The following is a 144,179-nucleotide window of genomic DNA, read 5'->3' as shown; positions in this document are numbered from 1 at the left end:
TTAGCCTGTGACCCCCTTGAACCCATATGATTGATTACCATATGTCCCTTGGTAACTAGGACCCCTAGGGACACATGTCATGATGAAATAGGTCAAAGGGAGTCATAGGTTAGCCTATGACACCATTCAAACCTAAAGATAGATTATGATATGTTCCTAAAGGTCCTAGGCCCCATAAGTTATCCTATGATCCCCTTCGAGCCATATGATCAATTACCACATGTCTTAGTCTTCCTAGGATCCCTACGGACACATGTCATAATGAAATAGGTTGTAAGGGGTCTTAGGTTCCTTTGACCCATATGATCAATTACCATATGTCACTAGGGGTCCATGGATCCCTAGAGAAACATGTTACAATGAAATGGTTCAAATGGCATCATAGGTTAGCCTAAGACCCTATTTGACATTTAAGATGGATTATGATATGTCCCTAGGGGTCCTAGGACCCCTAGGGAGACATGTCATGATGAATTGAGTTAAAGGGGGTCATAGTTTAGCCTACTACACCCTTTGACCCATATGATTGATTACCATCTATCCTTAGGGTTCCTAGGATCCCTACAAACACATGTCATGATGAAATGGGTTGAAGGGGGTTGTACATTAGCCTACGACCCCATTTGACCCACATGATCGATTACCATATGTCCCTAGGGATCCTAAGACCACTAAAAATAGATGTTGCAATGAAATATGTTGAAGGAAGTTGTAGGTTAGTCTATGACCCCATTTGACCTTTAAGATGGATTGTGATATGTTCCTAGGACACATGTTACAATGAAATTTGTCAAAGAAGGTCATAGGTTATTCTATGACTGCATTCAATCCATATGATTGATTACTATATGTACCTAGATTTCCTAGGACCCCTAGGGTCACATGCCATGATAAAATGGGCCGAAGGGGGTCATAGGGTTGCCTACAACCCCCTTCAACCCATATGATCGATTACCATATGTCTTTAAGGACACATGCCATGATGAAATGGGTTGAAGGGGATCATAGGTTAGAAAATGACACCCTTTGACCCATATGATTGATTACCATTTATCCCTAGGGGTCATATGACCCCTAGGCACACATGTCATGATGAAATGGGTTGAAGGGTGTTGTAGATTAGCATAGGACCCCATTCAACCCTTAAGATGGATTATTGATGTGTTCCTAGGGGTCTTCAAACCCCTAATAACATATGTCACAATTAAATGGGTTGAAGGAGGTCGTAGGTTGACCTATGACCCCCTTTGACCCATATGATCAATTTCCATATGTCCCTCAAGGTTCTAGGACCCCTAGGGACACATAGCATGATGAAATGAGTTGGAGAGGGTTGTAGGTTAGCCTATGACCTTATTTGACCCATATGATCAATTACCATATGTCCCTAGGGGTCTTAGGACCCCTAGGGACACATGTTTTAATGAAATGGGCCAAATGGGGTTGTAGGTTATCCTAAAACCCCATTCAAATCTTAAGATGGATTATGATATGTACCTCTAGGGACACATGTCATGATGAAATGGGTTGATGGGGGTCGTAGGTTAGCCTATTACCCCATTCAACCCATATAATCAATAACTAGATGTCCTTAGGGGTCCTAGAACCCCTAGGGATACATTTCATGATAAAATAGGTCAAAGGGGGTCATACATTTTCCTACAACCTGATTTGACCCATACGATTGATTACCATATGCCCCTAAGGGTCATAGGACCCTTAGGGACACATGTGGTGATGAAATTGTTTGAATGTGGTTGTAGGCCATTCAACCTTCAAGATGGATAATGATATGTCCCTAGGGGTCGTAATACTCCTAGGGAATCATGTCATGATGAAATTTTTCAAAGGGATTAATAGGTTAGACTAAGACCCCCTTTACCCATATGACCGATTACTATATGATTGATTACCATATGTCCTTAGGGGTCCTAGGACCCCTAGGGACACATGCCATGATGAAATGGGTATAAGTGGGTTGTAGGTTAGCTTAAGGCTTCCTTCAACACATATGATTGATTACCATATGTCCTTGGGGGTCCTAAGACCCCTACAAACACATTTCATAATGAAATTGGTTGAAGGGGGTCGTAGGTTAGGCTACAACCCCATTCAACCCTTAAGATGGATTATGATATGTCTCTATAGATAGATGTCACAATGAAATGGGTTGAATGGGGTCATAGGTTAGCCTACAACTACTTTGACCCATATGATTGATTTCCATATGTCCCTAGGGTTCCTAGGACCACTAAAGACACATGTAATGATGAAATAGGTTGAAGGGAATCCTAGGTTAGCCTACAACCCCATTCGACCCATACAATCAATTATGATATATCACTAGGGGTCCTAGGACCCCTAGCGACACATGTCATGATGAAATGGGTCAAAATGGGTCATAGGTTATCCTATGACCTCCTTTGACTCATATGATCAACACATGTCATGATGAAATGGGTCCAAGGGGGTTGTAACTTAGCCTACAAACCCCTTCGAGTCATATGATTGAATAGCACATATCCCTAGGAGTACTAGGACACCTAGGGACACATGGCACAATGCAATTAGTATCAGGGGGTCATAGGTTAGCCTATGACCTAACACTTAAGATGTATTACAATATTTCCCTAAGTAGGATCCTTAGATACACATGTCACAATAAAATGGGTCAAAGGGTGTCCTAGGTTAGCATACAACCCCATTCGACCCATATGATAGATTACTATATTTCCCTAGGAGTCCTAAGATCCCTATAGACGCATGCCATGATGAAGTGGGGAAATGGGTCAAGGGGGGCATAGGTTAGCCTACAACATCCTTCGACTCTTATGATCGATTACCATAGGACGGTATGGACACATCTGGTGATGAACTAGGTCAAAAGGGGTCATAGGCTAACCTACGACCCCATTCATCCCATATGATTGATTATGATATGTCCCTAGAGATCCTAGGATCCTAGGGACACATATTGCAATGAAATGGGTCAAAGGGGGTCATAGGTTAGCCTACGACCCCCTTTGACCCATATGATCAATTACCATATGTCCCTAGGGGTCCTTGGGACACATGTTGTGACTAAATGGGTCAAAGGGAGTCATAGGTTAGCCTATGCCCCCTTTCAACCCATATGTCCCTAGGGATCCTAGGACCCCTAGAGACACATGTCATGATGAAATGGGTTGAACGGGGTCATAGGTTAGCTTACAACCCTATTTGAATCTTAAGATGGATTATGATATGTTCCTAGGGTACCTAGGACTCCTAGGGATACATGTCACAATGAAATGTGTTGAAGGGAGTCATAGGTTAGCCTATGACCCAATTCAACCCATATGATTAATTACAATATGTCCCTAGGGGTCATAGGATCCCAAGGGACACATGTCATGATAAAATGGATCAAAGGGGGTTGTAGGTTAGCCTACGACCCCATTCAATCCATATGATTGATTATGATATGTCCCTAGGGGTCCTAGGACACTTAGGGACACATGTCATGATGAAATAGGTTAAAGAGACTCATAGGTTAGCCTACAACCCCATTAAACTCATATGATCAAACAATATGATGAAATGGGTTGAAGGGGTTCATAGGATATCCTACAACCCCATTCGACCCATATGATTGATTACCATATGTCCCTAGGATAGATGTCATGATGAAATGGGTTGAAAGGGGTCATACATTAGCCTTCAACCCAATTTAACCCTTAAGATGGATTATGATGTGCCCCTAGGGGTCCAGATCTTAGGACCCCTAGGGACACATGCCATGATGAAATTGGTGGAAAGGGGTTGTAGGCTAACTCATGACCCCATTCAACCCATATGATCTATTACTATATGTCCCTAGGGGTCCTAGGACCCCTAGAGACACATGTCATGATGAAATGGGTGCAAGGGGGTCATAGGTTAGCCTATGACCCCCTTCAACCAATATATGATCAATCACCATATGTCAATAGACCATCCTTGGACCCATAGGGATACATATCACAATCAAAGGGGGTCATAGGGTAGCTTAAGACCCCATTCAAGCCATTTGATCAATTACAATATGTCCCTAGATGACCTAGGACCCCTAGGGAGACATCTTGTGATGAAATGGGACAAAGGGGGATGTAGGTTAGCCTACAACTCCCTTCAACCTATATGATCGATTACCATATGTCCTTAGGGGTCCTCCCCTTGGGACATATGTCACAATGAAATGGGTCAAAAAAGGTCATAGCTTATCCTACAACCCCCTTTGACCCATATGATTGATCATTATATGTTCCTAGGGGACACATGTCACAATGAAATGGGTCATAGGGGACCTACGATCCCATTCAACTCATATGATTGATTACCAGATGTCCTTAGGGGTCCTAAGACTCTTAGGCACACATGTTGTGATGAAATGGGTTGAATAAGATGGATTATGATATGTCCCTAAGGGTCCTAGGGACACATGTCATGAAAAAATGGGTAACCTATGACCCCATTCAAGCCATATGATTGATTACTAAATGTCCCTAGGGGTCTTAGAACCCCTAGGACACATGTTATGATGAAATGTGTTAAAGGGGGCACATGTCATGATGAAATGGGTCAAAGGGTGTCATAGGTTAGCTTACAACCCCCTTTGACCCATATGATTTATTACACTATGTCCCTAGGGGTCCTTGGACCCTTATGGACACATGTCACAATGAAATGGGTTGAACAGGGTTGTAGGTTAGCCTACAACCCTATTTGACCCATATAATCAATTGTAATATGTCCCTAGAGGACTTAAGACCCTTAGGGACACATGTCACAATGAAATGGGTCAAAGGGGATTATAGGTTAGCATATGACCCTCATCAACCCATATGATCAATTACAGTATGATTGTAGATGTCCTAAGACCTCTATGGACACATGGCATAATGAAATGCATTGAAGGGGATTGTAGGTTAGCATGTGATCTCCTTCGACCCATATGATTGATTACTGTATGTTCCTAGGGGTCCTAGGATCCCTAGGGACACATGTCATGATTAAATGGGTCAAAGAGGTTATAGGTTAGCCTATGACCCAATTGGACCCTTAAGATGGATCACAAATTGACCCCTAGGGACACATGTCATGATGAAATGAGTTGAAATGGGTTGTAGGTTAGCCTTCAACCCCATTCAACCCATATGATCAATTAGTATTCGTCCCTAGGGGTCATAGGACCCCTAGGGACACATGTCATGATGAAATGGATCAAAGGGGTTCATAGGTTAGCTTACAATCCCATTCAACCCTTACGATTGATTACAATATGTTCCTACAAGTAGGTTAGCCTAGGACTCCATTCAACCCATATGATTGATTATGATATGTCCCTAGGGGCTAGGGACACATCTCACGATGAACTTAACCTATGACCCTATTCATCCCATATGATTGATTACAATATGTCCTTAGGAGTCCTAGGCCCCTAGGGTCACATGTCATGATGAAATGAATTGAAGGGAATCGTAGATTAGCCTGTGACTTAATCAAACAATATGATCAATTACCATATGTCCAACCCCTAGGGATACATGTCATGATGAAATGGATCGAAGGGGGTCATAGGTTATCCTACAACCACCTTTGACCTATATGATCAATTACCATATGTCCCTAGGTGCCCTAGGACCCCTAGGAATAGATGTTATGATTAAATGGGTCGAAGGAGGTTATAGGTTATCCTATGACTCTATTCAACCCTTATGATGGGTTATGATATGTCCCTAGGGGTCCTAGGACCCCTAGGACAAATGTCATATTGAAATAGGTCAAAGGGGGTCATAGGTTAGCCTACAACACCCTTCAACCCATATGATCAATTATTATATGTCCCTAGGGGTCATAGGTATTGGAAATATGAGGTAGACATAAAACTTAATCTTATTTCACCAATTAATTCTTCATACAATATTCTAATTTAATTGTATGCATGAAAGAATCAAAGAAATAAACATTCATAGAAATTTGACACAAGATATGGTGACCTAGAAACCTTCCAAAAATAAATTAAAACTATGGTGGGGATGATACCCACAAGCTTTAGTACTGCAATATAAAGTTGGCCTATTAAAGCTTGCAATTGATCACTTTTGATGAGCTGCCATGTTAAGAGCAATAAGGACTATAAGGTCCACCTTGTTAAAGAATTTACAAAACATACCATGAAGTATGCACTTAGTAAAAAATATTCATCAAATACTATTAAGTCTACACTATTAAAGGATTTGATTGATGCACCTATTAGGATGAACCAATGGCTAATCTCTTATCTATAACTCTAATTTTCTAGTTGAGATTCCTTGAATTGTAATGATTACCTTGCTATGATAGATATTTCTTTTCTATCCCTTGTACTACTTGTAGCCTACTTTAATTCACACTTCTTCTCATTATATGCTTACTCTTCTTATTTAGATATGATATAATGCATTATGTAAATACCAATTCAAACCATAACTTACTGGAGTCGACTACAATACAAGTTTCACCAAAATCCACAAAGTTGATCCAACTGCTGTAACTCAGGTTCTAAAGACAAACTCAGTGATGTTTTGATACTCAGAAACCACTATGAATACTTGACATCAGCTAGTACTTGGTTGATGAAGAGGCTTGGTTCATATTGATCACTTCCAAGTAGCTTGAACTTAGTCAACACTATGTGACTCAATGAACTCTAAGAAACTTGACATATATTGAATCACTCGATTAACACTCCATGGCTCAGTCAACACTAGATTCATATTGCTAACACTACTAGCTTAGTAGACATTGGGGAACATGGTTAACTTGGTTATCACTATGGAACTTAGTTAATCTATGAAACTTGATTAACACTATGAAACTCAATTAACATTGGAGTTTCCATCACTTGTACTAGCCAACTTGGTAAACATTGCTACACTCGACATAAATTGTACATAGGTTGTGAAACTCAATAGCAATTGAGAAACTCGGTAGCAACTATATATTGATGAAGTATGAGTCACTAATAGACAAATTGACCTTTATGTCAACAATATCCCCCTTTGGAATTAGTGACAAAAACACTTATCATTTAAAAATTTAATACTCAAAATTACAAGTGAAAACATTCTTTTATCTCCATTCGGTGTCTACAACTCAGTAACATAGTCTAGTTTTTCAGATTTTTCAAAATTAATTTTGTAAAGATGTTTTCTGCTTATCTATTCAATACAATATTGTTTTCCCATAAATATACCTAGAGTAATGCTCGCCCATACATATATTCTTTACATATCTTTACACATACTTCTCCCTCTTTATACATATATACATTCATCTATACTTCTTCCCCATGATATCTTTACATATATTTCTTCCCCTTTTTGACATAAATGCGTAAGGTGTATGTTATATGTTAATACAAAAAAGTGACTAGAATTCATAGTGTACTTTCAGGATTAATGCCATTTTCCTGTCCTAGATTTTTTGTAACACCATGCTTGCATGCAATGTAATCTAAACTTTTGTTGATAGCTCCATTATGTGATCAGCTATGGAGAAGCTATTGTCATGGATGAGTGTTTTAGCATGTGAAATGTGTGTATGCAATACATTCATGTTTAGAAGAATCATGGCTTGGATTTTTGTAAGTGTTGCCCTAATCTAGGCTTCTTCTTTTAGCAATTTTGCTTGCAAATTTGTCAGAAATCTGATCTTTGAATAATGAGTAGAGCTATAGCTTGGGTCATGTGACAGTTGGTGTGCACTTACCTTCATGTCTTCATCTATCTTTGATAGGTTATTTTTAATGTCTTGTGTGAAGATAGATGTATCACACAACTTAAGAAATAATGAAGTGATATTATTTATAGATGTCTCCAATAAAATAAAAGTTGTAGACAATTCGACTTGGTTTATTGCAATTTTTTGTGCCAATTGTTCCAATACCTTGTTTTCAAGCTTTCTTTTTCTCTTTATAGCAACTTATCTTGTCCATTCAATTCTTCATTGAATTTATGGACAACTTTTTCTGATTGATCAAAAATAGGTTGAGTAATATCAACCTCAATACTTAGTGCACTTACAAATATGTCCTTTATATCTTCAAGCACTTAGGTTTTCTTTCTCTTCTCTTCTCTAATCTTTTGTTGCTTAGCTCTCTTTTGCAATAACTCACCCATGTTTCTCATTTGATTAGGATTGAGAGTAGAGATATCCAAATTTAGAATAACTATATCCTCATCTAGATCAATATATTCTTTACCCTTATCATTATTTGAAACTTTAGTACTCAGTTCAGACTTGTTCTCAACTGTCATTGTACTAGCTATTGTTGAAAATGATTGATTAATTGTGCATTGTCTTTGATTTACACAAAGTGTCATATCATTTCTAGTTAGTGAATTCCAAACTCACTCTAGCATTGAAGATAATTTCCTATCTATCAAGAATCACAAAGTTTTTCTCGTTCAAAAGATAGTGTCTACTGAGTTCACTTAGGCGACAAAGGAAAGTTTGCAGAACTTGAGTATTAATCGAGATCACTTAGTTAATGGAGAAAAATTGGATGGAACCAATGTTAATCAAGATCACTCAGTTACCAAAGGAACTTTTTGAATATGTAGTGTTAACTAAGTTCACTTGGTTAACACGATAAAATCACTTTGAGTTAATATCTATCGAGCAAGGTTTGCTAATGAAAGATTTTCTTGTTTTGACATATTGAGTTCAACTGAATTGTTTGTTGGTTCTAGAAAACTAAGGAGATGAATATTAATTATTCTAAGTTGTATTCAAGTCAACTTGACAATGTGTAAGATATAAATATAAGGCTAGGTTGAGGATTGAATGTGTGGAACATAATTGAAGATTTGGTGATGCTTAAAGGAAAAGAATTAGAAGGATAAGAAGAATGTCCTCGTTGAGTTGTAGAGATAGATTCATTTAGGAAGGATCAAGTATACAAGATAAAATTGAGATCTATAATCAGAAATTAAGTTCTATCAAAAATTATGTCATCCCATTGTTATCTTCTAAACATTGTAGTAGTGATCTAAATCTATTAACAAATTGGCTTAACAACTATTTGTAAATCCTCTACCAAGGAGACATTTCTATCAAAGTGTCTAAAGACCTCTAACGAGGTCACTCCTAATAGGGTATTAAATCTTCCAATAGTATCACACCTAACAGTGTATTTTTTAACCTTTCAAAGGGTTGGCTCCTAATAGGACTCACTTTAGAAGAGTGAAAAGCAATAACTAGTTACATTTGGTGGTTTTTCCCAAATTGGGTTTCCATGTTAAATTTTGGTGTCAATTGTGTTCATACTATTTTTTTTACGTGTATGCAACTAAGTTAACATAAGATTAATCAAAAATAATATCTTAATATTTTCATGATAAGCATTTTTTGAGTTGTTTCAGTATTTATCGAGTTACAACATTTAATAGTGTTAACCGAGTGCCTATGTGTTTTTCAAGTAGCAACAAAAAACAATTTACAAAAAGTTTTAATTTTTATTGACATCTAAGGGATCTAAGATTTATTTTTATGGTAATTGATTCACCCCTCTCCTCTTAGTTACTCCTCTTATATTTCTAACAATTGGTATCAGAACTTTTGGTGCTTAGAAAGAAGGTTTCAAGGACCTAAGCTAAAGATCTGCATGTCTTACAGAAGAGAGATTTCCAAGTTGAATAGAGAAAAATTTGTAGCATGGCAAGGACTTATGAGGTTGCATTTGGAAATTATTAGTGTTCAAGTTGTAAATATCTTGATAGTGAATGCAAGACTCCTACTAGAACATTATTAGTTGAAGAAATTACTGAAAAAAAAAATCATAATGTCATGATGATTGACATTGCTTCTACTCTTAATTATGCTGAATTTAATGAAGTCAAAATTTGCACTAAAACTTATGATATGTGGATCAAACTAAAAGCCAACTATGGAGGATATGATAATGTAAGTAGAGCTAAAGCCAAAATTCTCAAAGGACAATTTGATCAGATAAAGATGAGAGAAGACGAATACATTGCAAAATGTGTTCAGTGAATTAAAACAAGTGTGAGCACAATCAAAGCATCTAGAGGAGACATTGATGACAAAAAGTTGTAAGGTACTCAAAACCCTTCTTCCAATGTGTGCAATTGGAGTATCTACTATTCAAGAGATGATATGTGGTCTAAATAGCAATATAACTTTGGATGCTCTAGTTGGAAGATTGATAGCTTTTGAGTTGGATAACTATGATAACTATGTCCATAGTTCCAAAGGTATTGTGTCTACATTTGAAGCTAGGCTTCTACTCAAGAAAAGAGATAAGAAATCAAAAGTCAATCAATCAAAAAGTGAAGAAGAGGAAGATAATTTAGACAGTAATCTTGAAGTTGTTAAAGCCCTACTCGCAAGAAAATATTCCAAAGGCAGAGGAAAGTAAAAAGGTAAGATTTCTTTAATCTATTTTTCTTGTGAAGAAGTTGGGAACATTACTACAAGGTGCCCAAACATAGAAGATATAGATGAAAAGAAAAACAACAAGTTCAAAGGCAAGAAGGAATTCAAGAACTATAAGGACTACAAGGACAAAGGTAAGAAATCTTGTTTTATGGCTAAAAATTCTAATAATAGTGAAGATGAAATGGTGTATAATGTTGTAGAAGATGAATCTAATCATGAGGGAGATAAAATGCAACTTATCTCTCATGTTAGGAAAAATGATACATGTATTATAGATAGTAGCTACTCACATCATATGACTGGTGATAAAACAAAAATTGAATACATTGAACATTATGATAGTGGTAGTGTTGTGTGCCTAAAATGTGAGCACACTTCTCTAAGTCATTATATCCAAGGTTTCTCAAGAATGAGGTCTTGAATGGTAGATATAGCTCTCTATTCATGGAGTGCAAGGGTTTGTGATGGAGGCTTGTAGTTTGACATAGTTTGTGCCTATACTAGTATACTGTAAAATGAGAGATTCAAACATCAAAATATGAATGCAAATGAAGATCAAACTAATCTAAATGATGACAATGCAAAGAAATGCTAGAAAGGAAATATAATTTATGAAGGAAAATAACAATGCAATATTAATCTATGAAAAAAAATGTTGATCTAAGTTAATATGAAAATGCAAGGATAGATCATGATGATAGAGTCCATGGATGCATGAGAGAAGAAGACAAGAAGATAGAAGTTTTCCACAAAAATATTTAATGCTCAAAATCATCCAAAAATTGCTCTCCAAACTTGCAACATAACAATAGCATAATCATGGATGTCAAAAATGAGGAGAGGGCTCTTCCTTATAAAGAAGAATAGATGATTAAGATTAAGAGGCAATAAGATTTAATCAAGGGTGGAGAAAGAATGATTTGTGTGAGACAAAATTCCACCAATGAGAAAAGAGGAGAAAAATTAAATGGAATCCCACTTAGAAATATATGCATTTAAGTGTAAGAAAATGAAAGAAAAAATTTAATTTTTATTTAATTTATTTCATTTTTCAAGTAGGATTTTATTTAATTAAAAGGGAGCAAGCTCTTTTAATTAAATAGGAAATATTTAATTAAATTAAAAGAGGGATTTTTCTCTTAATTAATTAAATATGGATTAATTAGTTAATTAAAAGAGAGGTTACCTTTTAATTAGGATTAAAATGATCAAACCTTAAGAAATGTTGAAATAATTGAATTAATTACAATTTGATCAAAGAAATTGATATGAATTGATTTAATAAAATATTGCAAAAAATTGATTTAGGAAATTTGATAAATTGAATAATGGGGGCCCATAGCCTAAGTGACCATTTTAGGGTGCATACATTTTCCCTTCTTTGACTAATTTGTGATAAATTTGGAACACAGTCAAAGAAAGAAGTTGAAGTGTGAGATTGATTTAGGATCACAAAACAACCCAAATGTGTGGTCGATTTGGGAACACATAAAGATAAAGAATACAAATAAATTTTGACTTTAAAAATTCAAGGATAAAATTGATAAAATTGAATCAAGGGTTGAAGTTAATAGGTACTACCCGCTCATGATCAAAATTGAAATGAGATAGAGGAGAAACAACAATTTGATAAATTTGATCAAATCAAACAAAAGATAAAGTTCTTGATGTAAGATGAAAGATCAAATAATTAAAAAAATAAGGAATGTCATCAAGAATGAAATATTATGCCCCAAATTTGAACTAGAAGAAAAGAAGTGGGGCCAAAGTAAATGGAAGATAGAAGTTTGGAAGATATGGAAAGAAATGGAAAGAAGAAAGAGATTTTTTTCGTAATACATAGAATGCCCCAAAATCAATCAACTATTTAAGATACAAAAATTTGATTGAGATCATGAAAGAAGATAAGGAAACATAACCACATTTGATTAAAATCTCACAATAAAGATGAAGGGAAAACCCTCTCAAACTCATAATGCAACCTAAAAATGAAAACTAATATGAAGTCTAATAATGCAAGCTACATGAAAATACAAAGGTGCACTTGCAAAAGAGTAACTATAACATAAGATTTTGTGTTCATCATTCATTATGAAATGTTAAAGAACTTATTTTCATCATTGGGCCATTAGTAATGGACATCAGAAAATCACACAATCATCACTTGTCACAGGCATAACTATGAAGATATGAATGTGATTTGTATCGAATTGGAATGTGGGAAGATTCTAACATAAACATCAATGACATAAAGTCCAGATGACTTCAATGGTAGCTTAACCAATTTAATGTAGCAAAATCATGCTCACATCAAGGCATAGATGCCAAGATTACAATAAGAATAGTTGTGCAAAAATAGTCAAGGATGATGCCTCAAATCTCCTAAGTGTTTCAAGGGGACAACAAGAGACACTCTAGAGTTTCAAGACCACACCCATAAGTATAAAATAAATAAAAACATGTCTCATGCCCCAAGTCCTTTAGCTATGCATCCCAAAGAGACTTATTAGACAAGGACACACAACAAAAACCAATAACAGTTAGCACACAAAGAAAAGATCATGACATAGGTCAAGCATTAAGTGTTTGTGTTTAAAAATTTGAAGTGTGTTAACTGATACTAAGTTTTGAGGATAAGGATCAAATTCTTACAAGTAGGTAAGATCACATGACAAAATTGGGTAAGACCAAATCAATAAGTGTTGAAAAACACTCAATGTCAAGGGTTGTATTGAAAAATATAGTTGGGGTGGTGCTAAAAAACACCATTTGCAAGGTGTCCTAAAGACTAACATAGCCAAGAGACCAAAGTGAACATAGCTATGCCCCCCAGATAAAGACCAATTCCAAACCAAGACAATAAGGACAAGACATGATGTAGAAAGGCTAAGTGTTGAGGATACACACTAAGAAATAGTGTTGCAAAGGCCTCAAGTAGTGCCTATTTCCAAGTTTTCATTAGTTGATTTTTTTTTTTTTTAGAATATATAATCTTTTTAGGGATATATCAAAGCACTTATTACTAAGATGATCATTTTTTTAGGGCATTTTATGCTTTTTAGGATTCTTTTGGTATCATATATGATTTTTTTTAATGGATTTTTAGAATGAAATAAAGATTACTCACTCTCAAGGGAGATCACATAATTTTGTTCCAATGTTAAGGAAGATGTAAGACATGATGGAGCAACAAGCTTGTGGATATGATAGATAAGTAAGGAGTGTATGAAGCAAGTGAAAGTTATCTTCAAGGATTGACTCCTCAAGAGTACCCAAGCTAGGGAAAGATAGCTATATGAAGCATGTGTTGGACAAGCCAAGAAATCTAAGAAAGGATATAGCATGTGAGATAAGTAGTGGAAGCTAATAAGCAAGATAGCATGAAAGCATGTAGTCCAAAAAAAGTAGCCATGTCAAGAGGCCTAATAACCATATTTTTCATTATGTGATTAATACCAAGGGGTCAAATGGATAGGATAATGATAGGATAGAGAAATAAGAATGAAGCTAGATATGAAGGCTATGAGAGAAAAAGAAAGCATACTAGAGAATTTAACAGTTAAAATAGCCAATATACAATGATAGCTCTATTGGATACAATTGTTCAATTGTGTGTTTTCTTTGATGTCACACAAATTTCATATTAGTCATCAGACTGAGTCTACCGAGCTCAATTGATCAGCATGGCAAATGATAGAGTCTACTAAGTTCAGTTTGTTAGCAAGGCAAAGGATAGAGTCTACCGAGCTCAGAAGGTTAGTAAAGAAAGTAGACAGTTATTACCAAGCCTTCAAGGAATTTGGTTGTTACTGAGCTCACTTGGTCATCAAAGGGAAAAATGGAAGAAATAGTTCTTACCAAGCTCTCACGAACAATAAAGGAATTTAGTTCTTACCTTGTCAACTCGGTAACCAAAGGATTTTACAGAAGTTATGATGTAGGTACGTAACACCCATACCAACTCACAACTAAGATCACAACAAGATGGAGACAAAGAAATGAAAAAATTATTCAAAGCATGTTTTATTAATACTTGAAAATCCTTACAATATTCTCCAAATGAAAAAACTTCAAACTATTATAATATAAGAGAGATTTCTCACTAAGGGCTTCCAACTAGAAGAGCTTACAACAAAAGAGCTTGTTCGCTACACCTTGAGAGCTTCCTTACAAGAGATTACATTCGAAGAGCTTCCTTACAAGAGATTACATTTGAAGATCTTCTACAAGAAATTACCTTCGAAGAGCTTGATTACAAATGAACATAAGCCTTCCTTAAATAGACACTTACCACCCAATGCATGATTTATCCACAACATTCTAGAATATCCACAACCTTCTAGAATTTCCACCTAAATACAACTAAGCACCACCATGTGGCCCAATTAGAAAATTACATTTCTTTTGTAGATCACAACAAATATTAAATGCATGATTTAAGGAACTTTCTACAAACTTCTTAAGATGCCACCTACACACCTCAATTAATGGAATAACAACTATTTTTATTATTTTTCTATTTACGCCACCTATGCACCTTGAAAATAGAAATTTCTCTTTTCTCCTTTTTTCCTATTTTTCAATTTTTATTATTTTCTTTCTATTTTTGTCACTTTCTCTCTCCTCCACAATTTTTTTTTCTAATAAATAATTTTCCCATGCAAGATGCTCCTACATCAGACTCCCCAAGTAGATAGAAAAGTGTTTCCCACACTTTGATGCCAAAAGAAAGATATACAACCATCTTCATCTTCACCAAAGGCTTCCACCTTGATAGGAACAAGAAAAAACCAACATGCAAATCTTCCACATTTTTTGTTCTGATGCATGATGCTCCTGCATCTGACTCCCATGGTAGGAAAAATTTTGTGAGTATGGATTCACAAAATGAAGTAGCCATTGTTGAATTTTTTTTTTCTCTTCCTCCAACACATAGCTAGAACAAGTATCTGGTGTTGATATATTTCCTTCTTTCTTCTTTTCCAACACCTAGTCAGAACAAGTGTCTGTTGCTGAAATTTCTCCTTTGCAATGAACTCTGTCCAAGTATAAATCTCATCCTCATTCAATCTTGTTGAATTAATCACACCTGTAATAAACCTAGCAACACCATACCAATCTTCCTTGGCATACCATACATCACGAACAAGATCCTCATGTAAACCATCATTAATATCTTTCAAACTCATCTCAAAGACAACATCCCATGATTCGTAAGAATTTACCTATTTGACATCTTCATATTTGCTTGCCTCTTTCATGTCTTCAAAAATGCACGTAACTACTCCACTTGCTTGATCTCTAACTAAGGCACTATATTTTTACTCCATTGCTGCAATCTTCAAATCATCTTAATCTACTTTAGGTTCGTAAATCTTGTCATCTTGATGCTCTTCCTCTTGTCTTTCATCTTCTTCAACTTTAGGTTCACAAATGATTTCCTCTTCATCCTCTTGCTCTTCCACTGGATCATATTTGTTTTCTACATGTGCACAATCCTCAACATCACTTTTCTGATGAAGAACTCCTCTCTTTCACAACTCTACTTCTAACTCATTCACTTGCTTTTGCAAATCAGCTAGCAATGACTGTTAATTTCTTGCTCTAAATTTCTCAAGTCTAAGAATCTTTAGAATCCATCCAATCAAAAAAGTCATCCTCTTCTTTCTTTTCTTCATAATCAAGTCTTTAGAAGACAAATCTTGTGCAACACAAGAACCTTGTGCAAACTGCCTCATAGTCAGCAATCTATCTACACAATCAAGAACTTCTTGACAAACTTCACCCAATTCAAGGTACTGGTGCAAACTGCCTCACGTTCGGCAATCCATCTGTACACTCAGGAACTCCTGCTCTGATACCATTGATATAGGGCCACACCACCTATAACAACTCACAACCAAGATCACAACAAGATGGAGACAAGAGATGACAAAATGCTTCATAAAGCATCCATTAATACTTGAAATTCATTACAATATTCTCGAAATGAAAAAACTCCAAACTCTTATATTATGAGAGAGATTCCTCACTAAGGGCTTCCAACTAGAAGAGCTTACAACAAAAGAGCTTGTTCGCTACACCTTGAGAGCTTCCTTACAAGAGATTACATTCGAAGAGCTTACAAGAGATTACATTCGAAGAGCTTCTACAAGAAATTACCTTCGAAGAGCTTGATTACAAATGAGCATAAGCCTTCTTTAAATAGGCACTTACCACCCAATGCATGATTTATCCACAACATTCTAGAATATCCACAACCTTCTAGAATTTTCACCTAAATACAACTAAGCACCACCATGTGGCCCAATTAGAAAATTAAATTTCTTTTGTAGATCACAACAAATATTAAATGCATGATTTAAGGAACTTTCTACAAACTTCTTAAGATGCCACCTACACACCTCGATTAATGGAATAACAACTATTTTTATTATTTTTCTATTTATGCCACCTATGAACCTTGAAAATAGAAATTCCTCTTTTCTCCTTTTTTTTTAATTTTTCAATTTTTATTATTTTCTTTCTATTCTCATCACTTTCTCTCTCCTCCACAATTTTTTTTTTCTAATAAATAATTTTCCCATGCAAGATACTCCTGCATCAGATCAAGTTGTAATGTTAACCAAGTCAAGATGGTTAACAGAGAAAATTTTTGAAAGCAATATCTACTGAGCAAGGTCGGTTAGTGAAGGATTTAATTGATTTTTGAAATAACATCTATTTGTCTAAAGTAATATTTGTAGCTGACTGATGTATGGTTTATTGGTAAATTTAACATGTGAATGAACTGACTTGATAATCTGAATGGTATAAATAAGAAGTTAAGTTATGATTTCTAAATGTGTGGTGGACTAGATGTGATATGAAGACTGATTATTGTGGAAGCGAATCTTGAAAAATGATTAGAGATCATTGAGGAACAACAAAGCTATTTTTGATCAAGGAGGATCTAATGATGATGAAAAGAGACCTATAATCAGCAAAACTAGTTGCATCTTAATTCAGGTCAATTCATTGTTACTTTCTAACAATTGTAGCAGTGCTTTCAAATCTCTTAATAGTGTTGGTTTAACAACCATTTTGTAAATCCTCTAACAAGGTGATAATTTAGTTGAATTGTTCTAAAGACCTCTAGCAAGGCCACTTCTAATAGGGTGATTAAATCCTCTAATAGGATCACACATAACAGTGTGTATTGTAACCTTTAACAGGGGTGGCTCCTAACAGGGCTCACTTTAAAAGAGTGAAAAATTGGTAGCTAGTTACTTGGTGGTTTTTCTCATATTGGGTTTCCACATTAAATCTTGTGTCTCTTGTGTTCATTTTATTTTTGCATGCATATTAATAATTATGAATGCTAGATGATCAATAACTAGTTAATCTACTGAGTTACAATATTCTTACAATGTTTATCAAGTATCAATAGTAAATAAGTATTAAAGACATTTAAGGGATCTATGGATTTGTTTTTGTGGAACTGATTCACCCCCCTCTCAGTTGCTCCATCTATAATTCCAACAATTGGTATCAAAGCTTTTGGTGCTTGTAGGAAAAGATTTTAAGGATCTAAGCCAAAGGTCAGGATGTCTTATAAGAGGGAAATTCCAAGAGTTAACGGGGACAACTTCTCAACATGGCAAGGGTTGATGAGACTTCATCTAGCTTCTATTATAGATATAGGACTGAAGTACCTTGATGAAAAATATCCAAAACTTGCTGGTACATTATCTATCAATAATATTTCTGAAAAGAAGACCCACAACAACATGATGATAGATATAGCATCTGCTCTAAGTTATGAAGAATTTGATGACATCTGGGACTGTAAAACTACCTTTGAAATGTGTAACAAGCTGAAAGAAATCTATGGAGGAGATGATAATGTGAGAAGAGCCAAAGCAAAAAGTTTAAGAGAAAAATTTGATCAAATGAGGATGAGAGAGGATGAAAACATTACAAAATATGTTGAAAGAGTTAAAGCATGTGTTAGTGCAATCAAAGCATCCAGAGGAGATAGCAAGGAGGAGATAGTTATAAGTAAAGTTCTTAGAACTCTACTTCCCATTTATGCAATCAGAGTCTCTTCAATTCAAGAAAGAAGATGTGATGAAAATCATAAGATAAATCTAGAGGCCATAGTTGGAAGATTGACTGCATTTGAGCTAGACAACTATGATAATTATGTTCCAACTGCCAAAAATATTGAATCAGCATTTGAAGCCAAGCTTTCACTCAAAGAAAAAGGCAAAAAGCTAAAGGATCCTCAATCAAATAATGATGAAGAATCATAATAGAGTTTAGATAGTGATCTTGAAGTGGTTGAAGCTCTACTAGCAAGGAAATATTCCAGAGGCAAAGGAAAATACAAAGGTAAGGTTCCTCTAATCTATTTTTCTTGTGAAGAAATTGGACATATTGCTGCTAGGTGCCCAAATAAGAAAAACAAGGATGAGAAAAAGGGTCACAAGTGCAATGGCAAGAAAGACTTCAAATTATTCAAGGACAATGGTAAGAAAACATGTTTCATGGCTAAAGATTCTAATGATTCTGATGATGAAGAAGAAGATGAAATTATTTACATAGCTATAAAGAATGAACCTGATAAAGATGAAGAAATGGCACTTATTTCTCATGTAAACAAAAATTATACATGGATTAGTGATAGTGGTTGTTCTCATCACATGACTAGTGATAAAACTAAGTTTGAACACTTTGAAGACTATGATGGTGGTAGTGTAAGATTTGGTAACAATGAACCTTGTTGTATAAAAGGAAAAGAAAGAATCTCACTGACCAAGAACTTGTATGTGATAATGCATATTGGGTAGAAGGACTAGAGAATAATTTTTTGAGTGTGGCATAGCTACTCAATAATGGATTCAAAGTAGAATTTATGCATGGAAAAGCAAGACTGCTGAATGGCAAAGGAAAGCTGATTAGATTAGACAATCAAACTAAAGGCAACTTGTTTTATCTTGAACTTGGTGAATGTTCATGTTTTATTGCTCAAGTTGAAGAAAGTTGGTTATGGCATAGAAGGTCATGTCATGTAAACTTTGACAACTTGGTAAAAATAAGTAAATTCAAGAAAGTAAGAGGCATTCCTAACATAAAGAAATCTGAGGTTGGTCTATGCAAGAATTGTCAAATTGGTAAAATGGGAAAGACTAGCTTTAAAAGCAATAACTATCAATCTGAAGAAGTTCTAAAAATTGTGCATACTGATTTGTGTGGACCTATTTTCATTGTTATACTGGTGAAAAAAAAAATTATTCTTTTTGTTGATGATTATTCAAGAATGATGACTGTCATGTACCTAAGAGAAAAATCAGAAGCATTTGAAAAATTCAAATGGTATCTAGCTAGAGTGGAAAAGGAAACAGGCAAAAGACTGAAATGTTTAAGGTTTGATAGAGGTGGTGAATTTATTTCACATGAATTGAAGAACTTTTGCATTGAAAGGGGAATCAAAAGACAAGTTTCAACACTAGGAACTCCTGAACAAAATAGAATAACTAAAAGAAGGAACAGATCTATCATGGACTATATAAGAACCTTAATGATTGAAAAGAGCATTGCTATCAAATATTGGAAGGAAGCTATTAGCCCTGCAGTTCATACCTTGAACTGAGTATAGCTGAAAAAGGACTCATTCAAAACTCCCTATGAGTTATGGTATAACTACAAACCCAATGTAAGTTACCTAAAAGTATTTGGAAGAAAATGTTACATTTTGAAAGAATCTAGAAAAGGTAAATTTGATGTAAAGGGTGATGAAGGAATATTTTTGGGACATTCTTGCAAAAGTAAAGCATATAGGTGTTTGAATCTGTCTACTCACAAAGTCATAGAAAGTGCACATGTGAAAGTTGATGAGTTTGCAAAAAGATCTGAAGAAGAAAGCAAAAGGGAACCTAAAGACTATAGGAGATTTGTTTACATTGAACCTAATACAATGCCAACTGTACCTATTAATCAAGAATCCCCAACTCCAGAGTCTTCAGTAACCGAGTCACAAGAAGTTCAAACTGAGCTAATGCCTATCGACTTGCAAAAACTCGAGTTGCAAATAAAAGCTACCGAATCAACATCTACTGAGCCTAAGCAACCAGATCTAGAACCAAAATTTGAGACATAGAAGAATAACAATGGATGTCATTTAAAAGGAAAGGAGCTTGTGTTAGCCAAGTATGTCAGGAAGCATCATGCACCAGATCAGATCATTGGAGATAAATCAGAAGGAACAATGACAAGAAGTAAGTTGAAAATCACTTGTTTACTTGCTGATTGTGAACCTAGAAATGTCAAAGATGCATTAGAAAATGTAAGTTGGATTCAAGCCATGAATGAAGAAATAGAAAAAATAGAGAAAAATATAACATGGACTCTTGTACCTAGACCTAAAGACAAAAATGTGATTGGAACTAAGGGGGTATTCAGAAAAAATTTAAATGAAGATGGTAAGGTGTCAAGAAACAAAGCTAGACTAGTATGCAAAGGATACTCTCAAGAAGAAGGTGTAGACTATGGAGAAACTTTTTCTCCTATTGCAAGATTGGAAGGTGTCAAAACCGTACTTGCATATGCTGCATACAAAGGATTCAAAGTTTATCAAATGGATGTCAAGTCAGCATTTCTCAATGGCATATTGGATGAAGAGGTTTACATTGAACAACCTAAAAGTTTTGTTGATCAAAACAAGGACATGGTCTGCAAACTGCATAAAGCATTATATGGTTTGAAACAAGCCCCTAGGGCATGGTATGAAAGATTGCATAACTATCTTATTCAGATTGGTTTTCAAAGAACTAATGATAACAATAGTTTGTACATAAAGGAAGGACCAGATAATAAGATTGTTTTAGTAGGGATATTTGTAGATGATACTTTGTTCACAGGAAATGATGATCTTTGCAAAGAATTTTTAGAACAAATGAACAAGGAATTTGAAATGTCAATGTTTGGTGAAATCAAATTCTTTGTTGGTCTTCAAATTCAATAGAATAAGAATGGCATCTACATCACTCAATCTATATACATCAAGGAGATACTAAAAAAATTTGGTATGGAAGACTGTAAACCAGTTGGGACTCCTATGTGTACTAGATTGAAACTTACCAAAGATGATGAATCAAAGGAAGTGGATCAGACATTGTATAGATCTATGATTGGAAAGTTGCAGTATGTAGTGCATACAAGACTAGACATTGCCTTTGCAGTAGGAATTGTGGCAAGATTCTCAGCAAAACCAAAATAAAATCACATGATGGCAATCAAAAGGATCATGAGATACTTAAAAGGAACTGAAGATTATGGATTATGATATAAACTTGGAGAAAATTTGGATTTAAAAGTGTTCACTAATGAAAATTAGGTAGGGAATGTTGATGACAGAAAGAACACAAATGGAGGAGCTTTCTTTCTTGGAAAAGGTTGATTTCTTGGAAAAGTAAAAAGCATAGTTGTACATCCCAATCCACAGCAAAAGATGAATATGTTGCAGCAGCAATAAACTATTCAAACATTGTGTGGTTCAAACAACTATTCAAAGGTATGAAGCAAGAAATCAAAGAACCTATTGTTATGTTTTGTGATAACACAAGTGCAATTAATATCTTCGAGAATCTCGTGATGCGTTAAAAAACCAAGCATATTGCCATAAAGTATCACTTTGCTAGAGAATTGGTACAAGAAAAGAAAATCAGATTGGAATATGTCCATACAAAGGAACAAATTGCTAACATATTCAAAAAGCCTTTACCTAAGGATGCATTTGTGTATCTTAGAGGTAAGTTAGGGGTCATACCCCTATTTGAAGCTCACTAAAATATAGTTTTAGTGATGCATCAACAGAAACAAAACTAAAGATCTATCAGTTGATGTAGCAAAGTAATGAAGACATTGCATATGAATCAATACATCAGGTACAATGCTATTCAGTTGATTTATGTTGTCTTTGGCATGTGCTGTCAAAGAGGGAGAATATACTGTTATATCTTTATGAAATTTCATAATATAATAAGAGTTTGTGTAAGAGGGAGAGATTATTATGAAAAGAGGAAGTTTGCTATGTTTTGAAGAAGAGAGTGAAGTATTTTTTTAGTAAAGACTTGTTTTCAAATTTCATTCTACTATGACATGTTGTGTTTCCATCAATGCCAAAGAGGGAGATTGTTGGATACAACTGTTCAATTGTGTGTTGTCTTTGATGTCACACAAATGTCATATCAGTCATTAGACTGAGTCTACCGAGCTTAGTTGGTCAGCAAGGCAAAGTATAGAGTCTATCGAGCTCAGTTGGGTAGCAAGGCAAAGGAAAGAGTCTACCGAGCTTAGAAGGTTAGTAAAGAAAGTATATAGTTGTTACCGAGCCTTCAAGGAATTTAGTTGTTATTGAGCTCACTCGGTCATCAAAGGGAAATATGGAAGAAATAGTTCTTACCTAGCTCTCACGAACACTAAAGGAATTTAGTTCTTCCTGAGTCAACTCAGTAACCAAAGGATTTTGTAGAAGTTGTAATGTTAACTGAGTCAAGATGGTTAACACAAGAAATTTTTGGAAGCAATATCTACTGAACAGGGTAGGCCAGTGAAGGATTTCATTGATTTTTGAAATAACATCTATTTTTCTAAAATAATATTTTTAGCTAACTGATGTATGGTTTATTCGTAAATGTAACATTTGAATGAACTAACTTGATAATCTAAATGGTATAAATAAGAAGTCAAGTTGTGAATTCTAAGTGTGTGGTGGACTAGATGTGATACAAAGATTGATTATTATGGAAGCGAATCTTCAAGAATGATCAAAGATCATTGAGGAACAACAAAGCTATATTTGATCAAAGAGGATCTAATGATGATGAACAGAGACCTATACTTAGCAAAACTAGTTGCATCTTAATTCAGGTCAATTCATTGTTACTTTCTAACAATTGTAGTAGTGATTTCAAATCTCTTAATAAAGTTGGTTTAACAACCATTTTGTAAATCCTCTAACAAGGTGATAGTTCAGTTGAATTTTTCTAAAGACCTCTAGCAAGGCCACTGCTAACAAAGTGATTAAATCCTTTAACAAGGTCACACCTAACAATGTGTATTGTAACCTTTAACAGGGTTGGCTTGTAATAGAGCTCACTTCAAAAGAGTAAAAAATTGGTAGCTAGTTACTTGGTGGTTTTTCCCATATTGGGTTTCCACGTTAAATTTGGTGTCTCTTGTGTTCATTTTATTTTTTCATGCATATTAATAATTATGAATGCTAAATGATCAGTAACTAGTTAATCTACCGAGTTACAACATTCTTACAGTTTTATCGAGTATCAATAGTAAATAAGTATTAAAGACATTTAAGGATCTGTGGATTTTTTCTTTTGTGGCAATTGATTCACCCCCCTCTTAGTTGCTCCATCTATAATTCCAACAAGCTCAACATTGTCAATATCAAAGAGGAAATATGGAATAGATGGATTAGGGAATAATTATATATGATGCCTGTTTGCTAGGTTTTCATTATGGTACTTATCCAAGGTGCCACAAGAAGTGATTTTCACTTTTGATAGGATTATTTGAAGCTTGAGCCTAGTTTTGAAGTGAATATGGAGAAGTAGAAAAAGAAGGGATTATTTGATCTTGACAAGTTTCTTTGGATAAAATAGGCATAGAACTTTGTTCACAATTTTTAGTAAGCTCAAGAGAAATAGTGGAAGTAGAATCTTCATCAAACTTAGAAGGTGGATAAGACATAGGATATGGAGGGGTGACATCTTAGGAGATGAAGGGGTGCTTGATCTTGATCTTTCTTGGCATTTTTATTTTCATCTTTTTTGAGTCCTCTTGACATGGAGCCACTTCTAGGGACAAGGGAGTATATGTGGTTTTCATGATAGGATCTTGAAGGGGCAACGAAGGACTAGCTGAAGTGGTTTTAGTAGACATAGCATCACATGAAGGTTGAGGATGTTTAGTCTTAGAAACATGAAAAGGGTTTTTAGCCAAGTGTATATTAGCTTGAGTTTTTGAAAGAGGTATCCCTTGACGAAAACTATAGGGAAATACATGAAAAGAATTAGGACCTTTGTTTGATGGAATAATGTTGGATAGCTTTGAAGTTTTTAGAGATGCATAAGTATTGAAAGAAATGGAGGTATCAAGGAAACCATCACTAGACATAGGTTCCTCAACATAATCTTTCTTAAGAGAATCATCTTCATTACATAAGTCTTTAGGAATTTCAACACCAATGACTCTATCATCAATAAGATCTTAAATCATATATTTATATGCAATACAATCTTCAGTTTTATGACATTTTCATGTATGGTAGCCACAATCATGATAATTTATCCACCAATAAGATTTTACCTCAGGTTCATAAGGTGTAGAAAATTTGTATGGTAACATAATTATATCTTTTGCAACTAAGGTCTTAGGCACCATGTTATATGTAAATCCCAAATGAGTAAAAGTTCTCTCAAAAGTATATCTTGGACCATTTTTGTCATTCTCATCTTAGTCAAAGATAGGTGCATCATGAAATATTGACATATTCTTAAAGAAGTTATTACTCACTTTTTCTCTCAAGAGGTTTTTGAATCTATAAGATGAAAACAATTGATGTCTTTGAGTAGAAGATGTAGACATTGAAAAAGAGATACTAATAGGTAAGTCTAGATAATTTTTAATGATGTAGGAGAACTCTTAATCATCTAGACTTGACCGAGGTTTGATAGCATAGGGTTTGAACCCCATAGTGGTTTTGAAAGCATATAAAGGAAAGAATTTTTAAGGCTCAATTTGATGGATGTGTCCCCTTTTGTTCAAAGTGGGGAAGGTTATAAACATTCAAGCACATCAAACATACCAACAACCTATTTAAGTTTTTATAAGGATGAACAAGCTAACTAGGGGATGTTCTTGATATACACAAGGTATGTGAGGTCCAAATCCATAGATGAAAGAGAATACTGCCAAATAGTTAGGAAGAAATAGTAACCCAATCTCCACCTTCACTTCCCAAAGGTATAAAGTTCTTTGGGGCTTAGCCAAGATTGCAAATATTTCTACTTCCAAGAGACCTATTTTTAGATTCAAGTCACATTATTTATACTCCACCAGAACACAGGAGTTGAGGCTCTCCCCTATGGTGATCACTTCTCTAGGAAGACCCCTAAAAAAAAAATCAAGATCCCTTATTTACGTTTCCCTCAAACTCCTTAACAAGGATGCAAGAAGAAAACATCAATAAGAAAATCTTGGGGATTAAAAGACAAAATGAGTTTTTATTTTATTTTAAGCTCAAATCCAAATGTGAATGATTCATTTTAAGCCCTTTTTTCAATGTTGGGAAGACAGACCAAACAATTTGACAAAAGAAACAAAATTATCTTACAATGATCAATTTTTATAATTCAAATGAGAAGGTTTGGAATGTGTGCACCTTGATTTCATGCTTTCCAAAATTTTCCATTTTTTGCTCTTTAGACCTCTAAGTTACCTTTACAAACTTCAATCAAGTGCATGAAATCATGAATAAATAGGAAAGTTCATATGAAAATATATTGAACTATTTGATTCTATGAAAAATGACAACTCATATCATACATTGAACTTTGTACAAATAAAATGCAATTTAATGATAATTGTTAACCTAGTCAACAAGATAGAACCTATATGCCATGAATTCAGATCCAAAACCCTAAATGTAGAAAAAAGACCCTATCAAAAATTAAAAAGCTTTCCACCAATGTCAGAATTATGAAAACCATTTCATTTATGCTTTAGAGATCCATTTTGTCAAAACAGACCATTTTTTGCAAATCAAATTATTGAGCCTAAATATGATCTCTAAAATCAAAATACAAAGTGTTAAGTTTTCAAGATCTTGTTGCAAATGTAATAAGTATTGCTTGTAATAAGGTGTATATTTTCCATATGCAACATCCTCTCATTTATATTGAGCATGGGTAAATGAATAGACATGTGTATTCAATAAACATATAATTAATAATAAAAACTTTATTTTATATATATATATATAATAATAATAAGCATAAATCTCACATAATATTATATCTCATATATAATTTTATATGAATAACCATAAAATTATCTAACATAAGCTACCAAACATTAACACTCCCTCTTAGCAAGGGAGGATAAACACAAGACAAATATTACACCATTGGTAATATCTTAGAGGTTTTCCACCATTAATATCGCATACGATATCAAGAGTATTGATCTCTAGAATATCAAAATATGATATTCATCACTTACTCAAACTTATGGTAAGATATCACATTTGATATCAAGAGTATGTGCCTCCTAGAATATTAATGATATTCCCCACTTACTCAAAATTTTTAGATATCACATTTAATATCAAGAGTATTGGCCTCCAAGAATATCAATGATAGTCACCACTAACTCAAAACATTTTTTAGATACCACATTTGATGTCAAGAGTATTTGCCTCCCAGAATAACAATGATATTCACCAAGTACTCTAATAGTAATGGCCTCCCAGAATATTGAGATACAAGACATTCACCATTTACTCAATTTATTAGATCTCATAATACAAGTTGATTGTAAGATCATCATCTTACAACAACTTCTCCCAAATACAAGTGATGGTCATTTGGAAGTCGTCACTTCCTCATGATATACACAGGGGATAGGCCCATATATATGTCACATGGTCACAGTCCTCTTGACTATGACAACTTATTAAACATTAGATAAACCATCATAGCATGGTCTACTCCCTCTTAATCAATAAAATTGAGTTCATTGAAGGTTAACCAAATAGAATCTTCAATCTTCTCCCTCTGAATCTTAATCTCTTTCTTCCTACAAGAACATTCTTAGAGGAAAATATCAAGGTAGCTCTTATAGTATATATACAAATAAGAGAGAGACTTCATTAGTTAAATAAAAATTTCAAGAATTATACATAAGTTTGCATAGTATAAGACCACTCAATAAAACATATATGTATATGTTCTTCTAAACCATCATAAAAATTATATTTTCAATAATAATTAATTTATCATAATTTATCTTCATAAACATATTATATATCCATAGATATATTATAATCACATATGCCTACATAAATTAATCTCAATATACTTATTTTCAACCATTTTTTTTCCTTATCAAATAACTAACTATGATTATGAAATTGTTTATTTACATAATTGAGTTAATCATCATTTAATGATAATACAATTTACATGATATTTCTTCTATCCTCAACATAATAGTTTTGTTGGTAAAATTAAACATAACTTTCATATTTATCATTATATTCAAGTTCATATAATATTAGAAATAGTATTAATGATAAATTTCAATAACCTTTATAAAAATATATATATACCTCATGTACTTTCCTTCTTGTCAATGATTATGCACATTATTTGGGGTCATGATTTTGTAATAGTCACAAGTTGTTTTCATAGTTGCCTTGGTGGAATCCATTTGATAGCGATGTATCTGTACAAAGAAAAAATGCCAAATCAAAGGCATGAATTTCTACCCCTTGAATAGTAGAGTTCAAGACAAAAATTCTAGCACCAATCATTGTGAAATGCACATGCAATGATCATTCATCTCAACTACGCTTAGTCATAGTTTGATCTCCAAGTTCATTCCAAAGTTACGTGTACTTATATGCTTCTAAAGTCACCACGTACAGTATTTTCATCACCACTAAAGATGTTAATAATGTCACTAAGACTAGCTTGTGAAAACTTTTAGTGGATTGAAAAACCCTAGCAAGTCATTAGTCAAGTTCCTCATCGGTTCTTTTCTCTCCTCGTCATTGGCCTCCAACTCCTCTTCACTCATCTTTGTCCGTACCATGGTTTATCCACAAACCCTAAGACTCAAAAAATCATTCAGACCCTTCCAAAAAATGAACTCCAGACTTGTAATAATTTAGAAGAGAAGAGGAGGAATCAATAGTAATCAGTGCATGGTTTTAAAAAAATAGTTGAAACCAGCACCATTCTACAGCAGATTCTTTTTAGTAAAGATCACTAACTTTTTGAATGCTTCCCATTTCATTTTAAATTATATCAATGGGGCCTACATATAAAATTACTCCTCTAGAATTTTAACCTACTCTAATACCATGTTAAGCTTCTAGGATCTTGTTGCAAATGTACTAAGCATTGTCTATAATAAGGTATATATTTTCCATATGCAACATCCTCTCATTTATATTGAGCATGGGTAAATGAATAGACATGTCTATTCAATAAACATATAATTAATAATAAAAACCTAATTATATTATATTATATATTGTATATATAATAATAATAAGCTTATATCCCACATAATATTATATCTCATATTTAATTTTATATGAATAACCATCAAGTTATCCGATAGAAGCTACTAATCATTAACACTCCCTCTTAGCAAGGGAGGATAACACAAGACAAATATTACACCATTAATATCACAGACAATATCAAGACCAGAATATCAACATATGATATTCATCGATTACTCAAACTTATGGTAAGATATAACATTTGATATCACATTTGATATCAAGAGTATTGGTCTCCCAAAATATCAACATCCAATATTCACCAAGTACTCAAAATCATTTAGATATCACATTTGATATCAAGAGTATTGGCCTCCCAGAATATTAATGATATTCACCACTTACTCAAAATGTTTAGATATCACATTTGATATGAAGAGTATTGGCCTCCCAAAATATCAATGATATTCAACACTTACTCAAAACATTTTTTAGATACCACATTTGATATCAAGATTATTGGCCTCCTAGAATATCAGTGATATTCACCAATTACTCTAAGAGTAATGGCCTCCCAGAAAGTTGAGATACAAGACATTCACCATTTACTCAATTTATTAGATCTCATAATACAAGTTCATTGTAAGATTGTCATCTTACAAAAAATTCTCCCAAATACAAGTGATGATCTTTTGGAAGTCATCACTTCCTCATGATATACACAAGGGATGGCCCATATAAATGTCACATGGTCATAGTCCTCTTGACTATTACAACTTATTAAACATTACAGAAACCATCATAGCATGGTTTACTCCCTCTTAATCAATAAAATTGAGTTCATTGGAGGTTAACCAAATAGCATCCTTAGTGTTCTCCCTTTGAATCTTAATCTCTTTCTTCCTACAAGAATATTCTCAAAGGAAAAGATCAAGGTAGCTCTTATAGTATATATACAAATATGAGAGAGACTTCATTAGTTAAATAAAATTTTAAAGAATAATATGCAAGTCTACATAGTATAAGTTTTCTCAATAAAACATATATGTATATGTTTCTCTCATATATCATAAAAACTATATTTTCAATAATAATTAATTCATCATAATTTATCTTCATAAACATATTATATATACATAGATATATTATAATCACATATGCCTACATAAATTAATCTCAATATACATATTTTCAATCATTTTGTTTTCTTATCAAATAACTAACTATGATTATGAAATTCTTATTCAAATAATGCATAAAGAAGCATTATGCACATAGTTATTTACATAATTGAGGTATTCATTATTTAATGATAATATAATTTACATGATATTTCTTCTATCCTAAACATAATAGTTCTATTGGTAATATTAAACATGAGTTTCGTATTTATCATTATATTCAAGTTTAGATAATATTAGAAATAGTAGTAATATTAATTTTCAATAACCCTTATATATATATATATATATATATATATATACCTCATGTACATTCCTTCCTGTTGATGGTTATGCACGTTATTTAGGATCAAGATTTTATAACAGTCACAAATTGTTTTTGCAGTTGCCTTGGTAGAATCCATTTGATACCCATGTATCTGTACGAAGACAAAATGTCAAATCAAAGGCATGAATTTTTACCCCTTGAATAGTAGCATTCAAGACAAAGAGTCTGATCAAGCACCAATCATTTTGAAATGCACATGTAGTGATTGCTCATCTTAACTATGCTTAGTCAGAGTTTGATCTCCAAGTTCATTCCAAAGTTACGTGTACTTAAATGCTTCTGAATTTTCCATGCGCAGTCTTTTCATCACCACTAAAGATATTAATAATGCTAAAACCAGCTCGTGAAAACTTGCAGTGGATTGAAAAACACTAGCAAGTCATTAGTTCAATTCCTCACCGATTATTTTCTTTCCTCGTCATTAGCCTCCAACTCCTCTTTGCTCATCTCTATCCATGTCATGGTTTATCCATAAACCCTAAGACTTAACCTATCATTTAGACCCTTCCAAAAAATGAACTCTAGACTTGTAATAATTTAGAAGAGAAGAGGAGGCATCAATATTAATTAGCACATGGTTTTAAAAAAACATTTGAAACCAGCATCATTTTGTAGTAGATTCTTTTTACTAAAAATCACTAACTTTATAAATGTTTCCCATTTCATTTTAAATTGTATCAATGGGGCCTACATATAAAATTACTCCTCTAGAATTGTAACCTGCTCTGATATCATATAGAGTTTCTAGGATCTTGTTGCAAATGTACTAAGCATTGCCTGTAATAAGGTACATTTTTTCCATATGCAACATCCTCTCATCTATATTGAGCATGGGAAAATGAATAGACATGTCTATTCAATAAACATATAATTAAAAATAAAAATTTTATTTTATATATATATATATATATATATATATATATATATATATATATATATATATATATATATATATATATATATATATATATATATATATATATATATATATATATATCAAATAATAAGCTTATATCTCACATAATATTATATCTCATATATAATTTTATATGAATAACTATAAAGTTATCCAACAGAAGCTACCAAACATTAACACTCCCTCTTAGTAAGGAGGATAAAAAAAAGACAAATATTACACCATTGGTAATATCTAAGAAGTTTTTCACCATTAATATCACATATGATATAAAGAGTATTGATCTCTAGAATATCAACATATCATATTCATCAATTACTCAAACGTATGGTAAGATATCACATTTGATATCAAGAGTCTTGATCTCTCAGAATATGGACATCTGGTATTCATCAAGTACTCAAAAACAAGGTTTGATATCACATTCGATATCAAGAGTCTTGGTCTCTCAAAATATCAACATCCAATATTCACCAAGTACTCAAAATCATTTAGATATCAAATTTGATGTCAAGACTATTGGCCTCCGAGAATATTAATGACATTCACCACTTACTCAAAATGTTTAGATATCACATTTGATATCAAGAGTATTGGCCTCCCAAAATATCAATGATATTCACCACTTGCTCAATACATTTTTTAGATACAACATTTGATATCAAGAGTATTGGCCTCCCAGAATATCAATGATAATCACCAAGTAATCTAACAGTAATAGCCTCCCAGAATGTTGAGATACAAGACATTCACCATTTACTCAATTTATTAGATCTCATAATACAAGTTGATTGTAAGATCATCATCTTACAACAACTTCTCTCAAATACAAGTGATGATCATTTGGAAGTCATCACTTCCTCATTATTACACAAGGGATAGGCCCATATAAATGTCACATGGTCATAGTCCTCTTGACTATGACAAATTATTAAACATTAGAGAAACCATCATAGCATGGTTTACTCCCTCTTAATCAATAAAATTGAGTTCATTGAAGGTTAACCAAATAGAATCCTTAATCTTCTCCCTCTGAATCTTAATCTCTTTCTTCCTACAAGAATATTCTCAAATGAAAAGATCAAGGTAGCTCTTATAGTATATAAACAAATATGAGAGAGACTTCATTAGTTAAATAGAATTTTCAAGAATAATACGCAAGTTCACATAGTATAAGTCCACTCAATAAAACATATATGTATATGTTCTTCTCATATATCATAAAAATTATATTTTCAATAATAATTAATTCATCATAATTTATCTTTATAAACATATTTTATCCATAGATATATTATAATCACATATGCCTACATAAATTAATCTCAATATACATATTTTCAATCATTTTTTTTTCTTATCAAATAACTAATTATGATTATGAAATTCTTATTCAAATAATGAATAAAGAATCATTACACACATAGTTATTTACATAATTGAGTTATTCATCATTTAATGATAATATAATTTACATGATATTTCTTCTATCCTCAACATAATAGTTCTGTTGGTAATATTAAACATGACTTTCATATTTATCATTATATTCAAGTTCATATAATATTAGAAATAGTAGTAATGATAAATTTCAATAACCCTTATAAAAATATATATACACCTCATGTACTTTCCTTCATGTCGATGATTATGCACATTATTTGGGATCAAGATTTTATAATAGTTACAAATTGTTTTTGCAATTTCCGTGGTGGAATCCATTTGATACCCCTGTATCTATACGAAGACAAAATGTCAAATCAAAGGCATGAATTTCTACCCCTTGAACAATAGCATTCAAGACAAAAAGTTTATCAAGCACTAATCATTCTGAAATGCACATGCAGTGATCGCTCATCTTAATTATGCTTAGTCAGAGTTTGATCTCCAAGTTCATTCCAAAGTTACGTGTACTTATATGCTTCTGAAATTGCCATGCGTAGTCTTTTCTTCACCACTAAAGATGTTAATAATACTGAAACTAGCTTGTGAATACTTGTAGTGGATTGAAAAACCCTAGCAAGTCATTAGTCTAGTTTCTCATAGATTATTTTCTCTCCTCGTCATCGGCCTCTAACTCCTCTTTGCTCATCTTTGTCCATGTCATGGTTTATCCACAAACTCTAAGACTCAAACAATCATTTAGACCCTTCCAAAAAATGAACTCTGGACTTGTAATAATTTAGAGGAGAAGAGGAGGAATCAATATTAATCAACACATAGTTTTAAAAAAAAAACTTGAAACCAACACCATTCTGCAATAGATTCTTTTTACTATAAATCACTGACTTTTTGAATGCTTCCCATTTCATTTTAAATTATATCAATGGGGCATACATATAAAATTACTCCTCTAGAATTGTAACCTACTCTGATACCATGTTAAGTTTCCATGTTCTTGTTGTAAATGTACTGAGCATTGCCTATAATAAGGTATATGTTTTCCATATGCAACATCCTCTCATTTATATTGAGCATGGGTAAATGAATAGACATGTTTATTCAATAAACATATAATTAAAAATAAAAACTTTATTATATTATATAGATATCAAATAATAAGCTCATATCTCACATAATATTATATCTCATATATAATTTTATATGAATAACCATAAACTTATCCAACAGAAGCTACCAAACATTAACACTCCCTTCTAGCAAGGGAAAATTAACACAAGACAAATATTATACCATTGGTAATATCTAAGAAGTTTTTCACCATTAATATCACATATGATATCAAGAGTATTGATCTCTAGAATATCAACATATGATATTCATCAATTACTCAAACTTATGGTAAGATATCACATTTGATATCAAGAGTCTTGATCTCTCAGAATATGGACATCCGATATTCATCAAGTACTCAAAAACAAGGTTTGATATCACATTTGATACCAAGAGTCTTGGTCTCCCAGAATATCAACATCTGATATTCACCAAGTAATCAAAATCATTTAGATATCAAATTTGATATCAAGAGTATTGGCCTCCTAGAATATTAATGATATTCACCACTTACTCAAAATGTTTAGATATCACATTTGATATCAAGAGTATTGGCCTCCTAGAATATCAACGATATTCACCACTTACTCGATACATTTTTTAGATACCACATTTGATATCAAGAGTATTGGCCTCCTAGAATATCAATGATATTCACGAAGTACTCTAAGAGGAATGGCCTCCCATAATGTTGAGATACAAGACATTCACCATTTACTCAATTTATTAGATCTCATAATACAAGTTGATTGTAAGATCTTCATCTTATAACAATTTCTCCCAAATACAAGTGATGATCATTTGGAAGTTGTCACTTCCTTATGATATACACAGGGGATAGGCCCATATAAATGTCACATTGTTACAGTCCTCTTGACTATGAAAACTTGTTAAACATTAGAGAAACCATCATAGCATGGTTTACTCCCTCTTAATCAATAAAATCCAGTTCACTGAAGGTTAACCAAATAGCATCCTCAGTCTTCTCCCTCTGAATCTTAATCTCTTTCTTCCTACAAGAACATTGTTAGAGGAAAACATTAATGTGGCTCTTATAGTATATATACAAATAAGAGAGACTTCAGTAGTTAAATAAAAATTTCAAGAATAACACGCAAGTCCACATAGTATAAGACCACTCAATAAAACATATATGTATATGTTCCTCTCATCTATCATAAAAATTATATTTTCAATAATAATTAATTCATCATAATTTATCTTCATAAACATATTATATATCCATAGATATATTATAATCACATATGCCTACATAAATTAATCTCAATACACATGTTTTTAATAATTTTGTTTCCTTATCAAATAACTAACTATAATTATGAAATTCTTATTCAAATAATAAATAAAGAAGCATTACACACATAGTTATTTACATAATTGACTTATTCATCATTTAATGATAATACAATTTACATGATATTTCTTCTATCGTCAACATAATAGTTATGTTTGTAACATTAAACATGACTTTCATATTTATCAATATATTCAAGTTAATATATTATTATAAATAGTAGTAATGATAAATTTCAATAACCCTTATAAAAATATATATATACCTCATGTACTTTCCTTCTTGTCGATGGTTATGCACATTATTTGGGGTCAGGATTTTGTAATAGTCACAAATTGTTTTCATAGTTTCCTTGCTAGAATCCATTTGATACCCATGTATCTATATGAAGATAGAATATCAAATCAAAGGCATGAATTTCTACTCCTTGAATAGTAGCATATAGGACAAAAATTTTGATCAAGCACCAATCATTGTGAAATGCACATGTAGTGATCGCTCAACTGAACTATGCTTAGTCATAGTTCGATCTCCAAGTTCATTCCAAAGTTATGTGTATGTATATGCTTCTGAAGTCACAATGCATAGTCATTTCATCATCACTAAAGATGTTAATAATGTAACTAAGAGTAGCTTTTGAAAACTTGTAGACAGATTCAAAAATCCTAGCAAGTCATTAGTCTAGTTCCTCATTGGTTCTTTTCTCTCCTCATTGTCGGCATCCAACTCCTCTTCGCTCATCTCTTTTTGTGCCACCATTTATCCACTAACCCTGAGAATCAAACAATCATTTAGACCCTTCCAAAAAATAACCTCTAGACTTGTAATAATTTAGAAGAGAAGAGGAGGAATAAATATTAATCAGCGCATGGTTTAAAAAAAGACACTTGAAACCAGTACTATTCTGCAATAGATTCTTTTTACTGAAAAACACTATTTTTTTGAATGCTTCCCATTTCATTTTAAACTATATCAATGGGGCGTACATATAAAATTACTCCTCTAGAATTGTAACTTCCTATGATACCATGTTAAGTTTCAAGGATCTTGTTGCAAATGTACTAACCAAACCTACTTAGAATTCAGAGCCCTTTCCAAAAATGTCTACTTTTCCAAAAAATTCACTAATTTGTGCCCTAACATGTTGTTTAATGAAAAATCAAGAAGAAATCATAAAAAACAAAAATACCTCAAAAAAATCTAAAAATTTCACTAAAGTTTCCCTGATATGTTGCCAACCTGCAAAAAATAATTCAAAACAAAACACCAAGATGTTTGGGAGATATGATCAAATCTTTAAGATCTAAAATTTTTTTTCTCCAAACAAATTTGCATAAGGGAATTAGCTCCAAAAATATCTAAAACCAACAAGTAAAGGTGGGTTGCCCCATGGTGGGAGCCAAAGATGCATGCCTAAAATGTGAGCACACTTCTATGAGTCATTATAATCAAGACTACTCAAGAATAAGGTCTTGAATGATGGCTCATAGCTTTATATTTATGGAGTGCGAGGTTTTTGATGGAAGCCCTCAGTTTGACGTAGTTTGTGCCCATGAAAGTACACCATTAAATGAGATATTCAAAGATCAAAATATGAATGCAAATGAAGATGCAAACTAGTCTAAATGATGACAATGCAAAAAGAAATGCAAGAAGGGAAATCTAATCTATGAAAGGAAATAACAATGCAATATTGATTTATGAAATCAAATACAGATCTAAGCTAATGTGAAAATGCAAGGATGGATAATGATGATGGAAGCCATAGATGCATGAGAGAAGAAGAAAAGAAGATATAAGCTCTCCACAAAAAGCTTTAATTCTCAAACTCCTCCAAAAATTGCTCTCTAAACCTACAACATAACAATAGCATAATTGTGGATCTCAAAAATGAAGAGAGGGCTCTCACTTAATAAGAAGAATAGATGATTAAGATTAAGAGGCAATAAGATTTGATCAAGGGTGGAGAAAGAATGATTCATGTGAGACACAATTCCATTAATGAGAAAAGAGGAGGAAAATTAAATAGAATCCCACTTAGAAATATGTGCATTTAATTGTAGAGGAAATAAAAAAGATTAATTTAATTTTTATTTTATTTATTTCCTTTTTCAAGTGGGATTTTATTTAATTAAAAGGGAGCAAGTTCTTTTAACTAAATAGGAAATATTTAATTAAATTAGAAGAGGGGTTTTCTCTTAATTAATTAAATGTGGATTAATTATTTAATTAAAAGAGAGGTTGTTTTCAATTAAATAAGACTTAGGATTAAAATTGTCAAACCTTAGGAAATGTTGAAATAATAGAATTAATTACAATATGGTCAAAGAAATTGATTTGAATTGATTTAATAAAATATTGCAAACCATTGATTTAGGAAATTTTATAAATTGAATAATGGGGACCCATAGTCTAGGCAACCATTTTAGGGTGCATATAAGTGTGAGATTTGGAAACATTGGACCTTGTTGCATAAAGGGAAAAGGTTGTATCTTGTTAACCAATGAACTTAAATGTGACAATGCTTATTAGCTTGAAGGAATAAATCATAATCTACTGAGTGTGGCAATATTTAATAACATTGTATTCAAGGTAGAATTCATGGATGGGAAGACCAAAGTGCTGGATGGAAAAGATAATTTGGTTGGGTTTGGCAAACAATCTGGAAAACAAACAAAAGATTGGTAAGATTGAGAAAATTAGTTCAAAAGCAAGAACTATCATTTTGAAGAAGTCTTAGAGCTTGTAGATACAGACTTATGTGGACCTATTGGAATAGAGAGTTAGAGTGAAGATAATTTTTTCTTTCTTTTTGTTGATGACTACTCTAGAATAATGAGAGTAATGTATCTAAAAGAAAAGAATGAAGCATTTCAAAAACTTAAGTGGTATCTAAAAAGAGTAGAGAAAGAAATTAGAAAGAAAATAAAATATATGAGATCGGAAAGAGGTTTTGAATTCATTTCCAATGAGTTCAATGAATTCTGCATTGAAAAAGGATTTAAGAGACAAGTATCAACCCCTGGTACACCACAATAGAATGGTATAGCTGAAAGAAGGAACATATCCATTATGGATTGTGCAAGAACATTGATGATAGAAAAGAATGTTGCAATTAGTACTGCAATGCATACATTGAACAATGTACAGTTGAAGAAAGACTCAAATTAAAATCCTTATGAACTATGGTATGGCAATAAACCTAATGTAAGTTACTTGAAAGTATTTGGTAGTAAATGTTATATCTTGAAAGAATCTAGGAAAGGTAAACTCCATGTCAAAGGTGATAAAGGCATATTCCTAGGATACTCCTACACATCTAAAGCATACAAATATTTGAATTTGTCTACTCATAAAATGATAGAAAGTGCACATGTGAGAATTGATGAGTTTGTAGAAAAGAGTGAAGAAGAGAGCAACAAGGAACCTGAGGATTATAAAAGATTTGTTTACTATGAACCTCATATATTACAAAATCTATTTAGAATTCAAAAAGCTTCACCTCCCAAGTCCCCAAAATCTCCAAAAGCTATTGAGTCACATCTACTACAACCCAAGTTACAGTCTGATGAAGGACTCAAGTCACAGTCAAAAGCTACCAAGCTATTGCTAGAGAAAATCAATTTTGATGGACCTGAGTCATAGATAGTGGGACTTGAGCTTAATATGGAATATCATCAAGAGGTTAGTGGAACAAACTCCAACTAAAAAGTACTTGTGTTAGCAAGATATGTCAAAAGGCATCATGCACTTGATCATATCATTGGAGACAAGTCATATGGAACAGTGACAAGAGACAAATTGAAAGGTACATGATTACTTATTGAGTTTAAACCTAGAAATATTAAAGATGATTTGGATAGTGAAAGTTGGATTGAAGCTATGAATGAGGATATATAAGAGATAGAGAAGATTAAGACTTGGACTCTTTTTCCTAGACCCAAGGATAAAAATGTAATTGGCACAACATGGGTATTTAGAAATAAATGTAGATGGAGAAGTTTCCAAAAACAAAGCAAGGTTAGCATGTAAAGATTACTCTCAAGAAGAAGGTATTTATTATGGTGAAACATTTTCTCTTGTTGCAAGATTAGAAGGTGTTAGAACTTTACTACTATATGCACATAGAGGATTTAAATTTTATCAAATGGAAATAAAAATTGCATTCTTGAATGTAAATTTGTTTGAGGAAGTCTACATAGAACAACCAAAAGATTTTATAGATCTAAGCAAAAGAGATATGGTCTACAAATTACACAAAGCATCATATAGTCTCAAGAAAGCTCTCAGAGTTGTTGGCATTAAGTTATTATTGTCATTAGTGACAACACTTATTTGTATCAGTATAGCTACTAAGCTGATAACTCAGTCTATAGTGTTAATCGAGCTTCCCAGTTCACACCAAACATTCTAAGTGTTAACTGAGCTTCACAGTTCACACCGAACATTCTAAGTGTTAACCAAGCTTCATAGTTCACATCGCGCATTCAAGTATTAATCAAGCTAAGTATAGCTACTGAGTGAATATGCAATCCAGTAGTGTCTAACGAGTTTATAGTGTTCACCAAACTTCACAGTGTTTACCGAGTGATGGAAGCATAGTGCGTACTGAGTGATGAAAGCATAGTGCCTACCGAGTGATGAAAGCACAGTGCCTACTGAATGTTGCAAGCACAATGTTTACTGAGTAAAAGCAAGGTAAACAAAGGATTAAGTTTTTATTGAGTGACACTACATCTACTAAATCTCCAATGGTTATCAAGTTTAGAACTACGTCAAGTGATTAGTATAGACTGAGCCTTCACTTCTATCGAGTGCATGATGATGCCAAGTAATGCATTGGATACCAAGTATCAAAAAGTCACCGAGTCAATTCAGTGAACCTGAGTTATTTACTGTTTGGCCGACTCAGTAATATTTTGTTCACTTGTGTTTTAGTCGACCTTGTAGTTGTAATGATTGGAATGGTATATATGTAATGTATTATATCATTTGTAATTAGAAAAAGAATGAGATCTGATAAAAAAAGGAGTATCAAGAGAGACATGTAATGTTTTGAGAAGAATGAAAGTGAATCAATAGAAGAGTAGAGTATTCAGCAAGGTCTACAAGGAGTAGGAATGATTCATCAGTCACAAAAGGTGATATATACTTCAAGGATCTAATCAAAAAATCAAGTTTGTAAGTAGATCCACTATTTCATCCTAACAGGTGAATCAGTTTTGTAAATCCTTTAACAAGGTAGACTTAACAATCTTTGTATAAATCTCCTAACAGAGTGCATACTTTAGTGTATATTTGTAAATCCTCTAACAAGGTGGACCTAGTAGTCCTTTATGCTCCTAATAGGGCAGATCACCAAAAGTGGTCAATGTAAGCCTTAACAGGCCAACTTCATACTGTAGTAATGAAGTTTTGTGGGTATCATCTCCACCCCAGTTTTACTTTCTATTTGGAAGGTTTCTGGGTCACCAAATCACTGTGTACATGTGTTATGGATGTTTTATTTCTCATTAAGTAGTAGATTAGATGAATGAATGATGAATGGTTGAAGTGCTAAATTGTTTAACATTTTGAAGTTACTGATTCACCCCTCCCCTCTCAATAACCTATCATATCTTGAATATTTCCAACAATTGGTATTAGAGCTTTGTGGTTCTCAGGATAAAGTTTGACAGCTTGAGCAAAGATCAAGGATAATGGAGATATTCAGACTTGACAAACCTATTGAAAATGAAAAGCTAGATCTAGAATTAACCATGGCTCAACTCAAAGAAGCTAAGGAGCATCTCTCTCAATCCCTAAAGAGAAGGAAGGAACTTGCAAGAAAAATGAATGATCATCAGTATGTTGAAGAAAATATTGAAGACCTTTTACCTTTAAGCATTTCAAATGAAGCTAATGAGGCAATTAAGGAACTCCTAGCAAAGAATGGTTCTCTGTAGGAAGAAGTAAGAAAGCTCAAAAGAGAGTAAGAAATTCAATCAATTAGGCTATGTGAAGTTGTGGAACAGAGAGACAAGGCAAATGAAGACTTAGAAGTAAGAAATAGTCAATCCCTTCAGCATGAAGATCTTGTAAATCAACTATCTAATGAAAATGAAGAAATCATAAATCTAAGATCTAAAAATGAAAATCTAAGGAATGACTTGATCACTAAAAAGCAAATCAATGAGAGAATGATAAAATCTCAAGCAGACATGACTCAATTAAATCAGCAAAGTGAGCAAAATCTTCATAGACAAAAAGGCAAAGCTGGACTTGGTTACAAGGAAGAAGGTGAAACCTCCAAACAAGGTGCCCAAAGGAATCAAAGACCTACATGCAATCACTGTGGTAAGCTAGGTCACACATCAAACAAGTGTTGGAGTAATGGAAAAGGTAATTTCAATGGTAAACGCTACAATTGTAGATAGCACGGTCATAAAGGTAATGAATGCAAGGAGAAACCAAAATTTGAAGGTAATTGTCACAAGTGCAAGAAGCATGGTCACAAGGCATTCCAATGCAAATTCAAATCATTCAATCCAGTTGAACAACTTGTTAAAGTAATCTTTGGATGGGATTACAATACTTGGTGTAGATGTCATTATTGTGGAGAATATGAACACATAGGCAAAGACTGGTCAAGGCATCACTTGAGGAAAAGAGACACAACAGTAAGATGTTATATATGCACTAAACTCATTCATATAGCTAAAAATTGCATGAATATAGGAAGAGTTGAAGATGAAAAGAAGGCTAAAGCTAAAAACATTTGAAAGAAAATGAGACAATAGTGGATTCCAAAATCTACCAAGCAAGATAGTTCAAGTGATGGCAATGTCACTCAAGAAGTGGGTGACTCCATCATTTCCAATTAGATTCATAAAGGATCTGAAACTATATCATCAAGCAATATCTAGAGCAATTCCAAATGCAAGAAAGTGGAATGATCAAATCAATATTCTAGATACATGAAGATCAAAGAAAACATATCTTTTGTCGAGTTGCATCTACCGAGGGAAGTCGGTTGAACACCTTATCAAGCTAGGTCAGTAACAACTAAAAGTTTTGTTCAATCATCAAGTTGCAAGCTTATACTGAGCAAATGAATGATAGCCTGTCAAACACTATGTCATCGTAGCTACCTTCATACCAAGCATTTATGGAAATATTTCATCAAAAGGGAAGAATTTGATTTCATTCTTCATCGTGATTTTAGAGCTAAGAAATTTCCAGTGATTCCCAAGAAAACTCCAAGCGATTTCAAGCAATTTTAAAGTAGAAAAACTATTTAGAATTTTATTACACTTATCGAGCAGCAATGGCATCTAGGAGTAGCAGTGGCACCAAGGAAAAAAGAAGTTTAGAAATGTTGGTAAAGGGTACAAAATGGAAAGTGCCCAACTTCAAGATTGTTTTGGCCATTGCAGAATCACTCGACTCGAATGGAGCTCAATCAAAAATTCCACCTAAGGTACTTCTTATCAATGATATTCGCACTCATTTCAAATGTTCTATTCAAGAAATTAGAAACCTAGAGATGGACAATGCCCTAGGAGAAATGTGTGTAGATGGCTCTTTGAAACTTGAATTCAAGCATCTTGAAACCAAAGGTTTGACTCATATCTCGCATATGCCTAGAAGTTCCAAACCAAATGGATTAGGTATATTTTGAGTCAAGTGCACAATGGGCAACTTTGGTTAGAGCAACCAATGTTAATCACAAAGAAAATGATTCACAAAATCATGAGTCTCCCTATGCTTAGCAAGGCAAAAACTACCAAAACCCTAGGTTAGTAAGAGCTATAGAAGCAAACCCTAGCCGAGTGGAATGATAGTGGTTTAAAGGTCACCACTATATCAAATGTCGAACTAAGATTTGGCATTCATGTCATTGCCCAAAAAATCTATAGCTCCAGTCGATTGAATAATGTACCTTGTGAAGCTGTGGATTTGGCCTTCAAAATTGTAAAGAAGAACCTTGAATTTGATCTGTTAGAATTATTATTGAGACAATTGAATAAAAATATGGATAGCATAAGGACCTCAAAGAACAATCCTTGTAAATTCAGCTCTCTATTGATCTATTTATTTTTCTATGTTCAAAAATTCTTTCAATCAAAAGGAACAATAGTATGGAGAAAAGACATTCCCATTCTTTATCAGATTAATGAGTTTGTAGCTGAAATGGGTGAAAATTTTGAAAGCATTATGGAAAATTATTTTGAATATTTCAAGGAGAGAATGAATAACAAGTTCTAGATCCCACCAGAATTAGTTGAAGACTAAATCGATGATGTATGTTTTATGGTTGACTGTGATAAGGTATATATTCAGGCAGTCAAACCTCGAGCTGCATGGGTAAAACCTCTTCCTTATGAGGTAAATATTGATGAGGCTAGGGATATCATTGAAGCACTAGTCAATGAGCTAGTAGACCCAAGGCAACCAATCTTCAAAACATATGATGAGGCAAAGGCCAGAATTGAGCTTGAAATCAAGCTACCCTAGACCATAAGCAAAGACAAGAGGAAGATAGAAAAATTAAAGACTGCTACTGTTCCTCTTATGCTTACCAAGGGAAAAGGTGAGGATGAAGAAGATGATGATGAAGAAGAAGGAGAAGAAGAAAAAAAAAAAACATGAATCTGAAGAGGAACAGCCAAAGAAGAAACGTAAGGTAACCATTACCAAACCTAAGGAAAAGACCACTGCAGTATTCACCAAAAGAACCAGAAAAGGAAAGCAAGAACCTATATTGGTCAAGCCTCCACCCACATTTGAGGAAAGGCTTAAAAAATTAGAAGAAGAAGCTAGCATCACAAATTTCAAGGCATTGAAATTTGAAACAAGAACTAATGCTAAGAAAATGTAGATTGAGGAACTGGTATTCAACAAGATGGGTAAATGGAAATACTCCCTAAACTAGCTTGCCTCTCAAATATCCAAAGAACTATTGGAGAGATTGCAACCAAGATGGGAGTCAGCCACCCAAATGGTTAAAGACATATATGAGAAATCTCTAAAGAATCTTTTACCTAAGTCTCACTGGAGCAGAAATAAAGGCAGCAATGAAAAACCATGAAGGTAAAATGATGATAAGATTTCACACATGTTTGATCTTAGTTAAAGAAATTGAGCATATTTTGAATGATTTAACAAACATGTGGAAAAATATATATCATCTGTAAAAGCCCAGTGAAGATCCAGTGGAGATCAAGGATGATGATAGCAGTGATGATGATGATTTTGAGAGCACTCCATCCATCACAGTTACTCAAGGAGAGTTGCATGCACTTATGGAAGAAAAGGAGGAATAAGATAAGGAGGAAGAAGACAAGGAGGAAGAAGAAAATGAGGAAGAAGAAAATCCAGTTAAAATTGTAGCAGAAGTGATTGCATCCCTTCCTCACTCTCCACCAAAGACCATTACATCCACTATGGAGACAACTTTTGCAAGTGAGATTGTGAGCACAATAGTCACATCAATTGCTCAATCTTCACTGGCCACCTCCCAGCTCCAGGTATCTAAAATAGAGGTGCCAAGAACTTCATCTACTGAGCTGACTGTCACTTCTTTAGCTACCGAGCCAGCCTCCTCAATTCCTTCATCAACAATAAGTGCACCCATAAGTTCCACAATTTTGTTTTCATCAGTTCTAGCTAGTTCTACAATTTTTTCAGCATTATCTGCATCTACTCTAAATCCAATTAGTTTAGATACTATTATACTAAGTGTATCATCATTTTTGGGAAGTATTCCAATTTTTGATCCGGCTAATACTTCTATTGGCATTCAATCCTCAAGTCCTATCTTAGTTTTTACTACTAGTCCTTCCATCTCCACTATTGTGTCTATTCCTAAGGTCAAATCAATCATCAAAAAAGTCAAACAAAAGCATCCATTAAGAATTCTAATCATTGGAAAGGAAATTCCAGAAGATATTGACTTAGACACAGAGATAGTAATTCCAAAGATTGACTATGAAAATGCTACCATTGAAGAGATGAGGTTTTCTAGTCAACTAATAGAGATGAAAGCTACATAGAAGCAATTAAGGTCTGAAAGGGATAAGGAATACAGAATAATTGAGAATGCCAAGAATATTATTGCAGATGCTATAGGTGTTGAAGTAGATTCTACTCAACACATTTTGATTCAGTTAGAAGAGGTTGTATAGAAATTCAATGACGATTCTTCTGGACAAGAAAAACTTATTGAGAAAGAAGAAAATAAATTTGATAATAAGGTGCTAGATAACATTGCTCAAAAGATAGCAATAAAGCAAGTTGAATTGTCAACATTTTTGGAAAATTTTGAAAATTCTTTTAATAATGTTGCATCTCTTTTTGCTAAACTTTGTGATGTTTCTAGCTTCACCAAAGAAATAAAAGATAAGCTAAATAAGATTGACATTGATACACAATCAAGTGCATCAAATTTGAAGGTGGACTCCTCCTCCACAACCTCCCATCACACCAAGATTAGATATTTGGCAAATGTTCAAGAAGAATTATTGAGAGCGGAAGCAAGGATCCAGTCTACACTCATATACATCTAGAACATGATCCTTCCTATCATGGACACAATGCAAAAACATCTTGTACATTGCAAAAAATTGGTCCAAGATCAAAACTTCTCAGTGGTTGATCACTTGATCCAATTACCGGCAGAAGTTCAAACTGCCCTCTCCACTTGTTAGATTCTACAACAGACATTGGATAGTACTTTTGCAACTATTCTTAAGGTACATCAAGAATTTCTATCTCATTTTGGTGTAGCCATATAAATTGTACATATCCAGTCCTTTGGCATTATTGTCAAAAAGGGGGAGAGATTTAGAGATTTAGAGATTTGGCATAATAAATGAGGAGAGTCATCACTATAAGTGATAGGGGGAGTTAGCACTCATTTGAGTTAGCATGTGTACATAAGTATCTTTGTATATAAAAATGTATATGCAACCGAAATTCATTCAGTCAGGCTGTGTACATATGTTTTGGCTTATAAGTCTTTTTGTCACTAATGCCAAAGGGAGAGATTGTTGGCATTAAGTTATTATTTCCATTAGTGACAACACTTATCTATATTAGTATAGCTACCGAGCTCATCACTCAGTCCATAGTGTTAACCGAGCTTCATAGTTCACACCGAACATTCTAAGTGTTAATCGAGCTTCGCAGTTCACACTGAGCATTCAAGTATTAACTGAGCTGAGTATAGCTACCGAGTGAATGTGCAATCCAATAGTGTCTACTAAGTTTACAGTGTTCACCAAACTTCACAATGTTTACCAAGTGATGGAAGCACAGTGTCTACCGAGTGATGAAAGCAGAGTGCCTACCGAGTGATGAAAGCACAGTGCCTACCGAGTGATGCAAGCACAGTGTTTAATGATTGGAAGAAAGGTAAATGAAGGATTCAATTTTTATCGAGTGACACTACATCTACCAAGTCTCCAATGGTTATCGAGTTCATAACTATGTTAGGTGATTAGTATGGACTGAGCCTTCACTTCTACTGAGTGCATGACGATGCCGAGTAATGCAGTGGATGCCGAGTATTAAAAGGTCACTGAGTCAGTTCAGTGAACCCAAGTTATTTACTATTTGGCTGACTCAGTAATTTTTTTTTCACTTTTGTTTTAGCCGACCTTGTAATTTTAATGATTGGAATGGTATATATGTAATCTATTATATCATTTGCAATTAGAAAAAGAATGAGATGTGATAAAAAAAGGAGTATCAAGAGAGACATGTAATGTTTTGAGAAGAATGAAAGTGAATCAATAGAAGAGCAGAGTATTCAGCAAGGTCTACAAGGAGCAGGAATGATTCATCAATCACAAAAGGTGATATATACTTCAAGGATATAAGTAGCAAATCAAGTTTGTAAGTAGATCCACTGTTTCATCCTAATAGGTGAATCAGTTTTGTAAATCCTTTAATAGGGTAGACTTAATAGTCTTTGTATAAATCTTCTAATAGAGTGCATACTTCAGTGTATGTTTGTAAATCCTCTAACAAGGTGGACCTAGCAGTCCTTTATGCTCCTAACAGGGCAGATCACTAGAAGTGGTCAATGTAAGCCTTAACAGGCCAACTTCATACTGTAGTAATGAAGTTTTGTGGGTATCATCCCCATCCCAGTTTTACTTTCTATTTGGAAGGTTTCTGGGTCACCAAATCACTATGTACATGTGTTATGGATGTTTGATTTCTCATTAAGCAATAGATTAGATAAATGAATGATGAATGGTTAAAGTGTTGAATTGTTTAAAGTTTTGAAGTTACTGATTCACCCCTCCCCTCTCAGTAACCTATCATATCTTGAATATTTCCAACAAGAGTTTGGTATAAAAGACTTCATAACTACTTGATAAAGATTGGTTTTCAAAGACCAAATGATAATGATAGTCTTTATATCAAATAAGGACTAGACAAGAAGATTGTGCTGACAAAGATATTTGTGGAGGACACTTTATTTATAGAAAACGATGACTTGTGAAAAGAATTTTTAGAAGAAATGAGCAAAGAATTTGAGATGTCCATGTCTAGAGATACAATTATTTGTTGAATTTTAGATCCAACAGAAGAAAGATGGTATCTACATTACTCAATCTAAATATATGAAGGAGATACTAAAGAAGTTTCAAATGGAAGATTCAAGACCAGTTGGAACTCCTATGTCTACTAGACATAAGCTTTCAAAAAATGATAATTCCAAGGAGGTAGATTAGACCACATATAGACCAATGATTGGAAAATGCAGTATGTAGTGCACATAAAGCCTAATATTGCATTATCAATTTGTGTGGTGGAAAGATTCTCACAAAATCTCAAAGAAAATCACATGATGGAGATCAAAATAATCATGAGATATCTAAAAGGTATTGAAGTGTATGGTATATGATACAAAAAAAGAGGGAATTTTGATTTCAAAGCATTCACAAATGCTGATTGGGTAGAAAATGTTAAGGATAGAAAAGCACCAGTGGTGGAGCATTTTTTCTTGGTAAAATACTAGTGTCTTGGAAAAGCAAGAAAAAAAATTGTATTTCTCAGTCCACAACAGATGTAGAATATGTGGTAGCTACAGTTAATTGTTCAAATATTGTTTGGTTCAAGCAATTTTTGGTAGGTATTAAGATAGAAATCAAGGGTCTAGTGGCTATCTTTTGTGATAAAAATAGTACAATTAATATATCAAATAATCCTATGATGCATACGAAAACAAAACACATTGTTATAAAATATCATTTTTTTAGAGAATTGGTACACGATAAAGAGGTAAGATTGGAATATGTTAATAGTAAAGAACAAATTATAGATATATTCACTAAGACATTACCTAAGGATGCATTTATGTATCTAAGAAGTAAGTTAGGGGTCATTCCCCTATTTGAAGCTCACTAAATGAAGTTTAGTTATGCATCATCCAGAGCATATTGAAGATCAATCAGTTGATGCAGTATTGACAAGGGAACATTGCAAATGAATCAGTACATAAGGTACATTAAAATTTGTAAGAATTTTCCTTAGAGAAAGATTCACCCAAGATCGTAGAACTCAAAACAAGCACAACTATAGACCAAAAATGGATATGATCAATTACTCAGAGTATGTCCTAATATATTGCTCTATTTAGTATGTACAAACACACTAGGAGTACCTGTATATAAATGCCTCTCAAGAAGCACCTAGAATGCCTATAGAAATAATTAGGAGATAAGATAAGCTTTAACAATTAAGCACACACCTTATCCAACATTCTAGATGAGTGGATAAGAATGAGAAGGTTGTAGACACCATGTGCTTATTTAGTTTGCTAACTCCTATGTTGTAGACAACATGTGCATAAAAGAGGTGTGGACCCCTATGTTGTCAACATGACAAATCACAAGAGTGCACATACTCCTAGGTGTCTAATAAATAAATATTAAAATATGCATTAACCTAAGTAAACTTAAGTAAGTGTAAATAGTAAATACTTATTTACACCAACACACCCACCCCCCCCCCCCCCCCCCCCTTGAATGAAACTTAGGGGAATGCCCTTAAGCTTACCAATGCTAGGATGAAATGCATGATGATTCCTGACTACTAGGCCATGTTAGGTACCCGTGTACATAATGAAGATGCAAATCTCTCATAAAGCGAGGAAAGAGGAAAAACCTCATGGGAAAAACCCTCCACCAAAAAGAGAGATGAAAGGGGATGTATTGATGGATGGAGTAATCAAGACCCCCCCATTACGACATGCATCCAGTATATACATAAGTGAATAAGGAGAAGGAAAAAACCTCCTAAGAGAAAAAAAGTCCCCCCTCTCCCCCCCCAAAAAAAGGAGAAGAAGGAGACAAGGTAGTCCCCCCCACTAAAAGTAGTGTGTCAATTAGTGAGAAATGCTCTGATGTAGAAGCTGATCCATGACCTTTGGATAATGATCCTCCCCTCTAGAAGAAACAAATAAAAGGGTACCTATGAGATACATTCCCTAGATGGAGAGAGAATCTTTATGATGAATAGTGTTGCTGAAACCTATTCAAGTGTCCTTGTGTCAATGTTGACCTCCAAAATTGCTGAGAACAAGTACAAATTGAACAAGGAGTGAATGTTGAACTTGGTTTAGGAAACCAATAGTCTTCTCAATTGATGAAGAGACCTCTTGTAGATGTTGTACATAAGTATCCACAATCATGCCAACCTATAAAGACTGGTCATGTAGAGAATGGACATGAGGGTCAAAGTGGGCCCTTGCAAAAACTATAGAAGGATCATCCTTAGTAAAGAGAAGTGGTAGATCATCAAAGAAGTCTTCCAAATATGTTGTGTGTGACTCTATAAATAAAGTTGAAATGTTTGGCAAGAAGTCATCACCTAGAAGACAAAGTGTACTCTATCGTGCTAAAGTACATGAATCTATCACTATGGCAAAACAATTTTCCTCAAAAAGAAGACAAATGTCATCTAGGATGTATGCCACATCTTCAATGTGAGACTCCATGAATAGGCTTGCAAGGGTAGGAAGGGAGTCATTACATGAAGGTAAAGTAGGAAGACTTGAAGGGTCCTACTGCACTAAATCAGAAGCATATGTGGCTGGAATAGGATCAATAGGAGCAACATGAGCTGGAGGTGTGATCTCATCTAAAGAGGATACAACAACAACTAGAGGTAGGATGTCTTCTGGAAATGGAGGAATGTCTGGATCTCCATACTTCTTTCAAAGATACATCCAATAATCATGTGGTGGCCATATCTTTACAATCAACTTATGACGATCAAAAGGAGAGAGACTATTAAGAATGATAACAATTAGTCTACCTTCAAGTTCCTATTATTTCTCAGTGATTAAGTCATTAGGACATAAATAAGGAAATACTTCCTTATGCTCTCTTCTAAGATGATCAAGAAGTGTACCCCTCCATGTATAATAGTTGCAGTTTGTCAACTTGGGTCTAATTCCATATCAACATGTGGGACAATACTCCTCTTCCATGATGGACCAATCAATGTAACCTCCAAAGAATCAAAGCAAATCAAAGAAACCCTCCCTAATGTATGATTTTAGCACTCTATAGCCACTTGTCAATTTAGGGCCTATTTCTAAAAGTAGTATTTCTATCTACATAACTTATAATCTAATTGTAGATCTGGAAAGTAGACAAAAAAAAGCACTTTAAAAAAAAATGGAACCTGATTATGTGTCCTAATGAGCTCGTACTGAGCATTTGAAGTGGCAAAAATTGAGATTTATGACTTGTAGAAAAATTCAAGAATAGAGATCTCAAACAACTTGCACCATTGTGTAGATCATGAAATTCTATCCCAAAACAAAAAAATTGCTTGAAAAAATGAGTTTGTATGAGGGAGATATTGCTATTTGAAAATCATTATTGTTGTTATTTTTCTTGAATCACGGTCATGCATTTAAAAATCAAATGGCTCTAGATTTTTCCTCTAATGTCCAATTTGGATGAAATAAAATTTGATTTGGGGGTTTTTTGACCTTCTAATTGTGATGCAAATATTTGATTTGCACCAACAAGCACCAATCTTCACATGCAAAAAATCTTGCCTATAGCCTAATGTCCCAAAAAATTTGGAAAATAATGCAGATCTAAAAAGATTAGTAGAGATGTAGATAAAAAAAAATTTAGATCTAAAAATTAAATATACAGATCTGAAATGATCATACCAAAATTGCAAATCGGCCCTTTGGGTGTTGATTTGGAAAAAAAATTGCCTCAAAATTGACTTTGGCCTAGGGTAGGTGAACTTATAGCCAATTTTCACTGATTCAACATTCTGGATGCAATGGTGAGGTCAGATCTAGCTCTAGATACTCCCAATTTCTATAATACTCTAAAGTTGAGCTACAGTGCTGAAGCAAGATGATGATCTCGAATGACTTTGTGAAGAGGAATTTTCCAAGAGCTCTGATACCATGTAAGAATTTTCCTTAGGAAAAGATTCCCCCAAGATTGTAGAACTCAATACAAGCACAACTGTAGACCAAAAATGGATATGATCAATTACTCAAAGTATGTCCTAACACATTGCTCTATTCAGTATGTACAAACACACTAGGAGTGCCTGTATATAAAGGCCTCTCAGGAAGCACCTAGAATGTATCTAGAAATGACTAGGAGATAAAATAAGCATTAACAAGTAAGCACACACCTTATCCAACATTCTAGATGAGTGGATAATAATGAGAAGGTTGTAGAAACCATGTGCTTATTTAGTGTGCTAACTCCTGTGTTGTAGACAACATGTGCATAAAAGAGGTGCAGACCCCTATGTTGTCAACATGGAAACTCATAAGAGTGCACATACTCCTAGGTGATTAATAAATAAATATTAGAATATGCATTAACCTAAGTAAACTTAAGTACGTGTAAATAGTAAATACTTATTTACACCAACAAAATTCACTGAATATTGTCTTTGGCATGAGATGTCAAAGAGGAAGAAGTTTATTGTCATGTTACAAAGAATTTCTTAAAAGGGAAATTTCATTCAGTCATCAGAAAAAGAGATATCAAAAGAGGGAGAATGAACTTAGTATAATATCAAAGATAGATTTTTCTATTAGAATAAGATGTTGAAGCTAGGGTTTTGGTGATAGAGGAAGAAACTAAAGGTAGACAGAGTTCACATTAATATAGGGAGGTCTCATGGATGAGAATCAGAATGAAACTAAGGAGATGTTTCTTATTTTATTCTTGCTCTAAAATTTCATTACATTATGACATGTGTTGCCATCAATGCCAAAGAAGGAGATTGTTAGAAATAATTGATTAATTGTGTATTGTCTTCAATGTTACAAAAAATGTCATATCATTTTTGGTCAGTTTATGTCGAGCTCACTTAAGCATTGAAGAAAATTTCTCGTGTCTACTGAACATTCTAGAGTTTGCCTAGTTCAGAAGACAGTGTCTACCAAGTTCACTTGGGTGAAAAAGAAAAGTTTATAGAAGTTGGGTGATAACTAAGCTCACTCAATAAATGAAGGGAATGTTGGATGGAATGAGTGTTAACCAAGGTCACCTGTTACCAAAGGAACTTTGTGAATATTCAATGTTAACTGAGTTCACTTGGTTAAAAGAAAATGTTGGATGGAACTAGTGTCAAACTAGCTCACTTGGTTACCAAAGGAACTTTGTGAATATTGAGTGTTAACCTAGTTCACTTGGTTAACATAGGAAAAATTCTTTGAGTTAATATCTATTGAGCAGGGTTCGCTAATGAAGAATTTTCTTGTTTTGACATATTGAGTTCAATTGAATTGTTTATTTGTTCTAGCTAACTTAGGAGATGAACATTAATTATTTTAAGTTATTTTCAAGCTAACTTGACAATGTATAAGATATAAATATAAAATCAAGTTTAGGATTGAATGTGTGGAACACTATTGAATATTTTATGATGCCTAGAAGAAGTTAATTAGAAGGATAAGAAAAATATGCTTGTTGAGCTGCAAAGATACATTCGATCACAAAGAATCAAGTATATAGGCTAGAATTGAGATCTGTAATCAGCAATTTAGTTGCATCAAAAATTAGGTCATCTCATTTCCACCTTCTAACCATTGTAGTATTGATCTAAATTTCTTAAGAAAATTTTCTTAACAACTATTTGTAAATCCTCTAACAAAGTGATATTTCTATTGATGTGTTTAAAGACCTCTAACAAGGCCACTCCTAATAGGCTGATCAAATCCTCTAACAAGGTCACACCTAACAGTGTGTTTTGTAACCTTTAATAGGGTTGGCTCCTAATAGGGATTAGTTTAGAAGAGTGAAAATCAGTAACTAGTTGCAATTGGTGGGTTTTCCCAAATTGGGTTTCCACATTAAATCTTGGTATCAATTGTGTTCATCTTATTTCTTTTATGTGTATTCAACTAAGTCAAAGTAAGATTAATCATACATAATATCTTAAAATTTTCATGATAAGCATTTGTCAAGTTACAACATTTCTTAGTGTTAACCAAATGCCTATGTGTTTGCCAAGTAACAATAGAATATGGTTTATAGAGTTTTTCTTTGTATTGACATGTGAAGGATCTGGGATTTATTTTTGTGGTAACTAATTCACCCCTCCCCTCTTAGTTACTCCTCTTATATTTCCAACAACTATATTAGGAATAGAAACAATAGTAGAAGCAAAGGGGCTAGCAACAAATGTAGATATGGAACTGATAGTAGAAATACCTTATTGTTGCATGATAAAACTTGATGATGGAGGCACTTGCTACTCAATAAGTGAAGTGTTGGCCGCTTAAATTGATGGAATACCTAGATGAATAGGTCTTGATCTTGGTTGGGTGTATGTTGTTTTAGTGGTAGTCACAACCAACTCAATAGAAGCTTTCTTGAAGCTATATTGCACTAAGGCTTTTCTCGGAGAATGAGGAAATGAAGCCATTACTGTTGTTGAAATCTTTTATGCATCAATTTCCTAAATGATTTGAATCTTTGGAAGACTTCCTCTAGTAGTTTCATATTCTTCCTCCTTATCATCCAAATTTACATCATCTTCTTCATCATCTTTTGTTTCCACACTTCTTCCTCATCATCATCTTTATCATTAACATGAACAACAAAATCACTAGGTTGATGTAGTTTGTAAATAGTCTTCCTTGTAGTTGTGGTTTCCTTCACTACATATTCCATGTTATTTATCAATATTATACATGTGTTTAATTTAAGAGTGAATTTTTCTTAATTTTTTTCAAAGATTATTTCACCTCCTTTTCACTAAGACTCAACATGAGTTGCCTCATAGTTTGTTCACAGATGTATTTTATAGTCTTCTTTTCATTCTTCCATCTAGGCTTGATTACTTGCATAGGCTCATTAGGAATTTTTTGTATAGCTAATTTGGTGAGTACTTCCATATCCCAATTTCAACATAACCATGTCCTCTATCTAATATTTTTCATCTACATTCCTAGTCTCATATCTAAGAGATTTGAAATTTTCAATGCTAGCTCCTTCTTCCAATTCCTTTAAATTTTCTCGAACTGTAGGTGGAGGTCTTTTGAAGATAATTTTCTCAGAATCTTCCTCACCTAACTTCAATTTCTTCCTATATTTTTGTGCCCTTCTTGTGAATACAATAGTGGATGACTTGGTAGGTTGCTATGATAACCTTACCTTTCTTTCTTATAGGTTGTTCTTCCTCAAATTTGGATTCCTTGTCTTCATCCTTTGCATTGTCTTCTTCCACATTGTCACCTTTTCCTTCTATTAGTAGGAGAGTAGAACTTGCTTGTTTTAGTTTCATAGTTATCCTCTTTCTTCCTTTGATAAGTACTTGAGGAACTTAAGTTCAAGTTCTATTCTTTCCTTGCTTCTTCATAAGTCCCAAAATATGGTGCTTTAGAATCCATAGGCTCATTCAATAGAGCCTCAATGATATCTTTGGTTTCATCTATGTTAAACTCATACTCTAGAGGTTTAACCCATCCTATTCTAGGCCTGACTACCTAAATATATACCTTGTCACAATCTACCATAAAAAGATATCATCCTTGTAGTCTTCTACAAGCTTCATAAGTATCCTATATCTATTCTATATCTTCTCTTTAAATATTTCAAAGTAATTGTCCATGATGCTATCAAAGTTTTCACTCATTTCTACTATATACTCGTTTATTTGATATAAAATAGGGACATCTTTTCTCCATACTATTGAGCCTTTAGAAGGGAATAATTTTCAAACAAAGGAAAATAGACAAGTCAAGAGTGAACCAAACTTACACACATTATTCTTGGAACCTCTGATGCTTTCCATGTTCTTATTGAATTGATTCAATAACAACTTGATAAGGTCAAATGACATGCTATTCTTCACTACTTTGAGAGCTAGATCAATTACTTCACAAAATACATTGTTGAGACAACTAGAGTTGTAGAATTTATGAGCAATGATATGGATTCCAAAAATTTTATTCCATGTCTTTCATATTGCTAATTTTAATTCCTCTACCATCCCACTCGACAAGGGTTTTTTTCTCTAGTTGCATCTAACCTAGGGTTTTGGGCACTTTTTCTTTGTCTAACATTGGAAGAATAATAATTTTGTGAATCATTTTCCTTGTGATTAGAATGTGTTGGTCTAACCATAAATTTCCATTGTGAACTTGGCTCAGGATAAATATTATCCATTATGACTGAAATTTCCTTGGCATATGTGAAATATAAGTTAAGCCCTTAGCTTCAAGATGTTGATGATTAGGTTTTAGAATGCCATTCACACATAACTCGTTCAATGCTTCATTCATCTCATGAGTGCCTAGAATTTGGATAGAACATGTATAAGATGAATAGATATCATGTATGAGAAATAACGTACAATTGTGTACTAGCTAGGTCTAGCATTTTTGCAATTCCCAGACTAAGTTTTAAGTTTGGTGCCTTGCAATCAATTGCACAAACCAAAATGTCGAACCCCCTTTTGGTTTTACTGCTAGAAGACCCCATTCTCAATAGGATTTAGGAAAACTCAAAATTTCTTCAACAAAAAACACTCAAATCATTCTTAATCTCTAAAATCATTCTTCTCAACTAGCTCTGGAAATTTATGTGAAATAATTCATTCACTTTCCTCCTTTTAACAAATTTCCTCTTTACAATCACCACTAATTCTCGGTACATTTTTTTATTGGGTGACAGGCTATCTTCAACTTGGTTTATCTTTTAATGCTTAGTAGACATTCATAGCTTGACATAATCATTATCACTTAGTTTCCATATTCAATACTTTAGTGTCTCTCGACCTTGCTCGCTAGGGTCTTGCAACCTGACCTAGTTTGGCAATGTGTATGATTTCCATGACCACTTAGTGATCCTTGTGCATCTTAAATTTTGATATGGATCTCTTCTTCTTGCTACATAGAATTGATGAGAGATGTCTACTTCAAATTCTAAGTTCCAATTATTCCCATAGGGATTCAAGTTGTGGCTTGAGTCACCCAACTCTTGAGTGACATATGATTCATGACTCAAACTTGCATTCTTAGAAGATTTTGGTATCCATTGTTGCTTCATTTTCTTTCTGATATTATTAGCTTTGGCTTTCTTTTCATCTTTAATTCTTCTTGTGTTCATATATTTCTTGGCAAGATGTCCAAATTCTATAAAAATAAAGCATCTTTTAGTAGTATCTCTTTTCCTTATATTTTCTCCAATATGCCCAAATTCACCATAGTAGTGGCATCTACACCAAATCTTGTAATTCCATCAAAATATTTCTTTTACAATCTATTTTGTTGGATTTAATATCTTGGTTTTGCATTTAGAAGATTTGTGTCCTTTTTTCTTGCAATCATGAAATTTACCTTCAAACTTAGGTTTCTCCTTGCATTCATTTTCTCTATGATCATGCTTATTGTAGTTGTAATACTTTCCATTGAATTTTTCTTTACCATTACTCCAATATTTGTTTGATGTATGACCTATCTTACCACAATGATTGTAGGTAGGCCTTTGATTCTTTTGAGATCATTGCTTGGATGATTCACCTTATTCTATGTATCCTAGTCCTTCTTTGCCTTTATGTCTATACTAATTTTTCTTATTCAACCGATTCATGCTTTCTTGAGATTCCAATATCATTTCATTGGTTTTCTTTTTTTTGTTTAGATCATTTTATAATCTTTCATTTTCTAACCTTAGATTTGTGAGTTCTTCGCTTTCATTTGTGAGTTGATCAATGAAGTTTTTTTGTTGAAGGGATAGATTTTGAATTTCATTGTTATTTTCTTCTATCTCTTCCTTGGCTTTGTATTTTTCTTCCATGGCTTCACATAATCTTACTAATTGGATTTCTTGTTCTCGTTTTATCTTTCTAACTTCTTCTCAAAGACTAGAATTCTTTTTCAATAGGTCTTTGATTGCTTCATCAGCTTCATTTGAGTTTCTTTCTAGATAGATATTTTTAAATCTTTCTTCAGTGTAGACATTTTCATTCATTTTTACTACAAGATTTTTCCTTCTTTTCAATGATTGAGAGATTTTCTCCTTTTTTTCTTTAGTTTCCTAATAGCCAATTTAGGATCCAAGTTTTTATTCTCACTAGCCTTATCCAGGCTATATACCTCCATTGCCTCTAATCTTTTCTCAAATTGTTAAACTTGTTTTCTGAGAACCAAAAAAGCTCTAAATAAAAATTGTTGAAAATGTGAGAGGAAAGGTTATTGAGAGTGGGGGGTAGGGTGGGAAGGGGGGTGAATCAAGAACCAATAAAACTTAGTATGATTTCATTAATTAATTCTGCATACAATATTCTGATCTAATTGCATGCATGAAAGAATGAAAGCAAATAAACATACACAACAATTTGACATAAGATATGGTGACCCTGAAACCTTCCAAATACAAAGCAAAATTGGGTGGGGATGATACCCACAAGCTTTATTATTATAGTATAAAGTTGGCCTATTAAGGCTTACAATTGATCACTTTTGATGATCTTCCTTGTTAGGAGTAATAGGGACTATAAGGTCCACCTTGTAATGACATATGCACTCGGTAAAGAGGTTTATCAAAGAATGTTAAGTCTACCTTGTTAAAGAATTTGACTGATGCACCTCTTAGGATGAACCAGTGGTTGATCTCTGATTTGTATCTCTGATTTGCTAGTTGAGATTCCTTGAATTGTAATGATCACCTTGTTGTGATAGATAATACTTTGATGTCCCTTATACTTCTTGTAGCCTTCTTTAATTCATAGTTTTTCTCATGATATGCTTACATACTTGTTTGGATATGATATAATGCATTACATAAATACCAATGCCAATCATAACTTACTAGAGTTGGATACAATACAAGTTTCACCAAAATCCACATAGTCAACCCAAATGTTGTAACTAAGGTTCTCAAGGAAAACTCAGATATGTTCTAATACTCAACAACTATTTTCAACACTTGACATCATCTGGCACTTGGCTAATGAAGAGTATTAGTTCATACTAATCACTTCTAAGTAGCTTTAACTCAATTAGCACTATGTGACTTGGTGAACACTAAGAAACTCGATATATACTAAATCACTCGGTAGACACTCCATGGCTTAGTCAACACTAGATTCATATCACTAACACTATTAGCTTAGTGGACACTAGAGAACATGGTTAACTCATTTAACACTATGGAATTTTTTTAATCTATGAAACTAAGTTAATACTATGGAACTTGGTTAATATTGGAGTTTCCATCACTTGTACTAGACATCTTGGTAAACACTGCTACACTCAGCATAAATTGTACATAGGTTGTGAAGCTTGGTAACAACTAATAAAAAAAGTAGCAATTATTTATTGACTATGTGTGAGTCACTAATAGACAAATTGACCTCAATGTCCTAGAGTTGATGGATATTTCTTTTATAGAAATGCTTGCTTAAATGAGAAATGTTCACAATATGGTGGCTTATCCAAGTTTGACACATATTTCCATGAGGGATGCAAATAAGATCTTGGGAGGATAATAATGGAAAAAAGGTATATGAAATGGTGAAAATAAACATTGAAGAGTGGTGGTGAAGGCAATAGATGTGAATTGGTTGCAAAAGAAATCAGTGTGGCTAGTTATATGTCAAATTTCAAGAAAAATATTTTCTAAAAGTATGCAAGGAATAGTCACAGGTCTCAATGGTTGGATAAAAAATTTAGAATGTGTAAGGAGATATTTTCCATTGGCATTATTATATCAATTGTTGACTTTGTAGAGAACTACACATTGTAGCCCCAAAATGAGACATAATCTTTGTATTATAACTCCATTTAGATTGCTATTTTTGTCCATATAGCATATAGACATGCCCCTAGTAGTGTGGAAGATACTAAAAAGATTATTAGAGAGTATCTTTTTTATATGATTGATGATAGATCTCACTCTCTCAAGTTTTTGCAACATTGTTTTAATAATTATTTTGATTTCTTACATGAGTGTGACATTGATATGGATAGACATATCATTTGGTTAGATAATTGTATAGGTCAATTCAAGAATGCTCACATGTTTTATTTGTTGTGTAGGATGCACATAGAGATTGGGGTGCCTCATATTTGGATTTTTTTTTTAGTTTGGCCATGGGAAAGGGGAACATAATAAAGCAGGGACATGTGTAAAGAGAGATCTAGTTAAGGAGGAACTAAATATTTGATCAAAGCTTCTTGATGCTCATAGCATTGTTGATTGGTGTATTTTAGGATTACCATAGGGGTGACTCTTGATTCAGTAGTACGTAGATTCTTTTGGTTTTTTGTGGAAGGGTCCATAGGTGATAGATTAGATTGTACTAGTATTAGAGATTCATAAAAAATACACTCATTAGGGAGTTCTAACTCTAGTAGATGGAACATTTGGACACAACAATTAGCTTTCTTTTTTCCTAGTTGTTTTTAGTGTGATTAGGATCACTATGAGTCGAGCAAGTGGTATACACATGGGATCCACATTATTACTCCACTGTCTATCATACCCTCTATCAAAAATGATGACATGCAAATTCTAGTTGAGCATAACCATCTATCAGATCTTCTTCAGTCAAGACATGTCTTTGTATTGGTTACAGCACAGGGGAATGATGAGAAATTAGATTATTGGTTAGCACATTGTATAAGAGGTAAACATAAGCTTGCACAACCTATTACAAATGATGATGGATTCACATATCCTACTAGTTCAGTTTTTGTTTCTAGAACATGGCTATGAACATACATCCTTAGAAGGAATAGAATTTCCACATTCGAAGACTATCAGAAGCTCAAAATAACTATCATATATTCATATCTTATTATAGCAACAAATGTGAAGTTGTTGAAGCATCAAGGAAAACCAAACATAAAATACTTTTTTTACTATTACTAATGCTAATCATGAAGCCCTATTGGAGACCCTAAAGCAAAAAGAGGGCCCTACAATATCACTCGGCTGGGTATATTTACTTATGTTCTTTTGTTCATAATGATTTAGTAAACTAATGATTATCTTGTTTAATATGATTACTTACTGATATTATTTATGATATTGGAATGTAGCTATATTATGAAGAGTATTCATGCATAAAGATAAAAACTAAATAAGGAGAAAATTGAAGAAAAAATCATTCTATTTTTAATACTATGATTTTTGACACTACGATTTTTGAAACTATGATTTTTGGTAGTTGTGTATTGATGTAATAATGACGAAACACTTGAGATATTGTAAATATAAACTTGTTGATTTAATATAAGAAAGAATGATGTTTTTACTTAATACTAAGACCAAACTTGCACTATCACCAATGCAAAAAAACTTGAGGGAGCTAAAAGTTAATGTTTTTACTTAACACTAACTCTAGTGACACCATTGTTCCAATCGTGAAGAGCTTGCAACATTTGTGTCCACCTTGTACCAAAGAGTCTCTAAGATGCTCTAAGTGCATTTGCAGATTGATCTTCTAAGGGTCGTAACTTGGATTTCATGGGGGCTATCGATGAAATTTTAAATGATACAGGATGGTGATTTTGAGATCTACAATAACCTATCTCATTAAAGAGAGATCACATTCTATTTTATTTTGGCAAATAAATCTCTCTCGATGCCAAAACTTGTAGTGTGCCTTAGTTCATTGGTGCATAACTAGGTAACTTTGAAACCATTAATCTTGGCATTGAATAGTCAAATGCATTAGCTCTAGATGGGAGAACCCTAGTCACACCCTTATTCCAGCTATGAAGAGCATGCATCATTCATGACCAACCTGTACCAAATAGTCTCCATGATGCTCTAAGTGCATTTGGAGATTGATATTTCATGGGTCATAACTCAAAGCTAATAGGGGCTATAGATAATATGTAAAATGATAAAGGATGATGACTTCAAGGTCTACAATAACTTATCTCATTTTGGAGATATCACATTTTGTTGGGATTTGGCATAATGATCTCCCTCAATGCCAAAACTTGTAGTGTGCCTTAGTTCATTGGTGCATCACTACATAACTTTGAAACCACTAATATTGGAATCAAATCATCAATTCCATTAGCTCCATATGGGTAGGTGAACCCTAGTGACACCCTTGTTTTTTATGTAGAGAGCCTGCAATGTTTGTGGCCACCTTGTACCAAAGAGTCTCTAAGATGCTCTAAGTACATTTGGAGATTGATATTTTAAGGGTCATAAATTGAAGCTCATGGGGGTTATTGATGAAATATTCAATGATACAAGATGGTTATGTCAAGGTCACAAGAACCTATCTCATTTTAGAGATATCACATTTCATTTGGATTTGGCACAATGATCTTGCTCAATGCCAAAACTTGTAGTGTGCCTTAGTTCATTAGTGCATTATGAGATAACTTTGAAACCATTGATCTTGGCATAGAATCCTTAGTTCCATTAGATCTAGATGGGTGGGTGAACCCTAGTAGCACCCTTGTTCTAGCTATGGAGAGCATGCAATGTTCACAACCACCCCATACCAAAGAGTCTCGATGATGCTCTAATTGTACTTGGAGATCAATCTTCTATGGGTCCTAACTAAAAGATCATGGGGGATATTTTTGAAACATTAAATGCTAAAAGACTATTATTTTGAAGTAATAAGCTATCTCATTTTGAGAGATCACATTCTATTTTGAATTTTGCACAACAACCTCACTTGATGCTAAAACTTGTAGCGTGCCTCAGTTCATTAGTACATCCGTGCATAACTTTGAAACTACTAATCTTGGCATAAAATAATCAACACCATTAGCTATAAATGGGTAGGTGAAACCTAATAACACCCTTGTTCTAAACATGGAGAGCCTACAACATTCATGACCACCTTATATCAAGGAGTCTCCAAGATGCTCTAAGTGCATTTGGAGATCAATCTTTTGAGGGTCGTGACTACGAACTCATGGAGTATATTGGTAAAATTCCAAATGCTAAAGGACAATGATGTTGAGGTCTACAATAACCTATCTAATTTTAGAGAGATCACATTTTGTGTGGAGTTGGTACATCAATCTTGCTTGATGCCAAAACTTGTAGTTTGCCTCAGTTCATTGGTGCATCACAAGGTAACTTTGAAACCATTGATCTTGGCATCAAATCTTTAGCACCATTAGCTCCATATGGGTAGGTTAACCCTACTGAAACCCTTTTTCTATTCATGGAGATTATGTAACATTCATGGCTACCCCATACTAAAGAGTCTCTAAGATGCTCTAAGAATGTTTGGAGACTGATCTTTTGAGGGTCGTAACTTGGAGCTCATAAGGGCTATTGGAAAAAGGTCAAATGGTATAGGATGTTGATGTTGAGATCTAAAGTAACATATCTCATTTTGGAGAGATCACATTTTTTTTGGATTTGGCACAGTGATCTTACTCGATGCCAAAATTTACAATGTGCCTCAGTTCATTAGCATATCACAACATAACTTTGAAATCATTTCTCTTGACATCAAATCATCTATGCTATTATCTCTAGATGGGCCAGTGAACCTTAGTGATACCCTTTTTTTGGCTATGAAGAGCTTGAAACTCTTGCTTCCACCTCATATCAAAGAGTCTCCAAGATGCTCTAAGTGCATTTGGAGATTGATCTTCTAAAGGTTGTAACTTGGAGCTCATGGGGGATATCAATTAAACATCGAATGTTACAACACAGTGATGTTGAGTTTTATAATTAAATATCATATTTTAGAGAGGTCACATTCCATTTGGATTTGGCATAGTGATCTCACTCATTGCCAAAACTTGTAATATGCCTTAGTTCCTTGGTGCATCACTACATAACTTTGAAACTGCTAATCTTGGAAACAAATTGCCAGTGCCATTAGCTGTAAATGGGTGGGTGATCTTTAGTGACAACCTTATTTTAACTGAAGAGAGCCTACAAAATTTGAGACCACCCTATATAAAAGAGTCTCTAAGCTTCTTTAAGTGTGTTTGAAGATTGATCTTCTAAGGGTCCTAACTTAGAGCTTAGTGGGGCAATTGGTGAAATCTCAAATGCTACAAGATGGTGATGTTGATGTTGACAATAACTGATCTCACTTTGAAGAGATCACATTTCATTTGGATTTGGCACAATGATCTCACTCGATCCCAAAACTTGTAGTGCACCTCAGTTCATTGGTGCATCAATACATAACTTAGAAACCACTGATCTTGATATCAAATCATTAGTGCAATTAGCTCTAGATGTGTAGGTGAACCCTAGTAACACCCCTTGTTCTAACCAAGGAGAGCCTACAACATTTGCGGCCATCACATAGGTAAGAGTCTCCAAGATTCTTTAAGTGCATATGGAGATTAATTTTTTGAGGGTCATAATTTAGAGCTCATCGGAGCTATCAATGAAATATTGAATGCTATAAGATAGTGATGTTGAGGTCTATGATATCTATCTCATTTCAGAGATGTCACATTTCATTTGGATTTGGCACAATGATCTTGTCAAATGCCAAAACTTGCAGTATGCTTTAGTTTATTGGTGTATCACTAGGTAAATTTGGAATCATTGATCTTGGCATCAAATTGTCAATGCAATTAGCTTTGTATGGGTGAGTGAACTCTAGTGACAGCCTTTAACTAGTCACAAAGAGCCTACAACATACCCCATATCGAAGAGCCTTCAAGATGCTCTAAGTGCATTTGGAGACTGATCTTTTCAAGTTTGTAACTCACAGCTCATGGAGGATATTGGTAAAATGTTGAATGGTAAAGGTTAATGATTTTGAGCTCTATAATAGCCTATCTCATTCTAGAGAGATCACATTCCATTTGGATTTGGCACAACAATCTCTCTTGGTGCCAAAACTTGTAGTGTGCCTCACTTTATTGGTACATTACTATGTAACTTTTAAATTGATGATCTTGGCATCAAATTGTCAATTCCATTAGCTCTAGATGTGTAGGTGAACCTTTGTAACACTCTTCTTCTAGCCATGAAGATCCTGCAATGTTCATGACCACCCCATACTAAAAAGTCTCCAAGATTCTCTAAGTGCATTTGGAGATTAGTCTTTCAAGGGTCATAACTTAGAGCTCATGGGGTATATTAGTGAAACCTCAAATTCTAGTGATACCATTGTTATGTCTGCAAAGAGCCTGCAACATTCACAACCACCTCATATGAAAGAGTCTCTAAGATGCTCTAAGTGCATTTGGAGATTGGTCTTCTAAGGGTCATAAATTAGAGCTTGTGAGGGCTATTGATGAAATGTTAAATGCTATAGGATGATGATTTTGAGGTTTACAATAACCTATCTCATTTTAGAGAGATCATATTCTATTTGGATTTGGCACAACTATCTCACTCGATGGAAAAACTTGTAGTATGTCTTAGTTTATTGGTGGATCACTACATAACTTTAAAACCATTCATCTTGGCATTGAATCTCTCGTGTCATTATCTCTAGATGGGAAAATGAACCCTGTTGACAACCATTTTTTGGCTACAGAGAGTCTGCAATATTCGCTGCCACCCTATACCAAAGAGTCTCTAAAATGCTCTAAGTCCATTTGGAGATCAATATTTTGAGGATCGTAACTCAAAGCTCATGGGCGCTATTGGTGAAACATAAAATTCTATAGGATACTGATGTTGATTACAATAACCTATCCCATTTCAAAGAGATCACATTCCATTTGGATTTGGCACAACAATCTCGTTTGATGCCAAAACTTGAAGTGTGCCTCAATTTATTGGTGAATCACTTTGTAATTTTGAAACCACTAATCTTGACATTGAATTAACAATGCTATTAGCTCTAGATAGGTGGGTGAGTCCTATTGACAACATTTTTCTAGCCACAAAGAGCCTATAATGTTTATAGCCACCTCATACAAAAGAGTCTCCAAGATGCTCTAAGTGTGTTTAGAGATCGATCTTTTGAGGGTCATAACTCAAAGCTTGTGAGAGATATTAGTGAAATGTTGAATGATATGAGACATTTTTATTTGTTAGAATCTGAAAAGATTGATAACCTAGAAAACTAGTGCAAAGAATAAATATCTAAACTATGAATGCAAATGATACAAAATCAAAATAGCAACATAGAGTTAGTCTCCAAGAGAGTAATGCGAATGCTAGAAGCAAAATAGCATTAAGAGGATGCAAAAACAAGAGATGCAAATACAAGCTAGGTAGCATGCTTATATAGGCTAGGAAGAGGGAGGAGGTGGCAACACCAACCATTGAGGAGCAACCATCTATTAGACTAAAGATAGCAAAGTATCTTCTCAAGATAGCTAATGGATGCTCACATGTAGGAAGGTGACACTTCACAACCATTCACCTAATAAGACATGCTTTATTAACCTAAGCGAGATTATTAAAAGTGTAGGAAAAAATTAGCAAAATATGAAAAATAAAAAACTACACTAACATGCCCCTCCCATAAGCAAAGCTTAGGTCAATGTAGAAATGGGTTCCCACAAGTCAAGCCTGATGAAGTACCCATGTACATAAGATTTTCCAAAAGAGAGAGAAAAGAGACCCCCCCAAAAAAAGTCAAGACTCCAAGTGAGAGGAAGAGGCCCCCCCAAAAGATGAAGCATCTTGAACCCCCAGCAAAGCTCACAAATGAAGGAACTTGCTCTTAGTGAAGAGTTTGGTGAAGATATCAATAGCTTGCTTGGAAGTTGGAAAATAGCGAAGGTCAATGACATGACCATGGATGAGCTCTCAGATGTAGTGCATGTGGAACTCTATGTGTTTGGTCCATTGATGATGAACCAAATTCCATGAGATCTGAATGGCACTCTAGTTGTCACAAAATATGACTGATGGCCATCTAATCTAGATACCAAACTTAGTGAGAAGATGTTGAAGCCAAATGGCCTCAGTGGCAGCATTTACAGCCCCTCGATACTCAGCCTTAGTAGAAGATAGAGCAATAGCAGACTTCTTTTTGCTCTACCAACAAATAAAACTTGACCCAAGTGAGAAGCTATACCCTGAAGTAGACTTACGATCCTCAAAATCACCTTCCCAATCTGAATCTATTTAGCCCACCAAATCAAGCTCAATACCTGTTGTGCAATGAATCCCACAACTATGAGAACCCTAAATGTAGTGAAGGATCCACTTGGTTGCTTTCTAGTGCAACTCAAGGGGCTCCTGCATGAATTGAGAGACCATGCCTACAACATAGGAGATGTTAGGTCTCATATGAGTCAGATAAATGAGACTCCCAACAAGTTGGTGGTACAAAGTGCCATCAACAAGTGGAGAAGAACATTGAGCCTCAAGTTTGACTCCGAAAAGGAAGGGAGTCAGAGAAGGCTTATAGTCAGCCATATGAAACCTCAAGAGTAAATCTAGAGCATACTTAGATTGTGTGATGGTGATCCCAGAAGGAGATTGAAGGATCTCAATCCTGAGAAAGTAATGCAACAAGCCCAAGTCAGTCATTAAAAAACTATCCTGAAGGGCCACTTTGACAGCCTTAATGGTGGGTGAAGAACTTCTTGTGATCAGCAAGTCATCAACATACAAAACCAAAAATAGAAGTGAATCACCATGTTGCAAAATGTAGACATTATGATCAAAATGGAACTGAGTGAACCCAACTTATAGAAGGAAGGAGTCCATCTTGGCATACCAGACTTGAGGAGCCAGTTTGAGGCCATAGAGAGACTTTTGAAGATGGCATACAAGTGAAGAATCCTGAAGGAAGCCCTATGGCTCCTCTATGTAGATCTCCTCATGAAGGTCACCATGAAGAAAAACACTCTTCACATCCATCTAATGCACTTCCCAATGATTAGCTGCAGCAATGGCAAGAACAATTCAAATGGAATTCATTCGAGAAACTAGCACAAAAGTCTTAGAGTAGTCAATCCTAGGAACCTAGGAGAATCCTTTGGTAACCAAGCAAGCCTTGTGTTTGTCAACTGATCCATCTACTACAAATTTTATTTGATAGATCCACTTACATTGAACAAGTTTTCTTACTTTAAGAAGAGGGACAAGATCCCAAGTGTGGTTCCTCATCAAAGAACTATATTCTTCCTGCATAGTTGTATCCCACTCAGGAATACCAGAAGCCTCATGAAAGGACTGTGGATCTCAGGCAGTAGCAATGAAGACATATAGAGCATCCTGGAATTGTGAATGAGTTCGCCTGGTGTCTGATGGATCCCCAACCCAATCACCTACAAACTGCAAGGTCTATTTAGCCCAAAGTGGATAGGAAGATGGAGAACCTGGAGGGGAATCATTAACCTTTGAATGATGACTAGGAGAGGAAGGAGGTGAGTTCTTTGAATCACTTTCTGCATCAGAAGTAGAGGTAGAAGATTGTTCAGGTGAATCTGACTCATCAGAATATCTGTCATGTATTCCAAGTGACTCTAATGTCAAGGTAGAAGGAGTTGGAGAAGTGATAGAAAGCAAGCTTGAAGATCCCTCCTCAAATTAAACACTCCTCTCAATGAATAACTCATGTGTAGTAGGGTGGAGCAACTGATAACCCTTCACACCATCAGGATAACCTACAAATATGCAAGGTTTGTTTTGCAGATCCAAGGCCTTACATTTATCTGTAGGAATGTGGGCCCATGTAGGGGAGCCAAAAACTCAAAAGTGCTTAACTAATGGTTTTTGACCACTCCAAGCTTCAAAAGGAGTAACTCCCTTCAAGGCTCATGAGGAACATGGTTCTAGATATAACAAGCACAGTTAATGGCTTCTGCCCAATACTACGGTGCAAGAGATCTAGAGTGAATCATACAGCTTACCATTTCCTTCAAGGATCTATTCTTCTATTCTGCAACACCATTTTGATGAGGATTGTATGGAACTAAATCTTGTAAGTCAATCCCTTTTGAAGTGCAAAATCTTTCAAACTGATGGTTGACATACTCACCACCATTGTCTGTGTGAAAAATCTTGATAGCTTTCCCAGATTGCTTTTCTACAAAAATTTTGAAGTCTTGAAAATGATCAAATACCTCTGACTTCTATTTGAGAAAGTACACCCATGTGTATCGAGAAAAGTCATCAATGAATGTGAGGACATATCGGGCCCTGCTAAAAGAAGGATGTTGAAATGGACCAACCAAATCACTATGAACTTACTCTAGTATCTATGAAGCTCTCCATGCCTTACTTTTGTCAAAAATTTCCTTAGGATGCTTGCCAAGAATGCAACCTTGGCAAACACCTCCTGGGAATTGAACCGAAGGCAACCCTATGACCATGCATTGCTAGTTGAGCTGATGCAAATAGCAGAAGTTAAGATGGCCAAACCACTCATGCCATAGTTTACTCACATCATTAGAGTGAGTGAGAAAAATAGATGAAGGAGGATCAAGAACAAAGTGAGAAAATAGATAGAGTCATGACTGATGATCTACTCTCCCAACTGTAACTACAGAATCAATATGCAACTCACGTATCTCCACTGAATTAGGAGTGAACTCAACCCGCTTGCCTAAACCTGTGTGAGTGATCTAGTATATTGATAGGAGATTAGTTGATAATGAGGGTACACAAAGAACATCATGGAATGTGTCGTCCCCCACATCAACAGACCCTCTCCCACACACCTCAATAGGAGTGTCATCACCCATCAAAATAGAAGGCATAGTACATGGCTCTAATGATGCAAGTTCTTCCTTAGATGAAGCCATGTGGTGCGAAGCACCTGAATTAAGAACCCAAGTGGATGGTGAGGAAGCAACTACAACAAGAGCTTTGCCCTTTCCTTTCCCCTTGTTGTTTTCTTTTTCCTTGTTAGAATCTTCATTAGAAATTTGTTTGATAGACTCAGGAACACTAATATTATTCTTCTCAAGAATGTATGTCAAGTGATCAATTTTGTTTCTTCAAATATTTATGCTCATCATGACCGGGTCTTTTACAATAGGCACAGTTAACCTTTTCTTTCTTAGGCTTATCGCCCTTAGAGCATTAGGTATCAATAGTTTCTTTTGAAGCAATTGGTATCTAATCCTTCTTTTCCTCACTATTATTTTGTCTCTCATCCTTACTATTGTTGTTACTACTTTGTCCTTTTTGTTCTTTTGTGCCTTGGTTGGTTACTAAGGCATGTGACTTAGAGGACTTAAGAGTGCCCATCTGGATTAGCTTATTCTATTCTTGAGTGAGATTGACAGCAAAATCATCTAGAGATGGCATGGTGAATTGAGTACCAAGTGCACCCTTAGTAGCATAGAAGGTAGAGACAAACACAGAATATTCTGAACTTAGCTTAGAGAAAATACTAAGAATCAGTTGTTCATCTTTCTTTTCAATTCCACATTGTTTTAACTCCAGCCTTAGTGATTTCAATTTGGAGAAGAAATCTTGGATTATGTTGAAATTGCCTAGACTTAAACTAATTAATTCATTTTCCAACATATGACCCCTCATTGAATCTTGTGTGCCAAATAATGTTTCTAGCTTTGTCCATACTTCATTTGGTGTATCCAAAGACTCAATGTGAAATAGCAAGTCAGGAGAAATAGACAAATACAATGTTCCATATGCCTCATCACATTTGTTAAACCACTTAGGCTTATCTTCATCTTTATTAGGTTCAATTTCAAGTCCCATAGTTATCCTATTTAATCCCGCTTTCCTTAAGTGAATTGTCATGCGTGATTTCCACTCAAAGTAATTGTATGGAGTTAGGATGGGCATATTTGTTTTATCCATGATGAAGAAATGTAGAGAAGAAATGTTAAAAAGAAGAGAACACAACCACAACAATGCCCCCCCTTTTTACTCAATCAAAGAACCACCCACCCCCCCCCCAAAAGAAATATGATTTGGCACTTTATTTTAGTGCATTTACAACTACCACTAGAAATAAATACTTAGAGGTCTTGATTTCAATGCATTACAAACCCTCATGAAGAGCATATGCTAAAAGTGAAACTTAGGCACAATAATCAAAGAAATAAATAGCACCACTATGATCTTCTCAAAAAATCATGCACTTTTAAAAAAAGAATCGCCTCGATACAAGGTCGTATGAGAAAGTTATGATCCTCTGAAGTTTCCAAAATAAGAACTATGCATAGTTATGGCCAAGAATCTACAATTTCTAAAAATTTATTCATGAAAATCAAAAAACAACTCCACTAGTGGATAGAGCACAAGAAAATAGCCAAGGTCATAACAAGAATATCAAAATTGATGTTTGTATGAGCAAGAACGAGACATTTGAAAATTGCGTTCAAATTTGCAACTGCCAACGGAGAGGGGTACGGCTATAGCTTTTCATGCTCGATCCTGAAAAATATATAGATTGCATGCAAAATCTAAAATATACCCAGATGGTTTTTTCGGGCTGCAAACAAAACCAAGAAAGTATTTTTTTTGCTGATGTATAGAAGATGTTGTTTTGTAAATTAGACGCTTTTAACAGTAAAAAATGGCTCCAAAAATCAAAAAATGACCCTAGCAACCAAAATATGACATGCAAATGCTGGATCAGCTTCCTAAGTCCATCAATGACATGCTGTAACCTGCAATACTAATTGAAAACTCTAAATATGCAAGTTGGTTGTCAGATTTGAGATTGAAACTCGAGAGAAAAACTATTTTTGTCAAAAAATTTCTGATTCTCAAGATCATCCAAAGATGCAAGAGAAGAGCATACTTCATTTTTCAAAAAACTACAATAAAATTTATTACGCCCCCCCCCCCTGAATCTCTCAAATAAGAAAACTAAAATCTACTCTTGCACATAGAAAAGCTCTGATACCATGTTAGAATCTGAAAAGATTGATAACCCAGAAAACTAGTGCAAAGAATAAATATCTAAACTATGAATGCAAATGATACAAAATCAAAATAGCAACATAGAGTTAGTCTCCAAGAGAGTAATGCAAATGCTAGAAGCAAAATAGCATTAAGAGGATGCAAAAATAAGAGATGCAAATACAAGCCAGGTAGCATGCTTATATAGGCTAGGAAGAGGGAGGAGGTGGCAACACCAACCAATGAGGAGCAACCATCTATCGGACTAAAGATAGCAAAGTATCTTCCCAAGATAGCTAAGGGATGCTCATATGTAGGAAGGTGACACCTCACAACAATTCACCTAATAAGACATGCTTTATTAATCTAAGCGAGATTATTAAAAGTGTATGAAAAACCTAGCAAAATAGGAAAAATAAAAAAACACACTAAAATTATTGAGATCTACAATAACTTATCTCATTTTGAGGAGATCACATTATGTTTGGATTTGGCACAATGATCTCACTCGATACCAAAACTTGCAGTATGCCTTAGTTCATTAGTGTGTCACTGTGTTACTTTGAAACCATTGATCTTGGCATTAAATTGCTAGTGTCATTAGCTTTAGATATGTGGGTGAACCCTAGTGACACCCTAAAACCAACCACAAAGATCCTACAACATTCACGGCTACCCCACACTAAAGAATCTCTAAAATTATCTAAGTGCATTTGGAGATTGATCTTTTGAGGGTTGTAACTCAGGGGATATCAGTGAAATGTAAAATTCTATAGAATAGACATGTTGAGATCTACAACAACCTATCTTATTTTGGAGAGATCATATTCTATTTGGATTTGGCACAATGATCTCACTCAATTCTAAAACTTGCAGTGTGAATCAATTCATTAATGCATTACCATGTAACTTTGAAACCATTGATCTTAGCATCAAATCAATAAAGCCATTAGCTCTGGATGGGTAGGTGAACCTTAGTGATACCCTTGTTCTATCTACAAAGAGCATAGAATGTTTATGCCCACCCCCTACTAAAGAGTCTATAAGATGCTCTAAGTGCATTTGGAGATCGACCTTTTGAGGGTCATAACTTAGAGCTCGTGGGGGCTATCAATAAAAATTTGAGTGTTACAAGATGATGATGTCAAGGTATACAATAACCTATCTCATTTTTGAGAAATTAAATTTCATTTGGAGTTGGCACAATGATCTAGCTCGATGCCAAAACTTTCAATGTTCCTTAGTTCATTGGTGCATCACTATGTAACTTTAAAACTATTGATCTTGGCATCAAATTCTCAGTGCCATCAGCTTCATATGGGTGGGTGATGCCTAGTGAAACCCTTTTTCTAGCCATAAAGAGCTTACAACATTCACAACCACCCTATACTAAAGAGTCTCCAAGATTCTCTAAGAGTGTTTGGAGATTGATCTTTTGAGGGTCATAACTCTAAGCTCATGGGGGATATTGGTGAAAAATTGAATGCTATAAGACGATTATGTTGAGGTCTACAATAACATAGTGGCACCTATTGAGACCCCCTATTTTGACCATAGAGCCCTTATAATGTTTGCGGCTACTACATATTGAAGCGTGCCCTAAGAGAAAAGATGGGTTGCTAAGCTAATTATAGACATCTTAAGGGATTGTGGAGATCATTTCAAATTAAACATATATGATATAATTCAAAATTAAACATTGCATCAATATGTGGTAATAAAGGTTGTTAAAATGTTCTTCAGAAATTATTGCATTTGAATCGAATATAACAAACATGATCAATACACATTATCCATGATAAATTGAATAATAGTATACTAATTAATATGTATATCCTTGTGCACATAAATGATATGTGTGTGTGTGTGTGTGTGTGTGTGTGTGTGTGTGTGTGTGTGTGTGTGTGTGTGTGTGTGTGTGTGTGTGTGTGTGTGTGTGTGTGTCAAAATAAATGTATCCATAGACAAATTACACAAATTTATATCAAAGTTCATGTATTTATAGACAAATTATGCAAATATGTATCAAAATACATAGATCAATATACAAAATGTGGTTGATCATGCCATCAAAATGTGTATAATATCAATGTTTTTGTATACAATATGGTATATGCCATCTCAAAATGTCTCATGATGCATCCTATGACAATTATTCTATCCTATGCTACTAATAGATCATCAAAATGTAGCCTCTTCATTGAACTAGGTGGATCAGATGCCTCCTACGTAAACAAAAAAGGAAAACCCAAAGTTAGGCTACTAAATTTATATGATTCTATGTGTCTAATATTAAATTACTCCAATGCATAATGATCCCTTTTTAATGAAGATTTACAGTTTTAACCTTTTATCATAAATATCTCTCTCATCAATCTCCTGTGTCAGTTAGGAGTCCTCTCATATGTCCTTGGTAATGCTTGAACCTCATTAATTGTGACCTGTATATGTTCAAGTATGGTTGACATATGGATCTAAAAATTAAATTAGACTCTAGATATAATGGTTGAGTGAGAAAAGATACAAAACTCTAATGTCCAACCTCCTGTGCACTACATGATTCCCATGAAATAGAAAAGCCTAGATGTCAATATCATGGAAATTAGTTTTCAATTCATTTATGAAAATAAGGAAAATAAAAAATAAATGATACTGATACATTTGATGGGGCTCTCTCTTCAAATGGAAATTCTAGAGGGTCTATGATGCCAAATATGCCTAGACTCATCACCAATATCCACATGCTGTACAATAAATAATGTAATTAAATTTTATTATAAAAGATATTTATAAAGAATGCATCAATTTGTAATCACTTTAAAAGCACCTAATTACCTTTCCCTTGTCAATGGGTTGTGCCTCACCCCCACACTCTACCTCCCACTGACAGATGATACCTGCAAGAGAAAAGATAGATTAGAAACCATATATGTTCCAATATCAAATAGAAAAAAAATGAAAACACAACATAATGTATCATAGATGTCTCAAGGCTAAATTAAATAGTTGAGAGCATGACATCATCAACTTGTTTGAGCTCCTCCTTAGTCATCAACTAAACATGAATGAAGATTGCATACATGTATAAGTCAATATGGGTTAAAATTATTCTATTATAAAGATGACAAAAAAATGTATACACGTAATGACACAAAAGGATTCCATGGATTTGCATGCCCCTCCTCTCTCATGTCAGGGTATATAGTCTTTGTAGGCACATTTGTTGTATAATCCCCCTCAAACAGAAATTAATATTCAGAAAGATCACTAGTGGAACCTAGCCAAATATTCTTGCATGTTATTCAAGCATGGGGCACAAAAACATGTGATGAGCTTACCGATGATGAACTCACACCAGCATCATCAACACAAGTAGGGAACACTAACCTAGGCTAAGATATCAATAGGCTACTCAATCTATGGATGGATCTAATTGTCTAAGAGCTAGCCTCTGTAATGATATTAGGATGTTGCACTGAAGGAGGGGGGAGACATCAATAGGGGGGATAAAAGTGCCAGCTAGCACAAGGAGGAGTATAAACATGTAAGGCCAAAGGCACACCCAACTATCCAACCACCTTATTGAGTAAAAACAATAGAAGAAAACACACAAAGAACAACATCAAGGAGAGAGAGAAAAAGAACTTTTATTGATTCATCAAGTTTTCAACACATGTGCCTAGTTGTAAGGCCTTTTGGATTACAACCAGATACAAAAAATACAACTTCAAGATCTACAATACAACTTCAAATTTGCAACATCTGATCTGAATTCTCTAAGTCCATGCTTCTCTTTAGTATACCCTAGGCTAAACCTAATACCTTTACTAGTACTTTCCAAAATGAATTATAGAATATTCTAGAATATTACATAAAAGAAAGGCCAACCTCACAACAGTCAAAACTCACCCTAGACAAGACCATATCATTAAATTCATGATCCAAATTAAATATAAGAATCATCTTATATTAGGAACTAAAACACAAACAACTTGGTCAAAGAAGGAGACAAGTATTAACAAACAAGAGGTTCACTCAACACATAAAGGAACACTCAGTTGGCTCTAAATAACTTGGTTAACCCTAAAGGAACTCAGTTAATATTGATCAACTTAGTTAGCACTAAACCACTCAGTCAAAATTGCACTCATAAAATAAATTGGTTAGAATTGCAAATTGAGAAGCACATACAAACTCAGTTAATACAAGTGAGCTCAGTCAACATAGTTGGAACTTATTTAGACTACCAAAATGAACAAAAGTGTAGGATTTCAAGAAAACCTAGGATGCTCCTACATCACTAGCTTTCTTTTGTTGGGAAAAGGGTCTATCATGAGGAACTTCTCCTCCTACACCCATGTTTGGCCTCATGATCCAATAGTTCACCTTCACCAAAAAAAATTCAGCATACAATTTTCTAATGAAATAGAATGGCACTCTAAATTATTTTGTGAAGGTTTGTCAAAAAACATCCAGCAACAATCCCAAAAATTCACACGCATAGCCTCATTTTTGCACCATTTAATTGATAATTTGGGCTTTGTGCGGTCTACTTTTTTACCATTTTTGGGTTCACAAAAAGGTTAACTATATCATCTTCACTTATGTTTAGGGATGCAACCTCATCATAGTCCAACCCATCATCAAGCAGGGCATGCATTTTCTCACACGAGGGAAGAGAAACATCTTGTTCATTAGAATGTGTTTGAATATTATCCACTATGGTGTTTAACCTAGATAACATGGGAGCCAATGTATGTATAGTGTTCTATGTGGTTTTCAAACCCCTTAGGTAATATTTTATTATATCAAATATTCAATTTGAGGAGGGTTTTGAGGGGGTAGGGGATCATTTGGTGGATGGTTTTGAGGGGGTACTAGATCATTTGGTGGAGGGTTTCGAGGAACATTGTTTCGTGGCTCAGTGTTATCAATATCATTTTGGTTATCAATTTCATACCTATTAAATTGCAAAACCACATTTTAAGTTTTTAATTAAAATAAAAAAAATCAAGATTTTCTATTTTAAAACCTAATTTTGAATATGATTCATTAAAAATCATCACATAAAAACTAATTTTAAATAAAATTCATTGAAAACCATCAAAAATTTAACTTTCCTAAATCGTATACCTATTTTCATATCAGGTGTTGACATATTAGTCAAGTTTTTTATTAGTGACAACACTTATTTAGATTTTGTATGGCTACTAAGCTTATTGAATAGTCTACAATATTTTCCATGTAATTCAATAGCCATCGAGCTTTATAGTTGTTACTGAGTCTTCTAAACTAAAGTAGCTGTCAAGCATTCCAGTGGTTACCAAGTGAATTTAGTTAGCATGACATCTAGCATTTCAACCTGAGAATTTTAGTGGTTATTGAGCATCACAATTTCTACTAAGCTAGTAGTTCATGTAATAAAAAGATTAGTCTTTATCGAGTACAGGCATGGCAAACAAGTAATCCAATTTATGTTGAGTTACACAGTACCTATCAAGTCACTAGTGCAAATCGAGTTCAACACTACTTTGAGCTGATTAGTGGACCGAGCTTCTATGTCTACCAAGTGCATGACAATGTTGAGTAATGATAGTGGGTGCCAAGTATTATAACTTCACCAAGTTAGTCTTCAAAACCTGAGCGTCTTCATATGGGCCAACTTTGTAATATTGGTGTTAACTTGTATGATGGCCGACTTTGTAAATAGGATTGGTATATATGTAATGTATTGTATCATATCCATATGTGTAACATATGAACATAAGTGTGTAAGAATGTGAATGTGAACAAGTAGTAGATAAAGAGTATATTGTGAAGGCCATATCAGAAAAGGAGTAGTAGAGACATATTCATCACATTAAGGTGATCAGTACATCAAGGAATCTCTATCAGCAATTCAGTTGTAAGTCAAAGATCTATTGTTTCATCCTAATAGGTGGACCCATCAAAATCCTTTAACAAGGTAAACTCAATATTCTTTCTCAAATCTCTTTATTGAGTACATACTTCATTGTGTGTTTGTAAATCCTCTAACAAGGTGGACCTAGTAGTCCTAATTGCTCTTAACAGGGTAGATCATCAAAAGTGATCAATGTAAGTCTTAACAGGCCAACTTTATGCTATAGTATTGAAGTTTTTTGGGTATCATCCCCACCCCAATTTTATTTTCTATTTTAGAAGGTTTGTGGGTCACCAAATCATTATGGTTAAGTGTTATGAATTTTTTATGTTTTCAATTTTCTCATGCATGCAATTAAATCAAATATGATGAACTAAATGGTGATTGGAATATTGCAATTATGTTCTGAAATTGATAAAGTTTTTAGAGGTTACTGATTCATCCCTCCCCTCTTAGTAACCTAGCATAGTCTTGAATATTTCCAACAATTTGTATCAGAGCATTATGTCTCTTAGGAGAAAGTTTGATAGCTTGAGCAAAGATCAAGGATAATGTAGATATTCAAACTTGACAAAGTCATTGACAATGAAAAGTTGGATCTAGAAATGGCAATTGCCCAACTTAAGAAAGAAAAGGAGCATCTTTCCCAACCCCTAAAAAGAAGGAAGGAACTTGAAAATTAGATGACTGATCATTAGTACATTGAAGAAAGAATTGAAGACTTTTCCCCTTCAAGCAGCCCAGATGAAGCAAATGATGCAATCAAAGAACTCCTAGAAAAGAATGGTTCCCTGCAAGAAGAAGTAAGGAAACTTAAAAGAGAACAAGAAATTTAGTCAATAAGGTTGTGTGAAGTCTCGAAATAGAAAAAAAAGATAAAAGAAGAAATGGATGGAAGGAATAATGAAATTCAAAATCAATCCCTTCAGCAAGAAGATCTCACAGATCAACTCTCCAATGCAAATGAAGAAATCATGAGCTTAAGATCTGAAAATGAAAGGATAAGGAATGATCCAAATTTTGAAAGACAAATCAATGAAATATTAAGGAATGATCTAAATTCTAAAAAGAAACTCAATGAAAGGATAATGAGATCCCAACTAGACATGAATCAATTGAATAAGCTAAATGAGTAGAATCTCTATAGATAAAAGGGTAAAGCAGGAATTCAATACAAAGAAGAAGGTGAATCCTCCAAACAAGGTACTCAAAAGAATAAAAAACCTACTTGCAATCATTGTGGTAAGATAGTTCATACATCAAACAAATTTTGGAGTAATGGTAAAGAAAAATTTAATGGAAAATGTTACAATTGTAGTCAACATGGTCACAAGGCTAATGAATGCAAAGAGAAACCAAAATTTGAGGGAAAGTGTCAAAAATGCAAGAACTAAGGTCACAAGTCATTAGAATCCAGAACTAATCATTCAATCTAGCAAAGCAAATTGTGAAAGCAATATTCGGTTGGGACTACAACACTTGGTGTAGATGTCATTACTATGGAGAATTTGGACACATTGGCATAAATTATGTTAAACATCACATGAGGAGAAAATATACCACCGTAAGATGTTTCACTTTACTGAACTTGGTCATCTAGCCAAGAATCACATGAATATAGGTAAAATTGAAGATGAAAAGAAGGAAAAAGTAGATAACATTTGAAAGTAGATGAGGTAGCAATGGATTCGTAAATATAGTGAGGATGCTAGTTCAAGTAATGATGGTCATTTCACTCAAGAAGTGGGTGACTCCATGATTTCCAATTAAGTTTCCAAAGAAGAACTAGAACTGCATTATCAAGATCACATCCAAACAATTCAAATTGAAAGGTGACAAAGATCCCAATCCATATTCAAGATACAAAATGGATCACTAAGGAAGATTGGTATCAGTTATCACCAAGTTATCTTCTCTACTAAGTAAGTTTGGGTCATAAACTCTACCAAGCAAGGTTGAGAGTAAAAAGACACACATTGTTACCAAGTTACAAAGCCTTCACTAAGTAATCAAATAGAATAGTGGATGACAGCCTATCAAGCATGATATCAACTCAGCTACCTCTGTATTGAGCATTAATGGCAAAGTTTTAACATAAAGCATGAAATTGAATTCATTTTTCATCATGAAATCTAAGTGCTATTGCGAAGAAGTGATTTACAGTGCGAACAAGTGACTTCAAGTGAATTTATAGCAAGGTTATCAAGTTCTCATAGTTTATTGAGAAAAATGGCATCTAGCAGTAGCAAAGCGAAGAGAGGGTCTAAAATGTTGGTTCGAGGAGTCGAGTGGAAAGTGCCATATTTTAAACTTGTGCCTGTGATTGCAAAAACCCTTCTAAGATACTCTTTATTAATGAGATTCATACTTATTTCAAGTGCTCTATTCAATAAATTAAAACCCTAGAAATGGATGATACCCTAGGTGAATTATGTGTTAATGGAATTCTTAAACCTAAGCATAAGCATTTGGAAGACAAAGGTTTGACACATATTCCCCACATGCCCTAAGGTTTTCAAATCAAATGGATTAGATACATTCTAAGCTAGGTGCATAATGGTTAGCTATGGCTTGAGCAACTAGTTGTGATCAAAAAGAAAATGATTCATTGTATTGTTGGCCTTCCCATGCTTGCCAAGGCTAAAACTACAAAAACCCTAGGTTAGGTGGAATTAGAAAAGAAAACCCTAGCTAAGTGGGATGGAAGAGGCATGAAAATTAGTAGTGTAATAGATGCAGAGTTAAAATTTAGGATTCATGTGATAGCACACAAGATATACATTTCAAGTCGTCTTAACAATGTATCATGTGAAGCTATTGATTTGGCATAGAAAGTGGTGAAGAACAATTTGTCTTATGACTTGGAAGATCTATTGGTGAAGCAATTCAAACAAGAATATGGAAAGTATCAGGACATCCAAGAACAACCCCTATAAATTTTATTCATTTTTGACCTATTTGTTCTTCTATGTTCATAAGTTCTTCTCTTCCAAAGGCACAATAGTATGGAGAAAAGATGTGCCTATGTTGTACCAAATTAATGAATACATTTTAGACATGAGTGAAAACTATGTTAGTATTATGGATAACTACTTTGATTCTTTCAAAGAGAAAATGAATAACAAATTCAAAATACCTAAGAAGCTAGTTGAAGATTACAAAGACGTTGTGTGCTTCATGGTAGATAGTGACAAAGTATATCCAAGCAGTGAAACCCAGAGTTGTATGGGTGAAACCTCTTTCTTATGAGGTAAATATTGATGAAATAAAGGATATTTTGAAGCCCTATTCAATGAACTTTTTAATCCAAAGGACCCTTACTTTGGAACTTATGATGAAGCTAAGGCAAGGATAGAGTTGGAAATAAAGCTCCCTTGGGCGTTTAACAAAGCAAAGAGGAGGGTAGCTAAATCGAAATCAAGTACACCTCTCATGTTAACCAAGGACAAAGGTGAAGATATAGATGAAGTAGAGGATGAAGAGGAATCTTAAAAGGAAGAGGATGAAGATATAGATGAAGTAGAGGATGAAGATGAACCTAAGCCATCAACTATAATTTTTATAAGAAGGTAAAAGAAAAAGGCAAACAAGGAAGGTGGTGATATTATATTTAGCCAACCTCCACCTACATTCTAGGAAAAACTCAAGGTATTAAGAGAAGGAGCTAGTATAACCAACTTCAAGGCTCTCAAATATGAGACCGGAATAGAGGTTGAGTGGAAACATATTGAAGACCCTATCATGGATAAAATGGGCCAATGGAAGTACTCACCAGATCAGCTACCATCACAAATTCCCAATGTCTTATTAGAAAAAATCAAAGTAAGATGGGAAAATACCAAACAAACTATCAGAGATATTTTTGCACAAACCTTGAGACATTTGGTACAAAACATTATAGATGTTGAGGTAAACAAGTCATTGAAGGGCAATGAGAACAAAATGAAACTCAAATTCAATACTTTTTTAGTTTTGATGAATGACATTGAATATGTTGTGAAGAATGCCACAAACACTTGGAGAAATGTGTATCATCTTCACAAGCCAAGTGATCAACCAATGGAAATTAAAGATGGAGACAATGATGACAGTGACAAGGATGAAGAAGATAATGAAGAATCAACTCAATTTGTCACAATTGATTATGAAGAACTCATGAAGGAAGATGAAGAAGATAAAGAGGAGGAAGATATTGAGGAAGCAAAGCAAGATGATGATGTAATTGGCCCAGTTAAGATAGCTACAATAGTCATTGCCTCACTTTCCCACTCTCTGGCAAAAATAGTAGCCACATCAAGCTTAGAGATAGCTTCAACAAGTTTGATTGTGATAACTACAAATAATTCAAATGTCCAATCACTATTCACCCCCACTCATCTCAGAGCATCATTGATAGAAATGACTATCACTTCTCCTACTAAGATGTAGCCTTCTACTTCTTTAGCTATCAGGTTAGTGTCATCAGTAATGGATGTAGTGTCTTCTATAATTTTGTGTTATTCAGAAATAAGTACTTCAATTTTGGATTATACAAGTAGTCCTATTAGTATTCCATCAGTTGGTACTATATCAATTTTTTCTACAAGTCCTACTATATCAACTATTGTCTCCATCCCAAACACAAAGGCATTAAGTACAAGGATAGTTAAACCTAAGGTTCAACTGAGTACAAAATTTTTGAGTAAAGGAAAGGAGATAAAGGATGAAATAAATTTAGATGAGGAGATTGAAATTCCCAAATGGGATATTCATAATCTTTCTGTAAACAAAATGCATGAGTTTGGTGAAGTTCTTCAGAAAAAGGAAAAGTAGTAAAAACTAAGAGGAGAAAGAAATAGAGAATACAAGATTATAGATGAACCCAAAAATATTTTTTCTAAGGCTATAGGAATTGAGGTTGATACATCTCAACCTATTTTTTTGCAATTAGCAGAGGCAATCCAAAAGTTTAATGAGGACACTAGTGCTTAGGACAAGCTAATTGAGAAAGCTAAGAATAAATTTGACAATAGAGTGTTGGAGCACATTGCTCAGCAAATTACTATTCATCAAGTTGAGCTTTCATCAATTTTGATCAATCTTGAGACCTCCTACACCAATGTGACATCAGTTTTTGGAAAGTTATGTGATGCTTCCAAGTTCACAAAGGAAATAAAGGGAAAACTATCAAAAATTGATAATGATATGAATGCTAGTGCTCAACAATTGCAACTTGATTCTAGTTCAAGCTCTACACATCATATAAAGATCATTTTTTTGTCAGACATATAGGAAAAGTTGTTAAGAGAAGAAGCAAGGATCTAGTCAACATTGATAGATATTCAGAATATGATCCTTCCTATCATGGATACAATGTAGAAACATATTATTTACTCAAAAACCTTGATCCATGATAAAAACTTCTCCATTGCATATCACATGATATAACTCTCTCTAGAAGTACAAATTGCTCTATATACATTCAATATTTTACAAGATAATTGGGATAAAACATTGGTGCTTATTCTTAAGGTATACTCTAAGTTTTATCTCATTTTGATGTCTCCATGTAGATAAGTTTTGAATAAATCTTTGGTATTATTTTCAAAAGGGGGGAGAGACTATGTCACTATGCATATTGTATGGGGGAGAAACATGCAAAGGGAGAGAATGTACATAATAGAGGATAATTTGAAAATATGTTCTATAATACACTATATATACTTACAAAGATAAATTTTGAAAAATCTCTACAACAGTATACTCTACTAAGCTAGTATCACATTGTGATATATATAAGATTTTTGTCACTAATGCCAAAGGGGGAGATTGTTGACATATTAGTCAAGTTTGTTATTAGTGACAATACTTATTTAGATTTTGTATGGCTACCAAGCTCATTGAACAATCTACAATGTTTTCCATGTAGTCCAGTAACCACCAAGCTTTATAGTTGCCATCGAGTCTTCTGGACTAATTCTAGTAGCTACTGAGCATTCCAGTGGTTACCAAGTAAATTTAGTTAGCATAAAGTCTAGCAATTCAACCCAAGCATTTCAGTGGTTACCAAGCATCACATTTTCTACAAGTCTAGCAATTTATGTAATACGAAGATTAGTGTTTATCGACTACAGTCATGGTAAACAAGTAATCTAGTTTATACTCAGTTACATAGTATCTACCAAGCCACCAATGTAGACTGAGTTCAAGACTACTTTGAGGTGATCATTATGGATGGAGCTTCTATGTCTATCGAGAGCATGATGATGTCAAGTAATGATAGTGGGTGCCAAGTATCAAAACTTCACCAAGTTAGTCTTCAGAACCCAAGTGTCTTCATATGGGCCGACTTTGTAATATTGGTGTTAACTTTTATGATGGTTGACTTTGTAATTTTATAAATTGGATTGGTATATATGTAATGTAATGTACCATATCCATATGTGTAACATATGAACATAAGTGTGTAAGAATTTGAATGTGAAAAAACAATAGATAAAGACTATATTGTGAAGGCCATATCAGAAAAGGAGCACCAGAGACATATCCATCACCAAAAGGTGATCAATACATCAAGAAATCTCTATCAACAATTCAGTTGTAAGTCAAAGATCTATTGTTTCATCCTAATAGGTGAACTAGTCAAATCTTTTAACAAGGTAAACTTAACAATATTTCTCAAATCTCTTTACCAAGTACATACGTCATTGTGTATTTGTAAATCCTCTAACAAGGTGGACCTAATAGTCCTAATTACTCTTAATAGGGAAGATCATCAAAAGTGATCAATGTAAGTCTTAACAGGCCAACTTCATGCTATAGTATCAAAGTTTTGTGGGTATCATCCCCACCCCAGTTTTACTTTCTATTTTGGAATGTTTCTAGGTCACCAAATCATTGTGTTGAAGTGTTATGAACATTTTATATTTTCAATTTTCTCATGCATGCAATTAGATCAGATATGATGAACTAAATGGTGATTAGAATATTACAATTATGTTATAAAATTGATAAAGTTTGTAGAGGTTACTAATTTACCCCTCCCCTCTCAGTAACCTACCATAGTCTTCAATATTTCCAACATTAGGTACCTAAAATGGGGAGAAAAAATAATATCAAATGATAGAAAACAATTGGTTTTGATTTCTCTCATTTATTCTAAAATTTTGAGTCACAAGTTTTGAGTATCCAATCTCATATCAAATACCTGATATGATATTGGGTACTTGATAATGGATCGAAGACCTAATTAGGATCAGTCTATGTTTTTTTCCTTGGTATTAGGATGGGTAGAAAGAAGTTAGAGAAGATTTTGAAACACTTTTAGAAGTTTCACTTTTTTACACACCATGATCCTACACATACCTACCCCTTAAATATTGGGATCAAACTCCTAAACTCTTGTCACGCATTGCATCCAAGCCTTACGTAAAATGAAAAATCATCCTAGTACTCTAGCATGGAATATGTGATCTTATCAAACTTTTAATAATGTTGGGATCAACCTCTTTAACCATTGTCATCCTATCACATCCAGACCTTATACCAAATGACATATGGTCCCTCTATTCCAACAAGACAAGTATGCCTCAAATATCTCTTATCTTGATTAATGTGTTAACCCAAACCCCTAATAACCCATTTAAATACTTAACATTTTCACTTGATTAAAAATCACATGAAGACCTAGCCTACTCACAGCCTTGGTCTCTACTACATAGGATCCTTTAGTGATCGCTTTTTGGTCCTATCACCTATTGTGAGCCACTCACCTAGGGTACTTAGTTTACACTACACTTAAAATATATTCATTTAAGCATACAATAACACATAACACATTTTATATTAACATCATAACATTAGTTGATTAGGTTTATGAAACCTCTAGTTGTCCCTAGCTTACTAGACATCCCTATACCCTACTCAAGCCTTCAAACTCATGAAAAAGAATCAAAGTATTTTATACATGCAATAAAAAACCATAATTTATTTACTCAAGATCAAATGATGAGAACAAAATAAGATCCTAAAAGCCTCTAGTAACCTACAACTCTCTAACAATTAATAACTTTGAAAATTGATTTATTTCAAATAATTACTAAATGCCAAGAAAGGCCATCAATGGTCAAAAATTCATATCTTTCACAAATCACATAATAAATATAATTAGTTCAATGGAAATGAAGTTTTTTTTTTCTAGCTACATTTTTATAATTTATATGGATATCCAATGGTGGGAATTAAAGTTATGACTTATGTTGTAAATAAATAAAAAACTTTGATAGGTTTAAGACCTACATTCACTAAAATGATTGTAACTTTCACAAAGTAAACTAAAACTATACCAAACTAGTCGAAAATGAAAGATAAGATAGAGAAAGATTATGATATCAAATTTAGTTTTATGCAATACATAAATAAAATATGTATAACTCAGATGAACTTGATTGAAAAATTGCAACTTGAAATGGAAGGATTTAGTTTGACAAAATGTACATGACATTGTATTATTTTATACCTAAAAGGAAAAGATGAGAAATTTCCTCATCACTTTCAGAAATTTCCAAGGAAGAAGAAGAAAAAATTACACAACAAAAAATACCTCTCTTGACTTTTAAAACTATCATGCATGACTTCCTCCCCAGTTTCTTAAAGAATCATGCTCATAAACCATCTCTCACAATTGATTAAAAAATATCTCTAAAAATCTCCATGAAAACTAAAACCAAAAATTCCTCAAAGTTTGAGCTGCTTATCCCACTAAATTAAAAAGAGAAATCATATAAAAATATTTTCTAAAGGTAACCAACCCCAACTAACTCTTAAATAAAGAGAATAATTAAGTAAGTTAATATAGTTATATAGTACATTAATACAACTACAAATGAATACTTTTATAATATTTAGTACATATATCTATAATATGTGCTATATAATATATAAATAATATTTAATATAATCATATTATAAGTAATTAGAAATTAAATATATCTCATCTTGCATTAAGGAATAATTAATTAAAAATATGTCTACTTAAACTTAGTACCAAAAATAAACACTATAAACAATATCCACAATCATAAAACTATAATGACATCAGGCTTGTGTCTGTATACCCATATATAGATTTATATTGATTTATGTGAAACACTAAACATTATGATCTATATGATTATGAAGAATAGATCACAATAATAACATAATTACATATTTATATACAAGTTTACTATAATATATAGTAGTCAAATAGAATAGAATTACATGTCTTGAAGTAAATATAATCATCCAAAGAAGCCAAAACACCAAACCATAATACACATAAAGAAAATCACACTATAAACAAGGTTAATCATAGTCAACAAGGAGCATTAAGCCAAACTCCTCACAAAACATGAAACTTCAAAACATAACATAGGGAAGATCATGAAATAATCAAACAAGTCATATAGCCAAAATAATAAAAGTGTAAGATCACCATGTCCAAGAAATTCAAATAAAGCCAATTGGCCCACCTAAATAAATAAAAAACTATCCCAAAAGGAGTAACTTGTGGGGATCTTGGAACTACCTGTGCAACAACTTTTGAGGATTTTAAAGGCACACTCTGTGTAGCTTGATGGAGTCAATGTTTGGTACTTGTAACCTAAGCATCATTGAGATAGGAAATAATATATATGTACATATGCAAGCTATATAAGAAAATGAGGGAGGAGTATGACATCATGTAGATCTTCCACAAGAGTGACTATAATTCCCTTCATCCAATAAACATGCCAAGCAAAATATATATAACATGATGAATTAGCCAGGTTAGACTAAAATCAGAATCAAATAGATGGACTTATCAAATAAACTTATCGTCATCAACATACACATTGAATGATTAAGATATTTTTACAAAATAACAAAAGCATATTATCTAGTTTATATCCATTTCATTGATTATATTAAATTCATATCATTTCTCATCCAAATACAAACAAAATATATTGGTACATGCAGGGTCATGTTCAACCAAACTATGCTTTTAGGTGGGAGTGGAAAATCAATAAATTAGGGTTATGTGAACTTGACACAAAATTTTTAAGTAGTTATGAACTTTCTATCAAAAAATTGTAAGAAAAAAATCTGTAGAAGAATGAATTTAGTTTCTAAACTACTAGGAATTAACTAAAGAAGAAAAATTGATTGGTCGATTATTTTTTTAATTTTTAATGTACTAGTTCAAAAAATATAGGACAAATTAAGAAGTAGGTGTATGTCTAGCCACCTTAATCACATTCAAATGATATTATTTTTTATAAGATTTTAGATATAAGAAGTAGACTCCTGCCTAGATGTGACACATATTCTTGGGTATTTTTATTCCAAATAAATAACTAATAATGAGTTTTCTACTATAATATTTTTAGAATAAAAAGTTCTCATGTTTGACCACCTTAATGAATTAAAAAATCTACAAATTAGATATAATTTTTTCCTTGTAGCAAAAGAGATTTAGAACGTGACACATCTTTTGGATTTTAAAAATATTAAACCGCTTGAAATTTAAGTTGTTTTCCAATCAATATGTCAATCAACACTTTCTAGGTATCTCCATTAGAAATTAAGGAATAATTACCTATTGAACTCATCATTTGACAACAACTATATCAATGGAATTCTAAGAACATTTTCAAGAAAGCGTTTTTATTTCATTGAATTTGGACAGAATAAGAGTTGTCAGATGGTTGGTCAAAGTCTAGAACTCAAATAAATATGTCAGAAACGTGTGTTTTGGATTGACTAAATAGGATCAAGCCTAATCCAATACTCAAAACCTATCGGGTACCTAATTTATGGTGTTAAGTGATGCGTTTAAAATTTTGTATTGTCTTTCTATATTAATAATATATTTATATAGTATATTTTAAATAATGGTTTCTTTTAGTAAATTTTCTACTACCTTTCTTACCATATTTAAAATGATGTTTTTATATAACTATATTTATTAGTTGAAAGTAGATTATATTTATATATAAATATAATTATCTATAAATATAATTATATAATATTATATACTACTATATATACTATGCAATAAATATTATTATTATAATATTATAGAGTATTATATGTTTATATATATCTGATAAGTAATCAGTCAAAGACTAGATTATTTATTATATTTATTATTATTGGTTGGGATCAATTATTATAACTATGTGTTAAGCTTGAGTAGATTTGAACCTAAGACCTCCCACATGAGAGGCTCACAACTTTACCATTGTGATGTAGGTTCTTTCCTAGAGTACTAAATATTATTATTTAGTATATCATGGTCATAATATTATATAATATTATATATATTATATATTATATAAAGTATTATTATGGTTTCACATCATGCACCCCATTTTGAGTCCAAAATGGGGGCCCCCTTCTTTTTAAAAATCCCTCTCAAAACACCCAGTTAGGTGCCTTGATCGATTAGGATATCCCTCTAAAGTCTAGTACAATCCCCAGTGCTAGGTTAGATGAGTTTCAATATAATTAGAAGGTTCAAAATGAAAAATATTGACTTAAAGTGCAAAAAGTGAGTAGTTGTGCACCATGCACACTTGTACATGTACACTAAGTGTGCAACAAGCACACTCACCTCCAACTAAGGATGCACACATGTACACCCTTGGAGATGCACCTTTAGGAGCCTCTATCCTATAAATAAACCCTCCTTCACCCTCTTTTAATCACTTATTTGTCTCTCAGAGACTAGAAGTGCACATCCACACCTCTTAGACCTCTGCTACTCTGCACCTCCACTACTATGTACCCACCCACTTAGGATAAAATACAACAAAAGAGGATGCACACCTGTGCACCCTAATGATGTGTGCATAATAGAGATCCCCACACCACCACAAGTAAAAGTGTGTAGTTATGTACATGCACATGTGTGCCAAGTGTGAAACTATGCACTCTATATTTATTGAATTCATAAGCCTATAATGTGAACATATGCACACCTTGTACCCCTGCACAGGTGCACCATTTGTGCAAGGTGCATATATGCACATATTAGACATAATCAAGATTTTTTTTTTTGCTAGATTAAGTTGTGTTTTAGGGCCATCTTAAGTTTCCATCATAAAAAATACTAACATTTCTCTTTTGTATAGATAAAATGACATTGTCTTCATCCTTTATGCCATGAAGATTGCTCCAAAACTAGTTTTGTTCAAGTATCAACAATGGCCTGAGAAATCCCAATTTGGAGACAAGCACTTTGAAATTTAAGACACCGAGTTGGGAAATATTGACTAGAACACCTTTATACTACTATGTAACAAGCCCAAGGAGAGGTCAACTATGGTGTCATCTTTGATCATAAGTGGATTAATAAACACAACTTCTCACTTGGCCTCAGTTCAATCATCAAAATTGATTATGACTCTAGCACACCATTACATACTGAAAGATAAAGTGTCCAAGAATGTGACTAGAGAAATAGTACTTGATATTAGACCCTAAAACATTAATAATTTCTTCTATCTACCATAGTTAGATCAGTACCTATAGATCACCTATGACATGGCATATAGATGAAACATGGAGAATGAGTCAGAAACAAAGAAGTTGGTACAAGAAAAGTCCCTAATTGACAAATCACCATTGGACAAGAGAAGTGGAAAGGTTGATATGACCTGAGGCTACATGATAGATGATATTGGCTACTCTATAGTTCTTCTAAGAGGAGCCATGAGCCCACCAATAGCTAGTCACCTAGATACATGGATGACACACATTATAGAAACCATCAGAATGGGGAATGTGTCTATTGATTGGGATACTACACTCAATGAAAGTATAGATGGACAATTGCTTTCAGTGAAGAATGACCCTCACTTCTTTATGACCTCCTATATAGTATATCTTCTAGCAACAAGACCCACATATTACCCAAGGTTGTACATAAAGGGAAACATGCAAGATGTAAATTCCTAGCTCTACATAGTTTATCCCTAGCTTGTGAAGAAGAAGCTCCCCTTAAAAAGTCTTGAATATAGGGTGGTCAATGATGGGTTCATATTTTCCATCATTCTATTCATAGAAGGAGATTATGCCAAGAGAATGTTAGTATAAGAATAAGTGTTGATAATAAAAATTGGTTCTTATTTGATCCAATTTAAGACATTTTGTTATATCCATGTATTTGGTACTCTCCTATGAATAAATAAGCTCCCTCAATACCCATTAGATCGATTACTACTATTGGAGAGAGCAAGGAAATTAGCCTTTGCTTATAATAGGGTGAGGAAGCAACATAGGAAAACATGGGTTTGGCCAATCACTATTGGAGCTTTTGAGGTCAAACATAAGTAGGATATTGCTACATTTGATTTAGAATGGGACCAATATCCTCTCGAGGATTATTAGTCACCTCACCCATACTTTGAAAATATTAGAATGGTGCAACATGTGGTAGGAAAGAAGTTTGTGCTTGATATGGAATTTTAAGATCATTGGATGAACTCTGTAGATAACTGTGACACTTGAATAAGGGACTATTGTAGAATAAGTCTATGACTTGTGGAAAAGGTATTGAACCTAGAAATTCCCCTTAAATCATGGACAAAGATGCCCCTGAGGTGTTGGATTTCTTTTATAACATGGATAAAACATACGAGAGACCCATCTTGAACACATAAATTGGGTAAGAATAAAATGATGATAATCATCATAGGGCTTGTCATATTATCAAGTTGACAAGGGAGTGGGCCAAAAAACCTTTTCCTCTAGAATCAATTCCTCAAACTCCAACCCTTCAGGCCAGAACTCAACCCAAGAAGGGAAGAGGAACCAAAGTTACCATATCTACCTACATTTCAAAGTGACTAGCAAGGCCAAAGATGGTACATCAGCATGAGAGGGAGGTAGAGTACCTCCAAATAGAAATGGTAAAGAGAAAGAAGAGAAAAAGGGTCACACAAGAAAGGGACCTAGAAGAAGAAGCTCAAGAAGAGATGGCTACCCAAGAAGAAACTCAAATAGAGTAAGAAGTGGTTCAACTTGTAGAAGAAGGGGCACTAGCACTACAAGACTGTAAAACTGTAGTAGATGCCTCCCTGTCAGTACCCTAGAGAGACAAAACCAAGATTACAGTGGTAAGAGAGAAGAGGAGAAAGTTGAAGAAAAAGAGCACTCCATTGCCTTAGGTGCCCAAAACCATTCTCGAGGTGGAAGAAAAGGAAGAAGTGGAAAAAATAGAATATGTCCCATTAAACAAGAGACCTCTCTTAGCTAGGCTAGCAAAAGAAGAAAGTAGGATTTTGAATCAGACACTACCTTTTATTCCCAAAGATCCTATTCACATAGAAGCCCCAAAAGAGAAACATGAGAAATGGATTATGAACATGGAAGGTAAAGGGGTCGATGTCTTTGACATTTTGTACTTTAATTTCAAGCCTGTAGGAACTAGGATGGTAGGAGAGAAGACATGAGATACCCCTTATAATGAGCCATTAGAAGAAGATCAGAATTGATTGACTCCTTTACCACAAGGGCCTCTAGGTATACCTCCTCCATCATCAAAAGATCTTACATCTATGCCTCTTCAATTGGAGCAAGAATCAGTTATCATACCTCCTCTAACAACTGAGCCTGAGAGTCACACCTTAGAGGAAGGGGAGTATGTCTAGTTGCATACTAATGAAACATAAGAAGAAGGATATATTGTTGAAGAAAGGGAACAAGTTTTTTCCACAAAATAGACTAGGTCCTTGACCCATGCTGATATAGAAGCTTAGTCCAAAATCCTTCCTCAACAAAGGAAAACTCCAAAGAGAAGTTATAAGGGGAAAGGACTAGCATCAAATCCAATATCTTCAACATAGTATATGTCACCCATGGGAACAACTCCATCATGGTTAAAGAAGGAGGTGTTATTATTATAAAGAAGACAAGTAAATCTTACTACAGAAGAGGTTATGGTGGAGTTGATTAAAGGAGTTAAAAAGACTAAGCCACCCAAGGGTGATTCCAAAATACTAGATTTCATCATGAAGAATAAATATTAGGATCTTTTGGGTCATATTTCCATTCTACCACCTCACATGGATAGAAAAGAATTGACTCCAAAGAACTATCAGATGAAGGAGATAGTACTAGGGAATCCCATAGTGGATACAACAAAGGTTTTGAACCCCATAGGCCTTAAAAATATATTCTTGCACCTATATAAAGGCATGTCATAGCTCTTGGTTTTAATGAAGAAAAATTAATTTTTAAGAGGATTCTTGAATGAGATAGTAGGTCCAATAGGCCTTGTTCATCCAAAGATTTCTTTAGGGGTATAATTTGAGAGAAAAGAGGTGGGGAAAGTCATAGGGGAAATTCAATCATTTTTGGATGCTTCCAAAAGGTGGCATCAGAGTTTTGAAGATAAAGCAATGAAATTATAGAAGGTAATTTTGACATTTTATACAATATTGAAATAATCTTGACAAGTTGGTTAAAATTGTAAACCAATATTTTGGGTTGACAAATGAGGTGCATACCTAGGATAAAAATCTATAGTACCTAAAATCTAGGAGATGAGGAATAAATCCTAAGGAAAATTTTTGGAAGCGAACAAATATTATAATGACACTAGCCTAGAGATTTTTGAGGACAAGTCTAGAAATTAACTTTCTTCAATATAGATAGTGGTGCAATAGTTCAAATCATTATTTGAGGCTTCTTTGATTGAAGATGATGTCAAATAAATTTTAAATATAGAAGAAGTATTGTTAGAGTTAGATTCTAAGTTGGAAAATTTTGCAGATACAAGATTAGAAATAAGTAATTATCACCAAGTGGTGGACAATAAGTATGATTCATTAAACTTTCCAAAAGGTAAGGAAATCATGGAGCTAATTGAAAAGTTTAAAAGTAAACATACAGACATCATTTTGGTCTAAAGGGGAAGAAAACCCAAATGCTTGAAATTCAGTTTTGACACTAAGCAGAATTTTGGTATTTTTTGATCTTGTCATCAGGGTGCACTTTTCAAAGGTGCATTTTTTCAAAGATTCACTTTTCAAAAGGTGTGCCAATAATTTTGAACAAGAAGTAGTACACCAATAGTTAAAAATCAACTACTATATTTTTGGGCATTCCATGCATTGAAAATATGTTTTAATGATAGTTCAACTTCCAAAAACACATAAAGAAGGCCAAGCTTCCATTTTTAGAAGTCTTAGTGACTCTCAAACCATCTTATGGTTTCTATCTTCTTATCTTCTTCTTTCATTTTTTTAAGTAATGTAAAGGCTCATGCACCCATTAATTGATAGAAAAAAGGTGGAGACCTACTTAGCACCATTTAGAGAGTTAGTTTGCATGTAATTAGTTTTATTTTATTAGTTATTAGCATAATATTTTCTTTATAAAATATCTCAATCCTTAAAAATGGAAGAGAGGATTTATTTTAAATACATGGATGTAATATTTGTTGGGACTCAAAATTTAAGCACTAATTTTGAGTACCATTCAAAAAATTGAGTCTAATCAAGCCCCTATAAGAACTTTTCATGCATATGTACTTGAATCTCATTTTGAGGCCTATCACATGTTTCATGTGTTTAACATCTTCCATTTAGTACATGCATGCATTTTATGATGATAATTTACCTTCTTGAACTATTTTGTGAAGTGTCATTTTGAGCATTGCTCAAAATTACATTTTCACCTTAGTGTCAAACACCATCAGGTTGCCTAGTTTACAATTTAATATCTTGCACTACATAAAGTGTCATGACCTGTCACTTTTTGAATTCATAGTATGCATATTATAGAACTTTTATTTCATATTTTAAGTAATTTTGACATGTTTTGATAGGGTTTTGAGTTCCTCAAAGTGAGGTGTTTATCTTTGTCATGTTGATGTACATTGTTCAAAATTTTGGGAAGCCCTGCTTGACCAATCGTAATGTTGACCCAATTGACCCTATTGAGAGAATTGTTTTTTTCTTTTCATTCTAGTGATCAAATAAATGCTATTTTTCATATTTTATCAAATGAAGAATCCATTTGACTATTTTTCAAACATGGTTGCAAATGTAATTTCTAAGGTTTTGCTAGTAACTAAATGTGCAAATGATTGGACGGCCTATTTGGGACATTATAACTTTGAATCCATGAACATGAGACTTAATGAATTGTATCAATATAATCTAATCTAAAAATACTTCTAATATTCCATTTTTCAAGTCTTGACTAATTTGTCTGCACACTTTCCCAAGTCCATTCTATTTGCAAAAAATGTTATTCTGCTAGTTTTCCCAATTATGCAATTCCAAGTAGCCAACTTCATTCACTTGCCAAGTTTTCCCCATTATTTTTCATGATTTGAAATTAAAGACTTATATTCTCCACATGAAAATGAACCAATACCCCAAATTTTAGGCCTCCAAGTGATCATTTGACTGATTTTCCAAGTCTAATTTGAATGCACTTTGTTGTTCTTGACATGTTTGAATGAAGGGCAATTTGGAGGAGGCAATTTTGAGAATTAATAATTGTTTATTCAAACTTCTTCAAGAGATGAAATTCAACAGGGTACGAGTACGTGGAAAAAAGAATAGATTTTTCAAGTGTCAAACTTTGGTTGTTTGATTCAGTCATTTTTTAAGACTCTCTTGAGCCCTCCTGGCAAGGAAAAGATGTATTTAAATTTTTAAACTAATGATCAATCTTGAATCCAATTAGTACATGGAGTCAAATGGATCAGATTTGAGATTTAGGTATTTGAGTTCAATTTTTTTAGTCAAACCCACTTTGGGGCCTAACTAATTGCATCCTTTTCATAGGACATGGTGGGATTTGAAGATGTTTGAAATATGTTATAATGATTCAGATCATTATAATAGATAACATAATTAACACATCATTGTTTAAGATCAAATGGTTATGTGGTATTAGGCACATAGCGAATGATAACAAATTAGTTTGAATATACTACAAGGGTTCCTAAGCTCATACTTATTGACGTCTAATGAAATTTCTATCTAAAACTTTTCTTGTGACAATTGTCTTGTGTGCTCTTCATTAGTAGGATAGAAGCTGAAATGAGAGAAAGTTGGTTCTAGATGTGAGATATGTGCATACAAATAAGTGTGCATTTGTGGATTTAGCAACACCTTAGCTAGTGGACTTCATGCTAGATTTGCATTCTCAAATACCAAAGCCTTTTGATTGCATGAAAATAAAAATAGGTAACAAGTACATCTATGAAAATAGGGAAGATATGGGCAAGCCTAATAGGGTATATACATTAAACCAGGCTGATATCTTATCAAATCCATAGGAATTCCACATTTTCAAATAGATTCTAAACCTATAGGTGCTTATGGATAGTTGGAAAGGAATGCTAAGAGAATTTTAAAAAATTGATTTCGGAGAAGAATCTGATTAATACCACCAAGAAAAACCTTTTGATTTTAGGAAGTATCCCAAATCTAACCCCAAGAAAACAATATTTGCCCATGGTTTCCTACCAAGTATGACAAGAGAAATGATTTTCCATATTTTTGAAAGAATTCTTTGTGAAAATGTCAAGGGATTAATGCATGATGATATTGTCACTAAAATGTGAGTACCATCCCATTAGTATGCCTTTATTATAGTTTCTACATAGGAACTCACCCACTGGTGCTTCAGTTGTATGTATAAGATAAAGAGATATTTAAACAAATTGACTTAGACCTAACATAGATTCTAAGATAGATGGAGTGTAATGGAAAGAGTTATGACCATTTATAAATTATGTCCCTATACATGAGCTGATTAAGCAAAGGATTGATCATATAAGGAAAATATGTATTGATGTAAGAGTGTGTGGAGATGAGTGATCAAACATGATCTACATTTGCAATATGCAAAATGGAGGTAGTGACACACCACATAGTTATGTTTATAAGTGAAGTCAAGGTTCCATTGTCATTGGAGAAGTGTTTTCAAGATATGCACTACTTAGAGATTCACCACTAAACCTTTTTGTAGGGAAAGTGTAAGCTCTTTTATCCCACATTTCCTAAGAGGTGGGTATCTCTCTTTTTAAATATATCTATGCACATAGTATGAGTACCTAAAAGGTGAAATCTTTTGGAAGGTGAAAAATCATGTGCATAAGAGGGAGTTCTATGATGAAATAATAAAATTTTGATCAACATGAATTAATGATGTGGAACCTAGCAGTAAACAAGCAAGCACCATGTGGCATGGTTCTTGAGGTACAGTCAAACAAGTGAAGAGCGATCATAAGTTTGCAAGGTTAACTACACAGTTGGCAAAGGATGTCAATTGGGAGGTCATAGGTTAAAATACATAGTTACACCTGGTGTTCAATGCCAGTTTGAAGGTCAAATTATGTGATCATAAGTTTGCAAGCTTAGCTACATAGTTGGAAAAGGAGGTCATGGAGTTACACTGGCAATCAATTGTGAGGTCACAAGTTAAAATACACAGTTACACTTGGTGTTGAGTGGGAGTTCAGAGCTCAAATTGTGTGATGGTTATGACAATATGCTCCTAGTTAGTATAAGATTAGGGTGGCTAAAGAAAACTAGCTCAACCTTACAACTAACTACTAGTAGTTAGTCATATGGTCAGGGAAGTTAGTGGCTAAACTATGAGAAGACTCCTAGAGTTACACTCGATTGACATGTAGCATACGGCTATATGAGGTGAAGGATCCAAGGAAGAATCATATGGTGCTACATGGTGGTGATGTGGTGAAGGTCCTTATAGGAAAAGATGATAGTGTGCTGACATGGATCTAACAAATGAATCGTAGAGATAAACAAATTATAGACTGCCACACGTCAAGGTTGGTCAACTTAAGTTTGACGTAGATTTAAAAGGGACGGAAAATAAAAGATTTCCAAAATTCAAAATTTTAATTGGTTTTCCTCAATTTCCACATCAAGTCATTTAAATGAAACAAGATTTATATTATAAAGTTCAACTTTATATTAAAGTGAAATCATTGCAAAAACAAGTCATGGACTTGTTCATCCATTTAACGTGCGATTTCAAATAGATTCCATGGGCATGTCTTGTAGGCCAACATAGGACTATTAAATATTAGTAGAAAGCTTGTAGAGTCTATTTTCTAGACTTGCCATCAATGTTTCCACAAGTATTAGTGGGTAGAAGTTATACTAGTTTTTTTTCTATATGCAACTATATTCTAGTATGAGTAGTTGAAACTCAATTTGTGGCCAAATGGTAAGATGGGTATCCACCAAATGTTGAGAGGGTCTTAGTAGTGATCTTATTTTGCCTCCAACATAATTTAATGTGGATTTTGATAATATTTTGATACCATATCTAAAATTTTATCAGAAAAGGGTTTTTCTCATCATTCTTGATAGATATTTGTGAGTTTGTTGGGCATAATGATAGGATTTGATCTAGTTTTCAATTCTAGAGAGAAGAAAGAGGATTTGCAATAAAAATGGAGGTAGATTCAAGTGGAAATTTTTTTATTCTAGATTAGAATCAAAATTTCTTCTTTCTTCTATATCTTTCTTTCTTCTCTCATTGTACAATGTTGGTTTCATGCTTTTGGAGAAGATTCCATAGTTGTGATACCACCATTCTCAACATTTTTGTCTTGTATAAACAACAATAATGAAATATAGTATATAGTTCTCATCTATTTGGTATTTTATTAGTCTTTCATATATCTTGAATGTAATTATTTCAAATGAATTAATACAAAGAAAATAAAATTACTTAGTCTCATTCTAATTCTTGTCTCCTATCTCTGTTGTTTGTAACCTTTTGTGGTTTATGATCAAAGATTATAGATCCAGTTGTACTTTGCTTTGGATGACTCAATTGTCAAAAAAATCATAAGAGAGATAATGCAGCTCTTCTACCAAGAACTCAAAGCATGATTTAGGTTCTTGTAGTTGTAAGATAGATGCCAAGGTATCCATAGCATCTATAGCTTTAGTCTCATCCTTGGGAATTTTTTAGAAAGTGACTAAAGTGAGGTAGTTCATTAGGGCATCAATAAATTTCCCATATGATACCAACTTGTCATCCCTAGTTTGATAATCATTATTAAATTGGTTTACAGGTTGAGAATCTCCATAAATGTGTAATTTTTTAATCCTCCACTCAATGGTTTGCTTGATACCATTAGTGAGTGCCTCATATTCAACTATATTATTAGCGCAAGTAAATAGTAACTTGTATGACTTAGGGATTATGTAAATATGAGCTGTATTAAATAAGATACCTACTCTAGCACCATTTGTGTGTGAGAGTCATCAAAGGACATTTTTCTAGGTTCTTTCAATGATATACATGATGAAAGACTCTGGAAAGTCTATTTTCATAGGGAAATCATCCTAAATAGGAAAGTCAGTGACTAGAAATGTAATGGCTTTCCCCTTAATAACTTCATGTTTGATGTGCTAAATGTCAAATTCAAAGAGAATCATCATCCATTTAGCTAGTCTGCATGTAAGAGAAGCTTTACTTAAAATATGCTTTAAAGGATCAATTCTTGCAACCAATTATGTGGTATGTGCAAGCATGTTGTGTGATGGCTTTTATGATGCAAATACTATGGCAAGGAAAACTTTCTCAATGTTGTTGTAGTTGATCTCATAAGAAACTAATGTGTGGCTTATGTAGTATATAGCACTTTCTTTCCCATTATCATCATGTTGAGCTAATAATGCCCCTAAAGAATTAGCTATAGTAGAAATATACAATATCAAAGTTTTTCTTTGAATAGAAGGCATGTGCATAGGGGACTTAGTGATGCAGGAGCATCCAGAGGTATAAGGGCAATCTTGTGTCACCCAAAAAAATGTCCTTAGACTTAGTTTCTATTTCATGTGTTTTCATTTTTGGATACCCATTTGGGTCAAATAAAGGTTCCAACTCTCACAATTCCACTATCAGTGTTCTAGGATAGAGTATTTGAACACCTTGGGATACGTGTAAATGCCAAAAAATAGGAGTATGTAATTGAGCCATCATTTTGGTGAACTAGAAGGTGTAAATTGGTGGGATGATTGTAATTTTAATTTAGAACATTTCAAAAAAAGAACCAGGTCAAAAGGCCCCATGGTTTGAAAGTTATCACAGTTTTTCAGCTTTTGGAGACCTCCTAAGAATGCTTCAAAGTTAGGTTAGGAGAATTAAATGACCTCAAATAGAGCCAAAAATGGGGGACAAGTAAAGCTTTTATATAGGGCTATAGAGCGCTTTGAGAGCTTTCCAAAAATGTAAATGGTTCGTCAATCAAAGCTACGATTCACAAGTTATGCCTCCCAAAAGTTTGGTTACCATTTTTGGATTCTTCTAATTTTGTGCCAACTTCTAACATGGCTTTTGGAGTCTTCTATTTAGTCAGTGGATGCCAACTAGCACTTTCTAGAATGTATTCCTAATCCTTAACCCTTTGGAGTCTATTTAAGAATATTTCTGGCATTGTAAAAGGCAGTTCAGAGTGGAGTTTGGGAGGAGCTACTGGGAGAAGAATTTATCTCCAAATTTATGCTATTGTAAGCCCTTAGGGCATGTTTTGAAGTCTATTTTCTCTGTATTGAATGTATTAGTATAGTTACATAGTTAATAAAGTTTTCCCCTTTCCTATTGTGTCCATTCTGTTATTTGGCTTGACCCCATCACTTACCTAGGTATTCCTTTGTTTGGGAAAGGCTATTCTCAGATTCCTCATTCCAAAGACATGGAGATCCCTAATGCAAGTTTTTGTTGAAAAAATGTGATTTGTTAGCTAGCTGAGTATGAACCTCCTAATAGACTCTAAATGTTCGTATAGACTCCTTACTTGACTTATATGTTTAGAAGGTAGTATTTTCATGATAGCTTAGACTTTTTCAAGATCAAATTCTATGCCCTTAGTTGATATTATACCCTAATCATTTTTCTGAGTTGACACCAAAAGTACATTTTTGAGATAAATCCTAAGTTGAAATTATTCGATAAGGTCCAATATCAAACTTAAGTCAGCTAGGCATGTGCTTCCTTGTTTGGATTTAGAAAGGGTTTCATCAACATGGTCTTCAATATTCTTATGCATCATGTCATAGAAAATTGCAATAATAGATCTCTAATATATTCCACCCACATTTTTTAGAATAAAAGCTGTGAAGTTCCAATATAAGGTACTCCATGTGCAAGTAAAAGTTATTTTCTCTTGATTGTCTGGAGCTATCTTTTTTTTATTATAACTTAAGAAACCATCCATGAGAGAGTATATTTTGTAACATGCAGTCATATCCACTATTATGTCAATATTTGGGAGTGGAAAGTTATCCCTTGGGAGAGCTTTATTAAGTTCTTGGAAATAGTACAAACTTGAATGGATTTTTCTTTAGAAATAGGTATAATATTGGAGATCCATTAGGTGTAGCTATAGCTCTGATGATCTTTGCACTAAGGAGATTTACTAATTCAACTTTGACTAGCAAGGCAACATGTAGATGCATCTTTCTCAGTTTTTGTTTGAGATGTTTAATACTATGAGCTATAGAGAAATGATGCATAATGAGATTTGTATCAAGTTCATGCATATCGATATAGATCCAGGAAAAGTTCATATTTTTCTCACAAAAGAAGTGTGTGAATTGTTCATTTTCTTCAATTGATAATGATAGTGCTAGGTGTACAATTTTAAGAGATCATTCTTTACCAAGATTAACATTATGTTTAGGATTTATGTTAACTGATAATCCATCCTAGAAATAACTTGGGAGACTACCAAATATCTCATTTTCAAGCACCTCAAAGAAGCTTTCACCCTCAAATATGTCTTTCTTTTCACTATTTTTTTGGCTTAGACACTACCACAATGTGATTTTTTCCATATGAGCTCTTATTTTTCATTTTTCTCTTTTATTTATGACTAAGGTGCTTGATATCCATCTCATTCATGATAATCACTAGTTCATCGGTGGAAGAGACCATCACATAATAATTTTGGAAAGATGGAAGCTAAAGTCTCTAATTTTTTGTAGACTAGTTGATGGGATCGAGATGGATAAGAGATATCAAGGTGGATGCTTAGACGTTCTTGATGTGAAATGCATCATCTTAGGTGATGAGATAAGTTGAATCTATAGGGAAATATCCAAAGGAGTCCAAATTAGGATAGGTCATAGGAGCATCAACATAATCCACTAAGGCAAGTTGTAAATCCAACTTTTCATAATTTACATAAGACTCATAAGCTATGTTGGTTTGACTAACATAGGCGTGTACAATATCTACCCCAACTTCACAAGAAGCATTAGAAAGAGATTCAAACTCATACTCATTAGAATCAGTACTTTCATAGGAAGTTATAAGATGAGCAATGTTTCTTCTAACTCCATCTCTATTAAGATACTTAGTGTTAGACTCGTCAAATTCATATTGTTTAGAGGTAAATTATTTAGTAGTGTTATCATTGAACAACATATCTTCCCCCCAAAGAAGAGAGATAGAAGTGATAAAGTCCTCTTCTTTTAGTAAGGAAGTAGCTATTGGTTTAACTTCATATTTAGATTCATTAGTTATATGAACTTCTTAGTCAAATACTGGTAAATCATCATCAACACCATAACATAAACTTGCAGTATCTTTGCATTGTGACTCATGGGTTCTACAAGAGCATTCTTGTTATCATTTAAAAGTCCTTGGCTATTATAACCCATTTATCTAAAATACAAGTAGCTTTTCTCATATCTATTTGAGGAAATAGGAGTGGTAAGAGTAACTTAATTAACATTTTCTTCCTCTATATATATCTGGACTCTCACTACGTGATCTTCTTTTTCTTCCTCTAAAAGGATTAAGGATTGAACAAATGTACTATAGATAGTCATGGCCAAGGCTAAAGGTTTCATTTTCTAATATGTTTTTCTATATAATGTGAAGAAATAGGTAATACAACAATGAAATCCAAGTTGCACTCTCCCATACTAATACTCATCATTTTCATCTTTTTTCATCTTCTTCTTATAGTCAGTAAGCGAGGGTCTAATGTCACTAGCAAGTTTATTATCTATTACTAATGACTCAACAATAGTAAGTGTATTGATAGACATAGAGTTCTCCCTAGGATGACAATCTCAACACCATTAAAGGGGAATTTTATGTATTGATGATAGGTTGATGATATATATTGCATTTTGTGGATCCCTGGTCTCCCCAAAAAAAGTTTATAAGCAAGTGGAATTTATAATACCTTGAACATGAAATAATTTTCAAAAGGACCTACCTAGAAGGGAAACACAATAAGTCCTTTAGAAGATCATTCAATCTCATCATGTGCTTTTCTGCTAATTTCTACATAGAGTTGATGAAAATTTTAGATAACCCCAAATGTTGAACCACACTAAAAGAAAAAATACTCAACCCTACACCATTGTCTATCAATATTTGTTTGACTCAGGTATGGTATATTTGGACCTCAATGTGTAAGGAAAGATTCTATGGATGGTTTAGGGATTTGTCATCTTCTTCAAAAAAGGTCAAGTAATGTGGAATGGAAATGTGGCTATCTATACCTTGGAACCTTTCTACATCAATATTTATGGGGATACTAGTTGCATGTAAGGCTTTCTCTAGGATCTCCTTGTGAAAATGTGATAGCTCTAGCAACTCAAAGATATAAGTTTGAACATGAGTTTGGTATAACTAGCTCACAAGGTCATAACTAGATATAGAGGCAATAGTAGTTTATTTAGAGGATAAGGCTTTTACAGGATCATTAGATACTTTAAGGATAACCTTATACTACCCCCTAGTGATAGCATTGAGTGTTTCACCATGAGAAGATGAAATATTTTCCACCCTAAGTGAATCTGTAGGTCTTGTTGGAATTTACAATTAGGAAGTATAATTTTGAGGGGGGGGGCTATGTGAATCAAAAGTTCTAAACTTTAACCATTACAACTTTTAATAACAATCAATACATTCATGAAACATATTGAAATAACATGAAAGTAAAAGCATGCATATAAACACTTGACACCAGATATGATCATCCAGAAACCCTCCAAAATGAGAAGCTAAAACTAGGGTGGGGATGAAACACACAACTTACTACTATAGAAATAATGTAACTTGGTAAGGTTACAAAGTTTGACCATGAACCATGGTCTGCCCTGTGAAAGGCTTGTCTTCTTAAAGGCTTACAAAGGATGGTTAGATCCTACCTTGTTAAAGGATTTAACGCCCTACTAGAAGTGTACCTATTTAAAGGAACATTCACTTGGAATGTCACCTTGTTAAAAGATTTCTCAATGGCTATTAAACCAACCTAAATCCATAGGATTTCATTCTATTGATATAATTGTTAGAGAGCATAGCAGAATGTTTGATCTGATCACTTCCAATCTGATATTGCTGACTTCAAATCTTGTTCTGTCTGATCTGATCCTCACTGATCTGATAAGAAATTATTGTAATGCTAATCCTCCATTCTGCTAACTAATTTTGCAATACTTATGCTCTGCTAAGTCACCTTGAATTTCCTCTTATCAATTCACCCCTTTTCTCCTTCTATTCTTTTCTCACATGTATCAAATTTTTAATCACTCTTTCTTTTTGAATTATTAGGCTTCAATCTCCTTATAAAGATTTCATGACTTAGGGTTAGGTATGAATCTACAGCTAAGATTCATCCTTTTTGCCTCTTTACCAATCCATTTTTCTCATTGGTTGCATGTTGATTGCATAGGGAATCAAATAGATTCGATCTTATCTCTAAGCTTTAAAATCCATCCATTAGGTGGCATACAAATGGTCTATATATATGTTTGTGCCTTCTCAAACTTTTATGTCAATTTTTTGTTGTCCAGCACTTGCTGATACTAGTACTTGGCACTTACTATAATTCTTTTTGACTTGGCACCTGAACATGCTTGGCATCTACTGTTCACTCAGCACTTATACTTGCTCGGCACTTTCTATTTTCTCAACACTTGAGCGACTCGATACTTACTATGTTTCTATCTCAACACTTATTTCAAATCGATGCTTGTACATATTATGCTTGGCATATGTTACTAGCTCAACATGAACTTAATCTCCCCCTTTGACATGAGTGTCAAAAACACTTAACTTTACATGATGAATTTAATCTCCTCAAGTATAATGTATTTATAGTTTGGCATATATACAAAACTTCAAAATTGTTCAAAATTTTGTAATGAACCATATACCTCAAAATTTTGTGTCTCCCCTTGAGTTGATGTATCTTTTTCTGTATCCAAGATCTTCTACTCCTTTGAGTAAATTTTCCTTATGCTAATACTCTTTATCTTTAGGATTATTTGGTATGCCCTATTTCTACTTTTCTCTTGTTCACTCCCCTTTTCACATTTCTCCTCCTTGCAGATTTTTCTTTCCCTTGCTTTTCTCACTTTGATTATCTCCCCCTTTTTAAATATTTCTCCCCCTTTTTGACACTTATGTCAAAGGGTCTATACATTGTATTTGGCCAAAAAAAAATTGTTAACTTCCATGAAAATTTTCATAGTAGCATCCCAATTTTTTATGGAAACTTCTATGGATTTGATTTGAATTGTTGTCTCTACTGCAAGGTGAACTAAGCCATCTAGAGTTGAAAGATTTGGATCTTTCTTTAGTATTGTTTCAGCATAGGCTAGTTTCTTTTGGATAATTTCCATGTGGGGGGTTAGGGAGGCTTGAATCTGAACTAACTTGGCTCGTGTATTAGCCTCTTCTACTATTAGTACAATATTTCCTTTTGTGTGTGAAGCACTGTATTGAAGTGCTTTTCATTCTGAGCTAGGTTTTGTGGCAACTACATGCTTGATATCTTCAAATTTCTCTCTAGATTCAGTATTCTCTAGCTTGTCTCTTATGTAAAGATTGTTGGATAACACAATTTAGTGTACAATGAGAGTATATTCTCAAGTACTTTCTTTACTTTTTCAATTTTATTTTCTAGCTTTACTTGAGATAGTGCTATTTCACTAGATATCTTTTCATTTACTCTCTTGAAACTTCTTCTTAAACCATTCCATGAGTTTTGCATTAGTGTCATGGTCTTCACTTATCACCTAGTCCACTATTTTTTATAGTTGCTCCAATATGGACTTTGTTTCATCAAGTGTCTGCAAGATGAATGCATCTAAGAAGATGTCCTTAATCTCATGAAGTTATTGCTTTTTTTTATAGTCATTTCTAAGTATCTCTTGCTTCTTCTTTCTTCCTAATGCCTCTTGCATTAGATTGATTTGTTCAAGTGTAATGGTTACATAGTTATATTTAGGTATAACTATATCTTCATTTAATGTAGGGTCTCCATAGTGAAGTACCCTTGAAACCTTTGTGGAGCTTGATCTTGGTGCTAAAATTTGGAGTGGCATAGCATCACTGCTCAGCTTTCGAAGGACTTTTGTAGGAGTTTGAATTTTTGGAAAATTCACCAATGTCTGAATAGCTTCTTCCTCCTTTTCTTTTGTAATCTTCTTTTCTTTCCCTGACCTACCTTGATCAATGAAATTTATTTGTCCTATCCCTTGATTTTGTGTTTTAGTCCCATATACCTCTATCTATCCTGCACCTTGATTATTTCTGAGCTCTTTTTCTTTAACAATTTGAGTTTTTTGTTTAATCATCACAACTTTAACTGTGGAATCAACCTTTGCAGATGTATCAATTAATGCTTGTGCTTGAAGTTTTCCACTTGTAGTTGTAGGGATGATAGAAGGTGGTTCTTATGTATTCACCTTGTCCCTAGTTATGTTAGCTACAACTTTCTCTAATTCATCTACACTGACCAACACTAGGTTATTACACAATTGTGATTGTAGTGTTGATTGGTCAAGGATCTTCTTTGGATCCTCTATAGTTAATGGGTTGATGTTCTAACCAGAATTTTCAGTGACATCCTTCACTATTATGTTCTCTATAGGTGTATTTGTATCATGTGGAGGGCTTAGTGGTAGCAATTGTGGGTCTTGCACACTCTATTCAATTTTTTGCTCCTTAGCTGTTGTTATTTTATCTTGCTTTTGTGCCTCCTGTTGTGTATTATCTACCTTTTCCTTTTCAGTTTCACCTTCCTTATCATCCTCATCTTCTTCATTATTTCTTCCCTCAAAGGGATCCTCTTCTCCTTTCTTAACATTAGTCAATCCATAAATTAATTTCCACATTTTGGTGGATTTATTAACAACATCTTCAATGTTGTTTTGGAGAATATTGAATGCTATGTATTTCAAAGAAAATTTTCTCCCATGCTTCTTATTGGCCTTAGTAAATTGTCCCCTTGTCAACTCTAGCATTACTTGAGCTATGGTAGATTCCCTTATTTTCTTCTCCATGTTTAGGCAATAATGCCATTTATTCTCAATAATTGAATATAAATCTTTAGGCATATTTTTATCAAATTCAAGAGGGGTATTCTTGAATTTTTCGATCATGGCATATATTGACTCTTCAACCATGTTTTGTTCTTCTCTACTTAGTTTTTTTAAATCAGTGTTTTCAAAACCAGTTAAGTTTGCATTATCTTTAATATTATCATAAATGTTTTCTAAATCAAAATTTGTGGCATGACTTACCACTCTGAACTGGCTTATGTCTTCTGAATCAGTCCTTTCTATATATGCTACTTTAGTATGTTAGAAACACTAAATTAAAACAATCAAAAAGCATTTGCATACTAATTTAACATAACTTCATCAGAGACAAAGTGAAGTCCTCAAATGAGAATATGAGCCATGGATAGGCTCTCTCAATGAGGATGATCACTTGATGTAGAGGTGTGTCTAATAGCTAAGATGGCATGATTATGTATGTATGCTCAAATGGGCTTCAATGGAAGATTTTTGATAGATTTTGGTGAATGGATTTGATGTAAAAATGGCTTCTCAAAATAGCATTATGGCTTTACTTTCTAGATTGTGTTAAAATGGCTTCGAAGAGGATTCCTTAAATAGGCAAAGGGCTTGAGGGACCAAGGGCTAGGATGCAAGGATGGGAGAAAGCTTATGGAAGGTTTAGATTGAATGAGAGGAGAGCACATGGATTGTGCTTCCTTACAGCTAATCAGAGAGTGACACATATCACAGGGTCATTGGTTAGAGCAAAAGGGGTTGAGAGGTCAACAAAGGAGGCTCAAAACTCATAAAGACCCTCATAATGGCTTGTAAGAGTAATGAATGGGCTTGTAAGAGTCATTTATGGCTTTGTGGGCTTCATAAAATTTTATGGTTGGGATATTTGTGAGAGAGTTGAGATATTTAACTTGGGTTGGATTAAGAAAGTCTTAAGCTTAACTTAGGAATGTACAAATGATTAAAGCTTGGATTAGGCTTGGGTTAAGATTAGATTAGGCTTGTTAGAGATGGTCAAGTGGATGGCATTTAATGAGGGTGGGTGAAGGAGGAGATATTTGTTTGTTTTGGCTTGGGTTAGCAAGTCTTAACCCATGTTTAAAGAATGCGACAAGGTTGGGGGGGGATTAGGATTAGGGTCAAAGATAAAGATTGACATCTTCTAGAAGAGTCTAGGCTTTGGATGAGGATGAAGACTTTCTAGAAGAGTCTAAAACTTCCCAGGATGAGGATAAATAAGGTTTTTAGGAAATAAATAAAGTTTTATTTATTTCAAGGGTTTGGGTTGAGGAGATATTTATTAAAATATTTTTAATAAACATGAGGATTAATATTTAATATTAATTAAATATTTTGAGTTGGGATTAGGGGTAGGAAATGATGGGATTAGCCTTTAATCAAAATTAAAGAAGGATTAGAAGATTTTGGAAGAGGTTAGTGGTCTTAAGGAAATTGGCCAGGTTTTGGGCAAAAAATAAATTATTTATTTATTTTGGGATTTTTGGTCAATTTATTAATTAAATAATTAATAAATAAGGAAATAGTGTTTAAATAAGATTTAAACATTTTTGGGACGGATTCCTTAATTAAATATTTTTAATTAAGATAAAAGGATTTAATGGCATAAAAATAAATTAATTAATTAATTAATGATGATGTCATCAGGAACTTTTTCAGAAAATAAAAATACTTTATTTTCTAAAGGATTTTTAGGTGTCTACATTTTGCCCCTCTTTGACATAGTGTTGAAACAACACTATTTCAAAGAAGTTCAGATATAAATGACATGACAAGATGTTTTAGCAACAAAGTTGCCCCAGTCTTGGATAAGAAGGAGAGACTAGACTATGAGATAAGAATGTATGCTACCTTAGTATGTTAGAAACACTAAATTGAAACAATCAAAAAGCATTTGCATACTAATTTAACATAACTTCATCAGAGACAAAGTGAAGTCCTCAAATGAGAATATGAGCCATGGATAGGCTCTCTCAATGAGGATGATCACTTGATGTAGAGGTGTGTCTAATAGCTAAGATGACTTGATTATGTATGTGTGCTCAAATGGGCTTCAATGGAGGATTTTTGATAGATTTTGGTGAATGGATTTGATGTAAAAATGGCTTCTCAAAATAGCATTATGGCTTTACTTTCTAGATTGTGTTAAAATGGCTTGGGAGAGGATTCCTTAAATAGGCAAAGGGCTTTAGGGACCAAGGGCTAGGATGAAAGGATGGGAGAAAGCTTATGGAAGGTTTAGATTGAATGAAAGGAGAGCACATGGATTGTGCTTCCTTACAATCAATCAGGGAGTGACACATGTCACATGGGTCATTGGTTAGAGCAAGAGGGGTTGGGGGGTCAACAAAGGAGGCTCAAAGCTCATAAAGACCCTCATAATGGCTTGTAAGAGCAATGGATGGGCTTGTAAGAGTCATGTATGGCTTTGTGGGCTTCATAAAATTTTATGGTTGGGATATTTGTGAGAGAGTTGAGATATTTAACTTGCGTTGGATTAAGAAAGTCTTAAGCTTGACTTAGGAATGTGCAAATGATTAAGGCTTGGATTAGGCTTGGGTTAAGATTAGATTAGGCTTGTTAGAGATGTGGAAGTGGATGGCATTTAATGAGGGTGGGTGAAGGAAGAGATATTTGTTGGTTTTGACTTGGGTTAGCAAGTCTTAACCCATGTTTAGGGAATGTGACAAGGTTAGGAGGGGATTAGGATTAGGGTCAAAGATAAGGATTGACATCTTCTAGAAGAGTCTAGGCTTTGGATGAGGATGAAGACTTTTCAGAAGAGTCTAGAACGTCCTAGGATGAGGATAAATAAGGTTTTAGGAAATAAATAAAGTTTTATTTATTTCAAGGGTTTGGGTTGAGGAGATATTTATTAAATTATTTTTAATAAACATGAAGATTAATATTTAATATTAATTAAATATTTTGAGTTGGGATTAGGGGTAGGAAATGATGAGATTAGCCTTTAATTGAAATTAAAGAAGGATTAAAAGATTTTGGAAGAGGTTAGTGGTCTTAAGGAAATTGGCCAAGTTTTGGGCAAAAAATAAATTATTTATTTATTTTGGGATTTTTGGTCAATTTATTAATTAAATAATTAATAAATAAGAAAATAGTGTTTAAATAAGATTTAAACATTTTTGGGAGGGATTCCTTCATTAAATATTTTTAATTAAGATAAAGGGATTTAATGGCATAAAAATTAATTAATTAATTAATTAATGATGATGTCATCAGGGACTTTTTCAAAAAATAAAAATACTTTATTTTCTAAAGAATTTTTAGGTGTCTACATTTTGCCCCTCTTTGACATAGTGTTGAAACAACACTATTTCAAAAAAGTTCAGATATAAACAACATGGAGAAGATGTTTTAGCAACAAAGTTGCCCCAGTCTTGGATAAGAAGGAGAGACTAGACTATGAGATGCCCCCTCAAGAAGGTGGCAGGGAGATAAAATGAGGCTCAATGACTTCTTGAAAAATACAAGAATGTGGGATAAGCAAGGAGACTCAGATTGGCAAAGAGAAGGGGTTGAATTAGCTCAAACTCTCACTATGGGAGAATGATAAAGGAGAATTAGATGCACAAGAGGAAGCAAGCTTAAGACTTTAGGGAAGGTGGAGATGAAGGAGCAGAGTGCTATAAAAAAGAATCCAAGATAGGGAGAAGGATTAGGGGATTATAAAGCTGATGCAACAGGATTTCAAAGAGTCAGATTGGTGAAAGATGGGCTTCGGAGATCCCTAGGACTAGGATTGTGGATCTCAAAAGATGAGGCTTGGTGGATTGATTGGATTGGTGGATCCCTAAAGCTAAAAGTGAAGATTGATTCAAAGAGATACTAATGCATAAGATGGGGCAGGAGAGACAGATCCTGGATATAGATGGGGGATAATGGAGATGAAGGGAATCCATTGAAGCTTTTTAAGCAGGGGGATACTTAAAAGAGAAGTAACACCATGTAGTTGAGCACTAGATTTGCTATAGGACTGTTGGTTAATTGCCAAGGTTACCAAGAACATCAAGGCTGTGTCACCAACCATCCAAAGGACAGATGAACTGACTCGAAACAAACACACAAGGATTGCACTAGCATCACACATTAAACCTAGAGGAAACAGTGTGGAACTGACATTGGGTAACCCACAAGCAAAAAAAGAGACAAATCAAAGACTTGATCAAAACTGTATGCTCAGAGTGCCCCATTCATAGCATACCATGATATGGAAGATCATGGCAACCTTGAGGAGGGAACAAAAAGATTTCTTGGAAAAGATACTTCAAGACCCAAAAAGGAAGATTCCAAATCAAAAGAAAGCAAAAATTCAAAAGAGAACCATTTGCCGATGAGATGGGTAGGACAAGGTACTAACGGACCAAGATCAGACATGAGGAAAGGTATATCTTGCAAGGATCTATCGAAGAGCACCTAAGCTAGTGGATTTGGATGAGTGATGCATCTGGCAAGCTGAACGAAGAAGGATAACACTTTGGTGACATGAGATCTAGCTAAATGATGCATTGGAATAGCTAACCAAGATTTGTGCGATGTGTGCAAGATGTTGATCAAGGATGAACTAACATGAATGCTAGATAGATACAATGGTACTAAGCTAAAGAGGATGAACAAGCTAACGGACCAAAATATAGTACAAATGTACAAGTTATTTTGGACAAGATTGGATATACAAGCTATGATACAAGCGTTGGATACAAGATTATTTACAAGTTGTATAGGAGCTCCAAATGATAAGATAGTAGGATGGTTCAAGTTGGTGCAAGATGCAAAAGCTAAGGATGAGGTGATAGCAAAAGATATGGATTTGGCAGGATGCATCCAATGATGATGATAGATGTGCGACCAAGGATGGGGACAATGTTAAGGTTGGTGGTAGCTGAGCATATAGATGGTGCTAGAGTGAATGGCTAATGAGAGGATGACATTGGATTTGCATGAGGATAGCCTAGAGCAAGATACCAATGATAAGGGAGGATGGACAAGACAAGATCTCAAAGGAATATAGTGCCCCTAGTCAGAAGATGACATGAAGAAGGAGGTCTTACGATGGATGTGATAGGATTGAAGCTAGGATGGAAAAGCTAAAAGCACTAGGGAGATAGATAATAGCTGGGATGATGGGGTGAGGTTGCAGAAGATAAGTGGATAGTGATAGATAAAAGCTAGAGGATGAAAGATAGGTGGATAAATTGGAAGATGGAGTTGGATGTCAAGATGTGACCAAAAGCATGAGGATGATAGGCTAATTTGGGGATGGCTGGATTACGCATGATGCTTGTTTGCCAAGTTTTCATCAGGGTACTTGTCCAAGGTGCTTGAATTGCCAAGTTTTCACCAGTGGACGCTTTATTTTTCTTTATTTTTTTGAATTTTTGACCTTGGACTTAGCTAGAATGATTTTGGCTTTTTTCAGTTTTTTTTGGCTTTTTTGGGATTTTTCACTGGCTATTGGAATGTTCAATTTTGTTGCTAGTTGTTGGTACACCGGATGTGTGATTTATGCAATAGATTGGATTAGATGGGATTGATGGTAGGAGATGGAGGGATGAAAAGGCTAGAAAGGAGCATGAGATGGGGATGCTTGCAGGATCAACATTGGCACATGTTGGGACGGGTGTGAAAAGAGCATATGGGGGATAGATGGTAGATGTGGGCTTGATGGAGGATTTGTGGAAGCGTGCTTGGGGATATAGGCACCCAAGATGGAGTTAGGAGATGGGGGACACGAGTCACTGGATGGGGGATTAGCAATGGTGGATGCCATTATGCATTGGGTTTCAAATTTTTTCTTTGGGATCCACATGGTTTTGGATTTTCTTTTCATAGGCTTTTGCATTGTTTTGCATTCTTTGATTGGATTTTTCCTTTTTGGAGTATGTCTTTTAGAATAGACATATGATTTCCTAGGATGTGGATTTTTAGCTGTATGCATTTTGAAGTTGGCATTCACATTGTTGTGGTAAGTTTTGGGAAGATGGTTAGGAGAAGCTTTGTGAGATGGAGAGGATATGGAAGAGCATGTAGGGGGATGATGATGGATGATGTGCCAGGATATGTACCTTTGTTGATCTTGCGTAGGAATAGAGGGAATAGGATTTTTATGATGGCTGATAGGAGGATGGAGGATGGTAGATTTTGGGACATAAGGACCCAAAATGGATTTAGCAGATGAAGAGGGGATATGGTAGGTTGTTTTGGGTTGCAAAGATGGTGGAGGGGGCATGACATAAGACTTCTTGAAGGAGTGATGGGACACTGGCATGGTGGGCCTAGAGATAGGTTTGGTTTGGGGGTCGCATGTACCAACACTTTTAGATAGTGAGGCTTTGGATACATATCCAAGACCATGAAATCCTAGATTCTTTTGTGCAATAATAGGCTTTCTAATTCCTTGACCTTGATAATACCATCGATTGAGCATTTGAATGAGTTGAGGAAACTTTTTGCTTGTAGAAAATAGTAGAAGTGCTTTATTAGGTGTACAACAACGGGGAGATAATATTCGTAATTCTTCTACTAAGAGGGGGCCACCATGGATGAATGTAAGTGAACCAAGAGGGTAGATTATAGATTGTGGAATAGCTTTGATAGGTGATAAGATGGAAGCATGGAGTGGAGGAGATGGTAGGATAGGATCTTGATTTAGCTAATGGGATGAAAAGATATCCTACAATAGAGAAGGTATGGCTTGAGGTTTTGGAGATGGAAGGGATGGTGGTTACACTATGGATGGAAGACATGGTACGATGATATCTTCATTTATTCTTTGGGGGATGTCAACATGCTTTTGCGTAGGATCTTGATAGGATTGGATTGGAGTGGATGGTGCGATAGGAGGTGAAGGGATGGATTCTTCAAAGGCAGTAGATGGATAGATGGGAGATTCGGTAGTCGAGATGGGTCAGTAGAAGATGGATGCATAAGGGTCATTACGGGAGATTTGGGAAATGCTTGGAGGTTATATATATAGGATTTGGAGGGATTTGAAAGGTGGTGGGATTTTGATGCTTGCGGGAAGTGGAAGGATTTTAAGAAATTTGATGGATGGTATGGGGATGATGGCTATGGAAGATGGAGGTGATATTATAGATGGGGAAGCTTTGTCACTAACTACTTCACATGGTTGGATTAGATGACATGGCTTATCGACTATTGAAGGTGGCTTCTCTTGTATTTTCTCTAGGAGATTCCTAGGAGACTCGTGTTTCGAAGGTGGAGGTGGTGGATTGATAGGAATAGCTGGTGTGATGGGGGTGGAAGATTAGAAGCTTGGTTGATTGGGTGATGGAGGAGAAGCTAGAATATGAGATGGCATGATTAGATAGTTTGGAGGAATGCTTGGATTTTGGGGGATGGTAGGCAGAAGGCATCTAAGGCTCTCAAGATACCCATCATAGTCAACAAGATTTTCATCATCATTGGAATAGGATGTAGTGGGAGAAAGGACAATGCAACCAAACTCATCATGATAGGGTTGGGATTTCATGTTTTGATAATGATTTGGATGGGATGGGGTCTAGCATATGGATGAACACGGAAGCTCATGGTTGGATTTGGATTAAGCATAGATTTTGGATTGGTTGATGAAATATTTCCTAGGGAGAGTCAAAGCTGGATGACAGACCTAAGGAGGATTGGCTAGAGATTTTTGGCTTTCTTGTGGATGGAAGACTTCAAGGCTATGCTATCAAAAAGTGAGAGTTTTTCTTTCCTATGTGCAGGATTGGTGGCTTTTGGTGTCAACTTGAGGATAGACAAATGATCGTATGGGCATGACACGAGATTGACCACTTATGGATCCCAACCTTTAGCTTAAAGTGATGAGGGATGACAACTGACAAGGCTAGATTACCCTAGACAAAGCTATTTCAAAGGCATAACCTTGGGGAGATTGAGGGATTTGGATAGATTGAGTGGATAGCAAACTCTAGCAAAGTAGCAACAATTCCTTAAAGGCATGGGGTGATTTTGGATTGGGTTTCTAGCTAGCTGGGGGGATGATTTGGATAGACTTTAGATTTGGGATTTTTCTAAAGCAAAGAACTAGATAGATTTGGTTGCGGCAGGGGAGCTTGGATGATTTTCTGATGAGGTAGTGACTACACTAAGTATGCCTTGAGCTAGGAGATTTCTAATTTTCTAGGATTTTGACCAAAGTTGGCAAACATTCATTCAAAAGCTATGAACAAATAAGAAAACAAAATTTTGGAGCAACCACGTCAAACACACCAACATCCTAGGAAGCTTTCTACAAGGATAAAATTTGGTTTAGCTAGGGAGTCCTCGATATATGCAAGGTATGTGAGGCCCAAATCCATAGATGAAACTAAAAAGATGTCACACAGCCGAGAGGAGTGGTAACCCACTTCTCCTCTTTCACTTCTCAAGGGTATAAAGTTCCTTAAGGCTTAGCTCGAGTGATAGAATTTTGATCCCAAGAGAGGTGTCTTTGGATTCACCTCTCGATCTTTATACTCCACTGGAACGCTGAAGTTGAGGTCATCCCAAGGGCTGATGAAATCCCCGAGAAGGCCTCCTAAAACTTAAACAAGATTTTGGATCCTAATCTTATGCACCCAAGATGGCCTTGAAAGATGACAAGGGGAGAGAAGACTTGGATGATCTTGAGCTAAAAGACAGAGTTCTTTTCCAACTGACGCTTAAGTTTTCTGATCTAGAAATTTTGAAAACACACATGATTAAGATGCAAAGGTTCAATTCCAATTTGAAATGCACCAACAAAAGATAAGTGATCGAAGAATGAATACACAAAGGAGAATGCCCGGAGGCCCTCCACGTCAAGTATTGATTAATTTCCTTTAAGGCATTCAAGAGTTGGTGTTTGTTCATTTTAAGGCCAAAACAAAGATGTGTGTAAAGCTCAATTTCAAGTGTGTGCCTAGAAGCCCTCCACATCAAGATTTGTTTAATTTTTATGCCCAAATGAAGTGTTAGCGAGACTAATGTGTATTCAAGAATTTTTCTATTTTAGAAAAACCAATAAAAACTCAAGTGAGTGGAGTTTGATCTTTGTGGAGCATTTAACACCTTCTTAGGTAGACCCATCCCCATATATGGTGCTGATATTGCAACCAATGGTTAGAATTATAGGTGATTAAAGAGGGTGAGTCCAACAAAAAATTCACTCAAAGTGTCTTTATTTTTTTTTATAACTTAGAAAGTTTCTAAAATGTGGATTCTTTTTATGCCCCAAAAGATGATTATTTGATCTATGGAATTCAAGATTGGATTTTTTGTTTTAATCATGCATTCATAAAAATAAAAAAAAAACTTTATTTTAATCCATGGCACTCAAGAGTGATTTTAGCAACATGCATTCAAAGACAAGTGATTAAACATTCAAGTTTTTTCCTTTAAGCATTTAAGATTGAGATTTTGCATGTTGTTTTAAAAACTTTGAAGTGCTTTGTTTTAACCTTAGATCATTCAAGATTGTTTTGGACTTAAAAGTGAAAATGACTCTTTGGACTTTGGTTTTCATTCAAGATTTTGTGTTCTAGTTTGCATGTTTTAAGCCCAAAAATGATATTCCTAGATTGTTTTGATGCATGAAAAACCTAAGAAATATTCAAGATTTTGCAACATGACATTTGTTTGGAACAAATAACAAATCTTTTAGGACAATTTTGGCAACCATTTAGGATTCTTAGTTTTATGAGATTTTTAAAAGAACTTTAAAATATTTGCAAATGAGGTTCATTTTATCCTTTATTGATGCTTTGAGTTTGATTTAGATTTTAGTGTGCACTTAGTGTTGATTTTGAACCTTTTGAAATGGAAACTTAAAGTTCTTTTTAAATTTCTAAAAATGAAGTGTTCCTAACTTTGCATGAATGCATCTAAAACCTTGATGTTGCAAGGATGCAAATGATTGGATTGGTTTAGTTTCACTTGTTAAAAGATTTGTTTTTTTTTTACAAATTTTTAGTTTTTAATGGATTTAAGTATGATTTGGGGGTTCATTTTAAGAACTTAAAAAAAAAAGGCCAAGATCCCTCAAGAAGAAGAATAATAAGTAGACGGAATAGAAGAAGAATATAGACAAGAAGAGGAAGAAGAATTTCAAGTGCTCCGTCCACCTATAAGCTTGAAAAATCTGCAAACACTATGAGATAGACTATGAGTTCCTTTGTCTTCTTCATGCTCATATGGACCTGCAAAACCAATTTATACAACCCTACCAATCACAAAAACAAGCAAAATTAGCCAAAATTAGCAAATGACATACAAAACTTGACTAAAAAAAGCTAATGAAGATGACCCATGTGGGGTCCCACCGGGCATGCTAGAATGTATACGCTACTTTAGCATATTAGAAACACTAAATTAAAACAATCAAAAAGCATTTGCATACTAATTTAACATAACTTCATCAAAGACAAAGTGAAGTCCTCAAATGAGAATATGAGCCATGGATAGGCTCTCTCAATGAGGATGATCACTTGATGTAGAGGTGTGTCTAATAGCTAAGATGGCTTGATTATGTATGTATGCTCAAATGGGCTTCAATGGAGGATTTTTGATAGATTTTGGTGAATGGATTTGATGTAAAAATGGCTTCTCAAAATAGCATTATGGCTTTACTTTCTAGATTGTGTTAAAATGGCTTGGGAGAGAATTCCTTAAATAGGCAAAGGGCTTAGGGACCAAGAGCTAGGATGCAAGGATGGGAGAAAGCTTATGGAAGGTTTAGATTGAATGAGAGGAGAGCACATGGATTGTGCTTCCTTACAGCCAATCAGGAAGTGACACATGTCACAAGGTCATTGGTTAGAGCAAGAGGGGTTGGGGGATCAACAAAGGAGACTCAAAGCTTATAAAGACCCTCATAATGGCTTGTAAGAGCAATGAATGGGCTTGTAAGAGTCATTTATGGCTTTGTGGGCTTCATAAAGTTTTATGGTTGGGATATATGTGAGAGAGTTGAGATATTTAACTTGGGTTGGATTAAGAAAGTCTTAAGCTTGACTTAGGAATGTGCAAATGATTAAGGCTTGGATTAGGCTTGGGTAAAGATTAGATTAGGCTTGTTAGAGATGGGCAAGTGGATGACATTTAATGAGGGTGGGTGAAGGAGGAGATATTTGTTGGCTTTGGCTTGGGTTAGCAAGTCTTAACCCATGTTTAGGGAATGTGACAAGGTTAGGGGGGGGATTAGGATTAGGGTCAAAGATAAGGATTGGCATATTCTAGAAGAGTCTAGGCTTTGGATGAGGATGAAGACTTTCTAGAAGAGTCCAGAACTTCCTAGGATGAGGATAAATAAGGTTTTTAGGAAATAAATAAAATTTTATTTATTTCAAGGGTTTGAGTTGAGGAGATATTTATTAAAATATTTTTAATAAACATGAAGATTAATATTTAATATTAATTAAATATTTTGAGTTGGGATTAGGGGTAGGAAATGATGGGATTAGCCTTTAATTGAAATTAAAGAAGGATTAGAAGATTTTGGAAGAGGTTAGTGGTCTTAATGAAATTGGCCATTTTTTTTGGAGATTTTTGGTCAATTTATTAATTAAATAATTAATAAATAAGGAAATAGTGTTTAAATAAGATTTAAACATTTTTGGGAGGGATTCCTTAATTAAATATTTTTAATTAAGATAAATGGATTTAATGGTATAAAAATTAATTAATTAATTAATTAATGATGATGTCATCAGGAACTTTTTCAAAAAATAAAAATACTTTATTTTCTAAAAGATTTTTAGGTGTCTACACTTTCATCATCTGAGTTTGGTTGTGCAAATTATTTTCTTTTGGGTTTCTTCTACACAAGACCTTGTTGCTTAATAGCCTTCTTTTCTTTGGCCTACCCCTTGGCCTTTGTGTTTTAGCCCTTATGTTGGCTCTTGTAGTTGGAGGTGTAGCTACTTTCTTACTTTTTGACAGTGTTGCAAGTTGTGTGCTAACCTTCCTCTTTTTAGGCTTAGGTTTAGCAGGTGCTTTCTCAGCTTGTTCCTCCTCAACACCTTCTTCTTTGGCATCCTCACCCATGCCTTGTGTTAAGGAAAGTGGTTCCTGGCCTTGTTCTTCTTCTTCAACTTCATCATCTTCCTCTTCATCATTTCCAACAGTTCCCTCTCCAAATTTTTCCTTGAGTTTTCTCACCAATTTATCTTTCTTCTTTAGAGTTGATGTTGTCTTCAACTCCATTTCCACCTTTAATTTGACAACACTATAAGTACCAAAAAAAAATGCTCCTTTATCAAATTCTTCTATAAGAAGTGTAGTAATAGCTATCGATGCTTCATCAATATTTATTTCATATCCTAATGGCCTTAACCATATGAATCTTGGTACTACTACTTGGATGTATGCGTAATCAATGTCTATTAGAAAGCAGATGTCATTGATGTACTACTCTACTAAGGAAACTAGAATTCTCAATCTTTGTTTCATGGACTTCTTGAAGTCCACAAAATAGCTAGTCATTATGGTTTCAAAATTATCTGCCATTTTCTCTATGTACTCATTTATTTGTATAGCCATGGACCTATTTGTCTTTCATCCTATATTTCCAAAAGAGGGGAATTCATTTTGAACATAGAAAAATATACATATCAAAGTGGAACCAAACTTACATTGAGCACTCTTGGATCTCCTTATTGCCCCTAAGTTTTCCATTATTTGCTACAATTGTAGCTCTACCAAATCATAAGTATGATTTTACTTTACAATCTTGTACCCTATATTAACTGCTATACATGCTACACTATTTAGTCAGCTTGATTGATAGAACTTGTGAGATATGACCCTTACTGCAAACTCAATAAGTGGATCCTTGATAGTTTCAATTGCCATTCCTCTCTTATTCCATTATGCCCCTGTATTCTTCTCAATAACTTACTTTGATTTTCTTCTTAGGGTTTTAGGTTGATCTATGGTTGCATATCATGAAACCCTATGCATATTTCTTTTTGATAGTTTGATAGGCCCTCCTTCCAACCATAGACAATCATCATGAATTCTTCTTAGAACAAACTTTATCCATTTGGTCTTAAAGATAGAGGGGAATTATAGGGCATGGGTTATCATGTATTCATATTTCAACACTCCATTTTCACATAGTTTGTCAACTACTTGCAAGATTTCCATGTCTCCTATTCCTCTAACCTTGTAATTATAACACTTTCTAACATCCTATACCATCATGACCTTGGGTCGAATGACTAATAATGCACCAGTTGGGTCATTTTTGTATGCAACCTCTGGAATAACCCTAAAATCTAGTTGCTTTACCTCATTCCTAACTAGATGAACTTCAAAATATTCCTTTTCCTTGGGATTTTTAGAGCTAGAGGCCATTTTTGCAAACTAGGGTTTCAACAAAAATTAAATTAATGTAGCTCAGCACTTGTAGAATACCTTAGATCGATGAAATGATGTTGAATCATTGCTGGAATCCACAAAAATTCTTTGTTCTTGCTTGAAAATTTCTTCTTCACTCTTCTCAATCTTGCTCTATGTTTGTAATGATAAGAAATGGGCAAAAATCAGCCTTATACCCTTCAATACATTGCATTTAATGCTTAGTGCATATACAGATGTAAAATTGGCTTCTATGCAATTTTTTCTTTACTCAGCATCAATAGGAATTTCACCCTTACTCAACAGCAACTAACATTACCTTCACTTAGCAACAACTACTTACTCGGCTTCAATAGGCTTTTGCTAACAACTTGGCATACACTAGAATTCTACTCATCATCTAAAGGGAACTTTTCACACTCGGTAGTAAGATTAAAACTTGAGTGTTTGACCTTGCATCTTTATTCATGTTGATTTATTCTTTTCAACACTAACTTATTTTTGGAATTGATGTATGATAAAGCATCTAAATATAAGTTCCACATACCTTCTCTTGCTTAGTTTGATGAAGTGTGACCACTTGACCTATTAGGTGAAGTGATCCCTCCATTAGATGTGTTGCTTCCATCTCTTCTCTTCCATGTCTTATTCATCTCTCCTCTAACGTGTTCAACATCTACTTTTCCTTTTCCTTTGTTGAACTCTAAATTGGGTGCCTCTGACCTTGTTGGACAAGGCTTGCTGATATGGCCAGTCTTTAAATAGCTGAAGCATATGGTTTGAATTAACCATCTGTTGTATTTTCTACTAAAATGTGTTCTTATGCAGTTCTCAGGGATGTGTCCATTCTCTTAACAGTAGTGACACATTTGCCTAGTGTTGCAATCCCAATTGTAGAAGTGTTAATGACTTCCAGCATTTGGTAGTTTTTTTGGTGACCACATAGGCTTAGATCTACATTCAAAGGCTTTATGTCCATATTTTTTGTAGTTTTAGTAGTGACCTTCAAATCATGGTGCATGCATGGTTCTTGTCTTGCATTCATGTGCTTGACGACCATGCTTATTGCACTTGTGATAGTGACCCATGTTTTCTAATTTGTCATGTAGATTTTTAGTCTTTCTCTTGCACACATTAGCAATATGCCCTTTCTTACCACAAAAATGAAAAGTGGGTTTGGAATTCTTACCTTTATCATTCCTTTTTTTTATAATCTTGGATGATTCTCCTTCTTCAATTCTAGTATAGCCTAGTCCTATTGTGTCATTGTTGGATCTACGAGATTTCAATAGTTGCTCAAAATACTTGGTGGCTTCATTGGGTTTGTTGAAGCTTACTGCAATTTCTCTTTCTCTTCTCAGATCATTTTGTATTTTTTCATTCTATAACTTTAGTGCAGTAATCTCAATGTCTTTGACATTTATCTCATGATGAGAATTCATCATTTGACTTAGGGTATCCAACTGTATGTTGGAAATTCTAGCAAGTTCAATTGACTTCTCTTCTACTCTATTGGCTAGGTTTCTCTTGTCATTTTCTATCATGACCCTATCTTCAATGGCTCTCTTCTTCTCTTCAATCACTTCACACAACATCATAGCTTGTGATTCTTGTTCAATCTTGAGATTTTTTATCTCTCTTATGCTTGAGCTCTATTCTTCTCCATTAGATCTGCTATTGCTACATCAAACTCCTTTGAGTCTTTATTTGCAAATAATTTAGTGGTGTCAATCTCCTTGTATTGTGTATCATTCTCAGCTATGGCTATCTCTTTTCTTCTTTTTAGAGATTACCTCAATTCCTCCCTAGCTTCTTCTAAAGAATGTAGAATGAGATGTACTTCAATCTCCTAGTTCTCTATAATCTTCCCAAGATTGTAGACCTCCATGTTCTAATCTTTTCTTTAAGTTGTAAGGCTCCTCCTGATGAGAACTGAGATCTGATGTCAATTTTTTGAATTTAAAAGTAGGAAGTATACTTTTGAGAGGTCGGGAGGTGAATCAGAAGTTCTGAACTTTAACCATTAAAACTTTTAATATCAATCAATACATGCATGAAACATATTGAAATAACATGAAATTAAAAGCATGCATGTAAACAATTGGCATTAGATTGATCACCCATAAACCCTCCAAAATGAGAAGATAAAATTGGGGTGGGGATGACACCCAGAACTTACTACTACAACAATAATGTAACTTGTCAAGGTTACAAAGTTTGACCATGAACCATGGTTTTCCCTATGAAAGGCCTACCTTGTTGAAGGCTTACAAAGAATGGTTAGATCTTACCCTATTAAAGGATTTCTCAATGGCTATTAAACCAACCTAAATCCATAGGATTTTATTTTGCTGATACAATTGTTAGAGAGTATAGTAGAATGTTTGATTTGATCACTTACAATCTAATATTTTTGACTTCATATCCTTGTTCTATCGGTTCTAATCCTCACTGATCTAATAAGAAACTATTGTAATGTTGATCCTCTATTCTGCTAATTGATTTTGCAATACTCCTACTCTGCTAAGTCACCTTGAATGTCCTTTGATCAATTCAGCCCTTTTCTCCTATTCTTTTCTCACATGCATCAAATTTTTAATCGCTCTATCTTTTTTAATTATCAAGCTTTAATCTCCCTATAAAGATTTCATGACTTAGGGTTAGGTATGAATCTACAACTAAGATTCATCTTTTTTGCCTCTTTACCATTCTATTTTTCTTATTGGTTGCATGTTGATTACATAGGGAATCAAATAGATTGGATCTTATCTCTAAGCTTCAAAATATATCCATTAGCTGGCATAAAAATGGTTTACATATATGTTTGTGCCTTCTCAAAATTTTATGTCAATTTTGCGTTGCTCAACACTTGATGATACTGGCACTCGATACTTAATGTAATTCTATTATATTTAGCACCTAAACATGCTCAGCATCTACTATTCACTCAACACTTATACTTGCTCGACACTGTCTATTTGCTCAGTACTTGAGTGACTCGACACTTACTATATTTTTGGCACCACACTTATTGCAACTTGGAACTTGTACATATTATACTCGGCATATGTTACTAGCTCAACATGAACTTAGTAAGTAACTTAAGTTTTTTGACATTTAATAGTCAAAACCATTCTGAGATCAACAAGTCTAATATCATAAAAAATAATAAACAGGTTATGTGTTCTCAAAATGACCTCAGGTTTTTTATTATTAGGTTCTTCATCAAATTTGGGCCCCATCATGTAAACACTTCCTTCCATAGGTTGAAGCATAGTGATGACAATATTAGTGTTGGTGTATCTATAATTTATCTTTGTATCATTATTTTTCTTGTTGGTGTTGGATGTTTCTTCTTTCTCATACTTAGGAAATGGTTTCTTAAAAGCCTTGTGATTAGAATTATGAACTAAAACATCAATGACAACATTTCCCTCATCAATAATATCTTGTATGGCATCCTTAATTTTGAAACAATTATTACTATTGCAACCCTTATCTTTATGGTAGTTGCACAATTGCTCATCTTTCCACCAATTATGTCTAATAGGTGGATCATAAGGTCATGATTTGTTAGGTAGCATAGTGATTTTTTTGGCAAAAAAAGTCTTCAAAACCACATTTTATGAAACAACCATTGGAGTATAGGGACACCTAGGTCTAGAAGGATTTTTGGACTTGTTGAAAGAAAGTAAGAGTATTACCAAGATTGAAAAAACTTGATAATGTGATGTGTAAACAATGAGAATTGGAAAAAATGACAAAGTCTAGTTTCAAGAGAAAGACCTATACTTCTAATGTTATTTTAGAATGGGTTCAGATTAACCTTTGTGGACCTATTGTAGTGCAAAGCTATTGTAGTGACAAGTACTTTATTCTATTTTTTGATGACTACCCTATAATGATGTTTATGATGTTTCTTAAAGAAAAATCTAGTCAATTTTATATGTTTTAGTGGTATTTGACTAGAAATAAAAAGGAAATAGGTAAAAGTTTGAAGTGTCTAAGATCTAATAGAGGGAGTGAATTCATATCTAAGGAATTCATTGCAATGATAAAGGAATCAAGCGATAGATGTCTGCACAAAGAACCCCTCCATAGAATGTTATAGCTAAAAGTAGGAATAGATCAATCATGGATTATTCTAGTACATTGATGATGGAGAAGAATGTTGTGGCTAAGTTCTGGAGAGAAGTTGCAAGTACTATAGTTTATACCTTGAAAAAAATATAAGTCAAGAAAGGTACAAATTTCATACCATTTGAGTTATGGTATGGGTATGAACCTAATGTGAAATATTTTGAAGTATTTAGAAGAAAATACTATATACTAAAAGATAATAGACATGGAAAACTTGATTCAAATAATGATAAAGTTATATTCTAGAGATATTTCACTAAGAGCAAAGGAAATAGGTGTTTCAATTCTAACACTGACAAAGTTGTGGAAAGTGAAAATGTGAAATTTGATGAATATGTAGAAAAGAATGAATTTGAATGTAAGAAAGAACCCATAATGTTACCTAAACCTAAGAAGAAAGTTACCAAGTAGCAATTAGTAGTGCATGCTGATTTATAGTAGCAACATGCTAAGCATTAGGAAATTGGTGTCGAGCATCAAGAAGAGCATGTCAAGCATCAAAAAGTGATTGTTGAACAACCAAAAGAACAAACTAAGATACAAGAAGTATGACCTAAAGCTAATCTACAAGATTTACCTAAAGAAGGAGTGAGGAAACCAGAGCCTACATTAGCAAAATATATGAGAAGACATCATGCACTAGATTAAATCATTCGAGACAAAGATTTAGGAGTTATGATAAGAAAGTGATTGAGGAGTGGCATATGTCTACTATGTGAATTTTATCATAAATTAGTAAAGGATGCTTGGATATTGAACACTATATTCATGCAATGAATGAAGAGATTGAGAAAATTTAGAAGAACATAACTTGGTCAATAGTACCTAGACAAAAGGAAAAGGATGATATTAAAACAAAGTGGGTATTTAGAAACAAGTTGAATACAAGTTCAATGAGAAACATCTCCTTTAGGGATTCTCCTACCTTGCACTATGTTAGATGGTATCAGAGCTCAGTTTTTCCTAAGTGTGTAAGTAGATCGGTGAAGTTGAGGTAGTTTCCACTAGGACCTTGGGAGGACATGAAAATGGATCTATGGTTGTGGAGATGGAAGGTTGATCTTGTTTAGGAAGATTGATCTATTGGTGATTTGTTGCAAAGGGTTTATGAAGATCTTGGAAGATGGTTCTAAGAAGATTGGACCCTGGGATGATTGAAAATCTCCGCAATATAGTGGAGAGGAGGATTAATGAGACAATAGCTCGAGTGGATGTTGTTGTGGATGCTACTTTTTCTAAAAGAGTTGATAAAAAAAGAAGGAAAATGTATGTTACTAGATTTGGAGTCTACTAATTTGGAAGAGACTTGTCTGGTTAGTTAGAAGACTTGTTTGATAGAGAAGATGGCATAGCAAGGTCGAGTTGGAAGAGTTCAATTTTGTTGACCAATTTGCGGAGCTAATACAAAATCTACAAAGCAACTAGAGGTTGTTGCTAAGGATATTCCTAAACTTGTTGATGTTGGGATGGACATTGGTTTTCATGATTAGTTAGTTTGGTCTGATATGGAAATCGTAGAGCACTTGGTCATGGATGATCTAGTTGTTGTTGGTGGTGACTTGTATGTTGCAGAGCACTTTGGTCGTGAATGATTTGATTACTATTAGTAGTGACTTGTATGTTGTAGAGAATCTTGTTATCAACAATGAGATTTCTAGTGTTCTAATTTTGGCATGTGATGATGGATATCTTCATATTACTACTAATGTGGAGTTTATTGCTATTGGTGTGGATTCACTAGTTGCTGATGTGGATGATGATTTGTTGATAAAGCATTATGTTTAGTTTATTCTTGGGTGTGAGCAAGATGATTGGGTTGTTGATATGTATTTTATTATGATTTTTCAATGGATGAAGAATAGATGGTTTTTTTTAGATTTTTTCTATTGAATTTGATAAAGTGGAAGCCTTTGGTAAAGATGAAGTTGGTTGTAGGTCTTTCTTTGGGCATCAAAGTATGGGACATACTTTTCTATTTATCTGGGGAGCTTGATGCAGGAGTATCAAGCTTGGATTTGGTGAGGTTATGATTTTCATGGTTAGCGATGTGTTGGAGACACATTGGGGAACCTTTTCCTGTGTATGTATAGAGATTGGAGTTATCATGTTAAAGTTTAAGTCATTTTTTTACCTTGCTATTGGAGCTTTGTTTTCTACTTTTTGGGTACCTGTTGCAGGCCATGTAACAAATTTTTTGTAATGAGTTAGAGGATGAAAATTTTAGGGATTGAGGAAGGCCTAGATTAATTCTTTTTTTCAAAGGTGAAAGTCCTAATTCATTATAATATGGGAGATATGGCAATTCTCCTAGAGTATCAATTTTTGGCAGTTTGCATAATAGGTTTCTGTGCATGACTTTCAGGATGGATGCATAGATATCATTTATGAATTATAATTTGCACCCTTAATGGGTTTTAGAGGATTTAAAATAATATCTTTAGTTCAAAGCACAAGTTCTAATTCAATCAAGGCTAAGAGATATCACGATTTTTCTCAGGTATCAATTTTTGGACATTTAATTTCTATTGGAGGTTGACTTATGGCTCTTGAAGTATTTAATGTTAGGTTTATTTAGTTTTTAGCCTTCTAGGATGACTTGTAGCTTAGATTGGTATAATTAGGGGTTGTGGTGAAATATTTTGGAATGATTAATCCATTTAGAGGAGTAAGTGTGGAGAGTAGTTGAAGAGTGAGTTTTCCTAAGTCTATAGACAGAGTGTCAAATGTGAGGTAGTTTACAATAGGATTCTGATAGAGTTTTGAATGTATGGATAGAGCATCAAATGTGAGGTAGTTTACACTTGGATCTTGGATGAAGTTGGAGTAGATCTATGGTTTTAGTTAGAAAAAAAGGATATTTCTTGGTGGGCATGTGAGCACAAGTTGAGATCTTCCTTGGAGGTTTCTACCAGAGTGTGGATCTGGATTAGCTAGTGTTTGGGTTGGATCTTGAGGGAACTTGCAAAACTATTATTGTAATTGCTATTTTATTTTTCTATAACTCTTAAGGCCTTATAGATTATTATATCACATGTAAATAGTTATTTTATTAATAAAGAATTGTGATTTGGTATTAGATCTTGCACTAAATCTTCTTGTTCTTGTGTTTCCACTTTGTGGTTACTTGCTAGGGGCTAGGACATCTCCTTTGGGAATTCTCCTACCTTGTACTATGTCAGATGGAAGAAAGTAATAGGTATTGGAAGAAATTAGAAGGATCCCTATAAGATGATAAATAATAGATACGAGTTGAAGACCTCGTTTACTAAAATGAATGAATTTTCAAAAAAACTAAAAATATGCCTTGAAAAAATTAAGCAACTATCTGAAGGAAGTGATAATTTTGAGAAAAATGATGCTTCCATTATTTGATATATTCATAAAGAAAAATATAATATTAGAATATATAACAAGGACAAAGAGAAAATAAGAAATTCAATCCCTAATAATTAAAAAAGTAATTGAGAAGATGAGATCTATTGAGAATGCAAAGAAATACTTGAATCAAAAAAATGTTGGAAAATGATTGAAAAGATCAGTGATGAAGAATGATGAAGATGATAAAAAAAAGTTTCAATCATTTTTTTGTCATTTGAAGTCAAACCTGCTATTTTCTGGAATGACAATTTCTTATATAATCCAAGTACTATCACTTAGTTGATTAACAAGGAGGAGTTAATCAATAAGAGGTAACAAGAACACCTAAGGGAAAGGTTGAGTTATGATGTTGTAATGAAGTATAAGGATCAATTGAAACATTGATAAAATAATGTGTTGATAACATATTCTAAGGGATAGAGGTTGGACACACTTAGAAACATTAGAAGGATAAGTTGTAACTAGGTTGATTGCAAAGCTTAACTAAGTTCATCAATGAGTGTTGAGCAAGCTAGTTCAAGTTGAGCAAATTTTTAGTTGGAGTCGATTAAATGTTCAATCTAGTGTGTGCCAAGTTAAAGTGTTCAGGTGCTGAGAAAACTTCAAGTGCCAAGTGAAAATATAGTAAGTGCCAAACATTAGTAAAATATAGTTGATGCCAAGTGAATCCACATTAGGTGTTGAGCATCAATAAAATGTAGTTGATGTTGAGTAACATAGTATGTGTCGAGCACCAATATTTCAATAGTGCCAAGTTGCTACATTATTTAAATAGTCAAAGATTTTCCAGATAAGAGACGATAAGGTTGTTACATTGAATTTTGCCAACTAGGTGGAAGATAAGGATGATGAGATAGTGTCACAAAGTTTTATGCTAACTATTTTAGTCAAATACAAGCGGATTTAACATGAAGTTTCTAGAAGAAACAAATTGGAGGGAAAGATATATCATATCTTTCCAAGTCAAATAAAGTTATGAGAGGGAATAATTGAGTGGGAACATGAACTATAGACTTCTACATAAGGAATTATAGGTCAGAGATTGAATAGTGTCTAAGAGTGGCCGAATGTGGGCAAGTGTAAAGTGTCAAGGTGAAGACATAGTGAGTAGGAAAAATAGAACACAAATACTCTAATTCAATCAAGTGACCAAAAGGAGGATATTGCATTGGAATAATGAGCAGAATACTTAAGGAAACAAAAATTTTAGGGTGGACGAGCTCTCAAAACTGCAAAGGAAGGAAGCTAACAAAAGGTTGAGAGCTAAATTGTGATCTAAGTTCTACAAGGCTAAAGTTGTAAGTTACATCAGGTCAAAGACTTTCTAATACTCTCTAACAATTGTATTAGATAATAGAAATCCTATGGACTTAGGTTGGCTTTATAGCCATTTATAAATCCTTTAACAAGGTGACATTCCAATTTGAATGTTCTAAAGTTCTCTAACAAGGCACACTCCTAACCAGGTGTTGAAATCATTTAACAGGGTCACATCTAACAATGTGTTGTAGCCTTTAACAAGGTAGGCCTTTAATAAGGAATCACTTTAGAAGGGTGAGAAAGAAGGTAGCATGTTACTAGTGGTTTTTCCAAATTTGGTTTCCATGTAAATGTATGTGTTCTATGTTGATTTCATGTGTTTCATTGTTGCATATTGATTTACAGTAACTTGCTAGGATAAAGGTTTAAGCTTGGATGAATGATAAGTAGAATGGGCTCACTATAATTAGTGAAAAAAATTGAATTGGACATATTGGACCTTGAATAACTAATTCACCCCCCCTCTTAGTTATTCTAAAATAATTCTAACATTTGGTATCAAAGCTAACTGTTGATTTGGTTTTAAGGTACTAGCAGCAAGAAAATCAAGATGTCCAAGAGATGTTCCCAAGCTCAAAAGAGACAACTTTGCAGCATGGAAAATTCTAATGAAATTTCACCTTGGATCAATAGGTGAGTATGCAAAAACTCCAATTATAATGGATCATATAGATCTAGTAGGACCCCTCTCTGCTCATGATTTGAACAAAAGAAAGGAGCACAATCAGGCAATGTTGGAGATTGCTTCTGCACTCGGCTATGCTGAATTTGATGACATCAAAGGTTGTGAAAGTGCATGCAAGATGTGGAAAGCCTTATCAGGTATCTATGGAGGAGATCAGAATGTTCAAAGAGCTAAAAGAGAAAGCCTCAAAGGAAATTTTGATGACATGAAAATGGAGGAAGGAGAAAATGCTATCCAATATGGTGCCAAATTGAAAGAAGTGGTAAATGCAATAAGAAGTTTGGGTGGTTAGTTGGAAGAAGAGATTGTTAGTAGAAAATACTTGAGAACCTTGCTCCCTATCTATGCTATTAGAGTTTCAACCATCCAAGAGCTAAGGTGTATACAAGGAAACACACTAACCTTTGAAGGAATAGTGGGAAGGCTTACTGTATTTGAACTATCCAAATTTGATAACTATAGACCTGAGAACCTTTAATCTACTTTCAAGGCCAAGATGACATTAAAAGACACTAAGGAGGTGAAATCAAAGAAGAATAGAAGAGGAAAGAATGTATCCAGTGATAGCAGCACAAATGAAGATGATGTGGAGCAATTGGAAGCATTACAAACCAAAAGATTCCATAGAGGCAAAGGGAAATTCAAAGGTAAGCTACCTATTTTTTTTTCAATTGAAATGAAGTAGGTCATATTGCTAAAAGGTGTACACAAAAGAATAACCACAAAGAAGGTAACAAGTACAAGAGAAGGAAAGAAGATGATAGCAGAAAATACAAGGACAAGGGCAAAAGATGCTACATTGTTGAAGAAGATTCTGATGAGAATGATGATGAAGTAGTTTATGTGGCCATGAAGGTTGAATTAGATGAAGAAGAAGCAATAGCCCTGGTAACCTACATCAACAAAATGACAAATGGGTCATAGATAGTGGATGCTCACATCAAATGATTGGAGATAAAAGTAAGTTTATTACCTTTACTCAATATGATGGTAATAGTGTTAGATTTCGAAATGATGCTCCATGTCTAATCAAAGGAAATGGTAGCATTAAACTTATAGACTAGATATCATGTGATAATGCATACTATGTTGAAGGTTTGAATTATAATCTACTAAGTGTATCAAAATTAGGCAACATAGGATGCAAAGTAGAGTTTGAAAATAGAACTATCAAGATCTATGATACTCATGGAAGTCTGATAGGAAAGGGTGACCAAACTAGGAGCAACTTATTTTATCTGGATATGGAAGATACTAATTTTCTTGTTGTACAACTTGATGATGTGTGGTTGTGGCATAAGAGGTTATGCCATGTAAATTTTGATAATTTGGTCAACATCAGCAAAATGAAGAAAGTCAGGGGATTGCCAAAACTAAAGAAGCCTAACAACATAATGTGCAAACAATGTCAACTAGGGAAGATGACAAAGTCTAGCTTCAAAAGCAAGACCTATACTTCCAATGAAGTATTAGAGTTAGTTCATACTTACTTATGTGGTCCAATTGAAGTACAAAGCTACAAAGGAGATAGGGACATAATGTTATTTTTGGATAACTACTCAAGAATGATGACTGTCATGTTCCTGAAACAAAAGTTTGATGCATTCCAAAAGTTTAAGTGGAACCTAGCTAGAGTTGAGAAAGAAATAGGAAAAAGATTGAAATGCCTAAGATCTACCAGAGGAGGTGAATTCACATCAAAATATTTTGAAGTGTTTTCCAATGATATAGGAATCCAAAGGCAAACATTAGCACCTAGAACTCCCCCACAGAATGGTATAGTAGAAAGAAGAAATAGATCAGTGATTGACTATGCCAGAACCTTGATGATGGAAAAGAATGTTGCACTCAAATATTGGAGAAAAGCTACAAGTACAATAGTCTACACCCTTAATAGAGTTCAAATCAAGAAAGGTACTCATGCAACACGTTTTGAGCTATGGTATGGTCATTCACCTAATGTTAAACATTTCAAAGTGTTTGGATGTAAGTGCTATATTCTTAAAGAGTCTAGGAATGGAAAATTTGATGTCAAAAGTGATGAAGACATATTTCTTGGTTATTCTACTAGAAACAAAGGTTACAAGTGTTTAAACTCTAACACTAACAAAGTTTTGGAGAGTGCAAATGTGAACTTTGATGAGCTTGCAAAATTTCATAATGACGAATGCACCAAGAAACTAGAAGAATACAAGTCTTTTGTATACTTCTATGAAGGAATGTCTAAAGGAAAAGATGCTACAAATTAAATTGGAAATTAGCAACAAACTTATGTATCTGCCGAGTCACAGCTAATGAATGTTGAGTTGCATTCAGATGCCAAGTTGCAAAATGTAGGAAATGCACATTTTGATTCTGAAATTAGCACACATGAAAGAGATGAACAGTTACCTAATAGAGATGTACATAGTGACTCTAATGTTGAAAGGTCAAAAATTGAAAGAAGGACAAAACCAAGATTAACCAAGTATGTAAGAAGGCACCATCCTACAAAATAGATCATTGGTGACAAAGAGGTTGGACCAATGACAAGGAACTGACTTAGAAGTGAGACATGTCTACTTAGCAAAGTTGAACACAAGATAGTGAGTGAAGCTCTACAAAATGATGATTGGTACAAGGCAATGAAAGAAGAGATGGTGAAAATTGAGAAGAATAAGACTTGGACTTTATTTCCAAGACCAGTAGACAAGAATGTGATTAAAACCAAGTGGGTTTTTAGAAACAAGTTAAATGAAAATGGTGAAATCATAAGAAATAAAGCTAGATTAGTCTATAAAAGAAGGAGTGAGGACCCTACTTGCATATGCTACCTATAAAAGTTTCAAAGTCTAAAAGTCTACATTTTTGAATGGTATACTAGAAGAAGAAGTCTACATAGAGTAACCAAAAGGTTTTGTTACTGAAAACAACAAAGATAAGGTTTGCAAGCTACATAAAGCTCTATATGGGTTGAAGCAAGCTCCTAGAGCTTGATATGAGAGACTTCACAAATATTTGGTGAATATAGGCTTTGAAAGAACAGATGAAAACAACAACATGTACATCAAATCAGAAGAAGGTAAGGATATCCTAATATCAAAAATCTTTGTGGATGATATAATTTTTAGAGGAAAATAAGTACTAAGCAAAGATTTTGCTGATAAGATGAAACATGAATTTGAAATGTCAATGTTTGGAGAAATAAAGTTTTTTGCTGGATTACAAGTACATCAACTTAAACATGGTATATTTGTGACCCAATCAAAGTATATCAAAGCAATACTCAAGACATTTGGTCTAGATGATTCCAAACCTATCAGCACACCAATGGAAACATGACACAAACTATCCAAGAATGATAAGTCTATTGAAGTCAATCAAACTGTTGGTGTAAATAGGTATTTACTATTTACACTTTACTTAAGTTTACTTAGGTTAGTCCATTATTTTATTATTTCTCTTTATGAGATACTTAGGAGTTTGTCCATCTTCTAGAGTTTTCATGTAGACAACACAGAAGTATGCAACTCTAATTATGCACATGGTGTCTACACCACATGAGTTTGCATCATTCACTAAGTTGTCATGTAGACAACACAACTTTTTGCACTCCTAATTTTGTACATGTTGTCTACAACATTGATGTGTGTGTTTCACCTTTGTAGGCTTATCCTCTCATCATCACACTTACTTTCATGCATAATGAAGGATAACCCATATCTAGTGGACATGTGCCTAGTTGTTGGACTTATCATGATGCTAATTCTGAGGCATTCTAGATGCATCACAGAGGCTTTTATATTGAGGCACTCCTAGTGTATTTCTACATAGAATTGAATACTATACAATTATTCTAATTATACTCTGGTCTAATTGTGCTTGTGTTTTTGAGTTCCTTGATCTTGGGTAAATTTTGCCTTAAGGTGGATTCTTACAAGGTATTAGAGCTAAGGGAGATACTCATCACATAGTCATTGGAGACCTCATTGCTTCATCTCTCTAAGAGACTTGATTTAGATCCAGAGCATCAGTTGCAATTGGGAGCATTTAGAGCCGAAGCTAACCTCACCATTGCATTTGAAGCGACAATTCGATGAAGATTGACTATAAATTTGCCTATTTTAGGCCATATTCAATCAAGAGGCAAATTTTTTTTGCAAATCAGAACCCGAAGGCCCGATTTGCAAATCTGGGTATGGTCTTATTTGATCTACAATTTATTTTACAAATCTGATTTATTCTCTGCTTTTTCATTTTTTTTGAAATTATTTGGGGTGTAGAGAAAATTTTTTAGCACAAGAACCAAGCTATCAGCTCTCGGCCCTATGCAAAGTATATTCATTTTTAGGCAAGAATATTCTACAGTCGACTTTATTTCTTTTGGCGGGTCCTAACAAAAATTTCTGGGCACGGTCAACAATTTTTCTAGTGAATATACAAACTGCGACCAAGCCAAAGACAATGATAAGCTCTTTGATTTTCTTTTCGTGGGTTTAGCTTTTTAAAAAGCGTAGAGCACCATAGCACATTACATGTGGGACTAATTAATCAAGTCCCCACCCTTTTCTTTATCCGTCGGTGAACAGAGACAAAATTTGGTGAAGACTCAGTGATTACTACCCACACACATGGAAGCCAAAAAAGCTGCCATGTGGCAAGCTCCACCTGCGCACTCACATCTCTGATATTTGACATGCGGTGATCCAGACAGCTTAGCATTGGAACACGTCATTTCCAGTAGAGCATATCTATACCGCTAACATGACTTCCAGTCATTATTGTGCACTACACAGTCAGCAACGACTATACGTCACGTAATGTGACATGTCTACTTTTTTTGTACAATTCATAAAAGCCACATCAGCATCCGTACAATGTGACATCATCCCAGCCCTACGCAAATGCTAACATCAGCAAATTGAGAGCCTAAAATTGATGATCATCTGACCGTCATTCCAAGGTATTTTTGAACTACTGCAACGATCGTTTGACTGTCAAATTTAACATAATGTTTTCCTCTATAGACCCCTCTTCAGATGCATTTTTGATTTGGCAGCTCAACTTCAAACAACCATTACTCAGTCATACAAACTTCAAATCAAGTGCATTTTCTTTTTTTTTTGGGTAGAATTTCCTGAATTTTTGAGTGGTGTAGCTAGATTCTGGTTTTGGTGCTTGAACTGGTCAGTATAAGCATTTTTTGGCAGTTGTACCTATGTAATCCTACTTTTTGCAACTTCTAAGGCATTGTACGAGCTCATCTAGACTCCTTTTCAGGTTCGATTTTTTTTGGACATGTATATTTTTCCATCTAGTTTTCAGATCTGTAGTTAGATTGCAGTCTTATTTAGACAAAAGTATCACTTTCAGAGAAAAGTCTTGTTTTGAATTGTAATGCTTCACAATTGATGTAATTTTGAGCTACATTGTAATAGTCCAAATTTGTACTCTATACAGAGGTTGTAATCAGCAAAACTAGAAAGCCCACTTTGTCCATTTTGGCAAGTGGCCCATTGTAAATGCATTGTATATAGAGTACCAAAATCATTTATTTGTGGGGGGCGGGATTTTTTGATTGAGTGAAAAGGGGGGGTGTGTATTGTATCTCCTTTATCTTGTGTTCTTTCATTATGGGTTCTTTTTCAAAGTTAACTCCACATAATTATGCTACTTGGAAAGAAAACATTAAAGAGCCATTGGTAGAAAAAGGTTTATGGTGTTATGTCATTGGTGCAGCCAAGAAACCTCATGTTGATGCTGATGAAGCTCATAAAGAAGACCGGGAATCCAAACAAGAGATGGCCTTAGGAACCTTGTTGAAAAATATCTCTGATCCTATCAAATTTCACATTAGGAAGCTTATAGATCCAATAGAGATTTGGGCTAAACTAGAAGCTTTGTACAAGATAGTAGATGAAGAGATGACTTATACCATAGAGGATAAACTTCTCAAGTTGGATCCTAGAAATTTTGACACAATTAAAGACTATCTTACCCAAGTAGAAATGTATAGGGCACAGCTAAAGGATTGTGGTGAACCCATTAAAGATGGAAAGATGATCAAACACATCATGACTCATCTTCCACCTAAATATGCTCCTTTTGTTTCTAGCTTTAATACACACAAAGTGACAATGATTAGTGCCTATGTTAAGCCTTTATTCAAGAAATTCTCAGAAATGTTGATCTTTGAACATGAAAATCTAGTAGGAATGGGAATTCTCAAGTCTTCCAAAACCAAAGCCTTGGTAGTAAATGAAGGTAATTCAAGTGGCAAAAACTCAAACAGGAATCAAAAGCAATGGAAGGCTAAGCCACAAGATGACACACAACAGTCCTTCTCAAAACAAGAATCTTCCACAAGTCAATCTTCTTCTCCTCAACATTCTTCTTAAGAACAAGGAAAGTCTTCTTCCAAGAACAATCAAAAGGGGAACAATTCCAACAAGAAGGAGAAGAAAACGTGTTCCTATTGTAAGAGGAATGGACATGATGAACATGAGTGCAAAGATAAGAAGATTGATGAATTGGTAAACATTATGAGGAAACACAAAATGGATGTTCCTAATGCATACAAAGACAAGGGTTCTTTATCCACTTCAAAGGGAAAAGGCCAAGCTTTAGTTGCAAGTACTAATAATGCAGAGGAATGGGTTCTAGATTCAGGAGCAACTCATCACATGGGTTCTTCAAGGGAGAAATTTTCCTCTTTAAAACCTTCAAATGTACCTTACATCTATGTGGGCAATGATACTCAAATTGAAGTAGAAGGTAAAGGGAATGTTGAGTTAGAGAATGGCATCTTCAAGGACATACTTCATGTTCCTAATCTTAGCACTGACCTTCTTGCCATCTATCAAATCACTCACTATGGATGTGGCAACAAAGTAGAGTTCCTCCCTGACACAGTAGTGGTGAAAATCCTAAAAGATGATTCAATGGTGGTGATTGGAAAGGAAAACCATGAGACTAGACTTTATTCTTTCTCACATTTTGTGCCTAAGTCCACGTCTCTTGCCTTGTTGACTGATTCAAACACTCAAAGTAAACTATGGCATGAAAGATTTGAACACCTTAATTATCACTACCTTTAGTAATTAAGCAACAAGGACATGTCATTGGTCTACCTCAAGTAAAGTTTTTAGAGGGAGTATGTCCAGGTTGTGAAGCAAGTAAACATCCCGAAGAGAAATATGACAAGGGGAAGTCTTGGAAGGCAACTACTATTCTAGAATTGGTTCATAGTGATGTAGCTGGCCCTTTTCCAGTACCTTCTTTTGGTAAGGCCCACTATGTTCTCACATTTATTGATGACTTTTCAAGGTACACTTGGGTTTTTTTCCTTGGTCATAAATGTGAAGTATTTGACAACTTTATCACATTCAAAGCTCAAGTTGAGAAGAAATCTGGGAAAGCCATCAAGATCCTAAGGACAAAAAATGGTAGAGAATATGTCAACTCTAGACTTATAGACTATTGGACACATGAGGGCATAGATCTTCAACATTCAGTTGCATACATGTCACAGTAGAATGGTGTAGCTGAAAGAAAGAATAGAACCTTTAAGGAAATAACTACTTGCATGCTTCAACACAAGTCTCTCGATCAAGTGTTTTGGGCTGAAGCCATGTGCTGTGCCAACTACATCCAAAACAAAAGTCTGCATAAGACCTTAGATGGTATAACACCTTTTGAGGCATGGTGTGGCAGGAAACCAAGTGTTAAGCACTTCAAAGTTTTCGGTTGTCCAACATGGGTTCAGATACCTCCACAAAAGTGAAAGGCATTAGAACCAAAAAGAAAACCATGCATATTTTTTGGATATCCTAATCATCTCAAGGCATATAAATTAATGGATCTAGAGACTCACAAAATATTCTATGAGAGGAGTGTTCATTTGAAGAGACATGTCCAAGTTTGGCTTCTTCAACTCCTCCTTCTTCTTCCTATGTGGATACTAATCATAGTGATGAAAGTGACTCAAAAGATGAAATTCCTCCAACCTTGACTTGTAGGACACCACCTTTGTAGGGTCAAAAAATAATTGAGGGCATTCCTTCATCTTCTTCCACTAAACCTCGTTGGGCACAAAAAACTCTTGATGCAGCAGGTTCATTGGTGGGAAATCCTTCAAACACTCAAAGGACTAGGTCATAGCATAGGTCATTTCCACATGCATACATAGTCATTGCTTCAGACCTGCAGTCTTTTAAGGAAGCTTCAGGGATTCCAAAATGGGATAAGGCTATGGAGTAAGAATATAATTCATTGATGAAAAATAACACATTTAACTTAGTTCCCCTTCCTAAGGGAAGAAAAGTGGTTCGGTGCAAGTAGATCTATCGAACCAAATTTGCAACGGATGGAAGTGTTGATAAACATAAGGCTAGACTAGTTGCCAAAGGTTTCTCTCAAGTTCCAAGTATTGACTATACAGAGACTTTTGCACCAGTTGCCAAGATGAACTCCATTCGCCTGACACTAGCAATTATTGTAGCTCAAGGATGGGTTGTACACCAGATGTATGTTAAGAGTGCATTTTTGAATGGTGACCTTCATGAGCAAATTTATATGGAGCAACCATAGGGGTTTTTCCAGGATTCTACTATGGTTTGCAGATTAAAGAAGTCTATTTATGGTTTAAAGCAGGATCCTCGAGCTTGGTATGCCAAAATGGATTCATTCCTCCTCTTAGCAAGTTTCACCAGATGTCATTTTGATTTGAATGTCTACATTCTTTAGAAGGAAGACTCTCACTTGATCTTAGTGCTTTATGTCGATGACTTGACCATTACAAGGAGCACTGCATCCATCATAACCAGTGTCAAGACCTCTCTACAGGAAATATTTTCCATGATAGACTTGGGTTTGCTACATTACTTCCTTGGCATTGAGATCATACAGTCTTTAGTAGGGATTTCACTTTCATAGCCCAAGTATGCTCTTGACTTGCTTTCTTGGTTTCACATGAGTGACTGCAAGCCTACTCCTACTCCCTTCCTATCAGGTGTCAAGCTAGAGGCTAAGTGCACCACACCACTTGTTGATGCAACATGATACAAATATTTAGTTGGGAGCCTTATCTACTTGACACACACATGACCTAATATTTCCTTTGCAGTTGGTATGGTTTCATGCTTTATGCAAGAAACTCATGAGCTCCATTAGAAGGTTACCAAGTACATTTTGCACTATATCAAGGGAACACACGCACATGGGATTCATTATGCAGCAGGTACAGGGCTTCAATTGATTGGGTACACAGATTTAGAATATTTAGGAGACTTAAATTATCAGAAGTCTACTTTAAGGTACATATTTCACCTTGGTTTCGGCCCTATTTGTTGGCAAAGTAAGAAGCATAACAATGTTGCTCTTTCTTCCACAAAGGTTGAGTATCAAGGGGATGTCAATGTAGCTACAGAGGCTCTTTGGTTATAACACATCTTGGAGGAGTTTGGATGTGATCTACCTAAGCCGATAGTTATTCATTATGATAATCAAAGTTCCATTGAAATCTCTAAGCATCTAGTTCAACATCAGCAGACAAAGCACATTGAGGTTCATGTGCACTATATTAGAGAGCTTATACATGAGCAGATCATTGCACTATAGTACTATCCTATAGTAGAGCAGGTCGCTAATATCTTCACCAAACCCTTCATCAAGGTCAAGTATACTCATTTGCAATATCTCTTGGGGGTGCAGGATGTTGCAGATAGGGGAGTCCCTTGACTTCTCTCTTCTTCTTCTTCTGGGAGGGATTTTTTTCTCTTATGAGGTCTTTTTCTCTATTGTACTGATCTCTCTTTTTGGAGGAGGGTTTTTCCCATGAGGTTTTTTCTCTTTCTCCACTTTATGAGAGATTGCATTGCATCATTCTTCGCATTGCTTCTGTACATGGGTACCTAACATGGCCTAGTAGTCGGGACCCATTATGCATTAGTGAGCTTAAGTGCACTCCCCTAAGTTTCACTTAAGGGGGGGTGTTGGTGTAAATAGGTGTTTACTATTTACACTTTACTTAAGTTTACTTAGGTTAGTGCATTATTTTATTATTTTGCATTATTTTATTATTTCTCTTTATGAGACACTTAGGAGTTTGTGCATCTTCTAGAGTTGTCATGTAGACAACATGAAAGTACGCAACTCTAATTATACACATGGTGTCTACACCATAGGAGTTTGCATCATTCACTGAGTTGTCATGTAGACAACACAATTTTTTGCACTCCTAATTTTGCACATGTTGTCTACTACACCGATGTGCGTGTTTCACCTTTGTAGGCTTATCCTCTCATCATCGCACTTACTTTCGTGCATAATGGAGGATAACCCATATCTAGTGGACATGAGCCTAGTTGTTGGACTTATCATGATGATAATTCTGAGGCATTCTAGATGCATCTCAGAGGCCTTTATATTGAGGCACTCCTAGTGTATTTCTACATAGAATTGAATACTATACATTTATTCTAATTATACTCTAGTCTAATTGTGCTTGTGTTTTTGAGTTCCTTGGTCTTGGGTAAATTCTGCCCTAAGGCAGATTCTTACACAAACAATGTACAAATTCATGATTGGAAAGTTGCAATATGTTGTACATAGCTTACTAGACATTGCATTAGCTATTGGGATAGTAGCAATATTTTCTGCTAATCCTAGAGAAAATCACCTCATGGTAGTAAAAAGGATAATGAGATATCTGAAAGGGACAGATGACTTTGATTTGTACTACAAGAGGAGTGATAAGTTTGAGTTGAATACCTACACTAATGCTGATTGAGGAGGAAACATTGATGATAGGAAAAGAACCAATGGAGGAGCACTCTTCTTAGGAAAGAGATTAGTCACCTGGACTAGCAAGAAGCAAACCTATACCTCACAATCCACAATAGAAGTAGAGTATGTAGTAGCAGCCATCAATTGCACTAACATTGTGTAGCTCAAACACTTATTGAAAGGTATAAAGGAGAAGATAACTAAGCCAGTGATACTACATTGTAATAACACAATGTTATCAACATATCTAAGAATCTTGGCTAGGGGTGAAACCCCTATCTCAAGTTTTTTGAGCAATAGTAGAGTTTCCCTGCATCAAAGGGAGTTGATTGCTGAACTAATAAAATTTGATGCAGAGGATACTAAATTACTAAATTCCCAAATTAGTCACAAGCATGGTGAAAAAGGTAGAAGATCAAAAGATGAAAAGTCAATATCAGCATAATCAAAGATGCTATATCTTTGGAATTTTTTTCAAAGAAGAGAAATAGTAGAAATGGATCAACTGACTGATCAACAAAGAGGGAGAAAATAACTGATCATCAAGAGCTATTGACAAAAGGGAGAAATAGTAGTAGTAGAGGATCAAAGGGAGAAATAGTAGAAATAGATCAGTCAGAGGGAGAAAGAGAGGATCATACATATAGATTAAAACAAGAAAGGTAATAGTAGCTAAGAGGGAGAAACAGAACAGAGAGATCAGGATGATAGATCAGAGGAATTGATTTGTATCAACAAAAAAGGAGATATGATACAAAGAGGGAGATATGGAATGAAATTTTTTTTTCTTTTTGGCATACAAGTATGATGGTAAATAAGTTGATCAACTTGATTAATTGATCAGCTTGGTTTTCCATCAATGCCAAAGAGGGAGATTTATGAAAAATGATTGAAAAGATCATTGATGAAGAATCATGAAGATGATAAAGAATGTTTTCAATCATTTTTTTGTCATTTGATGTCAAACCTGCTATTTGCTAGAATGAAAATTTCTTATATGATCCAAGTACTATCACTTAGTTGATTAACAAAGAGGAGTTAATCAATAAGAGGTAACAAGAGCACCTAAGGGAAAGATTGAGTTATGATGTTGTAATGAAGTATAAGGATTAGTTTAGACATTGATAAAATAATATGTTGATAACATATTCTAAGGGACAAAGGTTGGACACACTTAGAAACATTAGAAGGATAAGTTGCAACAAGGTTGACTACAAAGCTTAACTAAGTTCATCAATGATTGCCAAGCAAGCTAGTTCAAGTTGAGAAAATATTTAGTTGGAGCCAAGAAAATGTTCAATCTAGTGTGTGCCAAGTAAAAGTGTTTAGGTGCCAAGAAAACTTCAGGTGCCAAGTGAAAATATAGTAAGTGTCAAGCATCAATAAAATATAGTTGACACCGAGTGAATCCATAGTAGGTTTCAAGCATCGGTAAAATGTAGTTGATGTCGAGTAACACATTATGTGTCAAGCACCAGTGTTTTAATAGTGTCGAGTTGTTGCATTATATGAAAAGTCAAAGATTTGCCAGATCAGAGATGATAAGGATGTTACATTGAATTTTGTGAACTAGGTGGAAGATAAGGATGATGAGCTAGTGTCACAGAGTTTTATGCTAACTTTTTTAGGCAAATACAAGTGGATTTAACACAAAGTTTCTAGAAGAAGCAAATTGGAGGGAAAGATATATCGTATCTTTCCAAATCAACTCAAGTTATGAGTGGGAATAATTGAGCGAGAAAATGAACTGTAGACTTTTACATAAGGAGTTATAGGTCAATGTTTGAATAGTGTTTGAGAGTGGTTGAATGTGGGAAAGTGTGAAGTGTCAAGGTGAAGACACAGTGAGGAAAAATAGAGCACAGAGACTCTAATTCAATCAAGTGACCACAAGGAGGAGATTGCATTGGCATAATGAGTAGAAGACTCAAGGAGACAAAACTTTTAGGGTGGACAAGCTGTCAAAACTAAAAAGGAAGGAAGCCAAGCAAAGGTTGGGAGCTAAATTGTGATCTAACATTTGCAAGGTTGAATTTGTAAGTTACATCAAGTCAAAGACTTTCTATGACTCTCTAGAAATTGTATTAGATAATGGAAATCCTATGGACATAGGTTGGACTATTAGCCATTTGTAAATCCTTTAACAAGGTGGCATTCCAAGTTGAATGTTCTAAATTCCTCTAACAAGGCACACTCCTAATAGGGTGTTGAAATCCTTTAATAGGGTCACATCTAACAATGTTTTGTAGCCTTTAACAGGGTAGGCCATTAATAGGGCATCACTTCAAAAGGGTGAGAGAGAAGGTAGAACATTACTGGTGGTTTTCCCAAATTGGGTTTCCACACAAATCTCTGTGTTATGTGTTGATTCCATGTGTTTCATTGTTGCATATTTATTTATAGTAACTTACTAGGATAAAGGTTTAAGCTTAGATGAACAATAAGTAGAATGTGCTCACTATAATTAGTGAAAATGTTTGAATTGGACATATTGGACCTTGAATAACTGATTCACCCTTCCTCTTAGTTATTCTAAAAGAATTATAACAAAAAATGATTGTTGAAGAAATGATTAGAACCAAAGATTCAATCATGTAGTGATAATAATAAGAGATCAATTTATGAAATGAGTAGTTAAGAGGGATAGGTGATAGGAACTTTTAGAAAAAAGTAGGAAATGAAAGACTGAAGCAAAAAAAATGAATAGCATAAGAAAAAAATCTAAAATTTAAGAAGAAAAATAATGAGATACTTACAAGATTTTAGTAGATCATGTAAAAAATTGATGAGAAACTAAAAGGTAAACAGAACCTAGTGATATAATTAGACTAGGATATACTAGTAAGAAAAAACTTGAATCTAGAGAATCATCAAAATATTAAACTAAGAAATAGGTAAGGATCCCTAAATGATCCAACATCATGTAATGTGAGAATCATTATAAGCCCCACCTCTTACAATGTTAGAAATTTGGTCATACTACAAATGTTTGTAGAAGAAGACAAGTGACTACTCAAAGAGGTACATCTTTAGTGGTCATTGTTATAATTGCAATAAGTATGATCATAAATAATATGAACATAGATCAATATCAATCAGTAGGATTTCTGAGAAAAAATATGTTGGACATTGTTATAAATGTAATCATTATGGACATAAAGTTGAGGAATGCATAACCAAAATGCCACCAATAAGAGTGTCTTAAAAATAAGTGAACTACATGAGAAAAAGGATACAATACTCTATTATATATTTTACATGTGGAAAATTAGGAGATCTAACATCATAATACAAATTGGGAGAAACAAGAAGAAATTATAAACCTTGAAAATGAATAGGATTTCCATTTTATATCTATCAAAAGTATAATAATGCAATATATAACTCTTGATTATTGGTTCTCTACCAAAGAATAAAATAAAAGAAAATGAACTAAAAATCAAGGACAAGTTAGAGAAGTGATGAGGTAAATATGGTTAAAGAAGAATGAATGTGATACTTCAATAGACATCCCTTTTTGCTTAGGAACATGACATTCATCTACTAAATATGAAATAAAGTAAGTTATTAGGGACTTAGAAGTTCATTGGATTATCAATTAGACCCTTAGATCATCTAAGCTACAACTATTAGCATAATTAGATGAATTTTTGATAAAATTTATATAAAATAAAAATTGAGACAAATTCAGCTCCTTCGGAATCATACATTTAAAAAGGTTTTTATTTAAACTACAAGATAAAGGAACAGGTGAACTATCAGAAATAAGGATATTATTAGTAACTAACTGTCGACAAAATTAAGGATTGTGATATTACTATTAGAGTTTAACTATATATTTTATTGATAAAAATGCATTATTATCGATAAAAAGGCATTAAATAAAAAAAAGATGTTGAATATTGTTGGATATTATATTTAAGGGAATATATCAAATTATCATTAAATTACTTTAAAAGTAATTGTATGATTAAAAACTAAGTGTAAATGACTATCTAGTGAGACAATCATGATTTAGAAAGGATTAAAAAGAATACCATATTGATCAGGTTACAAACGCT

The sequence above is a fragment of the Cupressus sempervirens genome, chromosome 9 (assembly GCF_028749045.1).
Source record: "Cupressus sempervirens isolate cs-2001-9-10 chromosome 9, ASM2874904v1, whole genome shotgun sequence".
NCBI lineage: Eukaryota > Viridiplantae > Streptophyta > Pinopsida > Cupressales > Cupressaceae > Cupressus > Cupressus sempervirens.
The sequence above is the reverse complement of the archived record's forward strand: the minus strand, read 5'-3'. Positions refer to the sequence as shown.